The 122,622-nt window shown below is 40.4% G+C and overlaps 1 protein-coding gene across 1 annotated transcript; it reads left to right on the forward strand.

The window, feature by feature from the left end:
* Positions 1-8,558: 8,558 nt before the first annotated feature.
* On the forward strand, positions 8,559-119,634 carry LOC145361941 (spermatogenesis-associated serine-rich protein 2-like). The gene is made up of 13 exons (XM_080217929.1): positions 8,559-8,745; positions 9,322-9,505; positions 61,771-61,850; positions 67,889-67,997; positions 70,700-70,749; positions 75,716-75,974; positions 77,625-77,834; positions 83,678-83,813; positions 100,293-100,351; positions 105,805-105,914; positions 113,759-113,861; positions 116,211-116,416; positions 117,890-119,634. Exons 2-13 carry the CDS (start codon positions 9,481-9,483, stop codon positions 118,193-118,195), a joined length of 1,653 nt encoding a protein of 550 aa, XP_080074055.1. The 5' UTR covers positions 8,559-8,745; positions 9,322-9,480; the 3' UTR covers positions 118,196-119,634.
* Positions 119,635-122,622: the final 2,988 nt, after the last annotated feature.

Raw genomic sequence — 122,622 nt, forward strand, 5'->3', positions numbered from 1 at the left:
GGAAAAAACGGCTGGTAAGATGGTAAGCGGAGCGAAATCGGGTGGAACGAGGTGGTAAGATCCCGCCCATTATACATTCATATACTCAGAATGTATAAAGAGTATTGGAATGCTTGCTTTATTTTACTCATGATCCTGTCCTTCCTTAATTAACAAGATTGACTTTCATTCTGAGCTAGTTGTCAAGATGTACTTGCAAAAAAATCTTAAAGCACTTCTCACCATGCTTTGACCATAGTCCATCAGTACTTGACGTAAATGGTTACAGCTGGTCTCACTCTACATTTACATAAGATCACAATCTATTTGGATCAGGATGTTTGAGTTACGCACCAAAGAAAACAACAGGATATTTATCCTACTGTTGGTAGTTGTACCACACTGTATTGTTCAATTTGTGAGATAACACACAAGATATAATATTTTTCACCTTTTGACAATGTGTAAAAATGTTCTATCACACTGTTGATTTCAGCTTCAATTGCTTTTCTTAAAGAAACCACAAATGGAAACTATTGTGTGTTACGGAAGCTAGTGGAGTTCAGAATCCACCGTTAGCCTGTTGTAACATGTGACATATTTACGCAAAGTACTGTACCTTTAAACAGATGGAGTGGACTGGTATCCATGGACACAGCTGACATATATATGGTATAAAAAGAAAGCAACCATTTGCACTTATCTGGCACCTTGGCATGCATTCAACACATCCCAAAGCACTTCGCTACAATTAGGGTTGCCAGCCCTTCCAGAATGGCTGGTAGTCGACTGGAATCGGCATTAATATCCCAGGGGCCTGAGAAAGCATTCTAAATTATTGAAATGCCGTCTACTCAGTACAAATAGAAACACAGAAACATAGAAGATAGGAGCTGGAGGAGGCCATTTGCCCTTCGACCCTGCTCCACCATTTATTACGATCATGGCTGATCATCCAACTCAGTAGCCTAATCCTGCTTTTTCCCCATAACCTTTGATCCCATTCACCCCAAGCGCTATATCTAGCCGCCTCCTGAATACATTCAATATTTTGGCATCAACTACTTCCTGTGGTAATGAATTTCACAGGCTCACCAATCTTTGGATTTGGGATGGCACAGTGGTTAGTACTGCTGCCTCACAGCACCAGGGATCTGGGTTCAAATCCGGTCTCAGGTCACTGTCCGTGTGGAGTTTTCACATTCTCCCCATGTCTGCATGTGTTTCTTCTGGGTTCTCCAGTTTCCTCCCACAGTCCAAAGATGTGCGAGTTAGATTGATCATGCTAAATTGACCCTAGTGTCAGGGAGTCAGTAGGGTAAATATGCGGGGTTACAGAAATAGGGTCTGGGTGGGATTGTGGTGGGTGCAGACTTGATGGGCCAAATGGCCTCCTTCTGCACTGTAAGGAGTTCATGATATTCTATGAATTGTCTCCTCACCCCCGTCCTAAGTGGTCTACCCTGAATCCTCAGACTGTGACCTTTGGTTCTAGACTTCCTCACCATCAGGAACATCCTCTCTGAATCTACCCTGTCTAGTCCTGTTCGAATTTTATAAGTCTCTATGAGATCCCCCCTCATTCATCTGAACTCCAGTGAAAATAATCCTAACCTAGTCAATCTCTCCTCAAACGTCGTCCCGCCATCCCCGGAATTAGCCTGGTAAACCTTCACTGCACTCCCTCAAGAGCAAGAACATCCTTCCTCAGAAAAGGAGGCCAAAACTGCACACAATACTCTAGGTGTGGCCTCACCAAGGCCCTGCATAATTGAAACAACACATTCCTGCTCCTGTACTCGAAATCTCTCACAACGAAGGCCAACATACCATTTGTCTTCTTTACCACCTGCATGCTTACCATCAGTGAATCGTGCACAAGGACCTCCAGGTTCCACTGCACACTCCTCTCTCCCAATTTATAGCCATTCAGGTAGTAATCTGCCTTCTTGTTTTTGCTTCCAACGTGAATAGCCTCACATTTATCCAAATTATACTGCATCTGCCATTGATTTGCCCACTCAGCCAACCTGTCCAGATCATTCTGAAGAATTTCTGCATCCCCGTCACAGTTCACCCTCCCACCCAGCTTGGTATCATCTGCAAACTTTGAGATGTTACATTTTGTTTCCTCAACCAAATCATTAATATGTATTGTGAATAGCTGGGGTCCCAGCACAGATCCTTGTGGCACCCCACTCGTTACTGCCTGCCAATCTGAAAAGCACCCATTAATTCCTACTTTTTATTTCCTCTCTGCCAACCAGTTTTCTATACACTTCCCCCAATCCCCATGTGCTTTAATCTTGCATGATAATCTCTTATGCATAAGAACATAAGAAATAAGAGCAGGAGTAGGCCATCTAGCCCCTCGAGCCTGCCCTGCCATTCAATAAGATCATGGCTGATCTGAAGTGGCTCAGTTCCACTTTCCCGCTTTCTCCCCATAACCCTTAATCCCCTTGCCTACCAAAAACCTATCTACCCGCGTCTTAAATATATTTAGCGAGGTAGCCTCCACCACTTCAACGGGCAGAGAATTCCAGAGATTCACCACCCTTTGAGTGAAGAAGTTCCTCCTCAACTCCGTTCTAAACTGCACCCCCCCCTTATCTTGAGGCTGTGCCCTCTAGTCCTTATGCGGGACTTTATCAAACGCTTTCTAAAAGTCCAAATATATTACATCGACTGGCTCCCCCTTGCCAACTCAACTCGTTACATCTTCAAAGAATTCCAACAGATTTGTCAAGCATGATTTCCCTTTCATAAATCCATCTGACTGTCTGATCCTGCCCCTGCTTTCTAAATGCTCCATTATTAAGTCCTTGATAATGGATTTGAAAATTTTCCCCATTACCAATGTTAAGCTTACTGGCCTATAATTCCCTGTTTTCTCTCTACTTCCCTTTTGAATATTGGAGTGACATTTCCTACCCTCCAATCTGCAGGGACTGTTCCTGAGTCTATAGAATCCTGGAAGATGACCACCAGTGCATCCACTATTTCTAGAATCACTTCCTTAAGTACTCTGGGATGTAGATTATCAGGCCCTGGGAATTTATCCACCTTCAATCCCGTCAATTTTCCCAGCACCATTTCTCTGCTAATATTGATTTCCCTCAGTTCTCCCCTCTCACTAAATCTTGCATTCTCCAACATTTCTGGCATCTGATTTGTATCCTCTTTTATGAAGACAGTACCAAAGTAGGTATTCAGTTGCTCAGCCATTTCTTTGTCCCTATTATACATTCCCCTGTTACTGTCAGTGGGGGACCGACATTTGTCTTCACCAACCTCTTTCTCTTCACACATCTATAGAAACTCTCTGTGTGTCCCGCAACTTTTGTACAGTATTTACCCCCTGTGTTGAGTGCATGCTAAGATGCCATCATTGAGGATAGGGATATTTACAAAACCTCCTCCTCCAGCAAGTTATTTAATTGTCCACTACCATTCACGACAGGTTGCGACAGGACAGCAGAGTTTAAATCTGATCCAATGGTTGTGGGATGGCTTAGGTCCGTCTTATCACATGTTGCTCTTGCTGTTTGGCAAGCAAGTAGTCAAGCATTGTAGCATCACCAAGTTGACACATCATTTTTAGTTATATGTGGTGCTGATCCTCACATGCCTCCCTGTACTCTTCATTGAACCAGGGTTGATGCCCCAACTTGATAGTAATGATAGAGTGGGGGATATGTCAGGCCATGACGTTACAGATTGTGCTTGAAAACAATTCTGCTGCTGCTGATGGCCCAGAGAGCCTCATGGATACCCAGTTTAGAGCTGCCATATCTGTTTGAAATATTTCCCACGTGGAATGGTGGTAATACCATACATGATGGAAAGTAGTTAAAGAAGTTTCAAAAGTTTAATTTACTAATGTCACAAGTAGGCTTACATTAATAGTGCAATTAGGTTACCGCGAAAATCCCCTAGTCACCACCTGTTCGGGTATGCTAAGAAAGAATTTAGCATGGTCAATGCACCTAACCAGCATGTCTTTTGGACTCTGGGGGGAAACTGGAGCACCTGGATGAAACCCACACAGACATGGAGAGAGCAGACTCTGCACAGACAGTGACCTAATCTTGGAATTGAACCCTGGTCTTGCGAGGCCGCAGTTAGAAATCATAGAAACCCAACAGTGCAGAAGGCGGCCAGTTGACCCATCGAGTCTGCACTGACAACAATACCACCTGGGCCTTATCCCCGTAACCCCACATATTTACCATGAATCCCTCTAACCTATGCATCCTGGGACACTAACGGGCAACTTAGCATGGCCTATGCACCTAACCTGCACGTCTTTGGAGTTTGGGAGGAAACCCACACAGACACGGTGAGAACATGCAAACTCCCGACAGTTACTGTATCCTCAATGTGAAAGCAGCACTTTGTGTCCACAAGGACTGCAAGTAAGCACTCCCACCAATGTTTTCATCAAGAGATGCAAAAGGTACATTGGCAAGGATGAGGTCAAGGAGGTTTTCACCCCTTGAACCTCCTTCACCACCTGTCAGAGATCCAGTCTAGCAGCGATGTCCTTTCAGACTCGGTCAGCAATGGTTCTGCCGAGCTATTCTTGGTGACTGACGTTGAATTTCCCCACCCAGAGTCTTGTCACTCTTCCAATTGGTATTCAACATGACAGTACTGATTCATCAGCTAACTAGGGGGATGCAGTAGATGATAATCAGCAGTCAGTTTCCTTGTGCATGTTTGATGTTATGCTATTAGACTTCCATGTTGAGGTCTCCCAGGGCAACTCCTTCTCAATTGTACACCATTGTGTCATCACTCCTGTCTTTGTAAATGTCTTGGGTAATGGGAATTGTACCAAAGGCCTGTAGGTGGGACAGGACCTACCCAGGGATGGTGATGGTGGGGTCTGGGACAGCATGGTGGCACCGTGGTCAGCACTGCTGCCTCACAGCACCAGGGACCTGGGTTCAATTCCCGGCTTGGGTCAATGTCTGTTGGAGTTTGCACATTCTCCCTGCGTCTGTGTGGATTTCCTCCAGGTGCTCTGATTTCCTCCCACAGTCCAAAGATACGTGAGTTAGGTGCATTGGCTATGCTAAATTCGTCCTGTGTACCTGAACATGCGCTGGAGTGTGGCAACTGGGGGATTTTCACAGTAACTTCATTGCAGTGTGAATGTAAGCCTACTTGTGACAAAATAAATAAATTATCTGTATGGTATGATTTGGTGAGTATGACGATATCAGGCTGTTGCTTGACTCACCTGAGACAGCCCCCTAGTTAGTAAGGAGGACTTTGCAGGATCAACAGGGCTGGGTTTGCCACCATCAAAATCAATGAAGGATGATCTGTTCCGTTTCATTGTGATTTGACAACTGAGTGGTTTGCTAAGTCATTTCAGAGAGTAATTAAGAGTCAAACACATTCCTGTGGGTCTAGAATCACATGTAGGCCAGACTAGGTCAGGACAGCAGGGCATTAGCAAAATAGATAGGTTTAGATGATAATCACCATTTTTCAAAGTCCCAAATTTATTAATTGAATTTAAATTTCACCAGCTGCCATGGTGGGATTGGAACCCATGTCCCCAGACTATTAACCTGGATTACCAGTCCAGTGACAATACCACTACACCACAACTTCCCCCATTCTCAGAATGTATCCAAAGGCATTTGCTTAGGTATTATGTTACAAGTCCAATCTGAAGGATGGCCAACAAAACAGGACAAGTAAGAAAACTGAAGGCAAACAAGCACCTGGGTAATAAGTAACAATAACCTAATGAGGTTCGCATTGAAAACAGACACTTGGAAGGGGCAGGTCAAATAATGGGCAGGACAATAGGAGATATTTAAATATGAGATGACTAAGGCACAAGTTAAATGCATTCTGACTAGAACAAAGGGACTGTGTCAAAAACTATGATTCTTTGGATGAAGAGAGGTTATGTTTAAGAAAGGGTCTTTGATAAACATGAGAATAATGCAGAACAGAACTGTGAAGAGTACAGTAAGTATAGAGGGGCAGGAAAAGGGGAAATTAGGAAAGCTAACAAGAAATTTAGAAAAGACTATCTGCCAACACAAAGGGAAAATGCAATGAGAATATAAGGAAATCAAAGACGTGTAGAACTACTTTGAGGATAAGTGGGCAACCTTATATTTGTAAATGACTGATACTTAGTAAGTAACGTGTAACAATTTTTTGCAGAGAAAGGTGAAAATGGGTTTGTAGGAGTACCCGAAGAGAATGTGGAAGAGTCACTAATCAAAATGAATATTCCAAAGGAAATTAGAGTTGGAAAAAAGTCAATAGGATTAAGTGATAAATACTGATGGAGGTTGGGAAGGAAATAGCAGAAGTATCAACCATAATTTTGCAAATGTCTTGGGAAATTGGAATTCTGCCAAAGGACTGGAGAGGCATGAATATTAATAGAATACAAGTTGGTATTGGTGAACACTTAAAGGCCAGTGATTGAGGATTTCTAAAGGACAAGTTAGGCTTGACTAATTTTTGGGAAACAAAAGATACTGGGAATGCAGTAGATATCGAATATTTAGATTTTCAGAAGGCCTTTGGTCAGACACTAAACAAGAAAGTTATTAAAAAATTGAGGCACCAGGTACTAAAAGGGAACGTTACAATAAGATGGCTGGGGGCAAGAAAGGAGAGAGTAGGGGTTATCAGGTGTGTTTGGGTTGATTGATGCAACTAACCCAGTAGTCAAGGCATGTGTGCTCGGGCCTCTTTTGTCTATATTTACATAAATGATTGAGACACAGACAAAAGAGAAAGGATATGGAGGTTTGTTTTTGATATTGGGGGCATGATAAACTGAAGTACAATGTAAGAAGAGCACAAGTGGATAGGGTGGTGAAGACGGCATACAAAATGCTTACCTTTATTAGTTGGGGCATAGACTATAGGAGCAGGGAGGTCTTGGTACAACTTTATAAAACATTGGTTAGGCCACAGGAGGAGTATTGTGTGAAGTTCTGGTCGGCACACTATCGGAAAGATATGTTTGCAGTGGAGAGGATGCAGAGGAGATTCACCAGGTTGTTGCCTAGGATGCAAGGTTTCAGCTATGAGGAGAGACTGTTTAGGCTGGGGTTGTTTTCCCTGGAGTAGAAGAGGCCGAGGGGGAATTTGATAGAGGCATAGATCATCTTTTCCCCAAGACCAGATGGCAAAGGTTTAAGGTGAGTAAGTGGTTCAGAGGAGATCCGAGAAACTTTTTTCCACCCAGAGAGCAGTAGAAATATAGAACACGCTGCCTGAGAAGGTGATGGAGGCTAGTAAATGGAATTAGTATAGATTGGTATTTGATGGTGGGCTGAAGAGCCTGTTTATACTTTATGACTTGATATGTCAAGTGTGTGCAAGTGTGAAAAATGTAGATCAAAAGTGTGAAATAGTACATTCTGAAGAATTAACTGTAAAAGGAAATGTATTCTAAATGATGTCTATGTAGTAGTGACATAGAGAAAAAGGGATGTGGATACAAAAAAAAACACAAGGTAGAAAAGACAATAAAAGGAACAATGAAATTGTGTTTTATATAGAACACAACATAAAAGCAAGAAATATTGAGTGTGCGTGAGATATTGATCAGATTTGAGTTAGATTCACGAGGAACTCCAGAGGTAATGCTGCAGGGGTTGGAAAAGGCATTGCAGGAAATTCCCTAGTTCAGACTTTCACTCTGTTGGACGGAGAAGGCATTGGAAAAGTGGCGAGGCAATAACTTGATTAAAGAGATTCAACCAGGTTTCATTCAGTGCAAATCTGTTTTGGATACTCATGCTAAGCTTGAACGTAAATTAGATGTCAAAACCCAAACTAACTTCAAATGAGACAACGGTCATGGATTCAGAGCTGGGCCGTGTTTGCACTATAACTACAGTAAAGTTAGTTATAGCGTGAATGCCAAAAATAGCATCGCATTTGGTACCACTGCAGGAGACATTTTGAAAACACTCAATGGGAAACTTTTCACCTTGGAAATTGTCCAAAATTCGGTGTCGGACAGGTTCACATCAATAAGCGGAGAAAATAATGAGAATTAGTGACCAACACCGTGTTTGGCGCCTTGGGGAAATGTTGCCGGCTCTGGGCTCAAACCACAGCAGGTGGCGTTACTCTTCATCAGAATTAACTGCAAACTCTCGACGACATTTAAATAATTCGTATATAAGAGTGCCTTTTAAAAAGTGTTTTCCTCAAAAAAACAGGAAATAAAACACAGCTTCTAACATAAATCTGATCTTGACTGTCGAATGTTCCAGAACAATTAGCAGAATTGACCGTTCTAGAACCTTCAGATCTCTAAGGGCAACTCATAGTTACTTGCTTCTGAGCTGGATTGAAGACTTTTTTTTAACTCACTCGTGTTTTATAGATTTAAGAAAACTTGTCAAGGTTAGTTGTGTTCGACTAATTTCGGCTCCAGCAAGACTCTTGGGTAGGAGGCACTTTTCATTTGTTTCTCCTCAGGTGTCGAGCGTCTTTCGGAATCGCTCGGCTTTTGCTTGTCCGCAAGTCGCCTCTTCGGGGCGGAAGTGACGTATAGGGAGTGAGCGGCGGAGCCGAGTTGCTGAGAGTTTTGTTGCGAATCCAGTCTGAGAAGTGGCACTGTCGTCGTCTATGTTGAAGGAGGTTTACCCTTAACCTCTCTTTAGAATCCTTACTAAAATAACTGTTTATTCTGCTTCTTCACCTTTAAAAGTCTTGGAAAGTCACCAGGTGGAGAAGAGGCGGGAGGGGAAAATTTGCGAGGCGAGTTTCCCCAGGAAAGCTCGGGTTAGCTTTCTCTCAGTCTGCAAGACCAGTCCTGTTGAGATCAGGCTGACCACCTGGCTGTTTTAATTAAGTAGAGAGGGGGATTGAGAAAAAGAGAGGACAAAGGCTTTATTCTTATTATTGGATCGCTCCAGTCTGGAAAATTAAAAAAACAAGCAACTGTAGGCGAAGAAAGGAAGCCTGATCACTGACTGCAAGCTTCATTTGTTTAGCGGGGGGGAGGATTGTGAGACCAAAAAAAAGACCCAAAGCGTTGACTGATCACTGGGCCCCTTTGCAGGCGCCCCCACAAAGAAAGGGCTTTGTGACAGAAAGCTCCCCATCTTCGCTCACCTCCCCCTCCCCCCCCCCTCCCCCTCCCTCATCGCCGTAATAAGACTTGTCTATCCTGATTTTTCTTTAAAAGGCTGTTGCGTGTCTGTTTTATTCCTTTTGTAAGATTTGAAGTCTTATCCCACGGAAGACGGGAGTGATCACTAATCTTGTAAATTTTCTGACAGTCTGCAGTGGACAGAACAAAAATAATCTTTATTAATTGTTGTCGATTTGTAGTGCGTTCAAGGCGAGTCCCAGGTACATTGCTGAGAAGAGACCTTTTAACGGAAACTACACCTACACTTGGAGGAGTGAAGAAGGTGATTACTAAGCTCCCGTTCATCAAGTTAAACTCGGTGACTGTGCGCCTAAAACTTTCTTTTAAAAACAACGGGGATGGCTAAAAAGCAAAATCAAAAGGGTGAGTGAAAATCAGTAAAAGACATGCATTGCTCGATTGCTCATTTGCTTTTCTACACTTCGATACACCAAACTGTATTCATCTTCAACTTGCAGTAGGTTTGCCTCTTAATTTTGAAGATAATTTTGTAATCAGTTTTTCAAAACAATCTATTTAATATCGTAGGGTTTTAGTATGATGAAAAGGGCTTTACAACAGAAAATAAGTTTAGATTATTTCAGAAGTCGAGTTTTATTGAATCCCAGGTGTTGCTGGCCTATTCAGTGCAGGGTTGATGAATGAATTCTGACAAACTGATCCCCCAGTTTTAAAAGTATGGAAGGGAAATGGAAATGGGAGCACATACCAACAGTAGAAAGTAAGGGTGAAATTTGGAGACAAATTAGTGATTAGCAGAGGGCTATAAGAGTGGATTTTATTTATCAAAAAATAGACTGCAATAATGTTTGTGATAAGGAGAGAGAGAGTCTTTTCTGTCATGTTCTGGGGACAGAATATCAGCCGTCAATCAGTTATAGTACTCTTGCCTTCCAAGTTCAAGTCCTACTTTAGGGCTTGTGCACAAAAATATGTGCTGACACTCCAGTGCAGTACTTGAGCGCTGCACTCTCAGAAGTGCTATGTTTTGGATGAGACATTAAACTGCTTGCTCAGGTGGAGGTAAAAGATTCCATGACACTATTTCGACGTAAGAAGTCTCACAACACCAGGTTAAAGTCCAAGAGGTTTATTTGGTAGCACAGGCCACAAGCTTTCTGAGTGCTTGCTGCTTCTTCGTCAGGTGAGTGACAAAGGAGCAGCAAGTGCTCCAGAAGCTAGTGGATTTTGCTACCAAATAAACCTCTTGGACTTTAACCTGGTGTTGTGAGACTTCTTACTGTGTTTACCCCAGTCCAACGCCGGCATCTCCACATCATGACTATTTCAACAAACAGGGGAGTTGTGATCAGTGTCCTGGCCAATATTTATCCCTCAATTAACATCATAAAACAGATTATTTGGTCATTATCACATTGCTGTTTGTGGGGATTTGCTGTGTGCAAATTGGTTGCTGCATTTTCTACGTTACAACAATGACTACACTTCAAAAGTACTTTGGCAGTAAAGCACTTTGATATGTTCGGTAGTTGTCAAAAGTACTGTTTGTTTTTCCCTGTTTTCTCATTCACTATTTTGCTACTACTAAAAGGAAGGAAGTGCTAGCTTTTCTGATTCTGAGTAAAGAAAGTATTCTGCCAATAAGGAAAAGATATAGAAAACCAAATCAATATAATATTGACTATTGGCTCAATATTATAATAGAGGAGGAAAAAATTAAAGTTCAAGACGAGTTTGTGAATAGTAGACGGCAAATTAAAACTAAGATGTGGAGTTATTGGCATTGGACTGGGGTAGGCACATTAAGTAGTCTCAACACCAGGATAAAGTTCACAGGTTTATTTGGTAGCACAAGTTTTCAGAGCGTCACTCCTTCATCAGGTGACTTTAACCTAGTGTAAGACTACTTACTGAAATTAAAACAAGGTAGCAAGGGATCTTTGCTTAGGGAAAAATGACAAATAGAACCATAGATCGGCAATATATTTAAGCAGGAGATGGAATGTCTGCAAATCAAGAACATTCCAGTGATGGGAAAAAGTGTCCTGAAGGATTGGATTAAATGGCTGAATTGGGATATCAGATCAAATTCAAACCTTTGAAAGAATTATCCAGTTTTTAACAGGGTAATAATAAAAATGAAAGGACAAATGTAAAGAATATGTAGGAAAACTACAAACAGGTTAAAGAAGCTAATGGGTTAGAGAGAATTGGCAAAAAAAAGCAATTAAAAAGGTTTACTGTAGACAGTCATAAAACAATGGTCAATGTAGGGGTTGAACTGCTAAGAATTAAGTGAGGCAATGACTGATACAATAGACCTTTACCTCGCTTTTCATGTGAGAGTTGGATATTGAAACCAGAGGTCATCAGAGTTAATATTCAGTGAGAAATGACGCTAAAGAAGTTACTGAAACATAAGTAGAAAAATAATTTGGAACCTGAATATCAAGAAGTAATAGATCATTAAATTATTGGTAAATTGCTGAGGCTATCCGAACTGCTATTGAAGGGTCCATCATCTCATACAACATGTGCAATTTTAAAACTAAAATACCTGTCCTTCCTGCCAGGAGTCCCAGAATCTTTCTGAACTTCTTTAACACACAAGCATGTATTGACTCTTTCTCTCTGGGCAGAGTGGGATTTAATACAATTGAAGCTGGCGAGTTGAGTTTTAACAACAAAGTGAATTGGTGGGAGTGTGAGCTGGAATGGCTGTGATGATGCTGAGGTGTCAGAAAATGCAATTATGCTTTCTCCAGGACTCCTGAAGAAATGCAATTGGGTTTATGAGGCAAAAACCAGAAGTTCCTGGAAAGTGAGAGATTTAGATCGAAGATGACGTGCTGCTGCCTTGTGTAATTGTTACCGGTTATTTCATACGTAGTTGGAACCATGACTGGATGAAGTTGAAGATCCTAGTCGTCTTCAAAGCTGGCATCCAAACAATTGAAACTGATATGAACTTGCATAAGCCACAACCACAATGATTGTAGTCAGCAGGTGGCTTTGATCACTTTTGCACTTCTTGCCGGCATGGATGACGTTCTGGTCTGGAATGTGTGTTCCTAAGAACCATGACCAAGATGGTGCCGGAGCGTGGCGACTTCTTCCAAGCTGTGCCCACATACCCTCTAATTCTATCTTTTACTCTTGTTCTATGCTTTTAAAGAATATTACAGATTTTGTTTGAGGCTATCTTGTTTACATCTGTTTGTTCTTTCTCTTTTTCTCATCTATATTTTGGAGAGAAGAGATTGTACTGTTCAATCACTTCCTCCTCTGCCATATTCCCTTTTTAATTATTAATTTTGAGCACAAAGTTATAGTTTTAAAGTATGTGGATATCTCGTGGCATAACTTATGAAGAATCAGAAGTTACATTGTTGCAATGAAAGGGGAATGGTGCCACTGAAAGTATGTGGAGAAACTTTAAAATGGGGCACTGAGGGATTTTTTTTTGGATCCTAATAATTTTGTTAGCCTGACGGATACTTCACACACGTGACATTTCCATTGCTGAACAGGAGATGGGATTTTCAAGTAGCATAACCCAGTATGATTTTTGAATGGCCAGTCCTGCTATCTATCTTAAAAAGAACTCTTGCCGCAGCTCCAAATCGTGATGGTATTCACAAGACTTGAGTTAGGCAGCTTTGTGTTGCATTCTGAGAATTGAAAGGCACAGATTGCCTTATATGTTAGATTGCGGTATAATGCTGGAATATTCCAAATGTCTACCTGGTTGAGCCTCATTCATCCAACAGTAATAGCTCAGTGAAGCTCATGAATTTAAGGCTCAACTTTCTTAGCTTGGCATAGGCCATTGACAGAAACATTTTAAAACACAAATGACTGCTATAAATCTTTAACAGTTTGTGATTTTGTTTTCCTGGCGGATATTGGAATACTCTAAGCAGAATGCTATATAATGTCCTGTGACACTGCTCACACATTTTAAAAAAACCTTGTTCAGTGTTTTCTTGTGCTACGGGCAAGTATATTTGCCCCCCTCACGTAACAGTTACATTAATAAATTTATCCATGTATGCAACAGGCAGTTTCGGAAATAAACCCTTGGATTTAGTTACATTGTGTTTCCTGTCACTTATCTCTGAGGTCATGGTACACTTTGCTTTGAAATTTATAAATACACAAAATTCAAGGTTAGCTCTACTTTTAACATTTCAGTGTGACAGATGTGTCATATTTTCTAATGTACTAATTGAATAATTATTACTCATCTCCTGTAGCATTGCTCAGCATTTAACTGAGTACTAGATTTAAGAAGTTTGCAGAATAGTTATTAACAGTAGATGGATGCTTATGCTTTTATTCCAACCAAGTTAATCTCCAAAGTTTATGTACCTCTGGTTTTTGTTAACTTGATATTTGCATGCCAAGTATTCTGCAGTTAAAAATTGCAGCAAATCTGTATGAAGTTGATTATCCACTGATAAACATAAGTAAGAATTAGTCCAGTAATTTAATTTGTTAAGTACTGCAGCTTTTTAGATTATACAGTTTTCCTGTTTAATACACAATTTATGGGTAGTCTTAAAAAGTTTTTAAAAAAGCAGTTTGATGATTTTCCAAGGAGTAAATTGTAGAAATTTAAAGTGTTCCTCGGACTGTACACTTTGTAAATATACTTTAAACTCTCGGACGTCTGCTGTTATATTTATTTTGCGGTCAGGAAAAAATCTTGCCTTCATCTTTAAGTAATAAGATTAAAGTCTGCAAAACTTATGGTAATTTATTGTGATCGCCAACCCTGTTTTACTCTGTACTTATATTTGTAAATTAGCGAAAACCCAAAAAAACTAACAGAATTGCTCTATGCTAATGACTCTCTCAAAAGAAAATAGACACAGTTGCAACATAGAATTAGGGCAAGTTAGTTCAAATATTCTAGATCCTGATGATAAAAGGCAGCTCTGGCATTTTAAAAGCACCTGCCAACTTTCAAGTATTGTGTAGTCTCTTAGTGTAATCCTTTTGAATGGCTTAGTAAATTGCAGAAGATGGGTACTGCAGCTTTTCACTTGACTGCAAGATTAATTAAATGTTCGGAGGCAGATTTGCAGTTCGTGGGGCCCCGACTTCACCTTCATTTATAGGTGCCCTCCCACCCACGCCCCATAGAATGCAAAGGCAATAATGCACAAATTGATCACTGCTTTGGTGTTTTTTTAACTTGTAAAAACATCTGTATGAATATTGCTGAATTGAAATCCAAGCTTATCCCTTGTCCGAATGATGGTAAAGTTGGTCAATGTTGCGATGCGAGTCTACAGGCAAGCAAACATGGAATTTACTAATGAGAAATGAGATGGAAAAATCAACCAATGACTTCACTGCAGTGCAGGACAGAATGAGCCAGTGCAGGAGCGAACACAGCAATCGACAAAGTACATATACTTCCATTCAGTATTTTTCAGAGTCTCATTCAGTTTCAAACATAAAAGTTAACTTCTCACAAAATCAAAGAAGTTATTGCTGTAAAATTATGTGAACGGAGTGTCTGGAGAGTCCAATCCAATATCATTGTCATTGTCTGCAGGATTCCATTCTTTGTCCTAGAAGAGACTTTTTGTAGGCCCATCTTAAGAACAATGGTAGTTAGAACTACCACACGTGACCAGCTGTGGCAATTATATCAGACCAGCAATGGTCCATTTTGAAAAAGAGAAGTTAAATGAGAATATGGAAGAGGGACAGTTTTTTAAAAGGTTTTTCTTGCTTCATCCCTTGTTGGCATGCCAATTTGGATAGCTCTTCACAAAATCATCCATTACGTCATTGTAAGTAAAATCTTGTAAAGTCACCCTTTGAATCGTCAATATTGCTGAACTTGCCAAATGTTTCTGCTTCTTCATACTTCATAAATAATTTTTACCTCTTTTCAATACAGAAAAATAACATTCACCAAAAGCATTTGTAACAGATATTGTTAAAAATGTTTTCAGAATGGTTTCCACCTTTGGAAAGGTTACTTGCAAGCCATCACATACAGGTCTATACAAGTCAGCTGGTGATCTCAAGGCACTTAAGCTCATCATTATCGATGAAATTAATGAGTTTTACTTCATCTTCTCATGTCCCCCAGTAGAATTCATTTAACTTCTTACTGCAATGGCTTTTAACATTTCCATCCAAGCTTCTGTTGAAAAGCACACAAAGTAAATCAGTTTTCTTCAGATGTTCACTTTACTCTGCAATTGCACCATTATTGTGTCACGGATAACATTGACAGTCTCAACAGTGATCTTCTCTTTCTATTTTAAAGTGATTTCATTGTCTCCAGGTCCAGCGAAAAATAACTTCCTGTATCTTGTACGAAGGACTTGCATTTTTTTGTTAATGTTAGTGTCTCTGCTTCTATCGAACTACAGTCATTTTGAACTTCCATGACACAACTTTTGACTGAGGCTATTCAACAAGGTTGTGTCAATATTTTGCAGTAATTTGCTAACAGCATTAATTCTTTGAAGTAAACAGTTCCACAAAAGAGTAAAGACAGCAACATCATACCTCTCAAACTTCTCTGCTAAGGATTTTGCCTCAGTTTTTGCTCATGATTTTTTTGAATTTGATGTGGCTATGTCTAATAAGGTTTTTTTATATCAGCAAATGTTTTCCATTGCCTACTCCAAGCGTGATTGCAACATATTCCACCAATGTATGGAAACCAACAAAAAAAGCATACATGTTTGGAACAAAGTCTAAAGAATCTACAGCCCCCTCACAGGATTCAGCTGCAGTGTTGCAGATTAAATTCAAAAGTGACTGGAATGTGGGATGAATAATGCACAGAGGCTTGCATCGTTCAGCCTTGCTTATAGACCTGAATATTTTCTGCCATATTTGTGGCATTAATGAAGCTCTGCCCATTGCAATTTTTGATGTCCAAACTCAAATTTGCAATGATTTCCAGAAGAGTGAGCGTGTAGCTGGACAAAAAGAAATCACTCTACAACTTCTTCACCATTGGTCACATATGCTAAAATTATTGTTAATTGGTCCATATGATCTGCGTATGGTGTTGAATCAACTATTATGGAATAGTATTTGGCATCTTTAACATCATTAGTGAATTGCTTTCTGAGCCACTCTGCCATTAGTGATGAAGTCATTATAGGTTTGGTGCGTTTAAAAAGTTAGTCTTCCCTGTGCCACAATATTGATAACTTTTTAGATGCTGTTTGAGAAACTCATCAAATTCACTTGATGTTCAAGGCAAAATTACCTCTAAATTGACAATGATACCTCATCATGTCCTCTTAGAGGTGGTCTCAAAGAAGACAGCGGTTTGACAGTGGCAACAACATGTCTCAACGTTTTCCTGGGATAAGAACACTACTTTTCAATCTGAGCCGATAATGCAGAAGCAATTTTTCCAGATAATTTACATCTTTACATGAATGCACATATAGCTTTAAGATGAGCTTTGGAAGTTTCATGATCAGCAATATCTCTTCCAATGTTTCTCCAGTTAGATGACCCATTGCAAATGCTTGTTTGCCCTTTCTGGGATCAGAGAATTATAGGTAAATAACAGTAGACTCCATGAGAGGTTTCAGGAGAAAAAATCAACTGATTTCTAATTTCCATCATTCCATTTCTCCTCACCCTCAGAAAAATGAGACTTATGAACACTTCTAACCTGTTTTCAGCATCCAACCTCAAACTTTTTCTCAAATTTTCCGTATTATCTATTATAAATATTCCATCATACCCAGTGGAACAGATTCTAGCCATAAGGCAATATCTTCAGGGTAGGTTTCTTCCCTCACTTCTACAGAAGAATCAGTAATATCTTGTAGTTCCATTGTCATTTCAGAGTCCACTTGTTCAACTTTTTCAGGTGATATGGTATTTCTGGAAATCAGCAAGTCTAATCATCAGATAATCCATCCATACATTTGGTGGATGAGGAGGAATGCGCAGTTTGTGCACTGCTCAATACTTTGAACTTTTTAAAGTAAAATGACAAGCTGTCTTTTTGCCTGACTTCATCCTCTTGTCTCACCTTCAATTTTCTGCGTTTTTGACTGTCAGATTGATCGTATCACTTCATATTGCTAAAAAAACTGATCTTGATTTCAATGGCGTTTGCACAGTCAATCCCACATTTTTATCAACTTCAATTCAAGCTCAGGTCAGGGCCTTGTGCCTAGGCGTAGTGTGTTTCATTGTAAATCCACCTTGTTCTGTTGGTCATGGCTGCAGTATGGATCCTATACCATTAGAATTTAGAAATCCTTCCAACAGTGTATCCAAAATCAGCTGACCTGTGTAGTTGGATTGATTTCAGAAGGCAGTCAATAGATAATTTGGTGACTTGGTAAATCATTAATCAATTTCATTTTTAAGCAATTGAATTTTACTTGCCTAGTAATAGATAATTGCTATGCTAAAATAAGAGCTGCTTATATAAATTCCGATCCAACTGCTTTAAGATATTCTTGGCTTTCTTCATTGAACTTCTGCAAGAATTCTTGCAAGGGAAAGTAGGTTTCTTAAACATAGCAAGTTGTTACAAAATGCACTACCTGATAAGTTAGTGAAAACAGATTCAATAATAAGCTTTGAAAGGGGAATTGAATATATGCTTGGAGAAATTTGTAGAGCTATGGGAAAAGGAAGGGGAGTGCAACTAATTGAGTAGATTTTACAAAGAGCTGGTAAAAATATGATGGGTTGAATAGCCTCCAGTGCTATATAGAAGTGTCAGTTTAGATTATGTTGTCCAATCTCTGGAGTTGGGTCCTCATTTATGATTTTCTCAATCAGGCAAGAATGCTGCTATTAAGCTAAAGCTATTCAGGTTCATAAGAACATAAGAACATAAGAAATAGGAGCAGGAGTAGGCCATCTAGCCCTTCGAGCCTGCCCCGCCATTCAATAAGATCATGGCTGATCTGTCGTGGCTCAGTTCCACTTTCCCGCCCTCTCCCCATAACCCTTAATCCCCTCTCTTATCAAGAACCCATCAACCCGCTTCTTAAAAATATTTAGCGAGGCAGCCTCCACCACTTCAACGGGCAGAGAATTCCAGAGATTCACCACCCTTTGAGTGAAGAAGTTCCTCCTCAACTCCATTCTAAACCGCCTCCCCTTTATCTTGAGGCCGTGCCCCCTAGTCCTACTGTCTTTTTTGAGCGGGAAGAGTCTCTCCACCTCTATCCTATCCATCCCATTCATCATCTTATACGTCTCAATGAGATCTCCCCTCATTCTTCTAAACTCTAACAAGTACAAGCCTAGTTTATTCAGCCTCTCCTCATAGCTCAACCCCCTCAACTCCGGTATCAGCCTAGTAAACCTCCTCTGCACTCCCTCCAAGGCCAAAATATCCTTGCGCAGGTGCGGCGCCCAAAACTGCACACAGTACTCCAGCTGCGGCCTCACCAATGCCCTATACAGCTGCAGCAAGACCTCCCTACTTTTATATTCAATCCCCCTCGCTATGAAGGCCAGCATCCCATTCGCCTTCCTGACCACCTGCTGCACCTGCAAGCTGGGTTTTTGCGACTCATGCACAAGGACCCCGAGGTCCCTCTGCACCGTCGCCTGCTGCAGTTTTTTGCCACATAAGTAATAGTCCTTCCTACCATTCTTCCTACCAAAGTGGACCACCTCACACTTGCCAACATTAAATTCCATTTGCCATTTCCTGGCCCATTCGCCCAGCCTATCTAGATCCTTCTGCAGACTCTCCACACCCTCCGCACAATTTGCCGTTCCCCCAATCTTGGTGTCATCAGCAAATTTCGACACCCTACACTCGGTTCCCTCCTCCAGATCATCTATATAAATGGTAAATAGCTGAGGCCCCAGCACCGACCCCTGGGGCACCCCACTAGTCACCAACCACCAATCCGAATAGCACCCATTGACCCCCACTCTCTGTCTCCTATTTGACAACCAGTCCTCTATCCATGCTAACACCCTACCCCCAACTCCATGTCCCCTGACCTTCTGCAATAACCTCTTGTGAGGTACCTTGTCAAACGCCTTCTGAAAATCCAGAAAGACCACATCCACCGGCTCTCCTCTATCCACTGCCCTAGGCACATCCTCATAGAACTCCAGTAAATTTGTCAGACACGACTTCCCTTTAATGAAACCGTGTTGCGTCTGCCCTATCAAGCAATTCCCTTCACGATGCCTCGCAATTTCCTCCTTAATGACGGATTCTAACATTTTACCTACCACAGACGTTAAACTAACCGGCCTATAATTCCCCGCCTTTTGCCTGGCACCCTTCTTAAACAACGGCGTAACATTAGCCGTTTTCCAATCTTCCGGCACTTCCCCGGAATCCAGCGACGTCTGGAAAATAACCACCAATGCATCCACTATCACCTCCGCCATTTCTTTCAGAACCCTCGGATGCATTCCATCCGGTCCTGGGGACTTGTCCACAATCAGCCCCTCCAGTCTGTCGAGCACCACCTCTCTAGTAACAGTAATGTCATTAAGACCCTCCAGTCCTACCACCTTTCCATCGCTAACACCCGGCAAATTATTCACGTCCTCCTCCATGAAGACAGAAACAAAAAAGTTATTCAAGACCTTAGCCATATCCCCATCCCCTACCACTAGGTCCCCTTTCTCATCCTCTAAAGGACCAACGTTCACCCTAGCCAGCCTCTTCCTTTTTATATATTTATAAAAACTCTTGCTATCCTTTTTTATATTAAGTGCTAGCCCAGCTTCATAGTTTCTCCTACCCTCCTTTATCAACTTCTTTGTCAATCTTTGTTGACATTTAAACCTTTCCCAATCCTCTTCTCGCCCACTGCTCTTAGCTACTCTAAATTCCTCCGCTTTTAATTTAACACTTTCCTTCACCTCCTTCGTTATCCACGGCTTATTACCTCTCCTCCTACGGTCCTTTTTGACCATCGGAATAAATTTCTGCTGAGCACCAAGAAAGATCTCCTTAAAGATCCTCCACTGCTCCTCAGCAGACCTACCTTCCAACGCGCTCCCCCAGTCCACATTCGCCAATTCTTCTCTCATCCTACCATACTCCCCTCTATTCAAACAAAGGACGCATGTCCGGGAACCCACTTTCCCCTCCTCCATCTGCAACAGAAACTCCACCATACAATGATCACTCTCACCAAGAGGATCCTTCACCGCAAGGTCCCTAATTCTACCCGCTCCATTGGAGGAATTTATTAGTGGCATGTCAGGTAGGTAATGCTGTTGCAATTGATTACTCACTCACTCGACGAAGGAACAGTGTTCCAAAAGCTTGTGGCGTTTACTATCAAATAAACCTGTTGGACTTCAACCTGGTGTTGTGAGACTTCTTACTGCAATCGGTTTTGCCATGACCTATGAGTTGTGATACCTTCATATAGTGACATTCTTTACCTTCCCAGTATTTCCCTCTTAAGCTAGAAAGATTATTTTACCTGCACATATTCTAACATTTGGCAAAAAAGTAATCATGTCAAAAGAGGTTAAATGTATGCTGTGGGAAACAATACCTATAGTGATGGTATTCAATGTAGTCTGAAAACACTTAAAACCCTACTTCTGCTTCCCTCTGCTTCATCTGTGGCTGCTGAAGACTCGCCCTTTTACATACTTCTGGGTTTGCACTCATGTTCAAGGTCTTCCTGCCTGTGGGATGTTAATAGAGGTTGGTTGTAATGCTGTCCTATCTCTGGTTCTTAGCAGAGAAAGTAAGTGAATTATTAAGAGCGCAGCTGATGTTAAATGACAAGGTATTCCAGGAAGGAAAGCTTGAAACACCTGCTCTTGTATTTTGCAATTTGGGATAAGAACATAAGAACTAGGAGCCTGCTCTGCCATTCAATAAGATCATGGCTGATCTTTTTGTGGACTCAGTTCCACTTACTCGCCCGCTCACCATAACCTTTAATTCCTTTACTGTTCAAAAATTTATCTATCCTTGCCTTAAAAACATTCAATGAGGTAGCCTCAACTACATCACTGGGCAGGGAATTCCACAGATTCACAACTCTTTGGGTGAAGAAGTTCCTCCTCAACTCAGTCCTAAATCTGCTTCCCCTTATTTTGAGGCTATGCCCCCTAGTTCTAGTTTCACCCGCCAGTGGAAACAACTTTCCTGCTTCTATCTTACTGATTTCCTTTATAATCTTATGTTTCTATAAGATCTCTCCTCATTCTTCTGAATTCCAGTGAGTATAGCTCCAGTCTACTCAGTCTCTCCTCATAAGCCAACCCTCTCAACTCCAGAATCAACCTAGTGAATCTCCTCTGCACCCCCTCCAGTGCCAGTATATCCGTCCTCAAGTAAGGAGACCAGAACTGTACATGAGTACTCTGGGTGTGGCCTCACCAGCACCTTTTATACAGCTGCAACATAACCTCGCTGTTTTTAAACTCCTTCCCGCTAGCAACGAAGGACAAGATTCCATTTGCTGCCTTAATTACCTCTGCACCTGCAAACCAACTCCTTGAGATTCCTGCAAAAGGACATCCAGGTCCCTCTGCACAATAGCACGCTGCAATTTTTTAACCACTTGAGTAATAGTCCATTTTGCTGTTATTCCTACCAAAGTGGATGACTTCACATTTACCAACATTGCACTCTATCTGCTACGCCCTCGCCCACTCTCGTAAACTATCTACATCCCTTTGCAGACTTTCAGCGTCCTCTGCACACTTTGCTCTGCCACCCATCTTTAGTGTTATCTACAAATTTTGACACACTACACTTGGTACCCAATTCCAAATCATATATGCAAATTGTAAACAATTGTGGTCCCAACACTGAGGCGCACCACTAGTCAGTGATCGCCAACCAGAAAAACGCCCATTTACCTCACTCTTTGCTTTCTGTTAGTTAACCAATCCTCTATCCATGCTAATATATTACCCGTAACACTGTGCACCTTTATCTTATGTAGCAATCTTTGGTGTGGCACCTTGTCAAATGCCTCTGGATAACGAGAGGAAAGATATGAAAACTAGAGAATGATGTCCCAAACATCATTGTGATGGTTTTAAATAAAATAAAAGCTAATTAAACAAAATTCACAACAAGAAAGTCAACTAGAAATGTACTTAATTACATCTATAGCCAAACACAGTATATTTAAATTTGCCCAGTTCCAAATCCTTGTTTTCCATAACTTCAGAGCTAAGCCTCCCAAATAACATCCTATAGGGTTCTAAAAGCTATAGGCAAAATCCAGTTTGAGTCACCACACCAGCACTTGTATCTTTTTGGGTTGCTTCTGATGTCAGGCAGAACAACTGGTTTTTCAAACAGGCGTTTCTACAGACACAGCTTGCTGGGAGCTTGCACACCTTTTCCTGCTGGGGGCTAAGTTCTCAAAAGAGCTAACGTGCATAGGTTGAAATTGCTCCTGATAAACTGTTTTCCCTTTTGAATCTTCCCTCATCTGAACTAACCTCCTTAGAAGTCACTCTCTGGGCATGGTGCGGTGGCACAGTGGTTGGCACTGCTGCCTCTCAGCACCAGGGACCTGGGTTCGATTCCTGGCTTGGGTCATTGTGTAGAGTTTGCATGTTCTCCCTGTGTCTGCATGGGTTTCTCTGGGTATCCCACAGCCTGAAAAACATGCTGGTTAGATGCATTGGCTGTGCTAAATTCTCCCTCAGTATATCCGAACAGGTGCTGGAGTGTGGTGACTAGGGGATTTTCACAGTAACTTCACTGAAGTGTGAATGTAAGCCTAATTGTGACACTAATAAATAAATTTTAAACTTAATTTACTTAAATTTTGTAAGTCCACCTTTTAAAATATAATTTTGAAGTTCACGTCTCCTCTCCCCCTCTGAACTTCTAACATAGAATGTCAAAGGTTTGAGTACAATTTTCCATTGTTACCAACCACACGTTTTCCTACATAATATTCAATCTGCCAAGTTTTTGCTCACTCGCTTAACCTGTCTACACCCCCCCTCTAGACTCTTTGGGCGAGATTATCTGGCTGCGCTCACACCAAGTTTGGAAAATCCTGCCCAAGGCCAGTGGACCTTTGCATGGTCTGCATCCCGCCTGCTACCATTCCCATGGGGGGACAGGACAGGAAAATGTCACCCTTTGTTTCACCCTCACTACTACCTTCCCACCTATTGTGTTATCTGCAAACTTGGCAATTGTACATTCACTTCCCTCATCCAAGTCATTAATATATTAATTAAGGCCAAGAGGTAAATTATGGGTTTTCAGGCTATGGTCTACACTTCAAATGGGAGCATTATTGGCATGGTAGCATAGTAGTTAGTACTGCTGCCTCGCAGATCCAGGGACCCGGATGTGATTCCCAGCTTGAGTCACTGTCTGTGTGGAGCCTGCATGTTCTCCCTGTGTCTGCGTGGGTTTCCTCCAGGTGCTCCGGTTTCCTCCCACAGTCCGAAAGACGTGCTGGTTAGGTGCATTGGCCATGCTAAATTCTCCCTCAGTGTACTCAAACAGGTACACAAAATCCCCTAGTTGCCGGAGTGTGGCAACTAGGGGATTTTCACGTAACTTCATTGCAATGTTAATGTAAGCCTACTTGTGATAAATAAATAAATTTCCCTTTGCTGTAAATTAGGTTCCTTAAATACAATATGCTAAATGTGAGTTCTCTGTTGTGGTTAGGTTGAAGATGTACTGCTTTGTTTCTTGATTCCTGACATTCAAGGTAGAATCGAAAGTTGGCTTGTCGGATGTTTGTTGATGGATAATGTCTGATATAAATGTATTGAGTTAAACCATAATACCCAGACTGTGGGTATTTTATTCATAAGTATTCCATGGCATTATCTTCATAATGCTACATTCAGTACCTTGGAAAGATATTACATTGTTTCTATTACAATTGGTCTCCATCAAAGGAAGTAGCATTAAAAACAAACATATCTCCAGAGTTTAGTTGATCATATGCGTAAGGAGGGCTCCATATCAAAAGCTGTGTTATATACTCTCCCAGGAATGGAGATATGAGAGCAAAAAGATGTTTCTGACATGGATACTTTTCAGTTAACAGCCCCCATACTTAGCATAATACAACTTTCCAGAGAGAGGTTTTGGCTAAGATTTGGCATTTGACAGAATGTTAGTGAGCAACACTGAATTTTAGTAACCTGTCCCAGCAGCAGGATTAATCAATCCTGGCAGCCCAAAAAGTACCACAGAGAACCTACTCATGACATGGAGTTGGTTGTAATGTACAGCAGGGAAATTTGTTTTCTGATTCTCTGTATCTGGTGTCATTTAAATTAGATGTGAGACAGGTAGAGTTTTTTTACTGGACAAAATGAGTACTGCCAATGTTTTGCCTACGGGGCAGATTTTTTTTTGCAGGTATTCGGCAGTAGTGCTAATAAACAGGACAGTGTGGGAACTTCAGCAATTGCATCAAGTTCACTTCACTTCCTCAAATTGCTACATTTGCGATATCAAACCTAGCAATCGCTATTAGCTTATCATTAGGAGCATAGCCCAGTTTAAACAAAGGAATACAGACCTGAAAGTCCAACTTCATTTGCTAGTCTAATCTGAGTTAGCTGATTTGGTCTAGGTATTAGTTGAATTGCCACAGTTGACTTCAGCACCCCTTTGTGAAGAGGAAAAATTAGCTGGAATTCTTACTCCTAATCCAGCAGCCTCTGATGCACAGAAGGACAGGATCAGGCTTCTGTCACATCCCCGTTTAAAATAACCGAATGACACTCGTAATATCTAGGCTCACGATGGGTACTTGGGTGAAACAAGTACAGGTGACCAGCAGCTGCAGAAACAGGAAATGCCGTATCAAAGAGTTAACACCTTCAGAAAGGAAGGGGAAAAATGGGAGATGAAAAATTATACATTAAGAAAAAGCAATATTATATATAAAGTTACTTGTGCTTAGATATTCATTTTTTATAAACGAGGACCAAGTTCTTGGCATCCCACAAACATTCTTGGAGATGTTTTCATCCGGCATATTTGTTCTGCCGGGTTGCAGCAGTTATGTTCTTCTAGTATATTTGTTCTGTCAGATTGTGGTAGTTGTGATTCTGAATATAATGTTGCTACATTGCTTTTATGTTTGATGTATTATTTTGTCATGAGTGCTTTCGGGTATGCCTGCCAATAAAATTGTTGCCATGCCATGCTTTCCCCGTGCCCCCAAGCCAAAGCTTTTTTGCAGTTTGCCTAATGGTTTGTTTTGCTTACAGGCATATTTTAAGCTCTCATACTTGATATTTAACATTAGTGACCATGTCTGTTTGAAATTAAGGCAGATAGTGTTTTTAAAATGTGGTAATTTTGACATCACTTTTGTCTAATATTGTATTGTGTATGAATTAGAGCATCTTCCAATGTAGTATCTCGAAGACTGAAGTCATGGTGTTCAGCTCCCATCAAAAATGGTCTCCAAATCTATCCCCTTGCTAAACCTGATGCAAATTTTGATAGCATTGAAATTCCACTGTTCAGTCTGTTACCGCAAAATAGTTAAATTACTTTGCAAACTTGCTATTAGTTTCCACGATGCACTACAGCTGTGGAATTCAAAATGCTTCTTTCGTGCATTGTTCTGGTGGTAGACACAGCACGATACTGACACGTGAATGTTGAAAAATTATTCTCCCTTCTGCATACAGGCAGTTGGTAGAACACAAATATAACCATTCGAAGGGAGATGGCAATGCAGTGGTAATATCATTTGACTAATAATTGAGAGATCCAGGCTAATAATGTGGGATGAGTGTTCAAATCCCACCGTGGTAGCTGGTGGAATTGAAATTCAATCAATAAATCTGAAATATAAAGCTAAATTCAGTAATAGTGACCATGAAACTATTATCGATTGTTGGAAAAACCCATCTGGTTCACTAATGTCCTTTAGGGAAGAAAATCTGCCATCCTCATCTGGTCAGACCCACAACAAATGGCCCAGCAAGCCACTCAGTTCAAGAGGTAATTCGGGATGGGTAATGTTTGCCTTGGCAGCAATGCCCACCTCCTGTGAAAGAATAAAGAAAAAAAAATTAAATTGAACAAAAATATAAAATGGGCATGAAAATGCATTACCGCAATCTTGTTGGATGATATTTATCCAATTATTCGTCAGTTATTCTTTTGCACTAAATGAATGTTTATTTTGTACAATGCATTTTTTAAATAGCTCCTTAAGTTGCAATTTGTAAGGTTTGCCAAGTACAATTTCATTTTCAAGATGAGACTGTACATCAGTTTCCTCCACCACAATATTTGATTTTATGTCTGTGATTACTTGTTAATTAGAAGTTATAAAACCACTGCATCGTTTCCTGTACATCAAATGCAAAATGTCTATGTTCAAATAATTAGCACAGTGCTTACCCTTCCCTTCTAGTTGGATGGGTGAATTCATTGAAACTGCATAATTCTGAATTTGCCAAATTTGAAGAATATCGATGCAGTGATATCTTGTAAAATAGATATAAGCTCTCCATGCTTCAGACTTGGATATAATGAAGACTGCTGAAACAGGACCCTCACCCCACCGCAGGACCTCCAGCTGAGATAATTCTCATTGAATGCAATCCTTTCTCCTTCTCAAAACCCCTGTAAGTTTCACTCCTATGGAAAGAGATAGATAAACAAATGCAAGGCAAATGAGCTCTATTGTATTTTCTAACAGATCAAGAATAGTAATGGCAGAGGATCATAAGTTGCTTAATAAAGCTTCCAGGTGTCAGCCTCAACTCAGTCGTAGTATCAGCATGGACCCAGTAGGTTGTGGATTCAAGTCCCAATCCAAAGACTTAAGCAAACAATCTAGGGTGACACTTCAGTGTGGCACTGAGGAAAGATGTTATCTCTCGGGTGACATGTTAAACTAAGACCCTGTTTATCCTCTCTCATAGATGTAAACAGTCCCATGGTAATTTTTTCTAAAGAGCTGAGGTGTTGTCTCAGTATCCTGGGTAGTATTTATCCCTTAATCAGCATTACTAAACAGATTATTTGGTCATTATCTTACTGCTGCTTGTTGGACCTTGCTTTGCACAAACTGACTGCCATGTTTCCTACATTACAGCCATGACTGGACTTGCATAATACTGCATTGGTTGTAAAACATTGTGGGACGTTTCGGGTTGTAAAAAGCATTATATAAGTACAAGTAATTTTGTTGTAGAGTATTTGATTGAGATTTTAAAATATTCCAGCATATTATGGAGTCTAGCACTAGATTTCATTTTTTTCATCGAGAATTGCCTTTTTTGGAAAAAGTAAACAAAGGAAAGTAATTTCCCTCTTCAACAATCCAGTCCCGTCTAAATTGTGTTAGATGTGGGAGATTGCCTCCTTTTTGCTGACTAACATTGTTTCCATGAAGTATGTGCTACTCGGGACAAACGCTGTAGGAACTGTAATGAACCCTACACTGGGAGGCTGTGACTCAGTATAATTGCCATATATTCGTTGCTATGTTGCAATGGTTCCCCAACCAGAGTGTAAAGTGTGGTGAGGACCCCACCCCACCCCACCTCCCCTTTCAAGGGAAATGAAGAAAAGATTGAAAATTCATGTACATATAACTGAAACTAATCTTCACCTTTAGCTCTGTGGTTGGTATCCCCAAGACCCAAGAAACCTCAGGTCTCCCACGAATGCGCTGTCTGGCAAAGAGCCGCACATGTGGTTTAGATTTTTTTTGTTGGTCAGGCCAATCTGCATAATCAATTGGACTTGGGGTTGAAGACAAAAGCCCCATGTGTCTAAGCAAAACCCCTGAGAGAAGTGAGAGAGACAAGGAGAGGTTAAAATAACAGGCAAGATGAAAGAGAGAAGTTAAAAACAAAGTTCTCAGTAAGGGAAGAAGACAGCAAAAATAGGGGGTTATGCTTAATTTTTTGATAGTATAGAGGTGTGCCATGACACACAAAAGGTTGGAACCACTGCTATGTTGTATTATTTTGTTTAACAATATTTTACTGAATGTGCTTAAAGGACTTGGCTAAGTTATAGAGGTCTCCATAGGTTTGGTTGGATTTTGAGTAGGCATGAAAGGGAAGGTTTTGAATGAATGATCTACATGGTAATTTTAGTTGCCAGTTTATTACATCTTTGTCAGTTTTGGAAAACCGTCATTGTTGCATTGTGTTGGAATTAAAAACTGTGAAATTATCAGTTTAATTGTATTGTTTCTTTTAAAGCTTTTCTTTTGATAGAACTCAAATTTACTACTTTTGCCCTTAATTTTTCATGCAGCAAGACCTGGGCAACATTCAGGCTTGGGCCGATAAGTGGCAAATAACATTCGCACCACACAAGTGTTGGATAATAGCCATCTACCTTTGATAGACAACAGCATTACCATTACTAAATCCCTTCCATCAATATCCTGGGGGTCACCATTGACCAGAAACTTCACTGGACTAACTTTTAAAAAAAACAAGAGCAGGTCAGAGGGTGGGAATTCTGCAGGTAATAACCCACCTTGATTCCCCAAACCCTGTGCACCATCTACAAAGCACAAGCTTGTCTTAGAATACTCAATACCTGTTCAGATGAGTATAGCTTCAACAACACTCGAGGCATAATACCATCCAGGGCAAAGTAGCCTACTTGATTGGCACTCCATTTGCCACCTTGAACATTGACTCATCATCAGCACACAGTAACACCAGTGATTACTATTTATAAGGTGCACTACAGTAACTTCAATCTATAATGAAAACTATTCACAAATAGAAATTTATTGATAGCTTATTACAGTCTCAAAACGTGTGAAGTAAAGGTGTTTTACTGATTATGCTAGTTTCTTGGGTAGGTTCCAGAGTGGATGAAATGGAAATAAATGGTTAGGTGAGCCATGCAGAGGAGAAAATTCAAGTTGATTTGAGTGAGCTTGGGAGTAATTGGATGACTGTTCTTGGTTTTGGTCAAATTCTTTTCAAATGTTTATGTGCTCACAGTCCTGTCACATGATTGTGGCACTGAAATAGGAAAGAGAGTAAAATGGCAGCCGCTTGAGTGTGATGTGTAGGTATGGCACATGGTCCAACAAAGGTGATAATCTCTACTGTAGTATATTAAGAACATAAGAAATAGGAGCAGGAGTAGGCCATCTAGCCCTTCGAGCCTGCCCCGCCATTCAATAAGATCATGGCTGATCTGAAGTGTCTCTGTTCCACTTTCCCGCTTTCTCCCCATAACCCTTAATTCCCTTGTCTGTCAAAAACCTATCTACCTGTGTCTTAAATATATTTAGCGAGGTAGCCTCCACCACTTCAACGGGCAGAGAATTCCAGAGATTCACCACCCTTTGAGTGAAGAAGTTCCTCCTCAACTCCGTTCTAAACTGGTCCCCCCCCCCCAATCTTGAGGCTGTACTCTCTAGTCTTGCTGTCCTTTCTGAGCAGGAAGAATCTCTCTACCTCTACCCTATCCATCCCTTTCATTATCTTATACGTCTCTATAAGATCCCCCCCTCATCCTTCTGAACTCCGAGTACAGACCCAGTCTACTTAGTCTCTCTTCATAGTCCAACCCCCTCATCTCCAGAATCAGCCTAGTGAACCTCCTCTGCACTCCCTCCAAGGCCAAAATATCCTTTCGCAAATGCGGCGACCAAAACTGCACACAGTACTCCAGTTGCGGCCTCACCAGTGCCCTGTACATTTGCAGCAAGACCTCCCTGCTTTTATATTCTATCCCCCTTGCTATAAAGGCCAACATCCCATTCGCCGCCTTGATCACCTGCTTCACCTGCAGACTGGGTTTTTGCGATTCATGCACAAGGACCCCCAGGTCCCTCTGCACCGTAGCATGCTGCAGTTTTTCGCCCTTTAAATAGTAATCCCTCCTACTATTATTTCTGCCAAAGTGGATAACCTCACACTTGCTAACGTTGTACTCCATATTAATTTGCTGTTAACTGGATTTAACTAAAATTGTCAAAATGAAGAAGATTTAAATGAGATATGTTTTCCTTCTCTGTTATACTTGCCTGAAACATGGGTTTCCTTTTTTAAGTGTGTTCTTATAAAAGCATTTCAATGGTTCAGCATGTTTTCCGGCCCTTGTTTTCTTTTCACTGGCTGTTTGTGGAATTTGTCGAAAGTGGTGATGAGAACAACCCTGTGGTGCTTCCTTTAGTTGCCTGTAATTAACCCTGATATTTTTGCTGCAAATTAACCTGTCATTCAGCAATGGCTGCTCTGTTTTTACATAACAAAAGCTGATCGGTGTGACTGACTCGTCTCCTGTCTGCCATCCTCAACCTTTAATGTAAGGTGAGCTGATGCTCACCATTTCAGCTCCAATCAGTGGCAATTGGACAAGATACCACTGAACACTATTGTGATACAAGGCAAACATGTTTGCAGTAAGTGACTTCAGCTCATTATCAGGGAGGGGGAAAGTTACTTAGACACTGCCTTAGAAGGCAGTCACACATCTTACACTCAGGTCTTCTGAGGATGTGATTGTAACTGAGGCAGGTATGGGCATTGAGAAGGTAAGAGCCTCAGCATTTGCAGTTGTCCAGCAGGTTTGAGATTCTTGCAGCTTGTATGCATGAGAGTTGGGACTGCAAGGTGGTTGAGCAAACTGACCATGGCACTGTGGTATAGGAAGCCATTCAAGTGGGGCAACTAAATAGTAGGTAATTGGGTGTTATATAGTCAGGAGAGTAGATACAGATCTCTGTAATCGAGAACAGGAGTTCAGAAGGCTGATGCCAAGGTTTGAAATATCTGCTCAGGGCTGAAAAGGAACCTGCAATGGGAGGGCAGGATTAAACTGTCACAGTCCGCATTAAGTATACGATGTGTTGGGTGGGTGGGAGAGTGAGCCTTAAGGAGGATGCGGAGATGCTTCAGCGTGATTTGAACAGGCTGAGTGTGGACATCTGCATGGCAGATGCTGTATAATGTGGATAAGTGTGAGGTATCCATATAATAGGAAGACAGATTACTAATTGGGTGTAAATTAAGAGAGGTGGTCATTCAATGAGACTTTGCAGTCTTCATGCATTAGTCGCTGAAAGTAAGTGTGTAGGTACAGCAGGCAGTAAAGAAGGCAAATAGTATGTTAGCCTTCATAGCGAGAGGATTTGAGTATAGGGATGGGATGTTTTACTGCAATTATATAAGGCGTTGGTGAGGCCACACCTGTGTAGTTTTGGTGTCCTTTAAATGAGGAAGGATGCCCTTGCTGGAGAGGGATTCCTGGGATGCAGGTCTGCCATATGAGGAGAGAGTTTAGAAGAGTGAGGGGGTTCTCATAGAAACTTATAAAATTCTAACAGGGTTAGATAGGGTAGATTCAGAAAGAATGTTCTGATGGTAGGGGAGTCCAGAACTAGGGGTCATAGTTTGAGGATAAGGGGTAAACCTTTTAGAATTGAGGTGAGGAGAAATTTCTTCACCCAGTGTGTGGAATTCACTACCACAAAGAAGTTGAGGCCAAAACGTTGTGTGATTTCAAGATGAAATTAGATATAGCTCTAGGGGCTAAAGGGATCAAGCGATATGCGGGTGGAAGGGGGGAAGATCAGGATCTTGAATTTGATGATCAGCCATGATCAAAATGAATGGCAGAGCAGGCTCAAAAGGCCAAATGGCCTACTCCTGCTTCTTGTTTCTATGTGAAAAGAGGCTCTGCTTATGGGGTATGAGCAGCTAGGAGCTAAAGTAACAAACAGAACCTGCATTGTTACTTGAGCCATGAGTAAATTGGCACAGATAAATAAGATTAGGGAGTTGAATGTGTGGCTCAAAGATTGGTGTGTGAGAAATGGGTTTCAATTCACGAGGTGCCGGCATCCCCACTACTGAGGAAAGTGGGAGCTGTACCATTGAGACTGTCTTCACCTGAACCATGCTGGAACTAGGGTGGGAGAGAGGGCTGAAAATGGAGAGATCATGTGAGGGAAGATTGATAAACTAAAGGGAATGGACAAGACAAGAGAACAAGGTAACGGTAAAGGTAATGATAATCAGAGTAAGACAGGATGAGGCGACATCTACAACCTAGAGTGCCAGCAGTTAAGGCTTGCAATTAGAAAAAAGGACAGAACTGAAGTCTTGGTATCTGAACTTGCATAGCATTTGTAATAAGACAGATGAATTATTAGCTCAAAAAGAAATAAATATGTATGACCTGATGGTTATTATAGAAATGTGGCTGCAAGGTGACCAGGGCTGGGACCTTGATATTCAAGGGTACTTGACATTTTGGAAGGACAGGAAGCTAGGAAAAGATGGCAGGGTGCCTCTGTTAATTAAAGATGATATTAGTACAATCGTGAGAGATGACCTTATTACTAAAGATCAAGATGTAGAATCTGGTTAGAAATAAGAAATAGCAAGTGTCAGAAGTCACTTGTGGGAGTAGTTTAATAGGCTCCTTAATAGTAAATGCACTGCTGGATAGGGTGGACAGGAAGAAGTCAAGGGGGTTCATAAAAGCATGGCAATAATCATGGGATGGGGGGGTGTTTATGTACATTGGAGGCTGGTAATATGCAATGAGACAGGCTTAATTAATTACCTCATAGTGATGGAGCCTCCACGTAGCAGTGATCATAACATAATTGAATTTTGCATTCAGTTTGAGGGAAAGAAGCATGGATCCAAGACTATAAATACAGTTGAGGTTATGAAGACAGCTGGGAAATTAGGTTAAAGAGCGGATCAATAGACGTGCAGTAGCAAATATTTAAGGGGATGGTTCAGCAAATGCATGTTCTAGTGAGAAAGAAAGAGATTCTAAGAGAAGGATGTTTCATTTGTAGCTAGCTAAGGAAGTTAAAGATAGTATCAAATTGAAAGAAATAGTGTATACTTCAAAGATTTGTGATTGGACAGAATTTAAAAATCAGCAATTTTTTTTAAAAAAAATTAGAGTACGAGAGAAAACTAGCTAGAAATACAAAACAAGATGGTAAGAGTTTCTACAAGTATTAAAAAGGAAAAGACTAACTAAAATTGCTGTTGGTTCTCTGGAATGTAAACCTGGGAAGTTAAAATGGGAACTGACTCCTGGGGTGACGGGTTATCTTATGAGGAAAGATTGGACGCGTTGAGTCTGCATCCACTGAGTTTAGAAGAATGAGAGATGATCTGAATTGAAACATAGATGCTGAGCAAACTTGATGGGGAAGATGCTAAGAGGATGCTTCCCTAATGGGAGACTATAACTGGGGGGCACAGTTTCAAAATAAAGGGTCTCTAATTTAAGATGAAGATGAGGGGAATGTTTTTCACTGAAGGTTGTAAGTTTTGGGAATTCTGTTCCTCAGAGAGCACTGGAGGCAGAGTCATTGAATATCTTTCAAGGCTGAATTAGATAGATTCTTGATTGACAAGGGAGTCAAAGGTTATAAAGGATAGGAAGGAAAGTGGAATTAAGATCAGTCATGATCTTATCAAATGGCACAGCAGGCTCTAGGGGCCAATAGGCCTACTTTTGTTAATAATTCATATATCTATATGTGTGTATAAATCGGACCCTGATTTTTTTTTAAAGCAGCTTCTTCAGAAGAGGTAAAAGGCCATAAACTATTGGGAAATTTACCATTTGAAGAGACTTATGGAAGGTGCTTTCAATCTTGAATGTTCCCATGGCTTTTTTATTTATCTTCTGACAATCAAAGAGAAGACGATTGTCATTTTAGTCATTCAACAGCTTGCTGTTAGGGCTCTGCTGGTAAATATCAACTGGATTTTATATCTAAATAGTCTATCTCCAACTGGCTATCATCGAATTTGGTGAGAATCAGCATCTACCCTGCATTCTGGTACTCAGTGAAGTAAACTGTAAGGCCCGAAATTTGTCTCCTTGCTGAGTTTGGTGGCAATTGACTGCAAATGAGATCACCTGATAAATTACCCAAATGAGATTTTACCAGCAAAGAGTTTTGATGGCTTGAATGTTTTTCTGTAGCAAAGTGGTAAATATTTTAACAAATCGTTTCTTTCTCTGATTTTTCTGGATTGAAGTTACTATTGCCCATGGTATTCTTTCTTGAAAATGTATAGTTCTTCAAAACCCAGCTGAACACCTGTATCAGCAGACGTTAGGTTTGTTACTGCAATTACACCCTCTGTCACACCAAGATGTCTATTTGATTGTTTTTGCTTTCAAGTATTTAGACTATAAATAACTTTTGATGCTCCAAGGCATAGAAATTGCCATTCAAATTCTGGTTGTTGAAGACAGCAAATGCTTCCTGTTCTGATTATTACTTAGCCACGCTTAACTCTAACCCAGATTTTATAACTCCTAAATGTGTTGGCACTGCTGGAATTTATATTTGAGATTGCACCACATCTGAGGCCCTAATTACATAACTAGAGACGAAATGTTTGTCTTAGAAAGCCTAGTGTTTTGATAACGCAGGTGATGTTGCATCTTTCTGCTGAAAAACCTTTTAAATTATCCACCAGGGTTGTACTTTCCAACTAAATTTGGAGGGTAACCCATTTCAGTACTCAAATGTGGTATATGTCTGGCTGCTTATTTTTAGTTCCTATATACTGGCTTTTTGTTGCTGTGTAGTTAACACTACTGTGATTTAATTTTAACTTAAATTAGAATTGGTGTATTATGATATTAAAATGGAGCAGCTATGAACAAGATGCTCATCCGTGCTTTTGTACTTGCAGATTCAACTATTTCAATGTTCTTCTGGCCAGACTGCCCTAATTTTGAACCTATCCAAAGCTCAGTTTGTTATCCTGACATGCAACAAGTCCTGTTTATACATTACCTCTGTATCCTCTGATCTGTGTTAGCTTCCAGGTCACCACTGCCTTAATTTTAAAATTCTCATCCTTGTGTTCAAATCCTTCAAAGTCCTCATCCCAACTTATCTCTGTATCTTCCTTTGTGCTGTACAACACTCCCAAGAATTTTGTTCCCCTAATTCTGTTCTCTTTTTCACCCACCCTTTCTTTACTACTTCATTGCTTGATTGCTGTGTCTTTGGCTCTGAGCTTTGGATTGCTTTCCTAAACCCCTCTACCTCCCTTCTCCTTTATGACACTCCTCAATATCTAACTCTTTGACGTTTAGTCACTTGTCAAAAGTTAATCATTTAATTAGCTTAAACATTGGAGTGAATTTAAAATATATAAAATTTTCTTATTGATTCAGATATATTACTATTCATTCCATCGGCTTTAGATTTTCGATCTATTTAGTCTTGTGATTATACCCGAAGCATAAAATATGTAACTCGCTGTTATCTGAGCTCTCTCTCCTGCACTAATTAGTTTCAGTTTCCATTCCCCACTATTTTCTGATTTGATATCTTTGGACAAACAAGCTTAGCTTGACTTTTCAGCAGTTACGTGATTACACTGACTGTTTGAATAAAAATTATCTTCAAACATTGCTTAAGTTGTGATCCACTTTGTTTTCCCGTATGGAATTCTAGTGCAGTTGTCTGCATCAAAACTGCTGAAGGACTTTTAGATTGTTTGGACTCTGTGTTTGATTGTTAGACTTTGAACTGATCTCTATGTTCTGTCTTATGATCATTGGAAACGACTCTAGGCACACTGATATTTGCTTTCAATTAGAACGGTATCGTCATGAGAATTTCAGTAAAGTACAATAGTGAAGGTGTAGCTTTTCATCATACATTGGGCGATGGAGGAAATGAAACTTCTATCTAATAGCCTTGTTTATATTTAAATATTTTTAAGTGATTAACACTGAGGCTTCACTTGTGGGAAGCAAGCTGCTGGTTATTTCATTATTGATAAATGTTGTCATTGGGGGTACAACATGAGTAATACATAAATGTATGCAGCATTTAGCAAAGTAATGCAGTTTCTGATCATTATCACGTATTGAGATAGTCCAGTGGAAATTTGCAAAGCTGCAGGGCCTGAAAATAACTGCTGCAACTCAAGACTGTCATTCTTTATTGAAGTGTGAAGTTCAGCTTAATTCCTTTGAAAAGTTGCTTAAACTTTTTAAGTGGGAAAATATTTTTAGCAGTTGAGTGTCTACTGTTCAATTGTTATAGCACAGAGGTCACACAGATATTTTGAATAAGTGGAACTTAATTGATGCTTCGGATTTCCTATGGTATTGCCTCTGAAGTTTCCCCTGGAAAGGTGCACCTCATGATGATTTTTCTGTTTACCAAGGAATGGGGGGAAAAGATGCTTTGGCATATGCTATGTCCTTTCTTCTAAGTTTTGTAATGAAAGGGCTTTTGGAACTATAAATTCAATAGTCAAATGTCTATACAAAAAGCCTTGAAAATGGAGATTGTAATCTTCTGGTGTTTTGCAATGGCTGAAATATGCAAGCATATATCTTGTATTAGATGTGGATGTCTGAGTTTATCTGAGTGAGAGCGTGTCTCCAAAGTTCATGCAGCTGTGGATTTGCCAAACTTAATAAAAATGTGCTTATTCCAAGATCATGGATAGTGGCTGTTAAAAATATCACCATTCACTGTGAAAAAGGGCAGTGACAGACCACAGCTATAATCTACACACATTAGTTTGTTTTATACTTTCATGTGTTGTGGGTCTCGCAGGCATGGCCAGCATTTGTTGTCCATCCCTAATTGCCCTTGAATTGAGTAGTTTGCTGAGCCATTTCAGAGAACGTTTAAGAATCAACCATATTGCTGTGGAGTCACGTGTATGCCCAACCAGATGAGATTTCTTCCCTAAAGAACGTTAGTGAACCAGATAGGTTTTGACAATAGTTTCACAGCCATCATTAGATGGTGGTCTGGAGAATTCCAGATTTTTATTGAATTCAAATTCCACTATCTGCTATGGTGGGATTTGAACATGGGTCCCAATACCCTGGATCTCTGGATTACTAGTCCAGTGACAATACTACTATGGCTGTAGGGGCCATATAGTCTGTCATTCCTAGACACACAGGGATGGGGAGGGGGTAGTGGAGGAGGCATGTTAAGCACAAAATTCTCAAATAACTGAGGCAAGTATTGGATGGAAAGGGCTTCACAGTGTTTAGAATTAGTTTGTTTTTGGATATCCTATGCTGACATGCCCAGGGTAGTGATAATATCCAGTTTCCTTGTTTTTACAATAGTTAACCACTTGGTTATTGCTTTTCCTGAGTTGATTCTTTTAACATTTTGTGGTCCTTTAGAAGTAGGGTTGGTAATGTTTCAAAACTGATAAACAGGGTCAGAAACGTTCATGTATGTGGGCACACACAAAGTTGAATCCATATGCAGGGTAGGCATAACTGCAGTAACTGCATACTGTAATGAAAAAATGCTTCCTGCCAAATAATCCACTGACTGAAAACCCAAATTGAACTAATAGAGGCTGAGATTTTATGGTCAAACGAGGAGAGGAAAAGAAGGGGAGCCATCTGACCCCTCCTCACCTAATTGTAACAATGCATATTTATAACTTCATGAAGCGCTCTTATTAGAATCAGAAGGTCATGGGTTCAAGCCCTACTCCTGAGACTTGAGCATCTAATCTATGCTGGGAATGTTGCACTGTTGGTGCTGGCATTTTTTCAATGAGAAATTAAAGCCCCATCTGTCCTTTTGAGTAAAAGTAAAAGATCTTAACACTATTTGCTGAAGAGTAGGAAGTGTCCTGGGCCACATTTGTCCTTCAGCAAGTACCTGAAACCGGTGATTTACTTCATTTGTGCTTTGGAATCTGCTGAGTGCAAATTTTCTACATTTGCTATGTTACACCAGTGATTATACTTCAAAAGTACGTGATTGGCTGTAAAGTGCTTTGGGCTCTCCTGAGGTTATAGAAAAAGCTGTATAAAAATGTTAGGTGTTCGTTGCTGCCTCCTTAATGATGGAATAAGTTCTTCTATATTGTATTAATTTTTTTTGCTTTGGGAATGGGAAATGTTTCAAACGATTATCCACTGGAAAGTTTTTGGATACAATTGAAATATGTATGTTTTAGAAGGGGGTTAGCAGAGTATATGCGTGGGGATACAGGGTGGGATTCTCATCGGTGCAGGCTTGAAAGGCCGAATGCCCACCTCCTACACTGTTGTAATTCTGAAATGCAAAGCAGGTCAGTGAGCGTAAAGGAAAAATACTATTTTTGTTTTCTGATAAAATAGTTAATCTTTTTTCTTCAGCAGATGTTGGCTCATCTGTTGCATATTAGCATTCTTAATTTTTTTGATGGCCAGCAAGTTCTGCCTGAGAACAAATTTCTCTGGATTTTGCCATTTAATTTCTTGAATTCCCTTTTAGGGCAAGCTTCTCGATTGATATAAAAAAACAGAGATGTAGAAAATAGGTGCAGGAGGCCATTCAGTCCCTCGAGTCTGCACTACCATTCAATATGGCTGATCATGCACTTTCAGTATCCCACTCCCACTTTCTCCCCATACTCCCTTGATCTCTTTAGTCACAAGGGCCACGTCCAGCTCCCTCTTGAACATATTTAACGAACTGGCCCCAAATCTTTCTGTGGTAGAGAATTCCATAGGTTCACAACTCGCTGAATGAAGAAGTTCTTCATCTCAGTCCTGAATGGCTTATCCATTACTCTTAGAGTGTGACACATCAGGAACATTCTTTCCACATCTAGCCTGTCCAATCCCACCAGGATTTTATATGTTTATATGAGGTCCCATCTCACTCTGCTAAGTTTCAGTGAGTACAAGCCCAGTCAATCCAGTCTCTCTCCATATGTCAGTCCTGCCATTCCAGGAATCAGTCTGGCGAACCTTTGCTGGACTCAATAGCAAGTATGTCCTTCGTCAGACTAGAAGACCAAAACTACACACAGTACTCAAGGTATGGCCTCACCAAGGCCCTGTATAACTGCAGCAAGACATCTTTACTGCCAAACTCAGATCCTCTTGCTGTGAAGGTCAGCATGCCATTAGCTTTCCTCATCGCCTGCTGTACCTGCATACCAGCCTTCAGTGACTGTTCCACCATGACACCCAGGTCACGTTGCACTTGCCCTTTTCCGAAACTGCCACCATTCAGATAATAATCTTCCTTCCCGTTTTTGCCACCAAAGTGAATAACCTCACATTTATCCACATTATATTGTATTTGCCCATTCAGCCAGCCTGTCCAAGTCACTCTGCAGCTTCTTAGCATCCTCCCCACAGCACACACTGCCACCTAGCTTAGTGTCGTCTGCAAATTTGGAGATATTGTATCCAATTCATTAATGTATATTGTGACTAGTTGGGGTCCCAGCACTGAACCCTGTGATACCCCATTCGTCACTGCCTGCCACTCTGAAAAGGACCTGTTTAGTCCCAGTCTCTGCTTCCTGTCTGCCAACCAGTTCTCTATCCACATCAATATGTTGCCCTCGGTACCATGAACTTTAATTTTGCTCACTAATGTCTTGTGTGGGACCTTGTCAAAAGCCTTTTGAAAGTCCGGATACACAACATCCCCTGGTTCACTCTTGTTTACTCTAGTGGTCACATCCTCAAACAAAATTCCGTGAAATTTGTCAAGCACGATTTCCCTTTAGTGAATCCATGCTGACTTGGACTGATCCTGTCACCGCTTTCCAAATGCTTTGTTATTGTGTCCTTAATAATTGACTCCAGCGTTTTCCTCTTCACCAATGTCAGGCTAACTGATCTATAATTCCCGGTTTTCTCTCTCCTTCCTTCGTTAAAAAAGTGGGGTTTATATTCGCTATCCTCCAATCCACTGGAATTCTTCCAGAGTCTATAGAATGGTGATCATTTTCCAGCAATGTGTCCACTATTTCTAGGGCCACTTCATTGAGTACTCTGGGATGCAGAGCATCAGACCCTGGGGACTTATTGGGTTTTAATCCCAGCAATTTCCCCAATACAATTTCCTGACTCATAAGGATTTCTTTTAGTTCCTCCATGCTAGACCTTTTGTTCCCCAGTATTTCTGGAAGATTATTTGTGTCCCCCTTAGTGAAGACAGATCCAAAGTGTTTGTTCAGCTGCTCTGCCATCTTTGTCCATTATGAATTCACCTGATTCTAGCTCCAAGATACCAGCATTTTTCTTCACATATCTATAAAAGCTTTTCCAGTCAGTTTTTATGTCTTCTGCAAGCCTACTCTTGTATTATATTTTCCCCTCCCAAATTAAACCCTTTGTCCTCTGGATTTTAAATTTCTCCCTGTCCTTAGGTTTGCAGCTTTTTTGGGCCAATTTATATGCCTCTTTTTTGGCTTTAATACTACCTTTGATTTTTCTTGTTAGCCATGGATTAGCCACCTTCCCTATTTTACTCTCAGACCAGACACCTTGTTGAAGTTCATCCATGTGTTCTTTAAATGTTTGCCATTGCCTATCTACTGTCAACCCCTCAAGTATCCTTTGCCAGCTTATCCTAGCCAATGCATGTCTCATACCATCAAAGTTAGCTTTCCTCAAGTTCAGGATCGTAAGTCTCAGACTTAACTGTCACTCTCCGTCTTAATGAAGAATTCAACTGTGTTATGGTCACTCTTCACCAAATGATCTCACATCACAAGGTTGCTAATTAATCCTCTCTCATTACACAATACCCAGTCTAGGGTGGCCTGCTCTTTGGTTGGTTCCTCAACGTATTGGTTGAGAAAACCATCCTTTATACATTTCAAGAAATCCTCCTCCATCGCATTGCTACCAGTTTGGTGAGCCCAATCATGTGCAGATTGAAGTCACCCATGATAACTGCTGTACCCTTGCTGCACGCATCTCTAATTTCCTGCTTGATGCTATCCCCAACCCCTCTACTACTGTTTGGTGGTCTGAACACAACTCCCACTGGAGTTTATTTTGTCCTTTGGTGTTCTGCAGCCCATTCCACATCCTCCAGGCTAAAGTCCTTCCTTAGTGTTGCATCAGTGATGTGGCTATTGCTTGGTTATCTTAACTGCAGGTTTTGACAAAATGTTATTACTGTATTCTACAGGTTATTCTTTAAAGCAAATGACCACCATATTGAAAGCAGTAAGCATATTAATAATGCAATCATTTCAGTTTTTTTCTAGATTTCACTTTTTAGCTTAATTTAATATAGAATCCCTATAGTGCAGAAGGAAGCCATTCAGCCCATCGAGTCCGCACCACCAACAATCCCACTCAGGGCCTATCCCCGTCATCTCATATATTAATCCCTCTAACCTACGCAACCAGACACTAAAGGGCAATTTAGCATGGCCAATGCACCTAACCCGCACATCTTTGGACTGTGGGACAAAACCGGAGCACCTGGAGGAAACCCATGCAGACACGTGGAGAATGTGCAAATTCCACACAGACAGTGACACAAGCCGGGAATCGAACCAGGTGCTAACCACTGTGCCATCCCAGTAATTGGGGTTGCAATAATGCTGCTTGATTACCCTTGTCAGTCACCCATCCTTCTTCCAATTGCTAATGTCATTAGGCTGGTTTCACAAGTCTTATGGATTCTTCCTTTCAGTTTCAGTATTTCTTTTCTATTCACAACACTCCACTGCATTCTGATCCTCTTCTGCAGGCTCAGATTGTTTGGTCTACTCTTCTTCATACCCATCTTCCAGTATTTTGCTCCACTTCTCCAGATATTCAGTCATGTTCTCACCATCATGGATTTTACTGTTTGGCTATAAAGCTAACAATGCAGTACTCAGGATTGTTCTGATTGTAGCAAAGTAAATGTTGAAATTGGTCTTTGGTATGATACCTATATCTAAATTGTATTTTTATCATTCTTATTCTGTAATCAATTGATACACAATTTGTTGTCTAATTGTAGAAGCTAAAATTAAAATGTTGCTAAAAGGATTATTCTCATTTGAAATGGACTTTCTTGGTTAAGGATTAACAGGTTCCAGATACTGCAAAAATAGCAAAACCCTGATTACAAAGGAACAGCTGGAGATGGTGTGGTTGGAGATATGATGACTAACAAAAGGGGTGTCGACAGGTTGCTTTCAGAGTGAATCGTGAAATTACTGTCAAGTCCACATAATTTCTTTTTGAGTGACTATTGGTTCCTGACTGAAACATTGATCTTAAATCTCAGGTCCCAGCCAACTGCAGGTGCTGACTGATTTCCACCAGCATTAAAGGCTTTTCTTAATGTTGGATTGCATACTGTCCTATGCAAATGCAAGGTCCAGTCAGCCACCTCTTAATATTTAAGAGTTTTTGATCGTGACCATACAATTGGGAGGGATAAGTGCTGAGCCAAAGGCAGATCCTTTCATTCCAAATACAGGAGAATATTTGCTGCAGATTTTTCTGGTAAACACCACCAGCAAGGGGTAAACTTATTTTTGAACTGTTTAGTAATGTGGATAAATTGTTTCTAAGATGTTTTAAACCTCTGAAAGCTAGTTTTCAGAAGAAGTGCAGCAAAGTCTCTTGAATGGTTTTGTTGGCATATGTCTACAAATGAACTGGCTTGTTCCAAGAAGAATAACTTGCCATCACCAAGAATTTAGTCTAATTCTAGTTCAGAATTCTGTGCACTTTTTTTTACAAAAATGAAAAGTCAACTATGAGAATAGCTTTGAAGAGGTGAAGCTTGTATAATGAGATGGTTTAGAAATAAATTCTAGCCAAACTTGTAGAAACTCTGGCAGGTTTGTGTGACGCATTGCATACTTTCAAAGGATCCTCCAGATGTGTTTCATCCTGTTAGGAAATGATCGAGTTATTTTAAAATGTGGGGACAAGTGGTTTACTTTGTGTTATACACGTTTGTGGACTGGATATTGAAGTTATGGCAACTTTCACTTGCAGGAACTATTGAAATCCTCATTCACTTAACACTTATAACATGTATCTTCTGAAATTTCAAACGGCATGCATGTTTATTAAAAATAATTAGAACAATGTATGTTGTAAAGTGGAGCATGTAAATACAACTTAACAAAGTTAGGTTAGAGGCTTTGCATAGACTGAGAGCCAATGTAGAACGTAGAGGACAGGCGTAATGTGCAAGTAGGTCTTAGTGTAGGGTAGAATGCAGGCAGAATTTTGAATGAGCTACAAGTTTGCAAAACATAGTGTATGAGGCTTGGCAGGAGTGTTTTGATATTCTTCAGTCTCCTCGACATCTTTTGGATTGGTGCCTCACAGTTGCCTTTGTTAATCTATATAACGTCTGACCAGTAAAACCAACTCTCGTCATTATGTCTGAGACACTATTCAATTACTTGATTGATGGTAATTCGCTATGTTTTAACGGAAATATCATAAAGGTGGGTGTGCCGTTTAAGGCAATTGTAACAATAATTTAATATGAAAGAAAGTGACTTGGCCATTCACAGAAACCATGGGTTGTTCCTCAGCGAATGGGCATCACACTGGATGTCAGTTGAAAATCTTGCCACTTTGATTACTTGGACATTCCTTTCAGATCTCCCCCCACCCTCCAAGTTCCCAATTATTTCCCCTTTTTACCCCTTTTGAAGGAATTGATTTATGTGGAGTTTATCCTGGATAGTGGTCTACCATCTCCTAATTCAAATCAAGAACAAAGAGCTTGTGAGCAAATCATTTGCTTGCTCTTTTGCCAGAGGACATAGATGTAGAATAGGAATATTGAAGAGGAAGGGATAACTGATAAAATAGATCGTTATGTAATGAGCTTTTGTGACTAACTCCTGTAGCAATCTTTTCTCTCTTAACCTTGTGAGGTTTCAACTTGAACCTTATTTGGTTGTAGGCACCTTTCTATTTTGGTATAAAAATGAACATGTGCAGAAAATACAGTGTAGCTTCGTAACTGCTTGCTTTGGGTGGAGGAAAAGATGTTTTAAATAATTCCACGTATATTTGCCAAGTGGCTCAGATGCTTACTTGAAACTTGAACATTTCAATGAAGCTAGCATATTGTATTCTGAACAAGCGGCCAGTGGATAAACGATCTCTGAACACAGTTGCTATTCCTTTGTTTTTATAGTTGTGAAATATGGCTAGCAACAACAACATCTCTGATCGTGCCTATTAAGGGTTTTCATACTTGAATCTTTGATACTTTCAAAAGTATTTAAGTTGTTTTTAAAGTGTATTTAATTGATGATTTTTCATCTGGAGTATAGCACACATAAGTTATTGGCTGCCTGAAATTGTTTCTTTCAATTAGGATTGAAAGTTTAAACATACTGGGGGTTTAACATTGTATGTTGCAGATCTGCTTTTTGATCTTGTCAATGGGAGAGGAGGAGTCTATGAATGAAACAGTAATTGATCTCTGAATCTAGATGGATTTTGCCAAATCCACTGACACTTGTGGTAAGCTGGAACAAAGCTAAATAAGTATACTATCTGAGAAAAATTGTCATTTTTGTTTCAGCAGAAGTACTAATGGCTTGTCAGAGAGTGAGTTTAATGTGGAAAAGTGTGAGGTGATTCACTTTGTAAGGAGTAACAGGATTACAGAGTATTGGGCTAATGGAAAGACTCTTGGTAGCCTGGATGAGCAGAGAGATCTCGGTGTACACGTGCATAGATCCCTGAAAGTTGGCACCCAGGTTGATAGGGTTGTTAAGAAGGCGTACAGTGTGTTAGCTTTTATTGGTAGAGGGATTGAATTTCAGAGCCGTGAGATCATGTTACAACTGTACAAAACTCTGGTGCGGCTGCACTTGGAGTATTGCATACAGTTCTGGTCGCCACATTATAAGAAAGATGTGGAAGCATTGGAAAGGTTGCAGAGGAGATTTACCAGGTTGTTGCCTGGTATGGTGGGAAGGTCTTTTGAGGAAAGGCTGAGGGACTTGAGGTTGTTTTCGTTAGAAGAAGGTTAAGAGGTGACCTAATTGAGGCATACAAGATGATCAGAGGATTAGATAGGGTGGACAATGAGAGCCTTTTTCCTCGGATGGTGATGGCTAACACGAGGGGACATAGCTTTAAATTGAGGGGTGATAAATATAGGATGGATGTCAGAGGTAGGCTCTTTACTCAGAGGGTAGTAAGGGCATGGAATGCCCTGCCTGCAGCAGTTGTGGACTCGCCAACTTTAAGGGCATTCAAATGGTTATTGGATAGGTATATGGATAATATTGGAATAGTTTAGGTTAGAGGGTCATTAGATTGTTGCGCCAACCAGTGGAACCACTGAGAGCCAAAGGGCCTATACTGTGCTGTTATGTTCTATATGGGCATGCATGTCTTTTCCAAAAATAATGGGCCTGTGGAATGCATTTCCTTAAAGGATAATGGAAAAGTTTGAAGATTAAACAAACTGCTAAAGCTGTTAAATACCACACTGACTTGAGTAGAAAAAGATTTCTAAAGATTGCCTCTTTTTAGAATTAATCATGTAGAATGAATTATCTTTGGATCAATTTGATGTCATTTGCAAACTATTACTGTACAATTATATTTGGTTATTGCAGTCTTCAACCGTCTATAATCCCTAATCTCTTCAATGACATTAATGATGGTCAATATTTAACAATATTTAATAGTTATGTTTTTTAAGTACAAGCTTCATCTGTAAATAGTGTTTTAGTGCAAGTATCGTTTATTGATTCCTGGACAATTAATTTGCAATTTAAATATACTTCTGCAGTTGCACAAGAGTTTCAGAAATCCCATGCAAATAAGGACATGGCAATACTGCAATGTTGCATCGTCTTACTTGCAAATGTTCAAAATGTTCTGTGTATTGGGGTGTTGGCTATCATAAATACTTCTGTACATTAAAATCCATATAATATGAGCAGAACTTTATTACCTACTTGGAGAAGACATGTCATCTTTTTAATTTAGAAACTGCATTATTGATACTGAGAGGAGAGGGGAAAAGAGTGACTTTGAGGTCAGATCTTAATTAGCTCAATTGTTCTATAGATTAATCCAAGGTATCACTTTAACAATTTTCCTATGCTTCAGATGGTAAAATTGTGTCCTCATCTGGCAAAAGATGCATACTTAGCTTTGGAAAGAGGACAAAGGTTCATTTACAATGCTGCACTTGACTATTCCTTATTCAGTCTGTGATGAAGTATTTGTTCATCGATCTAAGAAGCTTAAGAGTAACTGTTTCTGGTCTGCAGCTCTTTGTGTATAATAGTGATCTAGTTCAGAAAAGAGAAGGATTTCAAAAGTATGTTTTTTGCAGTTTTCCATCATTTAGTTTCCGTTCAAAAGGTTAACCTACCTGCTTTGTGAATTTGTCTGTAATTTTATTTTAATCATCCCTACACTTGAAGTTCAAAGGCATGTTCAATGATTTAAACATGTCCCTACCTTTTTAAGTCTTTCATATTGATCTACAACAAAAGCTTTCCCAAGTTCAGGAGAGTAAGAATTAATGATTGAGTGAGGAGAATTGGCAATAAAATGGCAATAGAATTGGAATAAAATGCAAACCTCTTTTAGAAGCTGGATTTTCATTTTAGGTCAGATTTTCTTAACTGGAGCTTGAGGTTCAGAAAGATGCATCCTTCCTAATGTGGTGAAGGAGATAAGACAATCCAACAGCAAATTGCTGCCTGCATTATTTTCCACTTCAGACAATAGTTAATGTGGTAAGAGCCTGGCTGTGGGGGCATATCTAGGAGGTGGCATGGGGAAGGAAATGATCATTTGAGAGGGGAATAAGTATTGGCATTTCTGTTACTTCAGTGAATTTACTTGGGGGAAAATTATTATCTTTCCAGTATCTATATTGCAAGGTTACAGGTGCCTTCCTCCAGATCAAAAGGGGGAATGTTGATGGTGGAAGAAATGCTATTGATCAAAGAAAGTAATTGCTGTGTGATTTTTAGTTTTAAATGTGAATTTCCAATGTTCTTCAGTTGAATACTGTCTGAAATTTAGCTGCATCTTGGATTTCTTTTCTGTGACCATTGTGAAACATTTCCTCACTCCATTGCTTTGTCACATAGGTGCAATTTTTCTGTAGGAGTTAAATTAAGCAAATCCTTTTTAACAATTTAAAAACCTAAAATATAACAAAATAATAACCCTAAACTTTATATACAGACGAAAACATACTCAGTTCCCTGATTTGGATTTCAGAAAGGTTATTGCGTAATGAGATTGTAGTCCTTTTGCTGCAGGGTTCAAATAGTTTTTCATAGTGGAAGATACCCTTGGAGATATAATTCCTAGGTTGTGTGACCAGTGCAAGGGAACCTCCAAGTAGACTTCTTGCTCTTATTCTTGTATTCTTTAGATCAACCCAGAATTGTTTTAAAAAAAAACTTCTAGTGCAATATAAATGTCTTGTAAAATTTGGGAGTTTCTGGGCCATTGAGGCTACTAAAATACACCAAAGAAGATATCCTGTCAGGAATGAACAATGAAGAATGTGAAAGAAAAGATGTTCTGAAGATTTTCTTATTTAGTTTTATGCACCCGGAAAGTTAGATTGCATAGACTGTCAGTGGAAATAAAATTGATGGCCTGAGTGATGTTGACAATGAGGAACTCTGTATTTGCAGAGATTCCAATTTGAGCATAAAGGGCTGACAGTAGATCTCCGGTTAAGCACCAGATTTCCTCTCCATCTCCTCTTGGTTTGCTACATCAGGGGAAAACATGTCAACTAAAATATGCTTGCAATTTTGGCCCATAACTTCCTGGCTTGCCAACTTCGAATTTGTGGGGTACCCCAGCTGGGAAATCCGCTTCTGAAGTTTCCAGGTAAGGATTAATGTGGCAACTGTCCAGAAGCGCTAACTTTCCCTGGATAATTGCGCTGTGCTGGGAATCATCTGAAAAGTGGTTCTGCCAGGACTGGGTTAAAAGTTACTCGGAAGGTTGGAAGAAATAAAATCACTTCTAACTTCAGTATAATTATTTTAAATACCTGGACCAATTCCTACATGGACATCCCCAGGGGATTCCTCAATCTCCTGACTCTTCCCCACCCTGGTCTGATCTCTGACCTCCAAATCCCACCTACTTACCTTGGACACTTGCCTTCTGCCTGGCCTGTCAATTTCACTGAGCCCTTTAAACTTACCTGCTTTACAGCAGCCAGTGCAGTAAAAGAAAATGATGGCATGACCACCCTGAATCCACATTGCTGGACTATGCTGGGGCCTGTAAGAACTCTTTCAGTGCAGGCTCAAAGCAGCTCCGGCCATCAGAGGTTGCAGCACAATTGTCAAAAACAGATAAGTGCGCATTGTAATTCTTGTAATTCCTCTTGTAATTCCAGTGGGCCAACACTAGTTGTGAGTCGTGGCTCTTAGTTTGAGATTTGATTTGACTTATATGACTAACACTACATTCTGCACACTCTCCTTATCTATGTATGGTATGGTTTGTCTGTATAGCGTGCAAGAAACAACGCTTTCACTGTACACTAATACGTGTGACAAATCAAATCAAATGATCCTGAGGAAAATGGGGAAATAAGTAATGAAGGTGTCAGAAAATGGTATGCCAGAGAATTGGATTCTGGCCAATATATAGTGCCGAAAAGGAAGACCCAATAGCCTGATAATTACAGAACAGTTAGTACAATGCTTATGATGCAAGAAATTTGGGAATTATCAAAACAAAATGCAAAATATTTAAATGAAGGGAAAATTATTCAAAGCAGCCAGCATGGATTTCAGAATCCATGCACAGGTTGTGCTTGACAAACCTGGTCGACCCCATTGAGAAGGTGACAGTTATGGTGGAGGTAAGAAGTTGCAATGCATTTGATGTATAAATTACACTGAGAAGAAATCCGTGACTATTTGAAATGGCCTGATAGTTTGAAATTCCTGGAAGAAAGTCAGTTGTATCACTATTAGACTATTGACTTGTTTATTGCTAAATTAGTTTGACATTTTAAACTTAAAACCCTGTCTGATATGATACTATGCTGCATTTCAAGACAGAAGTGAGAACTTAAGCTAGCCCAGTGCCTGATTGACACTACCAGACAAAGTTTTTTCTTTTTTTCCCCCCCTCTGAGTGTTTAAAGTAAAGACCCTCAAAGGTATAAGCAGCTGGTATAAGTGCTTGAGAATAATTAGATATATAAGAGCTGAAATAATTTAGGGTACAAAGATTGGACGGGGCTCAAATCATAATGGTGCATCTCCTGACATCATCTTTTCAAGCTTCATGCATGAAAAATAACCACTTGTGTAAGAAGACTGCTAGTGTCCATGGGGCTTTTGTTAAAGAAATGCCTACCCAACCGCTTGGGGTTTTTAAACACTGGCATGACTGCTGCTATAGGAACAGTTTGTAGACGTTTGTTGCATGTTCAGTGTCAAAGTGGTTCATACTGTGAGTTATGTCATTGAATGAAAATGAAATGTTAATTGATTTACATTAGGCCAGAATAGCTCAAGAACTATTTCTCCTCTTCAAATAGTACCATGTGATCTTTTAACATCTGGTCAAAAGGGCAGACGAAGCCTTGGTTTAACATCCTATTGTAAAGGCAGAACCTCTATCAGTATTGCACTGGAATTATCCTATTTAGGCATTCAACATCTGGTGTAATTTCAAGTTATATAAATTCCAGTATTTAAAGAAACACACATTTATTTAGTCTTGCTAGCCAATTTTTTTAAGTTGGAAGAGTATTCAAAACCAGTATTTCATTTTGGATTAATTGTTTCTAAAATATTTCATTTTAAACAAAATCTTCTCATACTTAAGACATTTGAAAGTAGCTGTCCTCTGCAATATTGAGTCCTAATTTGCCAAGTTCAAACCCTCACTCCAGCTGAATTTTTTGTTTCACTTATCTTTTAATCCATTCTTTGTGAATGCCCTTGGAATAAATAGTTGTTATTATCCCTGTGGGGGAACAGTAAACCAAAATAACCAAATTCACCAAACTACCCCCAAATAAGAAATGACCAACGAGATTTTGCTTCTTCCAGAACCAACATAAAATAAACATGAATTAAGAGGCAGTGGGACCTTTCACTTTCCCACTCAATTGATTCGGTCCTTGAGTTGCATTCAGTACCTTTTATTCCTTTTGAGGACTCCGGAGATGGTTGTCTCTGGAAATGGTTGTCATCAGAACTGCGCACTCCTACAGAATTGCCTTAGCTAGATTCACAACAGATTCTTGATTTTCCAGAGTCTCTAAGGTAAAGGCAAATTACTGCAGATGCTGGAATCTGAAACCAAAATCTCAGCAGATCAGGCAGCATCTGTGAGGAGAGAGGAGCTGATGTTTTGAGTCCAGATAAAGGGTCATCTGGACTCAACGTCAGCTCTTTTCTCTCCTTACAGATGCTGCTCGATTTGCTGAGATTTGGTTCCCCAAAGTCTCCTTTTATCCCTCCTCTTTCATAAATCCAGTAAAACAGTTTGGGCTCTGGCAAAATTTTAAGCAGCAGCAGTAAAATCGTCCAATTTGCAATCCCTGCTCTAACCCTATCCCTGTCTTCAGCTTTTTGTCCCATTTTAACTACATTGCACATATACAGTTCCTCATAAATATGTCTCCTTTGTTCTCCCTGCTTTTGCAGCTCTCATTTATTTATCTTTTCCATGTCTGGGCACATGGCTTTTTGTATCTGGAATGCCTTCCTGCTGGTACTGTTTCCAGGTCAAGGGTCATCAGGTCACATGGACCAGTACTACTACTATGTCAAGTAAATTACATTTTACAACAGATTCAAACTCTTAAGTCCTTTTTCAACATGTTTTAAAAACAATTACAGATTCCACAGACACTTTAACGAACTTATAAATGTTCCTTATGGCGCAGCATCTGGGTAGAATATTTAGTACAGTTTATGCTGTATCATTTGTGGGTGAAAGTCATTCTGAAAAAGGCATATGATAGAGACAGGCCCTTTGGCCTAATTCAATCCAAAAGGTTAGGTGGATTAGCTGTGATAACTACACAGGGTTATGGCGGGGGGGTGGATTCTGGGCCTGGGTAAGAAACTCTTTCAGTGAGTCAGTGCAGTCTCAATGGGCCAAATGGGCACCTTCAACACTATAAGGACTCTATGATTCTTAATACCTGAAAATTTATATTTTGGGAAAGGGGAGGAATTAGTGAATGAATATTATTAGTTATGCTGCAAGTATCTGAAATTTCCTGAGTGAAGGTTTTCTAATTTTCTAGTTTCCGGAAGTATTATTGACAAGAGTTCCTAACATTTCGAAGGATGAGAAGTGATTTCGTTGAAACATATAAAATTCTTAAGGATCGTAATAGGATAAATGTTAAGAGGCTGTTTCTCCCACCTGGAGAGTCAAAGCACTGGGCCATAATCATAAAATAAGAGATAAGACTGAGGTGACAAGAATTTTTTTCACTTAATGTTGTGAATTTTTGGAGTGCTCTTTTACAGAAAGGTCTGGATGCTCAGTCTTTGGATGCAATCAGTATAGAGTGTGTTACGAAGGGCACAGGAGATCGTCAATAGTACAAATGCCCTTATTGACTTATCAGAGGCACGCTCAATAGGAAGTGAGCGGGGCAGGTTAAAACCCATTGCTTCAACCCAGACCATTGCTGTGGGTCCCAAGGTATAGACTTGTTTGGTGTAAGCTGCGGGTGTGGCACTTCCTTTGGCCTTGGCAGAATTATTACAGGAGGGCGATATGAGTCATGACTATGAGGATATGTGAAAGTAGAGTTGAAGTAGCACGGAGGAGCGTGCTCAATGGGCCAAATAGTCTGCTGCAGCTTCTGTTTCTTATGCAAATATGCTGTTGGTCACTGTGAGATAGTTGACGTGAAATAGAATTTCATTACACAAAAGTGGATATCTGTTGTGTTCCTTTAAAGGCAAAGGAGTGCAAAGTTGGTTCCTGTCCACTTGTTAGTTGGTGAGGGAATTTTGTTCCAGCTGCACCAGTTTCAGTTCCAAGTCCAAAGCATCCACTTTTACCTAACTGTCTTTTTTTTTTAAAAGACTGATTTGCTGTTTTGGCTTATCATGGTGCGGCACGGTAGCACAGTGGTTAGCACTGCTGCTTCACAGCTCCAGGGACCTGGGTTCGATTCCCAGCTTGGGCCACTGTCTGTGTGGAGTTTGTACATTCTCCTCGTGTCTGTGTGGGTTTCCTCCGGGTGCTCTGGTTTCCTCCCATAGTCCAAAGATGTGTGGGTTAGGTTGATTGGCCATGCTAAAATTGCCCCTTAATGTCCTGAGATGCATGGGTTAGCAGGTAAAATATGTAGAGATGTTGGGGTAGGGCCTGGGTGGGATTGTGGTCAGTGCAGACTCTGCACTGTAGGGTTTCTATGACGTTCTATGATTCTATGCTGACATGTGTATTCAGACCTTTCATCCAAATGCCATCGACCTGAAATAGCAGAGCAGTGGGCCAGGAGACATAAGCAGAGGCCATTTAGCAGGGTCCCCCCTGGGATACATGGCCTCTGCATGCCTCTGGGCCCCAGACTTTGGGCGGCATCAACTCCGTGCCAGAAATTGGCGTGAAGCTGCTTTAAATATTTAAATGAACATTTAAATCCTATTAGCAGGCCCGGAGCTGAAGTTTCCTCGCTCACAAACCCCTCCCCCGCCAGGAGTGATTCACCCACTGGGGTTTACAACAGCTCCCCACTAACTGGGAGCTAGCAGCCTGATGAAGCGCTGGAATGAAGAGAGGCCATGAGGTTCTTTCTCTCTCCCCCACCCCCCAGGAGGTCAGGGCAAGGGTGGGTGCCCCTGGGCATTGAAGCCTGTCAGTGGTAGCCTGGCCCCCAGCACTGCCCAAGTGGGGTGAGGCTGGAGGGGGGGAGGAGGAGGGGAGCTCTGTGGTGTGTCCAGTTGCCACTCTGCATTTGGGATCAATGGAAGAGGGAGGGAGGACAGTGACTATCAAGGGGGAGAAGAGGGGGTGATCTATTCCAGCAGGAATAGACCTCGCCCACAGATTTTTATTCACGCTGGGGCACTCTGCAGTGCTCAGAGTGTGAGAAATTAATTTTGAAAATCCCACTTTAAAAAACCAGCGGGAGTTACTCCAGTTTTTACATGCATTTGGCACTTAACTCTTTTTCTCTCCATTGATGCTGCCTGACCTGCTGAGTGCTTCCCACGTTTTCTGTTTTTATTTCCGAAAGACTTAATGTGCATGTGCTCAACATTGCTGTGAGCAACAAGAGTTTCTCTAGAATTCATTTCACTAACCTTGATAAACTGATTGTGTTGCTTATGCATGCCATGTCGAAGAATTCTGTTTGGGATTGTGTGTTTTATATGAAATTGTGGATAAGTTAAGGAAGGTGTTAGAGTGGAGAGCGTGGTAACTAATGAATATTCAGCCCTAGCATAAAGGTAGAGTCCTGCTTATTAAACAGGCAATTTGTTAGCCCTGATGTCTCCATTTTGTTTGTGCAATGGAAAGACATTGATGTTTTAGATTGGTGGAAAGACAAGGGAAATTATCCTGTAGGTTTTTTGCAAAAATTCCTCTATGTTGTATACGACCAGTAAATGCTAGTGGAATGTTGGCCTTTATTTAAAGGACGCTAGAATTTGAAAGGGAGTGAGTTATGCTTCAGTTGTGCAAAGTCTCGGTCAAATCCCATCTGGATCAACGTAGTGTTAATCTGTAATCAACCTGTGCTAAGTGTTGGGTACCACATCTCAGGAGGGGGATATATTGGCCTTCGAGGGGCTGCAGCATAGAATTACCAGAATGAAAGTGCAGTTTTGAGTGTGAGAATATGAGGACAGGTTGCATAAACTTGGCTTTTATTCCATGGGAACTTGATAGGTTAGATACAGAGAAACTATATCCTCTAGCGAAAGAATTCAGAACAAGAGGCACAATCTTAAAATTGGACCTACTTAATTTAAGAGCAAAAACAGGAAGCGCTTTTCTCCCGAAAGACTGAATGCTGGATCAATTTAAATTTTCAAAAGGTAAGAATGCTCAGTTTTTATTGGGTAAGCTAGGGGTGCAGATCAGCCATGTTCTAACTGAACAGCAAAACAGGCTTGGGTTAAATAGCTGACTCCTTTCCTGATGTTTATGGAACACCTCAAAACAGGTAGTGTGGTGGTTGTCCTGGTTGCTAGGTGGATGCTTCTATTGCTAACATATGGGTGTGTTATTTTTAGCCTTGCCTCTAAACAGCTGGGGAATTTTGATAACAGGATAAAGGTCTGTAACAGAAGTTCATTTTTGTTTGCTGTATTTGAAAAGGGAGGTGACTATTGACAGTGTGCAATAGAATAGCTCTTTTTCAGACGTCATAGAGCAATTTTGCAGAGACACTGATGACATTTCACAATGTTGTGATTATCAGTCATTTATCTGGATATGCAGTCATCTTTGACCAACCCTGATGCTATTCTTTTGTATCATAACTCATTATGTTTGGGGGAGAAACCATGATCATTGAGTTTCCATGCCACAGTACGGTATTGTGTTTTGTAATGGAATGGTAGGTCATTGGTTCCTTCTATTCCACATGTGCCAAATTTATCTCTCTCCTCCCTTCCCATGTTGAAGTCCTGGGTTATGGACGACTTTGTATCATTCAAACTAGAAAACTCCTAACAATTGCTTTGGTGTGATGGCTATTGGAGTTGCCTCATGAACTAATGTGAAATGCATTTCGCCTTTATGCTGCAGCCATATAGTGGACAACAGGAATCACTGAAGAAATAATTGGGCTGTCTGTTCTTGACATTGCCAAAGAATTTGTGGAAAAGACCAGCTGGATGAGAATATAGTTCAATAAGCATATAACAGTACTAGTAATTTGTAATAATGGCATAACTTGTTGTGGTAACACTAATTAGGAAGGTTCAGTTGATGTATGTTAAAGCTGCTTGCAAAAAGTATTTTTAATGTTTTGTTATTTACTGGTAACTGGAAATGCCATTTGGATTTTTATCTTTAGATCAGATTGGTTTGTTGTTGCACAAGCCATTTTTCAACATTTTGGAGCCATGGAAGTTGTGGGGCATGCACAGTTGTGTGTAATTCAGTTGTTGGTAGGCTTGTGTTTGCCGTTCATTCACGGAAGGCATGATGGCACAGTGGTTAGCACTGCTGCCTCTCAGCTCTAGGGGCCTGGGTTTGATTCCCGGCTTGGGTCACTGTCTGTGTGGAGTTTGCATATTCTCCCTGTGACTGCATTTCCTCCCGCAGTCCAAAGATGTGCAGGTTAGGTTGATTGGCCATGCTAACTTGCCCCTTAGTTCACTGGTATGCTTATGTTACAGGGATTAGCAGGGTAAATGTGTGGAGTTACGGGGATAGGGCCTGAGTGGGATTATTGTTGGTGCAGACTTGATGGGCTGAACAGCCTCCTTCTGCACTGTAGGATTCTATGATTTCGATGAAAGACCCAAATTCTAAAGCGCACAGCAGTGAATAACCAAACATTTATGGCTAGAATGATGAGCCCATACAATGCCTTTCCTTCGGAGCAAGGGGATTACAATATCCTTGTTGGCAATGTGACAAATCTTAAGTACAAACATTCAAGACAGGCCAAACAGGAACTAAAGTGCATAGCTATAATGCAAAATTTGGAATATACCCAGAGTCTGTTCCAAAACGTCTACACAATGCAAAGTGTTAGAATATGAAGCTTCTGTGGAGCTGTTCAGAAAGGCATATTCTAGAGCTACCAGGAAAGCATCTGTTTCATCAGAAAAAGTAAATTTGAATGTGCAGTTTTTGGAAATAAAGGAACTTTTTGAATTTAATCCTTTTATATTTTCCCTTGGTAGAATTTTTTTTTTATGCTTGCACCATGTTCCTTCCATTAAAATGTTTCTGCTGGCCAAAGATGCTTTTGCTCTAAACTTGGCAGAAAGCTGTATATATTCAATAACTTGTAGTCTTCATTGCGTCATTTGATTGTCCCTTTTCTGTCCGTGTTCTGTTAACTCTGTTTATTCTGTTGACGTTATTCAGTGTGACAGAATAAACATGATTTTGTTTCATTGGTACTAAGGTTATTTGACCCATTTTTTTTTTGTTCAACCGTCCAGAAAGTTCATAAAGTCTCTCTCATTTGGAAAAATCTGATGAAAAGAGATTCCAGAGCTTATGCCATATATCCATTTCCCTTTGTGTGACGAGTAATTTCCTGAGATCAATTCTAAATTTACATTTTTGCTAGTTTGAATGTAAGTTGCCTTACCTTACTGTTTAACTTGAAGCTTATCTCTTTGCATTTCCTTAACAATCTTGTATAGTTCTTAAGATCAGATGCCTGCTTTCAGACTGCTAAACCCAAGTTTCTGCAGACTTCCCTTATAATTTACCAAAAATAAGATGCAACATAGTGTTTTTATTGTATAAATGTTGAATGTTATAAATATTAGTGCCCTTTGGTTATATGAAAGACTGATGTCTCCTGAATTTGACCATAGTGATTTTTAGAAATGCAATAACTTGTAGAAATTGGTGATTCTGGAAGGTTCTGTTTCCTGACACTGTTACAAAGTTGATGCCCTGTATTCTATCCAAGTGATGTGTTGCCACAGACCTGATTAAACTGGTACAGACCTGATTTTGTTGAGCAGTCTTTATCTGCAGCAGGGATTAAGATTTCATACCAAAATGGTGTAAAGCTTGTGAATTTTGTAAAGTTACAATCGAGGGGGGCTCAAAGTTTTGAAGTTGTTGTACTATGGGATATGTGGGCAGGATTGTCTTGGTGTGCACTTCTCCAAAATTTACTACCTTTTCTGAGATTCATCATTATTCCATTCCAACTTTTGCGCTACTACCTCGATCTTCAGTTGACAATTGAGGTTTTCATCAGGTGCAAGGTTTGCCCCCTGTTGCTCAGCTGTAGGCACAGTAAAAAGTCTGACAACACCAGGTTTAAGTCCAACCGATTTATTTGATAGTAAACTCACAAGCTTTCGGGTTTGACCCTTCGTCAGGTGAATGGAGAGTTCTGGCCTCAGACAGAGCATATAAAGCACAGACAGTTTACAGATTACTGATTAGAATGCGAATCTTTACACCTAACCTGCTGTTCAAGTCCTAAAGTGGCCGACAATGTGAGTGGAAGGAGTACTGATCACAGGTTAAAGAGATGAGTATTGTCTCCAGATAGTACAGTAAGTGATGTTTTGCAAACCCAGGCAAGTCATGGGGGTTACAGATAGTGCGACATGAACCCAAGATCTTGAAAACATACATACATGCAACATGAACCCAAGATCTTTGTCGCATGTATTGGGTTCATGTCGCACTATCTGTAACCCCCGTGACTTGCCTGGGTTTGCAAAACATCACTTACTGTACTGTCTGGAGACAATACTCATCTCTTTAACCTGTGATCAGTGCTCCTTCCACTCACATTGTCGGCCACTTTAGGACTTGAACAGCAAGTTAGGTGTAAAGATTCGCATTCTAATCAGTAATCTGTAAACTGTTTGTGCTTTATATGCTCTGTCTGAGGCCAGAACTCTTCATTCACCTGACGAAGGGTCAAACCCGAAAGCTAGTGAGTTTACTATCAAATAAATCGGTTGGACTTAAACCTGGTGTTGTCAGACTTTTTACTGTGTTTACCCCAGTCCAACGCCGGCATATCCACATCATGACTACTATCGACAGCTCAGCAGTAGAGCAGCTCCACTGCAGCATTATCGAGCATTTTAACTAGTACTGAAGAATGTGGGTACAGTGCATTATACATTGCTTTTGCAATAATGTGTAGAATGGAAAATTATGTCAAAATTATCCTTCCACTGAACTATGTAGATATTCCTTTCAGTGGTGAACTCTTCCTAAGTAATTTCCTGAAGGCACACAATAGCCAAATAATGCTTTTGAGAAGAGACATGTGCCTTTGGAGTCATATATATCTAGCAAGTACAGTGGAAAAACTTGCAAATGTGTCCACTGTTATTCAACCCTGAAAATTTGCATTCACATTTGTACTCTGTAGTGGACATGAAATCTGATGCCAATAAAAACTATGCCACAGTGTTTCATAGTTCAGATTTTCTGTGTTTGTACATAATCCAGTAATCCATAGTCTTATTTTATAATCAAATGTTTGTCCCGCACCCTTTTGGAGGAATTGATTGATATAGTTTTAATTGAATGGCAGTAGTTCTAGGTATGGATGCCTCTTAACTTAAACATATAAGATTGTTAAGGGGCTTAATGGAGTAAATGCTGAAAAAATGTTGCCTCTAGCTGGGTGATCTCTTCCCTTGCTAGTTTTCTGACCACTACTTGATAAGAGTAAATGAAGAGATGTGCTCCTTTAAGAGTACACTTGGATTTTCAGAAAACATTTTCAAACTTTGCATCCAATACTCTATGAAAGTTGAGCAGGTTTTTTTTTCCCTGCCCCTCATCTGTTTGCAAGTGCGAGGTGGTCCACTTTGGTAGGAATAATGGTAGGAAGGACTATTACTTACGTGGAGAAAAACTGCAGCAGGCGTTGGTGCAGAGGGACCTCAGGGTCCTTGTGCATGAGTCGCAAAAACCCAGCTTGCAGGTGCAGCAGGTGGTCAGGAAGGCGAATGGGATGCTGGCCTTCATAGCGAGGGGGATTGAATATAAAAGTAGGGAGGTCTTGCTGCGGCTATATAGGGCATTGGTGAGGCTGCAGCTGGAGTACTGTGTGCAGTTTTGGGTGCCGTACTTACGCAAGGATATTTTGGCCTTGGAAGGACTGCAGAGGAGGTTTACTAGGCTGATGCCGGAGTTGAGGGGGTTGAGCTATGAGGAGAGGCTGAATAAACTAGGCTTGTACTCGTTAGAGTTTAGAAGAATGAGGGGAGATCTCATTGAGACGTATAAGATGATGAATGGGATGGATAGGATAGAGGTGGAGAGACTCTTCCTGCTCAGAAAGGACAGTAGGACTAGGGAGCACAGCCTCAAGATAAAGGGGGGGCGGTTTAGAACGGAGTTGAGGAGGAACTTCTTCACTCAAAGGGTGGTGAATCTCTGGAATTCTCTGCCCGTTGAAGTGGTGGAGGCTGCCTCGCTAAATATTTTTAAGACGCGGGTTGATGGGTTTTTGATAAGAGAGGGGATTAAGAGTTATGGGGAGAGGGCGGGAATGTGGAACTGAGCCACGACAGATCAGCCATGATCTTATTGAATGGCGGGGCAGGCTCGAAGGGCCAGACGGCCTACTCCTCCTATTTCTTATGTTCTTATGTTCTATTGCTAAAACTAGTTTTGAATACAGTAATTCTATTATTCATTCTATGTATCTTTTACATTTTAAGATCAATGCTGATATTTCATGAAAATCCAAATGTATGTGTCCATTGAGAATGCAATGTCTCCTAACTTAAAGTTACATTCTCAAATTATTTGAATAGATGTAGAAAGTATGGCTTATTTTTGAAACCATACTTCAGATGAAAATTGATTGCATCTTGTAAAATGTTGCTTGGTATTGGGCTATGACTCCTTGATTTGTATCTTAATTTTTCTTGGTTCTGATGGGCCACTGATTTGGAGCTACTCAATTTGTAAAGCATGCCCTCACCAACCTCCTCTTCATATATTCTTGAGTAAGATGTCTCATCATCCAGCTAACTTAATACTTGGGATTTATATTCATGAGTGATGCCATAAGTTACAAACTTTAGAACCATTTTGTGTTGGATAAATTCTAAATTCACCCAAGCAGGAGCTAAAACATGATGCAGGAAGGTGGACATAATATGGTGCTTTCATTTACTTCTTGTGGTCCTTTCACCTTTCAGCCCTCTCCCTCCCTCTTTAGCCTTAATGTGTGCTGCCTGTAATTTGTGAATACATTTTTTTGAAGATTGAATCCTAAACGTTCCTGTTAATTTTGCTGGATCGATGGTTACCATGTTCATGTGACATTCTTCTATTGACTGTTTATACACAGGTGTTTGTCTGTAAACGACAATTTGGTTGTCATGTCCATTAAGATAAAAGGCAGAAAAATGTCATGTGAATGAGCAAAGCTCTGCAAAACGAACCATAGTATCAAGTGACTGGACCAGACACTCCAAGGCCATCCATACTGATGCCATCTACTACATTATTAATATCGAAATTGAATGAGATGAGTGTCGGTGGACAGCCTTGCCTCACTCTTTTGAGATGGATAGGGTCAGTGAATGAGTTTTCTACGTAGCTATCAATAGATCTCAGACCTGGTTAATGGATCCCAGATAAAATCCAACATTTAATCTTGTACCCCTAATTAACTTCTTTCAGGACCACAGGAGGCATGGGCCAAAGTCTTGCAGCAATCAAAGCTATATAATTGGCTTTCTTCTAAGCCTTATGATATTGACAATCTGATGTAAAGTGGAACCTAATATGTTGGTGTGATTCCTCTATTTTCATCTCTTCGGGTGTTCTTATGGACAGAAACAACTGTAATCTTGAGAAAAGTGGAATAGGTGCCTCAAATAAGATTCCATTCGACCTCAGAAGAGGTAGTTTCTGGGCAGATGTTGGATCCTGGCACTAAGACCATTCACTTCCTCCTTTCCTTGCCTACAGCAGCTTTTAAGAATTTGGTATAGTTGTGTGAGATATACAAATGCCTAAAGGAGGCAGATTAATGACAAGAGAAAAATATGTTCACAGCCCCAAGCTAAGTTACTATACTCCTGACTGTCCCACGATTTTGGGTAATGATTAGTAATGTTAAAAGATTTATTTAGCAAAATGTTCACATTAACTGGTGTGCTCTGCACTTTGCATCTCTGCAAAATAACTTCTCTATGTAACTTGTAACTTGTGCAATGCTCTAATGTGATTTTTTAATATTGGCTGCAGGATTATTACATTCAAAGATCATGACCTTGTGTTCCCTCATACTGAGGACTACTATACAGTGTGTTCTATTTAAACCTTAAAGCTGTACATTTAGATTTTACATTAAGATATGCACTTTATAATGTTTATTCCACTATGGCTCTTCTACAAAGCTGAAAACGAATTATTGGCCATATTAAAAGAAACACAACAGCATCAATCAAACACTTGGTCACTTGAGCAATGTTGTATAAGCAACAAATAGAAAACTGTTTTCAACTTGACATGTTTCTTCGGAGTTATAAAATTGTACAACATTGTTCTCAATTGTTTTTGAGATCCTCTTGGCTGAAATCTAGCCCTTTTTAATTTCATCTAAAGATTACTGAAGACTTCTCTAAGTAGCCAAACAGGAGAGGACCCCTTATTGGGCATTCACTGAGTTGCACACTCTGCTTTAATGGAAGTTAGTCACAACTAGGACTACTTTGCTGAATATTTTGCTGGGGACAATGCATATACAAAACAACTTGACTCGATGTCAAAGCTTTTGAGAAGGAGCAGCAGTACTTGAAAAGTTATCCAGGCATGATTGTTAATATGGTCAGTCGCATAAACCATGATCTGTCCAATAAGGAAAGGCCTTCACATCGGAGTTCACAAGACTCAAACAAGGTCACCAGAAGGAACTTGAAAAGAATCTGTCTCCCTTTGCCAAACCCAGCAGCTGATTCATTTGTACCCTCAAATATTTCACACTTAATGTAGTTCTCATTGCATTGGAAACATTTATAAGGCGGAGAAGCATATTTCAAAATTCTCCTTTTGCTTTCTGTAGTTCAGCTAACTTTTTCTTGGAGTGCTCTTATCAAGGAGATTATAAAGAAAGTGTCATCTGTGTTACACTAAAGAAATAAAGTCTCTTCACAGCATCTTGTATTTAAAAAAGTTAGATTTGAAAGAAAATAAATTTTAATCTTGTTTGAATCCGGAACAGGCACTAAAATGTAGTTTACTGATAATTGTGACAGCTGCTCTTACTGTATAAACTGTGTCGATTGAAATGTTAGAATTCCAGTGAGAACATATATAAGTGAAATAATTCTGTAAATCTCTTCCTAAACAGATCCCACTGGAGTCATGTTTGACACCCGATTCAAAGCAGTGATGGCCCAGGGAGGATCCAATGACAATATAAAGGAAAAGGTAGCAATATTTTGTATGTTTAGCTTACCATATTTAGTATACAAGCCAATGTCAAGAACGTTCAGTGATTTTAGAATTCTCAGTGCATTATCAGAAAATGGTGGTCGATGAAATTAGATTTTTAATTAGCCTATGATGAGGAAATCTGCCTATCAGGAATTCAGCCCATCGTTGTCAGCAGATTTCCTGATCTTTTTCATTAAAAATAATTCAACAAGGCATTTCATAGCAACTAATTTTTAAACCTTTGTAGCTTTCTTTTGTATGTTATACTGGATTAAGATGTAGTAGCCTGAAGAGCCTTTTACAGATTGTTGCTTTCAACTTGCCGGCTAAGGATAATATGGATCTGAGTCAAACAATTTAGATGAAATATGGTTACATAGCAACAGATGTCTGTTATGTGGTGATTGAATGCAGTAATCATTTCAAAAATTCTCTAGTAGTTTGCATCTGGTTTTCTCAAGAAAACTGACATGGATGAATGCTTGTTCCTTCCCCTGCCAAAGACAGGAACATTTGTATGTCAGTTGGAAATTAATAGCAGTAGGTTTTGTGGAACCTTGCTGTATGCAAACCTAGCAATGTGACCTGATACGGTAGCGTGAAGTCATCTGACTGTGTACTTGATAGGAGTAGCACAATACCCTGTCCTTTTTCCTTTTAACATGCAAAAGAAAAGGTCTAAGTCTTTAATTGCTGTAACTTGGACTGGTATTGCAAGGTTTAAGAAAAGAAAGGGTTTGTGACCAAACAATGTCTGATCACATCCTTAGGATATCCAAAAGTACCTACCAGTGCTAACCATTTCTACTTTGAGCAGGAATTCTTAAGGAAGTTTTCTCAATCATGTATTTCCTTGAGTAATTTGGCAACTGACACCAATTCTGCTCTCTCACCATCGTGCTTCAGCAGCATCACAAAATTGTTATGGCACAGGAGGAAGCCATTTGGCCCATTGTGCCTGCACCAGTACCAGCTTTCCAAAACAAATCATGACATGGTGCCATTCCCTTGCCTTTCCCCTTTCCCCTTACCCCTGAACTTTGTTTCTATTCAAGTAATCTTCTAATACCCTTTTGAATACAGAATCACAAAATTGTTTTAAAAAAATCATCAGCATTCCTCAGGTAGAACAAAACCATATATTAAATGGGCTGAAATGAGCATGGACAATCTGTTGTAACCCTTTGTTTTACTTTCCTTAGAAGTAGATACGACTAGTGAACATCCCTCCTGAGATCTCTCTCTACTGGATTTAAAAGCCTTTCCTTTTTAAAAATTAAAATTATTTTGAATGGATATAAAAGGTGACTTGCTGACTGCTTTAATTCCTCAGAGACTGGGGAATTGATACCATTTTCCTCATATTCCAAAAATGAATTGAAGATGTATTTGTGCATCTTAGAAGGAAGGGAATGGGGAAAGGTAATCCCTTCGCATGGATAGAAAATTGGCTGGCTGGTAGCAAGGAACAGAGTACATATTAATGGGCCTTTCTGATTGGCATGTTTTAATGAGGAGTCTCACAGGGGTCTGTGCGTGGACCTCAACATTTTACAATTTATATCAATTACTTGGATGAGGGACTGAAGGCACGGTAGCTAAATTTACAAGCGACACAAAGATAGATAGTAAAGTATATTGTGAAGAGGATCTAAGGAGGTTGCAGAGGGGTATAGATGGGATGGGTGGGTGGGGGAAAAATCTGACAAATGGAATATAGTGTGGGAAAATGTGAAAATTTTCATTTTGGCAGGAAGCATTAAAAAAAAGCATTATTTAAACAAAGAACAACTGCAGAATTCTGAAGTGCAGAGAGATCTCGTTCTAGTACATGAATCACAAAAGGTTTGTATGTAGTTATGGCAAGTAGTTATGAAGGCTAATGGAATGCTATCCTTATGAGAGGAATTGAACATTAAAGTAAGGATGTAATGCTTCAGTTAGTAAGAAGGCTCACAACACCAGGTTAAAGTCCAACAGGTTTATTTGGTAATGAACGCCACTAGCTTTCGGAATGCTGCTCCTTCATCAGGTAAGTGGGGAGTTCTGATCACAAACGGGGCATATAAAGGCACACATAGTTTACAGAATACTGATTTAGAATGTGAGTCTTTACAGCTAATCAAGTCTTAAAGGTACAGACAATGTGAGTGGAGATAGCATTAAGCACCAGTTAAAGAGATGTGCGTTGTCTCCAGACAGGACAGTGAGATGTTGAAAGCCCAGGCAAGTCAGGGGGATTACAGATAGTGTGATATGAACCCAAGATCCCGGTTGAGGCCGTCCTTGTGTGCGGGACTTGGCTATCAGTTTCTGCTCAGTGACTCTGCTGTCATATGTCATGAAGGCCGCCTCTTTTTTCTGCCTCCCAAAGATACACAAGGCAAACACACCCGGCCGTCCCATCGTATCGGGCAATGGGACCCTGTGCGAGAACCTCTCTGGCTACGTCGAGGGCATCCTGAAACCCATTGCACAAAGAACCCCCAGCTTTTGTTGTGACACTACTGACTTCCTACAGAAACTCAGCGCACGTGGAGCAGTTGAACCAGGGGCACACCTCATCACAATGGATGTCTCAGCACTGTACACCAGCATCCCCCACGACGATGGCATTGCTGCAACTGTCTCAACACCAGTTTCCAGGTGCAATTTTACAACTCATCTGCTTCATCCTGGACCACAATGTCTTCACCTTTGACAACCGGTTCTTCATCCAGACACACGGAACAGCCATGGGGACCAAATTCGCACCTCAGTATGCCATCATCTTCATGCACAGGCTCGAACAAGACTTCTTCATCGCACAGGATCTGCAACTATACTACATACATCAATGACATTTTCTTCCTTTGGACTCATGGCGAACAATCACTGAAACAATTATATGATGACATCGACAAGTTCCATCCCACCATCAGACTCGCTATGGACTATTCTCCAGAATCGGTTGCATTCTTGGACACGCGCATCTCCATTAAGGACGGTCACCTCAGCACCTCACTGTAATGCAAGTCCACAGATAACCTCACGATGCTCCACTTCTCCAGCTTCCACCCGAAGCACGTTTAAAGAAGTTATCCCCTATGGACAAGCCCTCCGTATACACAGGATCTGCTCAGATGAGGAGGATCGCAACAGACACCTCCAGATGAGGAAAGATGCCCTCGTAAGAGCAGGATATGGCGCTTGACTCATCGATTGACAGTGCCGACATGCCACCGCGAAAAACCGCACCAACTGCCCCAGAAGACGAACACAGGACACAGCGGACAGAGTACCCTTCATCCAGTACTTCCCCAGAGCGGAGAAGCTAAGACATCTTCTCCAGAGCCTTCAACATGTCATTGATGAAGACAAACATCTCGCCAAAGCCATCCCCACTTCTTGCCTTCAAACAACAGCACAACCTAAACAGACCATTGTCCGCAGCAGACTACCCAGCCTTCAGGAGAACAGTGACCACGACACCACACAACCCTGCCACAGCAACCGCTGCAAGACATGCCGGATCAACACAGATGCCATCATCTCACGTGAGAAGACCATCCAACAGGTACATGGCACATACTCTTGCAACTCGGCCAACGTTGTCTACCTGATACGCTGCAGGAAAGGATGTCCCGAGACATGGTACATTGGGGAGACCATGCAGATGCTACGACAACAGATGAATGAACACTGATCAACAATCCTGTTGGCGAACACTTCAGCACTCACGGGCATTTGGCCTCTGATCTTTGGTTAAACGTTCTCCAAGGCAGCCTCCACGACATACGACAGCACAGAGTCGCTGAGCAGACACTGATAGCCAAGTTCCGCACACATGAGGACGGCCTCAACTGGGATGTTGGGTTCATGTCACACTACCTGTAACCCCCATGACTTGCCTGGGCTTGCAACATCTCACTTATTGTCCTGTCTGGAGACAATACACATCTCTTTAACCTATGCTTAATGCTATCGCCACTCACATTGTCTGCACCTTTAAGACTTGATTAGCTGTAAAGACTCGCATTCTAATCAGTATTCTGTAATTTGTGTGTGCCTTTACATGCCCTGTTTGTGATCAGAACTCCCCACTCACCTGATGAAGGAGCAGCGCTCCAAAAGCTAGTGGTGTTTACTACCAAATAAACCTGTTGGACTTTAACCTTATTGTTGTGAGACTTCTTACTGTGTTTACCCCAGTCCAACGCTGGCATCTCCACATCATGCTTCGGTTATGCAGAGCATTGAATGCTGTGTGCAGTTTTGATCTCCTTATTTAAGGAAGAATGTACTTGGGAGATGGTTCAGAGGAGGTTAACTAGATTGATATCTGGAATTAACAGGGTGACTTATGAGGAAATAGTGGACAGTCTGGAGTTTAGATAAGTGCGGGGCGACTTGATTGAAGTATACGAGATCCTGAATGATCTTGACAAGATGAGTGTGGCAAGGATGTTTCCCACTGTGGGTGAGCCCAGAACTAGAGGGCACTGTTAAAATTAGAAGTTGCTCTTTTAGGGCAGAAATGAGGAGAAATCTTTTCTCTCACAAGGTTGTAGTGACTTTGGAAGTCTGCCTCAAGGTGGTGGAAGTGGGGTCATTAAATATTTTTAAGGTGGGGGTAGACAGATTCTTATTAGGCAAGGGAATTGGAGGTTATCAGGGATAGATTGGAATGTGAGATTCGGAACACAGATCAGCCATGATCCTATTGAATAACAGGCTCAAGGGGCTGAATAGCCTGCTTCTCCTACGTCGTATGTTAGTAATATAAACCAAATGGTATAATTTTAAAGCTGGTTTGGGAACAGAGACTTCCAAGGTTTCACCTACATAAATCTTTGAAGGTGGCAGGGCAAGTTGATTATGCTGTTTTTTTTTGAAAAAGCACATTTGGGATCCTTGACTTTCTATATAAATGAGCATCAAGTTCAAAAGGTAATTTTCCACAAAGGGGCGCGATAAACTCTGTGTACAACACCTAACTGGATTGATGAATTCAATAATTAAGTATTTGAATTGAACAAATTCAGAGCACACTTTCTTTCATATGTCATACAATCTTCCAAAAAGGCTTGTTTTATTTCTACCCTTTTCTGCTCTCTGACTGCTCATTTCCTACTACTTTTCACTTGCAAAATAATTTTAAAGCTAATTTGTACATTGATCTCAGCAAAGCATGATTGTATTCCTGCACCAATTCACATAATCCCCATCAGCATTTTCTTTTTCAAGTGCTCACGACAGAAAAGATCCTTCATTGTTCAAAGTTTAGTTTCTCACCATGATTCTGAACTTGTAACAGATTAACATACCACATTGAGAATTCTTGATGCACTCACCATGGAACAAAACCACTTCTTTTACACCAGAAAGTGTAATACTCTTTCAGGAACGAAGGACATAAATTGCTGCAAGGAATTCAGAATTCAGTGGTAATTACAATATTTCACATTTTCTCTCCCACCCACATCATCCCGTTATTCGGAGTTCTCGACCACCCAATGATGTTAGGGATCTGCATCAACTCAAGTTTTAGATTTAACGTGACCATTTTGAAGCATACTTTCTCATTAATGATTTTCACTTGTAAATTTGACCAAGAGTTCATCTTTTCCATCTTTAGTACACTGCAAGCTAATTATTAGAAATATTTGCCTGCTTTTGGGTAAAGCAATAGTAGAAGAGTTAAGAGATTGTATTTTCATTATTGTACTTGTGGTCCTAAGCTCAGAATTAGTGGGGGGAAAATTAATCTTGGGCAGCAATGCAAAATTGGATGAAAATGGAGTTTTGTGGAAAAGAACGGCTGAGGTGAATGCCATCCTCAACGTGTTCTGTCAAATACCCTTGTTTCCAGTATCCATATTAGAATAAGGATTTTGCATAAATTTCCAACTACAAATTCTGTTGCCAATCAAACAAAATTGTTGGAACAGTGTAGCTTTTCTCTGTTTTAGGTCTTCTAATTGGACCATGCAATGTGTAATTGTGTTTTAGATCACATTTTCTTACTTGTAATATTTGTACTCTTTTCTCAGATTAGTGCTGTCCGTGCAATAGTTCCTAACAGGAGTAATAATGAGATAATTCTGGTGTTACAACATTATGACAACTGTGTTGACAAAGCAGTGCAAGCTTTTATGGAAGGTAAGACCTTTTGCTTCATTTTATTACATTTGAGACTATATACAATTAAATTCAACTTGATTTCAAACATGCAACAGCAATTTTTAAATAATGGCCGTTGATATTAAGAATAGAGGTTAGGAGCATATAATAGAGGTCAGAGCAACAATGCTCTGTAAAGTCAACAAAGCAAGTTCAAGTCATAAGCAGTATGGTAAGCCTTATTCTTCAAGGAACGCTTTTGCAATGATTCAACCAAGCTGGGCAGATGATGCTATAGTTACTTCTGAGTTGAACTTTTAGCGTGGCTTTGATATTTGTACCTTTATACGTAAAGTGTACCCTATAAAGCAATTCCTTGGACTGCATTTCATGTTTTAATTGCTGGAGTGCTTTTAATGCTTTATTTTTATAATTTTCTTTCTATTCTCTCCTTGTGCTAGAAAATAACATTCTGAAATAAAAACAAAGTCGTGGTTCAAACAAACAAAGACTCAAGTGTGTCAACATGCTACCGATTGCATTTTGAATAGTCATCATTTTATCCATATCTTTGTGATGTTAAATGATTGATGCATCAAATGTAAATAGACTTTGTCCCATAGCATGCTATTCTTAAACGTTGACTACACCCAAGCTGAAGACAATCCCAGGTTCTGTTGAATGTAGCTGCTTATTTGTTTCTCCCCCACTGTACAATTGGGCACTGAAATGCCAAAGTTTATGCTCCTGTTGTTTTAAAAATTGATGTTCCCCATTAGGTTTTCCCAGCAGATACTGGGTTCAGTGAGGTATTAGTCGTTGCAAGAGTTCAGCCAGTCCTCTATACAGTAAAGATTAACTTCTGTTTAATCTTGTGCTCTTCCACCCATCAAAAATGTTTCCTGGTGGACTCCCAGACTGATTTTGTGAAGAGTAATTTATGTATGCTTTGCTTCCTTTTCACTTCTGCAGTCCAATTCTGAAAATAACCCTTGCTAGATTTGAAAAAGATCCAGAAAGAGGCATCAAAATGTTGAATGTGGATCATAGCTATATTTTCAAACTGAAATTTCATATAACGTTGTTAGAAGCTAATCTACTTTATTGCTGTAAAATTGGATACGTTGTTGAATCTTGCACTCATCGGGAATATCATTAAATTTCAAAGAGAGCAACAATCTTTCCTTTAAAGAAAACAGTTTTTTGAAATTAATAGTTCTTAACCTAAAGAAGACCAGCATAGAGACCAGCCCTGTCTGACTCATCGAGGTTCAGACTCGAAGGGTGATTCTCCCCCAAAAAAAACCCAAGTGCCCAATAGTCAGGAAAATGGGAGGTTTTCCCGCTCGTTTTTTGGGCGCACATAATTGAACGAATCTCTGGAACTCTGTGCTCCAAGGAGTACCTCAGGGATTCACACCGGTGAGTTTGGGGGGGGGTGGCGGGGGGGCAGGACCTCTTCCTGCTGGAAAGTGTGGAATCAATGCACTAAGTGGGCCAGATCAGCACATGCACACTGTGCCACCCACGCGCACCCAGCCTCCCAACCTATCCCCCGATTGCTGGCCTACCTGGGCCAGCCCTCCCATGTGTAGCCCCAATTGCCCCCATCCTTCCTCTTCCACTGATCCCATGGCAGAGTGCATTGTACCCCCATTGGCACTGCCAAGTGCCCAAAGATTTGCATCCTGGGCTTGCTGATCACATTGAAATTGTGATTTCAATATGATAATCGACCTTGCGCCAATTTCCAGTACAAGCTGATTACATCAAAAAACATTGCCTGGGAGACTTGCAGTCGGCTGGATGCTAGTCGCAAGTCCCGCTTTAGGCCCCCTCACTGTCTCTCGGCCCCCAAGATTTGCCATCTTAATTAAACTGCATTGCCCTTTTACCCTTTTATCTTGAGTAGTTAAAGGTGCTATGTGTTCTAAATATTGTGCAAATAAGATCTTTTAGACGATCTCTTTGTTTTCCTATCTTTACAGAGTCCTCTTTCAGTCTTGTTAATTCTTGTAGCATTACATCTACTTTCATACACTAGTCATACCCGGCTGTATTGGATTGTTATTGTCAAACTACTGAAATAGGGATTCATCCGATCAGTCCGAATGAGATTTGCATCCAGGTGCCCACAGTGAAAGATCGGTGTCCAACTCGCTTCGTTTTCAGTTTCCCCAACTTTATTTAAAGGATATTATTCCAGCAAATTAATAATTTTGGTTAATGATTAATCTATTTTGCTGAAAAGAAATAACCCCTTGCCTTTGAAGAAAAAGAAACATTACTTTCTTTCCGATGCCCTCTGATTATTGCATTGTTTTAGTTAAATAAAATACTTCGCGTAATCTCTTACGTTTTATAGAAAAGCCAGTTTATGATAAATGTAAATCCTCCTTACATTTTCATTCAGTTACAAATCTTACAGACTGGTCTGTCACAAATGTCTGCCCTCTGTCAAAAGTGGATTGTCAACTCAACTTTAAAATTCCTTTTTGGATCTTTATCAAATTTGATTTATTTATACAATACCAAATGCCCACTGGTTATCACTAATGCAAAACACTTAAAGCATAATGTCCTGAATTTCTGTTGTGCCAGGAAGACATCAACTGAAACACGTTCCTGCTGACACACAACATTTGCAAATCGGACATTGACAAGTCTGTGTGCCTATGTCCACAACATTTTCTATATTTTGAATAATTTTTGCAATCTTTCTCCTTTTTAATTAAATGAAGGTTATGCCACAGAAGTTTTGAAGGAATGGAGTGTAACGGGAAAAAAGAAGGTAAGGACCATAGCACATCAGAACAGAAGGAGACCCTTCAGTCCCTCAAGTCAATTCTGCCATTCATTTAGATCATGACTACTCTGCTCCTCAACCTACTTGTTTCGGAATGCATTCCCTTTGTTCCCACACTTAGTTTCCTACCAACTTCCCAGTCAATTTCCAACCGCCTTTAAGCTTCCAAATTGGAAAACTTGTAAGCAGTGGCTTAAACAATTAGATAGCATGTTAAAGTAAAAGTGTTTACAAAGATCTTTTATCTTCTAGTGGAAGAAAATAACTTTTACTTTCATTGTGTTTAGTCTTATCAAGGGATTACATGGGCCAGTGATGCACGAACACTTCAGGATAGTATTGTTAGGAATGACGATTGCACAAGCCTTTTGCAATTGAAGTCCCATCTTATGCTGAGGACCTCCTCCATTGTGCTGTGACACTACTTAGCTAAATGGGTAGATTCAGAACAGATTTAGCAACTCAAAACTGTCCATCCATGAGATGCTGTTGGTTGGGGCAGCAGCAGAATTGTATTCCATCACAATTTTGTAACCTTGTGGCCCAGCATACCCCTCACTCTACCCATACTAGACCAACCCTAGCTCAACGAAGAGAGTAGGAGAGAATGCTGTAAGCAGCATGAGGCATACCTAACAATGAGGTGCCAATTTGGTGAAGCTATAACAGTAACAACACCATTCGATAGAACCAAGCAATCACACAACCAACGATTCAGAACAAAGTTTTGTGGTCCTGCCGCATCTCACCTCAGTGATGGCAAAGCCCAGCCTGTGAGTGCAAAAGAGGAGGCTGAAACATTTGCAACCATTTTACGAAGTGCTGAGTGTATGATCCATCTATGCCTTCTCCTTGGGTCCCCAGCGTCACGGATGCAAGCCCTCAGCCAGTCCAATACATTCTGTGATATCAAGAAATGACTGAAGGCGCTAGATATTACAAAGTCTATAGGCACTTACTGGCTGCAGTGCTGAAAGCTTGTGCTCCAGAAATCGCCACAAATCCCCCACCGTTAACATCACGGGGGCTCTATTGGTTGAACTGAACTGGTTCAGCCATATTAGTATTGTGGCTCTAAGAGCAGGTCAGAGGCTGGAATTCAGTGGTGAATGACTCGCCCCCTGATTTCCCCAAAAATCTCCCACCATCTACAAGGCACAAGTCAGGAGTACGTTAGAATACTTTCCATTTGGCTGAATGAGTGCAGCTCTAACAACATTCAAGAAGCTCAGCACCATCAAGGTGCTTGATTGACTCCCCATCCACCACCTTTAAACATTCATTCTCTCCATTGCCAGGACTATGTTTCCCCTCAAGTCTCACATCTCCCTAAGTTCCTTCAAGGTTGCAAGGTCAAAATCCTGGAACTGCTTCCTGAACAGCACTGTGCGTGTGCCTTCAACATTCAAGAAAGTGGTTCACCACCACCTTTTTGCAGATAGGTCAGGATGAGCAACAAATTCTGACCTTGCAATGAATATGGCATGTGACCTGGAGAACAGATTTGAATCCTTTTGATTGTTAATGTTAGGAATATTCGTTCCATTAATGGACAGTGTCTGATTGATGTTAACCAGTGTCCTCTAGAAAGAGATTGTGACAAGTCATTCATCCATACTTCCTAAAATTTTACACGTGCATGTTTAAAGTCAACTCAGTTCAATATGTGTTAATATTACCCAAACCATGTTACGCCATCTGATCAGTATGTCTATTGTATGTAAATTTTATTTATCAGCCACTGGTATATTTTCCAATATATACTAACCCTTTTTTTAAAAATCACAGTGCCCTGGACTTGAGAAAACCAGTTACTGGATTGGGTTTAAATAAGACCTTTAAAACTAGCCAGAGCAAAGACTCTGTTTCCATTTTGTGGACTGGATTCAAGCCTCAATCTTAAAAAGTGAAAAGGCAGTCTGCTAATTCACCACTTCCCAGCTGGTGCCCTAAGGACTTGCTTTTCATCTTTTATCACTAAATTCATGCTCATTCATGCCCAGTTCAAGTCCTTTACTTTTTTTCTCTTTCTGAAAATATAATTTACTCAAGTATGTTACATGAGTGTTCAAAGTTAACATGTCATAAACTCCAAAAGAAATCTGTTTCTTCCAGTACTATATGTGGCACCTTGATGTCATTTCCTATTTTCTGGTAACCTTTAGTGGATAGGCAAGTCATTTGCTCCAAAGCTTCTCCATTGCACTCCCTGTTTTTATTGATCTAATGTATCTCTTTTGCAATAGTGTAGTTAGAATTGAATGCTGTCACATAAGAAACAGCAAATAGAAACCCATGTCCCACAAACAATATGGTCACCCACCAATGCACATCCTGAAAAAAATCTAGCTGAATTATTTAAATTTCCTATTTACATTCTGCAGAGGTCTGTTTAAACCCCACAGACTTTTACAGCACATCCCTGCTCCGAACTGAACAGTCGTTCGACAACTATTATAGAAAGCATATTATTAAACTAGAAAGAGTGCAGAAAAGATTTTACTCGGGTGCTACCGGGACTTGATGGTTTGAGTTATAAGAAGAGGCTGGATAGACTGTGACTTTTTTCTCTGGAGCATAGAAGGCTGAGATCTTGGAGGTCTATAAAATAATGAGGAGCAAAGATCAGTTAGATAATATCTTTTCCCAAAGGGCATAAGTTTAAGGTGAGAGGAGAGAGATACAAAAGTGTCCAGAGGGGCAACTTTTTCAGACAGACGGTGGTGAGTATCAGGAACAAGCTGCCAGAGGTGGTAGTAGAGGCGGGTACAGTTTTGTCTTTTGAAAAGCATTTAGACAGTTACATGGATAAGATGGACATAAGAGACATGGGCTAAATGCGGGCAATTGGGATTAGCTTCGGGGTTTTTTTAAAAAAAGGGCAGCCTGGGCAAGTTGGGCCAAAGGACCTGTTTCCATGCTGTAAACGTCTTTGACTCTAACTGTATGGAATGGTAATGTACATAATAGAAATGTTGCACTCAAGGTAAAATTCTGCAACTATTTTGAGATGTATATGTAGCTATGTGTAAATGAGGGCTGTGTAAGGTGATCATGCCTTGTATCTGACCCCTATGCAATCAGGAAATATTTGATGCTCTGACTGAGTAGAGGAAAAAACGATTCTGAAAACATGTAACCATAATATGATAGAATTTTACATTGTTTGAAAGTGAGGTAGTTCATTTGAAAGTGAGGTAGATTCTGAAGCCAGGGTGTTAAATTTGAACAAGGGAAATAATGAAGGTATGAGGGGCAAATTGCCTGAGGTAGAAAGTGGGCAATTCGACTCTTCAAGCCTGCCGCTCCATTCAATATGATCATTAGCTGATCCATTATCTCAACAACATACTACCACACTCTTCTCATCCCTTGACACCTTTAGAGTCTAGAAATCTATTTCCTTCTTAAATATATTCAGTGACTTTTGCCTCCACAGCCTTCTATGGTGGACATAACAGGCTACAAGATGAAGGCAGGTAAAATCGCTGGCTCCGATGTACCCCTCCTCGATGAGCTCAATGCATCCTACGTCTGTTTTGAGCAAGAGGTCAGCGAGAGCATGCCCTCTAATGTTCCTGGGGTAGACAAATCTGTATCCAAGGTCACCACTGCAGACATAAAGCAGCTTCTCGAAAGTCAGCCCACAGAAAGTGACTGGCCAGGATGAGGTACCCAGATATGCACTCAGATCCTGCACGGATCAGCTGGTAGTGGTATTCACAGATAGCTTCAACCTCTCTTTACAACAATCTGAGGTCCCTATCTGCTTCAAGAAGATGACCATCATCACAGTACCATGGTTAGCACTGCTGCTTCACAGCTCCAGGGACCTGGGTTCGATTCCTGGCTTGGGTCACTGTCTGTGTGGAGTTTGCACATTCTCCTGGTGTCTGAGTGGACTGTGGGAGGAAACCAGAGCACCCGGAGGAAACCCAAAGATGTGCAGGTTAGGTTGATTGGCCATGCTAAAATTGCCCCTTGGTGTACTAGGATGCTTAGGTTAAAGGGATTAGTGGGTAAAATATGTAGGGATATGGGGATAGGGCCTGTGTGGGATTGTGATCGGTGCAGACTCGATGGGCCGAAGGGCCTCTTTCTGCACTGTAGAGTTCTGTGGTTCTATGATAATGTGGAAAAATGTGAAGTTATCCACTTTGGTAGGAGGAACAGATGTGCAGGGTTTTTCTTAATGATAAAAGGTTAGAAAATATAGATGTATAAAGGGGCCTGGGTGTCCTTTAACGCAGTAAGAAGTCTCTCAACACCAGGTGCAAGTCCAACAGGTTTATTTGGTAAGCACACGCTTTCGAAACGAACAGGGCATATAAAGACACAAACTCAATTTACAAAATAATGGTTGGAATGTGAGTCTTTACAGATAATCAAGTTTTAAAGGTACAGACAATGTGAGTGGAGAGAGGGTTAAGCACAGGTTAAAGAGATGTACATTGTCTCCAGCCAGGACAGCTGGTGAGATTTTGCAAGCCCAGGCAAATCACATTCCAATCATTATTGAGTTTGTGTCTATATATGCCCTGTTTGTGAACAGAACTCTCACTCACCTGATGAAGGAGCAGCACTCTAAAAGCTAGTGGCCTGTGCTACCAAATAAACCTGTTGGACTTTAACCTGGTCTTGAGACTTCTTACTGTGTTTACCCCAGTCCAGTGTCGGCATCTCCACATCATAAAAAGATATGGAATAGTATGGGGGAAGCAAAGCATTTAAAATGGATGATCAGCCATGCTGGTATTGAATAGTGGAGCAGGTGTGATGGGCTGAATGGCCTCCTCCTGCTCCTGTGTAACAAAAGTTTTCATGAAAGCTGGTGTTCACCTGCTTGCAGCAGGTAGTGGTGACTTTGAAAGAAAATAAAGATTTTCAACATTTTAAATTATTTGAAAACAAACATTTTTTGGGGGGCATCTGTCTGTTTAACAACACCTAGAACAAAAAGAAGAAGATTAAACCAAAGCCACAGGTCAAAGCAGAGCCAGGAGAACTACAACTTAGCAAAAGTGCAGCCAATTATGATGACCTGTCTGCAGCTTCTTGGGAGAAGGAGGAAATAAACAATTATCACATCAATGGAACTGTAAATGATGAGTCAGTGGATTCGCTCAGTGAACAGTTGGATAACCTGTCTGTGGATGCCCAAGAGCTGGAAGATTCTGAATTGATGCCCCCTGAAATCAACAGTATCATGGGTCAGTGTATCTAAATTTAGCTTTCATTGATTAAATTTCCTTGTTTTATTATATGCACATTCTTTCCCAAATAATTGTAAAAGTCTGCATTTGTATTTTAGGAGTGGGATGGCTACAATTCAAACCAAATTAGAAAATCTGTGTTCCATTTTATGTTAACTGAAAACTACCTATGACGTTGAAATGATAACACACACTGCCGTCAGTACTCCAGCCATCTGTACATTTGGTAGAACTAACAAAAAGTCATTGCTTTCTGTGTGTTATGTGTATAGTTACAATTGGGTTTGATTGTCAGAAAGCTAAAACAAATTCTATCATGCCACCTCAAAGTAACTTATGTCTTTCTTCTCAATCATGACATTTAGTGTATATTGTATAATTTATTTCCTGACAATCTGCTGCCAAAACAAAACTCAATATTCTGGTACTTACTTTTTGGTGTCATTAATCTTAAAGTTCTCTATCACTAATTTTACTTAAAGTTCTTAATATTCTCATCACATAATAGTGTATAAATCAAAAATGGACATTTATTTTTAAAATGTGTTTATACACATATATTGGCGAGAAGCATAACAAAGAAAGGTACAGCACAGGAACAGGCCCTCCAAGCATGGGCCAATCATGATACCATAACTAAATTAAAAATAAACCTTCTGCCCTTACTTAGACCATTTCCCTCTATTCCCTTCTTATTCAGATACCCATCCTTTGCTTTGACAAAGGATCATCTGGACTCAACATCAGCTCTTTTCTCTCCTTGCAGATGCTGCCAGACCTGCTAAGATTTTCCAGCATTTTCTCTTTTGGTTTCAGATTCCAGCATCCACAGTAATTTGCTTTTATGCAAATAATATTGACAGTAAATTCAAAGCATTCAGTCTTCTGATCTTACCAATGATTATTTAACTAAAATTTTGCTTTTTTTTCCTAACCCATTGATTAAAATATTACCATGTAACTTACTATCAGCAATCTATTTTCCAGTTTGTAACTGGATGTTACAGACTAAGTATTTTTGTTAACAACAGGTTTATTTGGTATCACGAGCTTTTTGGAGTGCTGCTGCTTCTTCAGTGGTGAGGGGTGAAGGAGCAGCGCTTTGGAAGCTGGTGATACCAAATAAACCTGTTGGACTTTAACCTGGTGTTGTGAGATGTCTTACTGTGCCCACCCCAGTCCAATGCCAGCATCTTCACATTATATTTTTGTTAATGTCTAATGTATGGTGTCTGCTTGGACTTCAGGTTGTTGCCCACATCAGTATTTTCTGTTTTTTTTTTAAAATATATGGATATATTATACATCTGTATTTTAAAAACATCGCTTATTAGTGAACCACTATTGCACAGATTTGAACTATTTTGATCAGGCCCTTTGGACTAAAATCCAATTTAGCTACTTTATATATAAAAAGATATTTACCACATAAATCTTTGACAGGGCATAGTTTAATTTTTAAAAGTCCTGATGTTTGCTGTAACTTTTAGCTGAGATCATAAAAGTTTTCTGTGACTTTTATACATGTAATGTTGAGACAGTACTCAAATCTTAACCTCACGTTATTCTGAAACAAAAAAATACTTGACAGGAAAAAAATGTTTTTGCTACAATATTTATTCTGACACTTCAATCAATATTTTTCAGTGTCTGTCGTAGAAGATGAAAAGTGTAAAACAGAGTCAAAATTCCAGCCTCGTCATCATTTCCATAGTTCCCAGTCTACTAAAACATATCAACAAAGGAATACAACAAAGTCCAGGTCACGAGCTCCTTCAGGATCACAATCCTCTACCTCTCTTTCCCTTGTCACACCAGATGATGGTGCATTTGTTTCATCTAAGAATAAAAAAATAGGTAAGAGGTATTTACAACATTCTGCATGATCTAAAATGCTTCATTTTATCCATGTTCAGCCACATGGACTGATTTGGGGGGACGGGGGGGAGTGAATTATCTTGGTCATATAACTTTTGTTCCATTGGCTTCTGTTTTATACCTTTTATTTGTAATTCTCTACAATGCATGGTTGCAGATAGAAATACATCATGTGATTAATCACAGGCAGAATGGTGTTCCACAAGAATGTATTGCACTTTATGCTCAATTTCTGCATTTTCATTTATCTCTACTTTATATTTTCCTTATTGGCATTAAAATGAAGGATGCCAAAGCTAGAAAATGGAACTTTCCTGTTTTACCACACTGTTAGCATTGAGCATTTCTGGATCAGGTTTCACATAACTTAGCTGAAAATCAAAGCTTTCCCTTTCTGATATATGAAGGTGCATTAATCCCAGCCTTGAGGCCAGTTGAACTTTCCTTTACCAGCTGCCCTTTAGGCCTTTGAGAATTTCATTTTGTGAGTTATTATCATGAACCCAAATTCACTGTAAAATGGTTTGAAACTGTCCAAGCACCTTCCTTTTAAGATTCCTATTCATGGTACTACCCACGTACATTGTTTTTTGGGGAATGCCTTGTGGCCATTCTATGGTATAAACAGGTGTTCTTTGATTAAATTGGTGTGTCTTTAGATACCCAAGATATGCCGTGGATATAGTTTATCTGGACTTTAGTAGGGTATTTGACAAGGTCCCACATGACAGGTTGGCACAAAAACCAAAATCACATGGGATTTGGGGCTGGCTGGCTACATGGATACAAAACTGGCTTGGCCACACAGAGTAGTGGTGGAAGGGTGTTTTTCAGAATGTAGATCTGTGCTAGTGGTGTTCCACAGGGATCAGTGCTGGGACCTCTGCTGTTTGTAGTATATATAAATGATCTGGAGGAAAATGTGGGTGGTGACACAAAGATTGGTGGAGTTGCTGATAGCACTGGGGATTGTCAGTGGATACAACAGGATATAGATAGATTGAAGACCTGGGCACAGAAATGGCAGATGGAGTTTAATCTGGACAAATGCGAGGTGATGCATTTTGGAGGATCAAATTTAGGTGTGAATTATACAGTAACTGGCAGAACCCTTAGGAACATTAACATGCAGAGGGATCTGGGCATGCAGGTCCACAGTTCTCTAAAAGTGGCAACATGTGGTCAAGGTGATTAAGAAGGCATATGGCACACTTGCCTCCATCAGCCAGGGCATTGTGTACAAGAGTTGGGAAATCATGTTGCAACTATATAAAACTTTGGTTAGGCCACATTTGGAATATGTCGTGCAGTTCTGGTTGCCACATTACCAGAAGGACATGGAAGCTTTGGAGAGAGTGCATAGAAGGTTCAGCAGGATATGGCCTTGTCTCAAGGGTGTTGGCTCTGAGGAGCGGTTGAATAAAGTAGGATTGTTTTCACTGGAAAGACAGAGGTTGAGGGGAGACCTGATGGAAGTCTACAAAATTATGGCATAGGCAAGGGCAGGGTAGTCAGAGGCTTTTCCCAGGGTGGAAGTCTCATGTAAGAGTGCACAGATTTGTGAGAGGCGGAAAGCTTAAGGGATTTTCATGTCGAGAGTGGTGGGTGCCTGGAACATGCTGCCAGAGGAGGTGGTGGAAGCAGGCACTTTAGCTACATTTAAGAGGCACCTGGATGGGTGCATGAATAGGGAGGGAATAGAGGGATATGGCCTGAGTAAGGGTAAAGGTTTTTTTTTTGTTTAGTTACAGTATCATGATCGGCCCAGGCTTGGAGGTTTCTGTGCTGTACTTTTTTGCTCTTTGTAATGCATCTCAGAAGCATGCACGTCACATCTGCTTAGTTAAGTACAGGTATTATTGTTGAGTTCGTGTATCTGTTAAATTTCAGATACACTTCCAGGTCTCTGCACATGGATTGGATTTTGTTAATTTTGTCAAGAAAGGTTGGTATTTCATCAAGAGGCTGATTTAGTAATTCTAGAAACACAAATAGCAAATTGGGGAATTTGCAAAGCAGAATATAAATTTATATGAAGTTAACGTGCTTCGAGTTGTGCTCTACGGTTATGTTGTGTTAAATGCCCAACATCCCCTTTTGAAAGACAATATGGAGGAAATGAAATGTTCATATCTTTGGTAGTTTCAGCTGTGACATTATCTTATGAAAATGTTGCCTCTGTGCAATAATTGGGTTCACCAAAGGAAGAAAAATCTATGCTAAAATCAAGTGTCTTGCTGACATGCCTATGACCAGTTGCAGTCGAAATGTACACATTAATTGATCAAGATATTTGCTCAAGAAGTCTTCCAGCTTCAGATTCTTTCTAGTGCCAGACCACAAGTGAGATTAGTCACCAAGCTCCCCAGGACGAGCATCATCACAGTGGTACCCGGGTAAATTTTGGATACCACATATTTTACAGAGAAATCATGTTTTGAAAAATTAAAAGATTTATCATATCACAGAAGATGCTGGTCACAATTATTTTCAATAATTGTGAGAACTCTGTCAGGAGCTTACAGGTTTTAATTTCACCTGCTCGTAGTCTACTTCCAAGAAAATAATTTGCTGTAAATGCTTATGAGGTTTTCTTCACCTCAGCCAGAATCGTTATCTAGGTCTGTTTTGTGTTCAGTCTCTTTAAATGCTGGCATGATATTTGGTTGACATTGTCGTGTTCCTAACTCCGAGGAACTGTGCATGCTGTACAGGTTTTGTAGGGTGTGAAATTGCAGGGCTTGTTACTTAGAATCACTGGACCAGTAAGCTGCCGGTTAAAATTATTCCACAAGCAATATCACAATGTTATGTGAGACTATGGCTTTAGTGACATACTGGCGAAAAAAATCCTGTGTAAATGCCCAATCCTGCCATATGCCCCTTTATATACCTGAAGGCTTTCATCAACCTCAGCCTAACTGCCACCTGCAGAGCTATGCTTACTATAAAGAACTGTAAGGGGTGCAAAAAAATATACTTCTGTATGATGTGAAATGGTATTTGTATTGAAATGATTTGAACCACCTTTGGGTTCAGAGGCCATTCATGTACCACTAAAAGTTTGCTCTTGCTGTGTGTGCTTATTTGTACCTCTATATTACAGTCCAATTATAAAGTCATACATCAAGTTTGAATCTCCATGAGGGCCATGTTTTCTTGAGTTGGCCAGAAGGAAAGGAATTGTGGTGATAAATATGTTCGTTTCTACAAGGGAAGAGAACAGGAGAATTGAAAACAGTCAGTGTCTATGTTACTAGAGCTACGATAAATGTGTTCCTGCTCAAGGTAAAGTGGCGCTGCCACTTAAGATGCTGTATCAATCTATTTTACCTGCCAAACATAAGAGTGATACTGTCTACTTGACTTCATTTTAATTGAATTTGTGCAAATAAAAGCCTTTCAGTGAGAAATTGTTGACTGGATATTTTGCCTTTTTTGGAGTGGAACTTCTTAAATTAACAAGAATAAACTGAATAGCAGCCAGAAGAAGTTTGGTCTATCTGAACAAGGTTGACCTTAGCTTTCACTGAGATAGAGTTTGTGGTGGTTCTGCTGGTGAGAGTCACAGCTTGAATATCATAGTGGAATCAGCTGAAGGCAGCCAATTTTGAGGAGGATAATTTCACGGTTGACAGAATCAAAGGATCTTGTGAGATCAAAAAGGTCCATGTAAATGCTGGTTCTGGCAGGTGGCAGTTGAAGGGAACTCTTGAAGTGATCTTCCCTGTGGCAGGCAGGAGGGACATGCCTCTGTAGTTACCAAAATTAGACTCATCTCCCTTCTTGAATATCGTCACAATCCCAGCATTTCTGAGGTCCTCTGGCATATGTTCTTCCCAGATGCATTCCTGAAAAGGTCAAACTTACCTGCTGACTGTGGGGGACCTCAGCTTGTGAGCAGGTTCAGTTGGGAAGGCACCAACCACATTGAAAGACTTCATTGGGATCAAACAATTGAGGCATTGAAAGTACCTTGCAAACAACCTATCTACCCAACTTTTTGAGCACCACTTACTCCTTGTGGCAGTCTGAGAGTCGCACAGTTGACTTGCTAACCGTTTCAGAACTCATCAAACCAGACCTTCCCTAACCTATTATTTGCCGTTAGATTTGATGCAATGCAGTGTCGTGCAGACCAATGGGGGGGTGGCTTATTCCACATCAGAGACTTCCTTCGATAGCGCCTTTTAAACCCGTGTCCTCTACTACCTAGAAGAACAATGGCAGTAGATACATTGGGGTCACCACCACTTGCAAGTCCACTTCCTAAGCTGCACAGCATCCTGACTTGGAAATATATCACCCTTCCTTCAACGTGGCTAAGTCAAAATCCTAGAACTCCCAACAGCCCTGCAGTGGTTCAAGAAGGCAGCTCACCGCACCTTCTCAAGGGGATGGGGAATAAATACTGGCCTAACCAGCAACGCCCACATCCCATGAACTAATCAAAGAAAAACTATTCTCTACTGTATTGAGGAATGTGGCAGGGTTGTCAGTCCTGTACATGACTACAAGTGATTGGTACTGAACCTCAATGTACTGTGGAAAACCAAAAAGATGTCCAAAGTGAACCTTTAACCACTGTTGCTCTTGTAATTGGAACCAGACAATATCATCCCCTCCGCATCCAGTATTTACAAAAATTTAACTGCAGATTCAGCTGTGACTTTCCCTGCCCCTTGAACAGTTTCTCCAAGGATTTTCCTCCCAATCATCATTGGGATCAAACTTTAGATATCTTTGTTTCCACTAACATTCAGTGATGCTATCTAATCCACAATTTAATTAATCTGATGATCAATGTAATATCACAAGTCATGGCCCCAGTTAGGGCAAATAGCAAAACATAGGAAAATGACTAAACCAGCCAACATGCCCTCAAGGCCATTTAAAGATGGGCAATAAATGCTGGGGTAGTCAACTATGCCACATCCTGAAGGATTTTTTTTGAGAATCTACAACCCATTCATATTGTAAAACTGGATAAAAGCAAATTACTGCGGATGTTAGCATCTGAAACCAAAAGAGAAAATGCTGGAAAATCTCAGGTTTTCTAAGGCGAGAAAAGAGCAGAAGGAGGCATTTGGCCCATCTAGTCTGCAAGACTCCAACAGAGCATCCTACACAGGCCATAACACCGTAACCGCACACATTTACTCTGCTAATCCTCCTAACCTATACATCTTTGGACACTAAGGGGCAATTTAGCATGGCTCATCAACCTAATCTGCACATCTTTTGATGTCAAAACAGAGTCAACTGCATGTGCCCAATTGTTTTCAGCCACAATTTTGGACTTTGTTTCTCCCTGTTATACGTTATAACTTCCTCATAAAAGCTAATGAAAAACGTTTCACTGACTTTGGATAGGCAGCCCGATCTTTTTTTTTGTTATATCAAGTCTACCAGCAGTAAATGTTAAGTAAGTCCAGCTAATCTCCTTAGTGCAGAATTGAGGTGGTGCACCGTTTGATGGGTCGCCTTTTAGATAAGATGTTAAATCAAGGCCCCCTACCTGCCCTCAGATCGAAGTAAAAGAAGTCAATGCATGATTCAAAGAGCAGTAGAGGAGTTCTTGCACTGTTCTAACCTATTTCTGTCCTGCAATCTGATTACCTGCTTATTGTCTCATTCCTGTTAGTGGGGGCTTGCCTTGTGCTGCTGAGTTTCCTATATTTACAGCATTCTCTTAATGTTATAGCTAATAGTGTGATAATTTTGGGGAGCTTTTTGGATCCTTCTGTATCTCCTTTTGCCAAACTGATAGTGAGGGGTGTAGTTTCATCATGGTATCAATCATCTCACTTTTTTTCCACTAGGTACTAATATAGAGAAGTCAGCAAAAGACTTGCAGCGATGTACTGTATCCCTAGCTAGATACCGGGCAGTTATTAAAGAAGAAATGGACATTTCTATTCGGAAAATGAAGGTGGCATTTGCTGAACTACAGAACTGGTAGGTCATTCACTGAACATAAATGACAGATTTCACTGTCAATTACTAAGCTGCAATGTAATAAATTGATAAAAAAGGAAAAGAATCTCAACTGATACTCATTTCAGCAGAAGATAATAATCCCTCTTAAATACTGAACTTTTTTAAAGCGCCCCATTCTTTTGTGTGATTGGGAAAGATTTGGATGTGTGTCTGCAATCATCTGTCAATAACCTGTTTCATTGTGAACACGTTGTCAGCTAGATTCTAGCTGCATTTGCATTTAAGATGTATAGAATGTTTGACGAGGAGGGGAGTACATCTCATCAAGGAACGTGCTTAAATGATCAATGACCAGGCTTTGCAGCATTCAGTAAAACTTATTGTTATATTAGGACATGAGCCACCATGTTCCCAACAATTATTTGGCTGGGATTGCTGAATTGCACCTATTCTGAATTACTGCTTGCATATCAATTATACCTGCTGATGACACTGGGTGTTTTTCTTTAAATATATAGTGGGAGGTTTTATCATATTGGATCTACTTTGTGTCAAAATGGCAGATTAAACTGGAGCTCAACTGATCACAACTCATCACCTTGAACAACAGTCTATGCAGTGTTATAAGGCAGTGACTATTACATACAGCAAGGCTCGAGAGTCTCAAAAAAAAGGCTTTGATTGGAGAATACAAGAAATAACAAACCAGGCATTCTTTTGCAGAAATATTTGAACAACCACGATAGTTTCAAAACTATGGAAGCACATCAGAAGTTTAAAACATCTTTGGAACGGAGATGTTTTAATTTTGGATGTATTAATGATTCCATAGAAACATTTGGAAACTATATCTAGCAATGACCTAAATGCAGATAATGAAGTGGGTGAGGCAGGATAAGCTGCTGCTGAGCAGGATCTGACCGTTTAAGGAAAGAACAATCATTATGCAATTCCTATATTTTCAGACAATACAAATGTATATGAAACTTGATTTTGTCACCAAATCCTTGCTGTGTGTCTTTAGTCATATCCTGTTGCCTGACCACACCCAAAACAAATACAAGATTTTTTTAATGAAGTGTAAACAAATTTTACTAAGGACTAAAGTGCACCCAAGTCAAAATATGTCAGTATATTGTCTTGTGGATCACTTCTTAAAATTTACTTTCTGTAACCTTCCACTGCCTGTGACCCTATACAGATCTCTAATTCTGCTCCATAATCCAAACCTTAAAGTTCACTATCCCTGAGAAATGGGTGGCCTTCCAACCCACCCGCCCCGCCTCAACTTTTCCATTTCCTTTACACTCATTTTTTGCACCAGTCAGAAGGGACGGTGACCTGTTCATAGGAATCTGTCAGTCCAACTTTGTTTGTTTCGCTTGGCTTTAATAACCCTATTGCAATTAGGAGTCTGTCTTATGGAGGATTTCAAGGCAGAGCCTGCATAGATGCATGCTGTTGAATTATATCACTGATCTCCGTTCCAAAGATGTTTTAAACTTCTGATGTGCTTCCATAGTTTTGAAACTATCGTGGTTGTTCAAATATTTCTGCAAAAGCATGCCTGGTTTGTTATTTCTTGTATTCTCCAATCAAAGCCTTTTTTTTTTTGAGACTCTCGAGCCTTGCTGTATGTAATAGTCACTGCCTTATAACACTGCGTAGACTGTTGTTCAAGGTGGTGAGTTGTGACCAGTAGAGCTCCAGTTTAATCTGCCAGCAACACACTGTCATCTATGAAACAGAATGTAGCAATACTTTAGCAGTGCTTGGAACAGACATTCAGGCCATCTCTTTATAACACCATCCAACCCGTGAGGACATCAGAAAGGATGGATAATTGTGGACAACCTTGCATTGTGTTTTTTTTCTCAGATTCAGTGGCTGTTGTTTCTAAGTTCTTCCTAGACCATAGAAGATACTTTATCATAATATGGTACATATTTACTAAATTTTAAAACAAACTTGTGTGGCCTACATGTGGGGGCAGCTAGCAACTGCTCCACTGATCCAAATGATGATTTTTTGCTCTTTCACCTATCTGAAGTAATTGGAACTTGTGCGTCAATTTTAAGTATTTTTTGACAATGCATAAGTGAGAAAATTAACTATTACCAGTAAAATAGCATACTTTGTCATTTTAGAATTTAGATTGGTAGCTGCAGTTTGGTAGCGAGTGTGCATTGTACAGAAGAATTCTGTTTAACTTAGAAGTGAAGTATTTATTACCCTCAAACCTGTCCTTTTGTGGAAATTTAAGGAAATACTTGCTAAACAGTCATGGAGAAAATGTTAGTGACGATGAGAATCAAATATATTTGTGGTGATTTGTTGTGGGTTGAATTTGAAGTCTCCGATTAACCATCAAAAGATGAGGGTCTGAAACCTCTGGTTCCCCAGTGTCAGATTTTGGGGGGGAGGTGAGGGAAAAGTTCATAGTTACTCTGAAAGACCCATCAGAGCCCCACACAGGACCCCAACTCCCATGGGATTTCCCCACTTTCCCTTGACCCAACCATGCTAAACCTCATAACAGCCCAACCACTCCACCGACCCGAATGACCCGGATATACAAACACCCCACACTTAGCTTAGAACCCTACCTTCTCCCCATGGGGCAGCCAGTGTCGTTAAAAAGGGGAAGTGTCTTCCTTTGCTTCACTCCTTTAACATTTCACCACTGGAGCCAGGGTCCTGCTTTGCTGCTTGAATCGCATCCGGCCTGAGCCGGCAAGGCCGGTGACACAGGCGATTTAGAACTTAAGTGTAGGGAAATCAGTACAGAGTAGCAATCCGCTGCTGTTATGTTATGGCCCAAGATTCTTTGGAACAGCAGTTACTGTGAACCACAAGTTGTATTTTGCAGTATGTAAATGAAGAATTTAAATCTTTTGGAGACTCTTTACCTTAATGAGTTTTATTCTCAGATGTTGCAACAGTCACTGAGCAAGGTGCTATCTTTTGGCATTCTATTGTATTGCTCCACAGGTTTCCAGTCACTGCATAACATTTTGACCTTTGAGAGCGATGACTTCATTGCTGTAGATCTACAGGGCACATCATCCTGAAATATTGGCAGTCGCATGCCATTAAATTTCTAGGACAAAAACCAACTATAATTGTATTTCACAGTATTGTAATTAATCAAATGAAAAGCCAAAATTCAATCATCAAATCGTCACAAAGATTGAAATCTTATTTTTTCTTAAATCTCAACATGCCAGGGACAGATTGTATCTGCCATATTTAGAATATTTTTCCACAACTTAAAGGTCATTGTAACTCCTCCTTCCCCTTGGATTCATTTAATCTGTTGTATTACTGTTATAGATATCTGTAATTTGTGGTTATCTACTTCAGGTTGTTGCTAAGCAACATGGCTTAGACAGTCCATTCCTCAATTGTCATGTGATTTGCGTGAAAACAAAACTTAAAACTAATTGGAGGGGCAGGGATATTGAGAATACACATTGTGATTTTTCTATGTTAAAATTCACAGTGCAGTATAGTAGCTTTATGCCGTTTTGCAGAGCAGTAAGATTGCAGTTTGGTTCCCTCCAAGGGCAGAGATGAGATTGTAACTTGACTTTAGCCACATTTTTGAGAACAATGTTGATGAAAGTCTGGAAGTAGATCATCCATCTTGTTTATTTATAGGAGGTGCCAGGTCTGGGGAATCAAGAAGAATAAAAATAACGACAAAAGATACCTCCTGAAAAATTTTCATTAGTATAGAAACTATAATTTGGTTTCTATTACACAATTTCCTTTAATACAAAAGCTTGTGAAGAATTTTTGATGGAAAAGGGTAGGGAAATGGAGAAATTACATGTGAATAGAGATCAAGACTTGTTTCCAGACATAAATGTCAAAGTGACATTGGACAGAATGTTTATCTCATAGGAGCAAGTAATCAACTAATGCATAGTTTCAGAAACAGCAGTATGTTTTGATATTGGGTTCCTTGTTCACTTAGAAACATTGTGATTGGTCTAATAAAGTGATTTGACTGTAAATTAGTCACATTCTTTGTCAGATGTGCTTATCTGGGGAAATCTAGCTTGTTGTGCTTCCTTCTGATGAAGGAATAAAGAAACATGTATAATACACTACCATCCAGAACAGGAGGGATGATAATTGAAATGAAAGGTAATTATTAGTTTATCATTCATAATTGGGTGTGGGCATTGCTGGCAAAGTGAGAAAGTTGTGGGCTTTCTTTAACCACTGGTAGCATAATGTTATAATTAAAACCTGTTAGCTCACTTCAGAGAGCAGTTAATAGTTGACTGCATTGCTGTGGCTGTGAAGTCACATGTCGGCCAGACGAGGTAAGGACAGCAGATTTCCTTCCCTCAAGGACATTAGTGAACCGGATGGGTTTTTCGAACAATCGACAATGGTTTCAAGGTCATCAGTTGATTCTTAATTCCAGATATATTTTATTGAATTCAAATTCCACCATCTATCATGGCGGGATTCGACCGCGAATCTCCAGACCATTAGCTGAGTTTCTGGGTTAATAATCTAGCAATAATACCACTAGGCCATTGCCTCCCCTCAAATGTCCTTAAGATTGAGTATACAAAATTGAATGTAGTACTCCAGATGGGGGTCTGGCCAAGGCTTTGTACAACTAAAGCATAATTTCCTCCTTTTGTGTTCCAGCCTCATTAAGGTTAACCTTTTGGTTATTTTTTGTAGCTGTGCGTAAGTTTTTGGTTTTTAGTGTACCAATACATTTATTCCTTTGCTCCTGCACAGTTCGTAGTCTCTTGTCATAAGAAAATATTCTAATTTTTCTTTCTTGGCTTCAGACCTCACTTTACTCACATTGATTTCCATTTGGTACAGTTTTGCACATTCATTGAATCTGCATATTGCTTTGTAACTTCCTGCTCCCACCTACTTGCGTGAAACCTTATTCAGTAGCTTCTGAGAATCCATTATAGGCAACATTCGCACACCTACCTGTACTCACCGTGTTAGTGGCCGTATCTTACTATTCCTTCACTGTCACAGGACTAAAATCCTGGAATTTCTTCCTGAACAGCACTGTGGGTGTACCCACAGCACTGTGGGTGTACCCACACCACATGGGTTGCATCTTTTCAAGAAGGTAGCTCCGCACCACTACCTCAAGGTGGCCTAGCCAGAGACACCCATATTCCATGAAAGAATTAAATAAATTGTGTTATCTGTGAATCTGTTTGAATAATGTTAAATAGCTTTTTGGAATTTGAATCACTCCCAACTGTCAATTAATCACAGATATGATAAAGGAAATGTAAATAAAATCATATGCCAAAATCTGGAGTACAAAGCAACATTGCTGGAGTTCTGTCAACTTTTTAATATTACTGATGAGAAACAATTTTATCCACCTAATCGAAGAAGCTTGACATTTGGGATAAAAACTGTATTGTTGTTTAATGACTCTACACATACAACAACTTGGTTACATAGCAAAACATAGGAAAAATGACTAAACCAGCCAACTCACCAAAAGGTGTGATTTTAATCACAATACTGACAGATGAATGGGTAGGTTTTCATTTTGCTGTTTGCCACCTTTTCTCTAATTGACTTTATAATAACTCTGTGGCCCATAAGATATGCTCACCATGATGGAACCATGCAGTAAAGTTGTGTCAATTACTGGCTGATAGCACACTCGTGGGACAATTATCTTAAACAAAAAAAATTTCAAATTAATAAGTTGCAGGGACTGGAGGAAGTGGTTTCAATAACAAATAATTTTAAGGGCTTTGGTTTCCATTCCTAAATTTTTGTTCAGTTTATGAGCTTTTAAAACAAACTCTCCCAATGCAAATCTGTGTTGTGTGATTAATTACCTTTTCTGTTGTGTGTCCAGATACCTCTGTGGAATGAAGTGGCCAACAGTTCACAATGCCACCATCTGGCCATAAATTTTAAAAAATGAATATTGTTTTTTCAAGCTTTGTTTTTTCAAGCATGGGTTCATTTGACTCAGTGGCCACTCTGTTTATGTGGGCCTATATGTTCATTGTAGCCATTCAGCCATTGAGGGAGTTCAAAACTGAGCCTAAACCTGCCCTTCACCCAGTGCACTTCCAGCTAGATAGCAATCAGAGATTGTGTGTTAAAAGAAGAGCAAAGTTTAATGTTAAAATATTTGTTGATGGTGCAAATCTCATTTAATTATTTCAAAGATTAAACAGCTGTTTTTTGAAAGCTGGATTGAAGATGAAGACAACACCAAAAGGGTGGATCCGAGTAGAGAGAAACGGAGTTAACGTTTCAGGTCAAGACCCTATCTCTAGAAGCTGAAGAAAGGGTGAGTAACCTGAAATGGTGACTCTGTTTCTCTCGCCAGCAGATATTGCCAGACCTGCTGAGTATTTCTAGCATTTTCTGTCTTTATTTCGGATTTCTACCAGTGTTTTGCTTTTGTATCAAAAGGGTGGAAATTTGTGCACAGCTGTAACTTAGTCAGTTAGAAATCTAGCATCGGTTTCCTGGGTAGTGGTATCATTTTGATCCATATTTAAACACCGAAACTGAGATGAAATCTAATTTCTTCACATTCTGGTTTCTGTTTTCTATTTATTTGCACCTGTTGTCTATTATCTGCTATCTTGGGTATTTTACCCCTTTTAATTTACATTCAGAAAATTACATAGACTGTATGGATGTTATACATTTAACTACTAGATCAGACACTACAATTTGACAGCTTGTCAATTAAAATAATAGTGTGAGGGTTTGACCAAGTGGCTTTTGTCATTCTTCTCAACACAGCCTTTACTGGTCTTAGCCCTCTAACTTGCAGATAACTGGGTGAGCTAGTTGCATAGACAAATTCATAGATTTCTGTGAGCTGCCTAAAATATTCGTAGGCCATTGTCTGAAATTACTAGATCTGGAATGCAGTGTGTGGCAAAATTTTCTTTCAGTAATGTAATGACAGCTTCTGAGTTGGGACTGCGAAGACTTATCAACCTCAATCCACCTGGAGTAATAGTCAACAACTGTGAGGAATATGCTCCCCTTGAGCTGGAAAAGATCAACTCAGAGATTTCCACAGTCTGGACGGAAATGAGGATACCGTTGGTGTTCCTTTTGCTCCTGGTGACAGATCGCACAAGTGACGCAGCTTGAAATCATTTCTGTAATGATTTTGAGATTCCTGGCTACCAAATGGAGTTCCATGCTCTAAAACGATGCTGTATTGCTCAGGTGTCCCTCATGTATTCTCTGAAGGACCTTGAGTCTGAGGACTCAGCACTGGTTTGATGCTAGTTTTGATATTTTTAACCCTGCTGCTTTAGTTAACACCCTCTCTCTTAAACATACAAAACTGAACATATGACCAACAACCTGAGAGAACCTTCCCTACCCCACTAGCACTATTTAAAGGGAACATCAAAATTTTCAAGGGTAGTAATTTATGACTTTCTCATTGAGTCGTGATGCCTGGAATGGGCAAGTTGTCTTGTGAGGAAGGTTGGACAGGTTAGGCTCGCATCTGCTGGAAGTTGCAAGGGTAAGAGGCGACTTGATTGAAACATATAAGATCCTAAGGAGTCTTGACAGGGTGGATGTGGAGAGGAAGTTTCCTCTTGCTGGAAAACCTAAAACCAGGGATCGCTGTTTAAAAATAAGGGGCCTGCCATTTAAAAGAGAGATGAGGAGAAAGATAATTCATGGTTATGAATATTTGGAACTCTTTTCCTCAAAGTGGTGGAAGCGGAGCTCTTGAATATTTTTAAGGCAGAGGTGGATATATTCTTGGTAAGCAAAGGGCTGATAGGTTATTGGGGGTGGGCAGGAAAGAGATTTGAGGTTACTATCAGAGCAGCCACGGCCTTATTAAATTGCAGAGCAGGCTTGAGAGGCTGAATGGCTTACTCCTGCTCCTTGTTTATATGAAAGTACTTGGTGTTTCAAGAAGAGAGGCGAAGCTGGCGAAGACTGCAGGGAGTGTGCTGCATATGAGGAAGGATTTGGTTGTTACCAACCATTGGTGCTGCAGCAGCAGTCACCCTTACCGTGAAAAGGGATGGTGAAAAGGGGATGGTGCAAAGACAGCAAATAATGCAAGTTGCTTGCAGAGGATTGAGAAGTACAGGAAAGGGCTATCAGCAAGAGCCCTAATCCACCTAGTGTGTTATGGAAGCTCTTTTCCTCCCTCCACCTTAGCCAGAGGTAGTGTGTTTGTCAGCTGCAATTCACCAGGTAGATGCTCTGAGTACCCTGCCTGTGGCTGTGAAGCAGGCTGTGGTCATTAATTTGTGTGTTAGGATCCTTTCAGCCTCCAGCTGACAACAAATCTGACATTTCTCAGTTCACTGTCCACTGATGCACCCAAGTGGTGGCAGAGACTCTGTACTCGAGACAAGGTTTGCTGTATTTACTCTAAATAGAGAGAAGGAAGCATAGGACACATAGTTGCCAGGATGGTGGACTTCTCCATGATACTTAGTGTGTATCAGATCAAGTGATGATGTTCTCATTTGTCTCTTTCCCCCGTTGACCAGCTTTACAGACACTTCACCTCAATGCTGAGGTGTGCCAAAACCGCAATGGGCCAGTGTGACATGTTTGCCGACTAATTGTTAGGCCTAAAGTTTAGGACTGAGATCTGAATGTGCACTGGTATGCAACCGTCCCCAGCACATCATGCGGTATATGACCAGTACCTTGGCAGTAGGCATGATGCAGTCCTCCTACTCCAGTCTGCTGTTCCAGTAACCACCATGTCAACCAGGAGGGTGGCTGCTGGGTGATAAAGGATCCCCTGGCTAATGATTCCCCTATGCGACTCAATTGCACAAAGGGTCATAGCATGCAGGAGCAAGGAGGATTTGTTGATCTTGTTAAAGACACTACGGGACAGGAGGATTGCATCCAGTTCTGGGCATCACACTTTAGGAAAGGTGTAAAGGTATTGGAGAGAGTGCAGAAAAGGTTTCCAAAAATGGTTCCAGGAATGAGGAACTTTGGTTATGAAGATGGATTGGACTGACTTCCTTGGAGCAAAGAGGAGATTTGATAGAGGTATTCAAAATCATAAGAGATCTGGACAGAGTAGATAGGGAGAAACTATTCTCATCTGTGAAAAGGTCAATAACAAGAAGGCACAGATTTAAAGTAATTGGCAAAAAGAACACAGAACCTTTTTCATGTACTGAGCAGTTACAGTCTGGAACGCACTGCTTGGAAGTGTGGTAAACTTGGGTTCGGTTGAAGCAATCAGAAGGGAATTAGTCTGTTAACCTGAAAAGGAAGAGTGTGCAGCGCCAAAGGGAAATGACGAGAATAGCAGTAAGTGAGTTGCTTGTTCCTAGAGCAGACATGATGGGCCGAATGGCCACCGCCTGCACTGTAATGAGTCTGTGATTCTAGGTATCACCAATCTCTCATTATAAATTGATAAATCGTCCATGACATGTCTTTGTTCCTCAGAGTATTGCTTCAGAGTAAGATTATTTAGGACATATTTTGGCCTTTAATGTGGTATTCCTTAATTTTTGTAGATTCTTCAGCTGTTTTTTGTGCCTTACAAATTTCATTTCTACTCTTGTTGGTAGAAAATGTGTGGTCGATGGGGTGTATAAGGCTCCTTATCTTCAACAAAAATGTATGCCCTCTTGTTCAAGCCTTTCAACTACCTTTTGTAGTTTGTTGTTTTCCTTGGGTATATTCGATTGTGGCATTGAATCTCATCCAAGTCAACTGAAATGTCTGCACTCGTCGTGGCATCGTGGCTAATTCTTTAGCATTTAGTAAGGTAAACAATAGTTTGTGGTCTGTCTCAATCATGAACTTTATTTAGATCTAAGAAGTAGTCAGTAAACATCTCGCACAGGCTCGTGTAGCTGCTCATGCTTCATTTACAATTAGTGTATCTTTGTTCTCTTTCAGTCAGTGAGATGAGTAGTCTGCGTTTACCATCTCTGAATTCTGAATTATTGCTCCTACACCAATCGATGATGTATCTGCAACAACTAGAGTAGGCCGTTCTAGATCCTAGTGAGCCTATATGCTCAATGGAATGAGTACCTCTTTTATCTTTTCAAATAATATTTGTTTTTCTTTCCAACACCATACTTGATCATGCCTAAGCAATTGTCGGCAATGGTTCATTTACATCAGCCAGATTAGACACAAACTTTCCTAATTAATTGACCATGTCCATAAAGCGCTGAAGCTCCATTATGTTGCGAAGCGGTGGCAAATCTTTGATTACCTTGGTTTTATGAGGATCAGCCCTGATAAAGTGTCCCAGAAATTTATTGGGTGGTTGGAAGAGCTCATATTCATCATGATTAAGAGTTAGTCCTGCTTTTCTCCAAGCATTGCAACACTGCTCTTACTCTTGCATCATGCTCTGGTTTAGTCAACCCATGGATTAGATGGGCAGAAAACCCCACCTAATCCTTCTAAAATGCCCATCATCGACCTCTGGAACAGTCTCTGGCGCTGATGTAATTCCAAAGAGTAGTCAATTAATGCAATGTCTCCCAAATGGTATGATGGATGGAGTCAGTATTTTGGATTTCTTGTCTAAAGGTAACTGCCAAAAAGCACTGCATGCATCTAGATTGGTTAAAAATTGTGCTTTTCACTAGCTTTGCTTATCACAGACACTATTGGTTGGATCTCCCTTTCCACAGCTTTGTTTAACTTTAATTCATTTACAGGGTGTGGGTGCTGCTAGTTAAGCCAGCATTTATTGCCCACCCCTAATTGCCCCTTGAGGAAGTGATGGTGAGCTGCCACCTTGAACCACTGGTGTAGTAGATACACCCACTGTGCTGTTAGAGAGGGAGTTCCAGGATTTTTGATCAGTGACAGTGAAGGAACTTTCCAAGTCAGGATGGTGAGTGACTCAGAAGAGATCTTCTAGGTGGTGGTGTTCCCAGATATCTGCTGCCCTTGTTTTTCTAGGTGGTGGTGGTCGTGGGTTTTAAAGGTGCTGCCTATGGAGCCTTAGTTCTTGTAGATGACGCACACTGCTACTACTGTTTGTCAGTGGTGGAGGGAATGAATGGTAAGTAGACTGTTTTATCCTGGATGCTGTTGAGTTTCTTGTGTTATTGGAGCTGCACTCATCTAGGCAAGTGGGGAGTATTCCATCACATTCCTGACTTGTGCCTTGTAGATGGTAGACAGGCTTTGGGGAGTCGAGAGGTGAGTTACATTCTGCAGGACTCCCAGCCTCTGACCTGCTCTCGTAACCACAGTATTTATGTGGCTAGCTCACTTCAGTTTCTGGTCAAAGATAACCCCCCTAGGGTGTTGATAGTGAGGGATTCAGCGATATAATGCCATTGAAAGGCAAGAGATAATCCTCTCTTGTTGGACATGATCATTGCCTAGCACTTGTGTTACTTCCCACTTCTCAGCCAATCCTGGATATTGTCCAGGTTTTGCTGCATTTGGACATGGGCTGTTTCGGTCTCTGTGGAGTTGTAGATGATGATGAACATTGTGCAGTCATCAGCGGATCTGATGGAAGGAAGGTCATCGGTGAAGCAGCTGAAGATAGTTGGGCCGAGGATGCTGTGCCAGTTACCCAAGTAAAAGGGCTCAGGCACAGTTGGGCAGACTTGGGAACTCCCTTCTGCTTGACTAGCCTGGGACATCAATTCCATTGGGGCATTAGCTTACAGGATTTTCTGGAGTTTGAGTAGAAGCTCCCAATTGTATCTGTCCCTCCTATGAGATAATCTGCCTTATTAATCATTAACTGTATCCTCAGACATTGCAGATGTACCTGAATCAGCGATCAGATTACCGGATCCACCACAGAGAAATTGGAATGTCTACCCTCAGCCCAATTTATCACTAGATAGATGAAGATAAAGAGGGAGAAAGAAAGGGCCAGCCAGAAAGATAAAACCAACATGCAAGGGAAATGATCAAACAATGGGAGATGAGAAGAGAACCCATTACAGGAACATGAATTGCAAGTTCCACATGATATATAGTACAGGACAAGCCCTCATTATTAGTTGTCAATATTCAAATATATAGTAATTTAAAACAAAAGTTCTGGTGATGAATATTTTGATATTTGGGTATTATTGTTTATTATTTGGGTATTGTTTTATTTATTGATATTTGGGTTTATTAATCTCACTGGAAAAACGAGCAGCAATCTGGAACGTGTTTTGTTGACCAAACCACATTCTATTTCCAGGGCAGTTTTTACTGTTTCCAGGTGCTCGTCTCCATATTGAGAATGCCTATCCTTTCACATGCCAGAAGTCTTTACGTAATGCTTTGTATTTTCTGAGAAAGTAATAGGGTCACAGTGCACATTGCAGAGATTTACCATATCTGAATGCCATCTTAAAATTCTACCCTTTTGTAGCCTTCTCTTCACTCAAAGGACATGAAGTAAGACTTTGTTGCAGTTTTGAACATCGTTATCATTTGAACATCCAGGAATTTTAATACCATTTTCTTTTGTGATATTAATATTTGCCAAATGTTATTTTCCCATGTGGATGAGATTACAGCTATTTAACATATAAATAATGGAGACTAACCACACTAGTAAGTGAGTAGAGCATTGTGGTAGTGTGTCTGTTCTGCTTTCATTAAATGTTCAACAGAAAAAACTTCTGTCACTTAATATTTACCACAAGTTGGTTCTGCATTTGATATCAACAATGTGTCAGTCAGCGCTAATGATGTCAGTCAGGTCCAGTCAAGATTTGGTCCAGAAAAAAAATGACAGACATAAAAAGTATTTGGAAATGATCACAAAGCACTTTATATTCATTTGGTTGAAGGAAATATATTTGTACAAACTCATTACTTGCAAAACACTGTGCTTAGTCTCTGTACTGAAAATTATTTATGTGCCTTACATGGTAAAGCAAGGGTTGTGTGTACAATTGTGGGAATTACGTACTAAACTACCAGCCTACAAGTTGAGTTCAAATCACAATAGTTGTGAAATTGAATTAAATAAAATAACCATACAAGCGAAAACCCAACTGACTTACGAATCAATATCTTTCCAGATGGGTAATTAATAATATGTGATAGTGTTTTGCTTGACTCATATTGTTGGCATAGAGATGAGGGATCTTAACTCTGGATAATGACACTGGGTGTTTGAAATGGGGCGGGGGGGGCAAAAATTCTATTCCTCATTGTTAATTTTAATGCTTACAAAAATCACTTTTTTAAAGAAAAAGATTAGTGATAAAAACATGATTTCTGTCATTCTACTTATGGAGCTTTAACTGGTGGTGTGAGGCAGAATTTTATTTAAGTACTCCTTTGATTTTCCCTGTGCAAAAAAGTGTTTGACTGTTTCTATTCTTGGAAAATGCATATAATGAATTGAGACATATTTTTGTCTGGTCAGTGCAAATCGTACATTTCATACTTTTTTATTTGCTCTTGTCCGTGCCACTATGAGCCACTGTGATGCAAACAACTGTATATCATGTTAATAAAAGCAATTCCATTTTTATTTTAGATAAGCAAAATACTGTGGATGCTGGAATCTGAAACAGAAGCAGAAAATGCTGGAAAACCTCAGGTCTGAGCATCTGTGGAGAGAGAATAGAGCTCTGACGAAGGGTCATCCAGACTCAAAACGTTGGCTCTACTCTCTATCCACAAGTACTGTCAGACCTGCTGAGGTTTTCCAGCATTTTCTGTTTCTGTTCCATTTATTTTAAATGGAGTACCAGGCTATTGACCATGAGTACTAAATGAATGTAATCATGTTCTGATAGCTTTAATGAAAATGCTGTTTTAAAAAGGTATGAAATCACTCCCTGATAGATGTTTTGTAGCAACCAGATAATTTATGCTATAATGAAGTTCTTCTTTCTCATTCCAGTTGTGGTTAACTGCCTTTTATTACTAGGTTTTAAAGATATTTCTCATCGTGCTCAGCTATCGATTGTTCACAAGCAAAATGTTAAAGGTGCCTGTGAAAGCAAGGCTTATCAGCTTTTTACTGCTGCACATGAAAACATATTTACGCATTTCTTAAAATGTTTTACATTATTGTTGATGCAATTAAATGTTTCATGTGAACTTAGTATTTCAGAGAAAATCTTACACGTGAACATTTATGCCATTAAAATTCTTCAATCTTTCCAGTTTATCAACTGATTGAGGGAAAGCTTATGAACTGAGTATGAGTGAATTACATGGTATTACTCGGAAAGTGAGGTTCAGATAATCCAACCCGCAAGAGTAAATTTTAACAGTGTATCAATGTCACCTGCCTTTTAAGGTTGACTGTTTGAAGTGAAGAAATTATTCCCTCATCCTGCAGGTTTCCCCTTCTGTTTAGTTTAGTCAGGTTCGGTGATGATCATGATGCTCAGTGTAAAACATTTTTCACTTTCCACTCCACTCCACTCCTAAAGGTGTCAGGTTGTGATTAGGAATAAAAAGTTCTAGCCTGTTCAGTTCATCCATATTCTGATGAGGAATACTATTACTCCCACTCGAAATATTGTTACCTTTTTAAGTAAGATAAAACAAATTGGGTTATTGGCACAATCACAATGATCAATTAGTGGTTTGCATTCTAATTGGTCCCCAGCTTGGGAACATGATTATTAGTACTTGACAATTGCCATGTTTTCAAATCTGTATAGTTATTCCAATTCCGTTATGCATTCATTTTTGGCTCATTAGAAATTGGTCACCAATATTTGTATAGGGACATCTGGAATAACTGGCATTGGAAAATCACTATTACATATTAAAGTGGCCAGAGAACCCTACTATGGAGAAGGAGGCCATTTGGCCCATTGAGACAGCACCGACCACAATCCCACCCAGGTCCTATCCCCATAACCCCATGCATTTACCCTAGTTAGTCCCCCTGACACTAAGGGGCAATTTAGCACGGCCAATCCACCTAATCTGCACATCTTTGGACTGTGGGAGGAAACCGGAACACCCGGAGGAAAACCATGCAGACACCAGGAGAATGTGCAAACTCCGCACAGACAGTAACCCAAGCTGGAAATCAAACCTGGGTCTCTGGTGCTGTGAGGCAGCAGTGCTAACCACTGTGCCACTATGCTGCCCAGCATGCAACTCCTGATCACCACTAACCCTATGGGAGTCCAGAGGAAGAGCCTACCCCAGATTTTATAATGACCATGCAACATTAAGCAGATCACAATTCATATAAAATATTAACTTCTATAGCGCTTTACTTTTGCTAAAACAATTTTTGGTATATTAAAGATCTTGTGTTGCCTGACTAATTATCAGATCAGTGTCACTTGACTTGAACAAAGAAAATTACAACACAGGAACAGGCCCTTTGGCCCTCCAAGCTTCCATCGACCGTGCTGCTTGTCTGACTAAAACCACCTACGCTTCCAAGGACCATACTCCTCTATTCCCATTCTATTCATGTATTTGTCAAGATGCCTCTTAAAATTAGTCCACTTATCTCATCAGGAGCTGATCTGCAATTTCAACCTGAGACCCAAGATGGGGCAAGCTGTGTCAGTTTCCCTTGCAGAATCCAAAACTGGACCAGAAAAGGACCAGTGGGTAAATGTTGAAGTTATATTTCAGGTTTCTCTGTTAGCCAGGTGGAGGAGTTCTCCTCCAGATCTTGTGAGGGACACGTGGGCTTTCCCTTCACTGAGGTGCCCCCCATCCCCCTCCCTCCCCAGACCACCTATGATGATGGTCAGATCTTTCACTCAAGCAACCCACTCCAACCCCAGTTGCTCAAACAGACTTCTTTTGCTTCCAAACCCTTCTGGTAGCCTTTGGACATCCTCATCCCCCAGTAGTTCTACAGATTCATCCTTCTCTGCTACTGATGGCCAAGGACCCTTCACATGTCTTTTCCACTTATCAATATTGCTCTGCAAAAAATAAAATACAGATGTGTGAACAATAGCAGGCATTTCTGATATTTGCAAATAGATAAATTGCTTTCATATACTTGATTATGAATCTCATTGATAGAAGTAGAAAATCTAATTAAACAACTTAATATTATTGCAAAGTTATGTTGCTGTGCATTAGCCCAGTTCTTCCACATTTTTTTTTCCCAAGTCCCCCCTCCATTTTGTATAATCATCCAAAACTTTAGCCACTGTTTGGAAACTGTTAATTTCAATATCAAGAGCTGCATGGATGAAAATCCCATTTTGTTTCACACAGAATCGGAGCTTCTTATTTTAAAAAAAACCTATTCATAGATTACATGCTGCCACTACTTAACGTATTGAAAAATGTAAAATTAAGTTTGTTGCACTACAAAGAAAAAGGAATGAGACACTTAATAGCTTGATTAGTATCACAATTATTGACCGTTTATAACATTCCTGAAAGTTTACTGTTTAAAAATTTGTTCTCAGTCATTTTCTAATTTTCACTTAAAAGGTTACAATATGATTTAAACCATTCATGATTAGTGATTACATCCCAGTGAGACATCACTTTTACATTTGGAAACCACCAAATAAACCTTTCTTGCTTTCATTGCAGTTTCATGGACAGGGAGGTGGCACTGTTGGGAGAAATGGATAAAGTCAAAGCAGCAGCGTGTAAGTGTCTAACCGTTTTACAGTCTAGAATAGGATCCCATTTTAGGAGTTATTGCTATGGCAGTTCGTGGAGTGCTCAGTTATGTTTATAGTCTATTAAACTCCATCAAGGTCTTTCATTAGCACTGCAATGAAGTTACTGTGAAAATCCTCTAGTCACCACACTTCAGCGCCTGTTCAGGTTCACTGAGGGAGAATTTAGCATGGCCAATGCACCTAACCAGCACATCTTTCAAACTGTCAGAGGAAACCCAATCAGGCACAGGAAGAATGTGCAGACTTTACACAGACAGCAACCCAAGCCAGGAATTGAACCCAGGGCCCCGGGCTCTGTGGAGACAGCAGTGCTAACCGCTATGCCACCGTGCTGCAGTAGTGCCACATTTGTAATGATAAATGGTGGATAGAAATTTTGCTGATAAAACAGGGCAAATGGTAGGACTTTGAAGAGTGCAGTTGAACAGGGGAATCTGGAAATACAGGTACAGAATTCCCTAAAAGTGACATCACAGGTGGATAGGGTCATAAAGAGTGCTTTTGTACATTGGCCTTGATAAATCAGAGTATCGAGTATAAAAGTTGGAGTGTTATGGTAAGGTTATATAAGGCATTGGTGAGGCCAAATTTAGAGTATTGTGTACAGTTTTGGTCACCTAGTTACAGGAAGGATGTAAATAAGGTTGAAAGAGTGCAGAAAAGGTTCACAAGGATGTTGCCGGGACTTGAGAAGCTGAGTTACGGAGAGAGATTGAATAGGTTAGGACTTTATTCCCTGGAGCGTAGAAGAATGAGGGGAGATTTGATAGAGGTGTATAAGATTTTGATGGGTATTGATAGAGTGAATGCAAGCAGGCTTTTTCCACTGAGGCTAGGGGAGAAAAAAAACCAGAGGGCATGGGTTAAGGGTGAAAGGAGAAAAGTTTAAAGGGAATATTGGGGGGGTGGGGGGGAGCGGAGTGTGTAATGAGCTGCCGGATAAAGTGGTAAATGCGGGGTCACTTTTTAACATTTAAGAAAATCTTGGACGGGTTCATGGATGAGAGGGGTGTGGAGGGATATGGTCCAAGTGCAGGTCAGTGGGACTAGGCCAAAAAATGGTTCAGCACAGACAAGAAGGGCCAAAAGGCCTGTTTTCGAGCTGTAATTTTCTATGGTTCGAAAACAAAGATGGATGATATTGTAAACTGTGTTGATGGAAGTGGAAAGTTACAAAAAATACATTGACAGGTTAAGTAAACGAGCAAAACTGTGGCAAATGGATTTCAATGTAGGCACATGTAAAGTCTTCCACCTTGGACCTCAAAAAGATAGAACAAGGTACTTTCTAATTAGTGAAAAGCTAGAAATAGTGGAGGTCCAAAAAGTTGGGGGGCGGAAGAGAAAAGAAGGCTGAGGACTGACCACGTAGAGGAGTTTAAAATTCTGAAAGGTTTTGATGGAGTGGATACAGAGAGAATGTTTCCTGTTGTGGAGAGGAGCATCGATTTAAAAAATAGTCATCCATAGATAGATATCCATAACAGAATTCAGAAGAAACTTCTTCACCCAGAGAGTGGTGAGAATGAGGAATTTGCAACCACAGAAAGTGGTTGAAGTGATTTGTATAGATATATTTAAGGGGGGGCAGGTGGGGAATAGACCAGTGGTGGGTTCTGAATGCGGCCCCATGAGACATTTGTTGACCGTTGCCCCATTGCACTGATTTCCATCCGTGTAGTTTTTTTTTCCTACCAGTGTAACTGAAGTGATTCACATGTAAAGCAAGGGCAAGTGAAGTGAGGTGTGTGCTGATTACACACAACATTGAATGTGAGAGCTGTGCGCTCCCTTTGTTCCCAAAGTGTCAATATTTCTTTTCTTTTTACCATTTGAAGTTGATATTTCTATTAATATATGAATGATGAAGCATTTCCCATTACTCTGAAATATTTGGCGTGTATTAAATGTGTTTAATTTTATTCATGGGGACATGGTTTGTGAACAAGCCTGATTTCAATCTTGTGATCCACTGAAATGAAGGAGGGCCACTCATGCAGCCCATTCACTAGCCTAGGTTGCTGGAATAGAGGGTTACGATGGTAGAATTAGATGAGAGAAAAATGGGAGAAGACGCGAGTAGAACAGAAATGCCAGCATGGACTGGTTAGGCTGAATGGCCCATTTCTTATGTTACCATGTAATCTTAGGTATGTATGAATCCCAGTCTCACCAGAGTGATTGGCAATGAATTGTACTTAATGACAGACTCTGGGTTCTTGGCAAGGCCACCAGATGATGCGTTTATCTCAAAACATCCTGCATCCAGATAAAACTGCTAAATTAGGTTACAGGTAAATTAGTTTCAAGTTTCTGAAGAAGGCTTAAATTAAGCTTTCAAAGAAGCTTAAACTACTAATTTATTGAAACCCACGGGGTGAAAACAGGCTGACCTCTTGAGATTATATACCGGGCATCAGAGGGTAACCCGAGCACCTCTGCATTTTTAGTTGATTTTAAAAACACATTTGTTCATTCATATTTCGATGCCAAATTAAAGCACGTTCATCTTCAGTGTAAAGTTTTCTGAATCACTCCCTTTGAATTTATATGGTAAATTGTCAAATCAGTGCAAACATAGTAGCTTGTTGTCTTTGATGCAATGAATATGGATCCAAATTGCTTGCGTAAGTGTTGAGCCTCTAGCACTGATCTTTAAAAGAAACCATCCAAATAATTAAAAGCTTTATGTCTGACATGCATTATAAGAACATAAGAAATAGGAGCAGGAGTAGGCCATCTAGCCCTTCGAGCCTGCCCCGCCATTCAATAAGACCATGGCTGATCTGAAGTGGATCAGTTCCACTTTCCCGCTTTCTCCCCATAACCCTTAATTCCCCTGTCTATCAGAAACCTATCTACCCATGACTTAAATATATTTAGTGAGGTAGCCTCCACCACTTCAACGGGCAGAGAATTCCAGAGATTCACCATCCTTTGAATGAAGAAGTTCCTCCTCAACTCCGATCTAAACTGCCCCCCCCTTATCTTGAGACTGTGTCCTCTCGTCCTGCTATCCTTTCTAAGATAATGAAAGGGATGGATAGGGTAGAGGTAAAGAATCTCTCTACCTCTACCCTATCCATCCCTTTCATTATCTTATACGTCTCTATAAGATCCCCCTTCATCCTTCTAAACTCCGAGTACAGACCTAGTCTATTTAGTCTCTCTTCATAGTCCAACCCCCTCATCTCCGGTATCAGCCTAGTGAACCTCCTCTGCACTCCCTCCAAGGCCAATATATCCTTCTGCAAGTGCGGTGACCAAAACTGCACACAGTACTCCAGCTGCGTCCTTACCAGTACCCTGTACAATTGCAGCAAGACCTCCTGCTTTTATATTCTATCCCCCTCACTATAAAGGCCAACATTCCATTCGCCTTCTTGATCACCTGCAGACTGGGCTTTTGCGACTCGTGCACAAGGACCCCCCGGTCCTTCTGCACCGTAGCATGCTGCAGCTTTTCGCCTTTTAAATAATAATCCCTCCTACTATTATTTCTGCCAAAGTGGATAACCTCACACTTGCTAACATTATACTCCATCTGCCAGGTCCTCGCCCACTCGCTCAGCCTATCCAGATCTCTCTGCAGACTTTCCGCACCCTCCATGCAATTTGCTTTACCACTCATCTTCGTGTCATCAGCAAATTTCGTCACCCTACACTCAGCCTCCTCCTCCAGATCATCTATATAAATGGTAAATAGTTGAGGCCCCAGCACTGATCCCTGCGGCACTCCACTAGTCACCAACCGCCAACCAGAATAGCACCCATTGATACCAACTCTCTGCTTCCTATTAGACAGCCAATCCTCTATCCACGCTAACACCTTACCCCCAACTGAGCACACCCTAACCTTCTGTAGCAACCTTTTATGAGGCACCTTATCAAACGCCTTTTGGAAATCTAAAAACACCACATCCACTGGTTCCCCTCTGTCTACCGCACTAGTCACATCCTCGTAGAAATCCATCATAGAAATTATACCTCAAAGGGTTTATCCATGCTCTGTGGAGCAAAAATTCATTATTAGCACAAATACCACTATCTGTGATGTTAACTATGCTAATTGTTATCTAAACAATTAGATATTTAAACAATTAAGCAAAATATAACTGAAGCTACCCATAATTGTAATAAATAACTTCTATAATTGTCTCCTTATTGGCTACATGAACATAGGCCTAGTTTGACTTCCTTCCTGATTATTTTGGGTCTTGCAATTTTTGTTGCTCCTTGCCTTGCTATTTGTAATCCATCTTGCATGGTGAATTCTGGATTTTATTTTCATAATTGTTTTTTTTTAAAAAAATGAATAATTTTTAATATTGCAGTCAATGCAGCTATTCACATGAGCTTGAGTAGCTGTGACATTTCAACTACAATTTTAGTTAGTTCTCACAGCCTGGTTCTGTAACTTTCAATACAGCAATTGCTGAGAAGAATAATTTATTTTAAATTGACAAAAAGCTGAAAGAGCAAGGAATGCTGACCATGGTTTTCTTCTAAAGCGGCAAAACATATTGTCTTGCTTTGGAAATTATTCTTCTAACTGTTCTATTCGTTGAAATGCTAGGTGTGGAATTTATATTAAAGAAAAAGCTTTCAATTGAAGTACAATAATTTGTTTCATTGAGGGGATATTATAGATCCCCTCACTCCTGCTAAAAACTTCCATCTTCAGACTTAATAATAAATACATTTCTAACTATAGAAACAAGTTTATCCAATGTAATTTGCAGTCTGCTGCTTCCATAGCATGACTGTCAGAACAGCCTGTCATGCCTTATTGGTGGGTAATGGAACATGCTGCTGTAATCTGTTTTTTATTGATTTAAAAATTCAATTGCTTTTGGTTTTCATAGAATCCCTTCAGTGCAGAAGGAGGCCATTTGGCCCATCGAATCTGCACCAACAACAGGCCCTAACCCCACGTATTTACCCTGCTGATCCCCCTGACACTAAGGGACAATTTACCTTGACCAATCAACCTAACCCGCACATCTTTAGACTCCTCTGACCAAGAGACCAGATAGGTGAATAACCACCTCTCTAGAATCAGCTAGTGCCCCAATGAACTGCTTGCTAGGAAGTCTTCAGTAGATGTTTATCCTAGATTTAATTGATATCTGTGAAGAGTTCAACTGAATACATATTACACAGGTTGACTAGTTTTTGAGGCTGACGCACACCCATAGCCAAATTAAGAAACTCTTATACAAAAAGCAAGTTTATATAATAGTTAACTTCTGACCTGTTTTGTGAAGAAATGTTTTACTTTCTGCAAATGAACAGATCTGGCAAATTGGAATTTTAGTTCAAACCGAATTGTGTGTTAATAGTTTTTTTCAGAATTGACTATTCATAAGTGTATGGCTGTACTGAATGATATCCTATTGCTTTCACATGCTTTTCAGTGGATATCCTGGACAGTCGCCAGAAGAAAGCTGAAGCATTGAAGAGAATGACGGACAATGCAGTCCGCATGTCTGAGGAACAGCTAGTGGAGCTGAGAGCAGATATTAAGGTAAAATTGTTGCAGTTGAAACATTGTGAAAGTATGGAGCACCTTTTAAAAGCGTGGTTTGACTGTTCCTTAAGTGTTTATTATCATCTTTAGCCCTTAGATTTATCAAACTTTAATCAGTGACCACTTGTAACATTTACAGCTTGGCTTGAGATCCTAAAAACCAATTGCTTCTGGATGCAGCAGAAGAACTGCCCAGATTTGTTACCTTTCCAACATTTGAACTCCATTTGTAAAGTAATTTCCATTTAGAACGAGGAAAGCAGTGTTCCTTATCAGCTGCAGTAATGCCTGTAACTTGGGTGAATATCTTGCAGCAAGCCATCTTCAACATTTCTTGCATAACAATTTGTGGAAGAATATTGAATGTTTGTGCTGAATATCCACCCTGATAGAGAAATTCACCTGTGGTTTAGGTTTTGTCATGCTAATCGTTTACTGGGTTTTTGTTTTGTTCTTGTTTCTACCTTTTCTTCTTTCCACCCTCCAGTGTTAAATCTTTATTTGCCATTCCTTGGTTCAGCAAGCATGTACACTTTCAAATGCTATTTGCTCTGTCCAGCCCTTTTACTTGGGAGGGGAATTTTCCTCACTTGAGGGGCTGATAGATTAAAAATAGACTAAGTAATTAAAACCAACAGGGTGTGAATGGGTGAGTTTGAGTGGGTGTGTTTGTACGTGTCAGTGTGTGTTGGTGAGAGTGAGTGGGAAAAATCTGACATTGGGCATATATCAGCTTCTCACTCACTCCCACACAATCACTTAATGTCATGCACTAATCCACAGACAGGCACGCTCTGCTCCCTCCACGCATGCATGAGAAGTCCTTGGCAGGTCAGATAAAAAAAACCCCAAGGCTTTTTATGATGTGAGAAATAAAAGAATGACCAGGGTGAGGTTAGGGCCAGTCAAGGATAGTAGTGGGAACTTGTGCATGGAGTCAGAAGAGATAGGTGAGGCAATGAAGAAATACTTTTCTTCAGTGTTCACTGAGGGGCCATGTTTTTGAGGATGAGTGTGTGATACAGGCTGATAGGATGGAGGTGGTCGATGTTCTGAGGGAAGATGTATTAGCAATTTTGGAAAACCTGAGGGTGGATAAGTCTTCTGGGCCAGATGGAATACATCCTAGGATACTTTGGGAGGCAAGGGATGAGATTGCAGAGCCTTTAGCTTTGATCTTTGGGTCTTCACTGTCCACGGGGATTGTGCCAGAGGACTGGAGAGTGGTGAATGTTATTCCTCTCTTCAAGAAAGGAAATAGGAATGACCCTGGTAATAATAGGCCAGTTAGTCTTACTTCGGTGGTCGGTAAGTTAATGTAAAGGGTCCTGAGAGACAGCATTTATGACCATTTGGAAAGATGCAGTTTATCCGGGATAGTCAGCACGGTTTCGTGAGGGGCAAGTCCTGCCTGTCAAATTTGATTGAATTCTTTGAGGAGGTAACTAAGTGTGTAGGTGAAGGTAGAGCAGTTGATGCCGTATACATGGACTTTAATAAGGCGTTTGATAAGGTTCCCCATGGTAGGCTCATGAAGAAAGTAAGGAGGTGTGGGATAGAAGGAAATTTGGTCGATTGGATAAGTAAGTGGCTGCCTCATAGAAGACAGAGGGTGGTGGTAGAAGGAAAATTTTCAGACTGGAGGCCAGTTACCAGCGGTGTACCACAGGGGTCAGTGCTGGGTCCTCTGCTATTTGTGATTTTTATCAATGACTTGGAAGAGGGGGCTGAAGGGTGGGTTAGTAAATTTGCTGATGACACTAAGATTGGAGTAGTGGATGAGGTGGAGGGCTCTTGTAGGCTGAAAAGAGACACTGATAGCATGCAGAGCTGGGCCAAAAAGTGACAGATGGAGTTTAACCCTGATAAGTGCGAGGTGATTCATTTTGGTAGGACAAACTTGAATGCGGATTACAGAGTCAACGGCAGGGTTCTGAGGAATGTGGAGGAACAGAGAGATCTTGGGGTTCATATCCACAGATCTCTGAAGGTTGCCACTCAAGTGGACAGAGCCGTGAAGAAGGCTTATTGCGTGTTAGCGTTTATTAACAGGGGGTTTGAGTTTAAGAGCCTGGGGTTATGCTGCAACTATACCGGACGTTGGTGAGACCACATTTGGAATATTGTGTTCAGTTCTGGTCACCTCACTATAAGAAGGATGTGGAAGCATTGGAGAGTGCGCAGAGGAGATTTACCAGGATGCTGCCTGGTTTGGAGGGTAGGTCTTATGAGGAAAGGTTGAGGGAGCTGGGGCTTTTCTCTTTAGAGCGGAGGAGGATGAGAGGCGACTTAATAGAGGTTTATAAGAATGATGAGCGGGATAGATAAGAGTGGACGTGTAGAGACTATTTCCTCGGGTGGATGTAGCTGTTACCAGGGGGCATAACTATAAAGTTCATGGTGGGAGACATAGGAGGGATGTCTGAGGTAGATTCTTTACTCAGAGTGGTTGGGGTGTGGAATAGACTGCCTGCTGTGATACTGGAGTTGGACACTTCAGGAACTTTCAAGGGGTTATTGGATAGGCACATGGAGCACACCAGAATTGTAGGGAATGGGATAGCTTGATCTTGGGATTGGACATGGCTCAGCACATCGAGGGCCAAAGGGCCTGTACTGTTCTACGTTCACGCACACAGCGCCACACACGCATCTAACCAGCATGTCTTTCAGACTGTGGGAGGAAACCCACACCGACACAGGGAGAACATGCAGACTCCGCACAGACAGTGACCCAAGCCGGGAATCAAACCCAGGTCCCTGGTGCTGTGAGGCAGCAGTGCTAACCACCGTGCCGCCCCTCTACTTCTCTCACACAGGCCCACACACCGGCAGCTGGCTCCAGTGCCCACTCCTCCCAGGTTCCCAGGCCTCCCACTCACCCAGATTCATGGCAGCTCCAACCCACCTATTCCCATTGAACTTACTTTCCTGCTGTAAGCTCCCTGACCGTAAACAGATATTAAAATTTACATAGCAAGTGATGGTGTTTTGCTCATCCAATCACAGGTTGGTTGCACCCTACATTGCTTGAGCCTATTAGCAGGCGATGCATGGAGAAACCAGCCTGTGATTGGCTGAGCGGATAGAGTGTTTTTTTAAATTATTCTTGAAAAGTTTTGAATTTGTACTGTCATGTTTGGAGGATGTGGCAAGCCACTTTTTTAAAAAAAAAAATTCCTGGTGGGCCATTTCTTGGACAAGCCTGCAATATTACATTGAAAACAAAATCACATCTTTTCTGGCAATTAGCTCCCTGTGTGAGGAATTACAAATGTAAATTCCTATCCTGTTGTTTCATTTGTTTTTAAACCCTGTTTATTTACTTCTATGTCAAGCAACAAGTAGTGACTTTCACTTCTGGAAGTTGAAATTTGATTCAAAATGTTGATACACAAGTATGATCACTTGATGTTGGATTGATTGGTATTTTTTTCTGGTTTACTCTGTGGTAGATTTTTCCAGTTAATTGACTTCTTCCATCAAATGTGCACACTGGGGAAGCCATTCCCATGCAACCTTGTAGAAAGCATGCACTTGTTAGTCCAAAATTTCATTTTCATAGTATTTCAAGATTGATCTGAACTTTAGAACTGTCCCTTTCACATATTTCTATCTGTATAATGCAACCTTGCTTCAGTGGTAGCACTCACTTCCAAGCAAAGGTGATGAACTCCAACCCTATTCTCGCACTTCAGCACAGAATATAGATGGATGTTTCACTGCAGTATTGAGAATACTGCAGTGAGATAGTATCCTTCAGATGACCTGCCTGTCAGTTCAAGTGAACATTAAGAGATTCAGTGGCACTTTTTGAAGAGTAGCAAGTGTTTTGCTGACAACCAAAACTATTCAGCTATTTTTTTTTTCATTGCTGTTTGCGGGACCTTGCTGTGCGCAAAATAGCTGCTGCATTTGTCTACATGGCAACTGTGACTATTCTTCAAAGGACTTCATTATCTGCAAAGCACTAAGTTGTTGTGAAAAGCATGATAAAGCACTGTATAAATGCAAATTCTTGAAAGTAAAAACTGTCATTTTTGACCTTGATAAATTGTGCTTTAATTTTATTCATCATGAGATGTGGGCATTGCTGGCATGGCCAGCATTTATTGCCAATCCCTAATTGTCCTTGATAATGTGGTGGTGAGCTGCCTTCTTGAACCATGGAAGTGTGTGTGATGAAGGTGCTCTCAGCACTGATAAGAGTTCCAGAATTTTGCAGCAGTGAAAATGAAGGACTTCTGGATGGTGGTTAGGCTCTGGGGAGTTCACCTCGGAATACCCAGCCTCTGATCTGCTCATGTAGCCACAATATTCATATGGCTAGTCCAGTTTGGCTTCCAGTCAGTGGTGCTGCTGAGGATGTTAATAGTGTGGGATTCAATGATAGCAATGTCATTGAATGTCAAGAAGAGATTATTTTAAACTCTTGTTGGAGATGATCAACACCTGGCACTTGTGTGATGCAAATATTGCTTGCCATTTTTCAACCCCAGCCTAAATGTTGTCCACTTTTATGCTGCATGGAACTGAACACTGCAATCATCAGGAAACACCCCACTTTCAACCTTTATATGACCTTCCCTCCATTATATGAAGTAGCTGAAGATAGCCGAGGAGACTACCCTGAGGGAGTCCCTGTCTTGCTGGCCTGGGGCTGAGATGATTGGCCTTCAACAATCACAACCAGAATGGTTCCAGAGATGTTGGATGTGGATAGATTGGAGAAACTGGGTCGTTCTCATAGAAGAGAAGGTTGAGAGGAGATTTGATCGAGATGTTCAAAATCATGGGGAGTCTGGACAGAGGGGGAAAAACTGTTCCCACCAGCAAAAGGTTCAAGAACCAGTGGACACCAACATGGTGTGGTTGACAAAAGAAGCAACAGCGACCTGAGGAAACTATTTTTTACACAGCAGATCTGGAATGCACTGCCTGAGCATGGTGGAGATGGATCAAAATGTGGCTTTTGAAAGGGAATTAAATAATTATCCGAAGAGAAGATTTGCAAGGGGGTGTAACTTGCTGAGTTGCGCTCACAAGGGCTGGCACAGAAACAGTGGGCTGAATGGCTTCCTTCTGTGTTGTAAATATTCTATGATCTTCTTTTTGTATGACGTATGACTGTAATCAGTGGAGAGTTTTCTCTGTGATTCCCATTGGTTTTAATTTTGTCAAGTCTTCATGATGGTATCACCTCACCCCTGGAATTCAGCTTTGTAGTCTGGAGCCAGCTGGGCCCAGCTCAGCATCAGTGAGCAGGTTGTTGGTAAGTGCCACTTGGTAGCACTGTTGATGACTTCTATAGAATCCCTACAGTGCAGAAGGAGACCATTCAGCCCATTGAGTCTGCACCAACCACAATCCCACCCAGGCCCTATTCCTGTAACCCCATACATTTACCCTAGCTAATCCCCCTGACACTGAAGGGCAATTTAGTGTGGCCAATCCACCTAACCCGCACATCTTTGGACTGTGGTAGGAAACCCACACAGAGACAGGGAGAATGTGCAGACTCCACACAAACAGTGACCCAAGTCAGATACTGAACCTGGGTCCCTGGTGCTGTGAGGCAGCAGTGCTAACCACTGTGTCACAAGAAGGCTTACATTCACACCGCAATGAAGTTACTGCGAAAATCCCCTAGTCGCCACACTCTGGCGCCTGTTTGGGTAAACTGAGGGAGAATTTACCATGGCCAATGCACCTAACTAGCACGGCTTTTGGACTGTGGGAGTAAACCTATGCACCCAGAGGAAACCCACACAGACGTGGGGCGAACGTGCAGACTCCATACAGACTGAGTTTTTTGATGGGACGTTAATTGGCCAAATTGGGTTTGTTCTTTTTTTTGCAGCAGGACATATATGGGCAATTTTCCAGTTTGTTGGTTGGATGCCTGTACTGGAACAGGTTGGATAGAGATACTTGCAGCCCAAGCCTTCAGTAGCACAGCCTGGATGTTGTCAGGAATCGCAGCCTTTGCTCTGTCCAATGATTTTGTCCATTTGCTGATGCCTCGTGAGAATGGGGATATTTGTGGAGCCACCTCCTCCACATTACAGACCTCCATTCTGCTAATCTTAACACAGAGTTCGCCTTTTCTTCTACTGTCACCATTTTCAATCAGTTTCTACAATGGAGATAAAGCTTTCAAAAAAAAAAATCATTAAAAAAATGTTGAATTAAGTTGCACAAGAACTTTCTAAAACACCGTGTATCGGCCAGACTAGGTCAGGATGAAAGATTTTCTTTCCTGAAAGGACATTTATGAACCAGATTTTTTAATGATAATTTGGTAGTTCCATGATCACCAGTACTGATTCTGGCTTTTCATTTATTTAAGTGAATTTAAATTTCCCAGTTCCTGCGGTGGGATTTGAACTCCTGATTGGGCTGAGGCGGGGGGGGGGGCGGTGGTTGGTGGGGCTGGAGGGCAGCACTGCAAGGGTCCCAGGCAAACAAGAGGTTGACAGTTTGGGGCCACTGCGCATGGGCAGAGCTGTGGTGCTGTCAGACTCCAGTGCTAATAGACCCCCCCCCCCGCCCCCTGCTGCCAGTTTTTAATGAGATTCGCAACTGAGACCTCTGTGGTGCACAGAGTGCGGAGCTTCAGGTGAAAAGCTGAACTAACAGAACAGTTCTCCCACCAATTCAGCACTTTTGGGAGAATTGCAGCTGTTAATTCTGTTTCCCTCCACAGGTACCACCTGACCTGTTGAGTATTTTCACCATTTTCTGTTTTTATTACTGGATCAAGAGTCCAGGCCTCTGGATTCCTGGTTCAGTAACAGAGAAAGTCACTGCTGAGGAATTAATATCTTTCCACATTTTCTAAATCAGCTACTTCATTTACAGTGTTAGCACAAGTGAGGTCCATCTCCTCTGCCTCAACAATCTCCCTTAGTCCTAATCTTAGATGACTATTGCCTGTCCTCAAGTGAACCATTTTTATGGCTTGTGAATCAGATTAATAATTTTGTGTGTGCCTTTTCACTGTGGAGATGTACCATCTCAGAACTGGGCCAAGACTGCCCGAGTTAATTTCACATAAAATCTTACAGGAGAAAAAGGGGTTTATTTTTAGTTCCCTTGTCTTTTTTTTTTGCCCAGATGCTGAAAAATATTGTGCTTCTATTTTGTGCTCAATATCCAGGATATTTTCCACTACATAATATTGAAGTGTTCTTATTTCATTTTTGGAAGAGGGCATTATGCAGAGTAAGATCACAGGAATATGGCTAGTATATTCAATTAAACACTTGACAGTTTGATTGGATTTGTTCAGAAATCTGAGATTTCAGTTTAAAGTTTATTTCTTAATGTCACAAGTAGATTTACATTAACACTGCAATGAAGTTGCTGTGAAAATCCCCTTAATACCTTAAATGTCTGCAATATATTGGTCTCTAAGGTATGCTTTGGGATGCCAAATAAGCGATTTATTTAAAATGGACCAGTGCTGCTAAAATAGTTTGTTTAAAAAAAAAATGGAATTTCAGGTGAATGCAACAAGAATGTGTTATTATCCTATGGCATTATTTCAGGGCCTTTTTACAGAAGATGAAGGTTGTGTACTGTTGAGAATTAATATACTGTCCATAAATTGTTTTTAGATTTATACTTACTTAAATAAAATGGCCCTAAAAGTATTTAATAGATACACAATGCACAGTAGTGGCTCCATTTTAATTAATTATCACAAATTGCACAGCAGTCTATAAATCCAGACTGTCAGTTACACAACTAGGAATCATGATTATTGTATAATTTAAAAAGCTAAGCTACCACATACCTGGACTACAACTGCAAGAGTTATTTTTTTAAATGTATTTTAGCACTTTGTTAGTGAACGAAAATATGATGAAGACCTGGGGCGATGTGCACAGTTCACCTGTGATGTGGAAGAACTCAAAGCGAGTATCCAAGCCTTTGGACAAGGTAAGCTGAGGCTTGGTCATGTAACATCTAGTAGAAAAGTTTGACTTGCAGGTGGGGCATTGCACATTTCTAATTCAGATAGTAGCTACAGCACAAACTGCAATGTGTAATTGGGATTTGTTGCATGCGTCTGATTTCTGTGGCTTTAATGTGGGAATGGAGATATAGACCAGCTATTTTTGCTAAGAGGTCAATCTGTGTAGTTATACTTGCAGTGTTTTCATTGTAAAATGCTAAGTTTGTAATTGTTGAATTATTCAGTCAATGGGAAGTGTCTGCTGCTGAATTGTGAAAGGTTAGTAAAGTACAACTTAATGTTTGTTAGTTTTGCGTTGCTGTGCTGAAAATAATTTTGTAGACTGTCTTTTGCCAGCTGTCAGCCTTACCTCGTGGCGTGCTGCAGATTAATTATCTGCAGAGATTTGCTGCCCAGTGCTGCCACCTGCCAAGTCCAAAGTTAATTGCTAATGCCACAATATAATATTTCAAAGGTACCATTTTAATTGTCTCCCTATACAATGCATGTTAAAATATTAAACTATAACTTACAAAATCTAATAACAAGTAGTCACACTGGGAATGCAGTGGAACACATGCTTGTCATGACCTGCAGATGGATCCAAATATAATTAGATTACAGGGAACATCTGAAAGAGACAAAATTGCATTGTTTGCAGTCAGATGTCAATGTTTCTGAAGGGAGATGCGAGCAATTGAGCAGCCTCAGAAGGGCAATGCCCAATGTGAATCAGCAGTTCCTGGCATTCTTCAGCAGGACTCTGGGCAACCTACCTCCTAATTCTACATTTACTCTTTTCCATCACATACTCTGTCAAGTATAATTTACATTATCAATCTCTGCAATATATCTTCCCTTAAAAGTCTTAAGCAATTACATTGCGAGCCAGCATAGTAAGGCACTTGATCGCACAGCTGCGCACAAATTCCGCGCGTGCGCAGAAAAGACTTGCGCAACATTCTGGACCAACTTCAGGAATAAGGAGGAGCAGGAAGCTCAAATCCTGTACTGATTTTTGTGAACAAGTGGACAGAATCCAACAAATGCTGATTAGTAGTTGCATCGTATTTGATTGTTACTTCAGTAACAGAGTTTTGCACAAAAGGAAGAGTCCCTTAAAAGCATTTAACCACACTGTAAGACGACTTTCCTGCGACTAAGTTCATACGTTTGTTGCACTGAGTTATTGAAATCAGCTAACAAAGTGTGTTTTTTTTAAGCAGAATGAAAATCTGACTGACGCTCACTTTAATGTAACTTGTCAGTACTTTCACAAGAAGTTTCATCCACAGCTGCTACAAATGAAATTTGGTCCTTGGGTGGGACCAAATATTGAGATTCCTACACTGTACAAAACAAATTGTAGAGTCGAAAGAAAGCCTTGAAGTACTACAGTCTTGCGTCATGAGAAATAAATCCAGAGAAATGTTGACAAACCAGATCAAACACAAAACAATTCCAAACACATTGATTCCCTGTTTGTTTCAGTTTGTTTGTTAAGATGTCTACCAAAATAATTCTGAGTACTATTCTAGTTTGCCAGTAGCTGTCTTGGCTCAAGTCAGAAGGCAGTTGGTTCATGAGCCCATTATCTAAGCTGATTTGTCAGTGCATTCCCAGGTTCATGTTGCATTATCAGATATTGAACTGAGTGAGGCTGTATCTGCCCACTCAGGTGTATGTAAAAAAAAATGCTTATGATGCCATTTGAAGAAGAGTAGGAAATTCTCCTGTGTCCTAGCCAACATTACTACCTCACACACCAACACAAACAGATGAGTTGGTCATTAACCTCCTGCTATGCATGAAGCAGCTGTTGTGAATTGCAGTTATGTAGGCACTCAATTGGATGCCAAGTGCTTTGGATTAGGTGCAATATAAATGCAAGTTTTATTTCTAGTTTACTTGCCTGTTCACAACCAACCAAGAGTCACCATATCATGCAGTTATAGATCTGCAAAGAAAACATTCAGAGCATTGTCAGGTGACCAAAAAAAAGCTGGCCAAGTAGAAGTTTCAGCCTCTTGTTTTATTTAAATATACCAGCCATTGATAACATGTCCACAGTGCAACCACTTCCCCCTCCCCAGCTGAACTAGAGATGTCCAATTTGTTCAAACTTTTCAAATTAGGCATCCTTAGCATGAATGTTGCTTGCCTATCTGACGTTCTGAATAATTCCCTTTACCTCTGCCATGTTTTACATGGAAGAGGACAGGGGGAGGATTGTGTGTTACACATCTGGTTTATGGACTGCACCCTTCAAAAGACTATTCCAAAGTAATCCTGCTTTTCTATTATCTTCTAATTTTTTTTTCTGTTTTATGCAGTGTCTCATCCAAAGAACAATTATTCCGCTAGATCAAGGTGTAGCTCTGTGTCATCTATGTCTGTGACAAGTCGGAGTGATGTTTCAGCTCCTGACTATGCTTCAGACCTCAGCCTTACAAAATCAGTGAAGAAGAATCAGTGTTCTGGAGACATTAAAACAGCTACTGCTAATTCTGCAAACCAAACTTGCCCATCAAATCGACCGGTATGAACAGTTAACATTCCCTTTACACACCAAAGAAAATAGTTCTTGTAATCCAAGTAAATCTATTTTTGTTTTGATTAATACATTGATGTGACTAAAACTTACTCAATTACATGTTATGCATGAAACATACGTGATATCGGGTGAAGTTATCAGGTCTTGTTTAGGTGAGTTCACCTGCTTGATGTCCCCCGGAACAACTCGAAGTGAACTGCTTCCCACAGGTGGAGTCAATCCAGACAATGTTATGGTCTTCCTAATGGTAATTAGTGGGGCTAATTATCAGTCTTGATTGTGGAGGAGAAATTAAAATTAAGTTAAAATGTGAACTATCTTGAAAAGAAATTGGAATACTTTACCTGTAACTATTGCAGTTTTATGTGCAATAGATCCTGAATAGACTAAAGCTTTATACAGTCCATCTACCCCACCCATTCCTTTCCTGTTGATATTTCAATAGTTTCTCTCTTTGCATGCTAGGGCATAGTTTCCCACACTAGATGCCAGTCACCTTTGTAAATTCTTTGTCTACCTTGCTTGTTTACTCAGTGCCTCCTCCCCACCACCTCTCTCAATTCCTCCACTGTTACTAAATAGACTGCTTAACTGACATCCAGTACTGGAAGAGCAGAAATTTACTCCATTTAAAAACAGCCTGGGGAAGACTTGAAGCCACTGTTTATGATCCTGCCCCAAACTCCATTCTCTATCTACCAAATTAATCTGTCTCCGTGGCAACAGTCTAGGATTAAGCAAATCTGTTTGCAACCTTGGTGTCACATTCAATCCCAATATCAGCTTCCAACCTCATTCGTGTCAAGACTACTGCCTATTTCTACCCCCCATTTAATTGCCCAACTTTGCTTCTTTCAATTCATCTGCTCCTGAAACCTTCAGCCACATCTTCAATACTCTAGACTCTACTATTCCAAGTCACTCCTGGCTGGTCTCTTACATTCTATCCCCTAAACTTGTGCTCATCCTGCCCTTGTCTTATCTCACAAAGTCCTATTACCCCTACACTTGAACTACATTGGTTCCTGATTAAGCAATACCTCAGTTTTAAAATATTCATCCTTGTTTCAGATCCCTTCAGGCCTCTCCCCTCCCTATTTTTCTGATCTCCTCCAGCCCCACAACCCTCCGAGATCTCTACACTCAACTTTGGCACCTCTTGTGCATCCCCAATTTTAATCATTCTGCCATTGGTGGCTGTGCTTTCAGTTGACTTGGCCCTAACTCTGGAATTCCCTTCCTAAACCTTGCTGACTCTCTGCTGCACTTTCCTCTTAAGCTGAGCCATGTCCAATCCCAAGACCAAAAACTTGGCTTAAGTGGATCAGTGTCGTGCAACCAAGGAAAATGAACAGAAATGCATATGACTGTAAGAAACAAAATAGGCTGCACTGGGGATGTCATGAAAGATAAACAATATAAAGTGAATCTTAATGGTGTTGCTCTGCCCTTCAAAAGGTGCCCCATGGAAATAGGAGAGCAGGTTACCGACCGCGTGAGAATAGGATAAATGGCCCAAGCCATTTTGGAAGAAATGAATATAGGAATCGGTACCGGAACGGACCCAAGAATTACTCTGACACTCGATACAACCCACAACCTGCACCCCGTGATGTAACTGCTGATAGAAGCCAAATGGCAGCTTCTAATGACACAGCTGTATCTTCTGCCCCCAGGCAGTCCTCCTCACCACTTCCTCCTGCAAGTATCCTGCGTCAACATAGGCCAAGGTCAAGTGGAAATGAAACCCCTGTGAACTGCTGAAAATATCTTGCATCCAGCAACATGCCAGCGTCCCAGCTAGACATGATAAAACACAAAATAAAACACATTCACTTTGTCTGTGCCACCAGTGATTTGTCTTGCAATATTTTTCTTTTTCCTCCTCTTCCTGGTTTTTAGATCAACTTTTCTATATTTTCACAAGTTTTTGAATTGATAGCATCTGTCTGTTAATCTCTTCTGGAAGAGGGAGCAGTATTTGGTTGTACCTTAGATATGTTATTTAAACATTGTTGCCTGGTTTGTCATGGTTAAATCAATTAAGCTTTGCTTTGAACACTAAAACACTATGCATCTCAAACTGTTAGGAATGAAAGTGCCTTCTACTGATAGTGTTCATCACAACCATTTAACTATCCCAGACCATACTTTAAAAAATAAAACTCAAAGGACCAAAGACCTTCAAGTTTGCTCTCATCATTATGCTGGAGACCACCACCTAATTGTACAGGGCACAAATGTGATGTTTTCTTTTGATTAAACTTTTTTTTAAGTAATGAACTGCCTGAACCTGTATATTATGTGCTGGGGAGTATAACATGTTAACAGAATGCCAGAACTTCGATATCATTTCCTACGTGTCAGGCTGCATTTACAAAATGACTGCAGCAAAGTGGTTTACTTTTATACTGACGCTGCAGTTACAGTTTTGAATTAAGAGTCAGGGCGCCTGGCTAAGAGGGAGGCTAACTGGAGTTAGTCTCTATTCCCTTTCAAAGGCAATTTTGGCCATATCAAATTTACACTCTACAACTTGTTATTAGCTGAAATTACTTTGCATCAGTTCTTCTGCATCCATAGTGTAAGTTTTAGCATTGGTGCAAAGTGTTAGTGATATCTGTGCTGCTGACTTGTATGTGCTGTTCTGTTACTCCCAAAGCCATTTCTATATTTGTTCCAGAATAGAAGTTCACTTAGCTGTGAAAAGAGTGAATTCTTTTTAGTGTGGTGTGCTGAGGTGACCCTGCATTCCCTTCTAAAATAGGTTTTTGTCAAGGTTGCAATATGATGCCTCTAAATGTCTGTGATGCACCTTTTTTTTAAAAGAAAATCTGTTGATGTGAACATACCCTTTATCAGATGCATTCTACATCAAAGGGAAATCGAAGAAGTGACTTCATGTAAACAGGACTATAAATTCCAAACATTATCAGCAGTAAACCAGTAATAGTATCAAAGGGAAGATAAAAACAGAAGACTTGGTAAATAGATGCCCTTTGGATCACTGATCAACTTTGACCTGTAAGATTTTTTTGCTGTCCTTTTTTTAAGAAATAGGCAAAGTTCCTAACTTGATTATTTTGATAACAGACATGATTCTGTAATTGAGAATGAGAAGTGAAGCACAAAGAACAGCTAGTGTATTTTTAAACAAAAATAACACCTGTTAAGATGCAGTATCTTTCAAAAATGTCAGTGATTTTTGTTCCCTCGTGCTGACTGACAGGAAAAGCAAATGATTAAGCTTTAAAACATTAATTTGTATCAAATGCTGCTCCTGCCCCTTCTAGTTTATTACTTTTCTAATGTTCAGATATTACAAAAGTTGTAATGAAAGGAAAGGCCATGCAGCCTTCTAGATTCATAAACACATACAAATATAGCCCACTCAATTTCCCTTCAGTCTTTACTGCAATCAAGAATCTTAAACAGTTTATTTAAGTTTCAGCTGTGTTCACATTCAACACACTTGGAAGTCTTTTTAAAGTGTGAAATAATTACATTAAAGGTTATCATAATTAACCCCTATACATTTGATGTTGAGACAAGGGATCATGTCATAGATTCACTGACCATATTGTTGGCTACCCAGGACCAGACCAATTATTGAAAGTTAGGCCATAGGAGTAATTTGTTGATTTTTATTTACATGACTGAAACTGAATCCACCAAACTGTGGTATGTTGGTACATTAACAGCAATTCTACTGCCTGGGATGCAGCCATAATGTAAGTCTTTTCCTGACACGTCATGTATTTAAAAATTAGTTGATGAATAAAACAGTATTCTAACCTAATCCTGTACAGCTGTGACTTTTTCCCCCTTAAATTACTTTGAGTCTGGGGAAAAATCCCAAGCAAGACTATATGGGTGTCCTTAGGGAGAGTGTTGTCTCTGGATACAAGTTTGCTAATACTTCAGTTCATTCCTTGGAGGGTGGATTTGCAAGTAAATAATGTGCAGTTGCAAGATAAGCTGTAATTTTGTAACATTAATACAGATGTTGACTTAACCTTTCTGCTGCCACTTTTAAGTGGTAATAGCCTATTTAAGTGAATTCATGTGGCAGGTAAAATTTGATTCAGAGCATTTCAGGAGGAAGAATAAGGATGTAAGATAAACTAAAGGGTACAATTTTGAATGGAGTACAGCAACTGGGAGACCCAGAGCTACGGAAATACCGTACAAATCTTTGAAAGTAACAGACAAGTTGATAAAGTTGTGTTTTTTTAAAAGTGATCCTTGGCTTCATAAAGAGGCAGAGTACAAAAACAAGGAAGTTGATCACTGGTTAGGCCTCAACTGGAGTATCCAATTCTGGGTAATGCATTTTAGAAGGATGTGGGGAAGTAGGGTGCTTAGTCAGAAATTTGGTACAGTTCTTTATTTTATTTACAGTAACTGTGGGTGTTCTTTCATCTCCAAGCCTGGAAACTAACTTATTAGTAAGCATAAACATGGCAGTGCAGGGAGTATGCCATGACTGCAACATGTAGGTGGTTATGGAATGAATTACAACCATATAGAAACAGAGCAGCACAGTACAGGCCCTTTGGCCCATGATGTTGTGCCCAGCTATGTCCAAACCCAAGATCAAGCTATCCCACTCCCTATCATTCTGGCATGCTCCATGTGCCTATCCAATAACCAAATGTTTTTTGTAAATATAACCAATATTTACAGTAAGTGTCTTTAGCTTAAGCAGTCCAAGTTACAAATATTGCAGAACATGGAGGAGGAAAAGAGACATCGTTCAAGAGGCAGTATCACCCATTGACCAACCTGAAGTTTTACTTCGATGTCAGGCACAGGAGTACGTGAATGAGTGTCAGCCAGGTTTGTGGATCCACTATGTAGTAATGGAGGAGCCACAGTCCTTGGCGTTGACCAGCAAGTACAAGGTACTTGCTGTGTGGATGAGCAAACTGACTGTGGCACCATGGCTCAAGCTAGCATTCAAATGGGGGAAGTGAAAAGTAATGTATTGAGACTGGGGAGAATGGACTGTTCTCTGTAGGTCTGTGACCAAGAGTTCTGAAGGTTGTTTTCTGACCAGTGCTAGGGCTGAGGACATCTTGTGGAGTTGGGTTATGGGGGTCCACTAGTTCAACCTCAGCAACCAAGGGCAATGAATGAGATACTGGTGAGTTTGAGGAGTTTAAGTTCCAAATTAAAACACAGACCCTCAAAGGTAATCATCTTGGGATTGTCATCTGAACCACATGCCAATTGGCATACAGTCAAGCAAATTAGAACATTGAACACATGGCTCAAAGAATGGTGTGGAAGGAAGAGATTTTGATTCTTGGGCACTGGCACCAATATTCTGGAAAGGGCAAACTGTTCCATTGGAATAGGTACCACCTAAACCTGATTAGGATTAGTGTCCTGATGAATAATCCAACTAGGGCCATGGAGATGGTTTTAAACTATTTGGGTGTGGACGTTTCAGTGAAAGATATAGAAATCCAAGGAGATTGAGTTGGAAAGAATAATAGCCTGCAAAGAGCAACCAAAGAATGTTGGAAAAAGTGTAAATTAGCCATGAATACAGATCATAACACCTACATTATCCCCTCATACCTATGTAAGATTTATGTCTCAGACAAAATGTTGAGGATATATCCAACCTCCATACATGGACTGTATTCAGGCAGGAGTGTGATGGAAATTAGGTGGAAAAAAAACCTCAAGTGGCAGGTACTTAAGGTTCTATGCAACTCAGCCTGGAACAATGAAATTTTAACACATGATATGGCACTCCACCTTTAGTTTAGTAAATGACAGACTCAGTGTGGCCTGAAATGTAACTATGTGTAAACAATAAGGAGTGGCTGAACAACAAAGAAAGAGGTGGCAGGAAAAGAGGTAAAAAAAAAACCATGCCCCCAAAAAATTGACAGTCACATCTTCCTCATGGTTGATACATCAAGATCCTTTGGTTCACTACAAAAAGCCAAATCACACACATCAGGTTCTCTATACAACATGCATACTTTGTATATCTACAAATAAGCACTTACTTTTTCACTATTTCAGTGAAGCTATTGCCAGCTGCACTATCATCCCGTTTTTCCTCCTGCCTTGAAGGTTTCCTATGTGGGGATGCAGTTCTGTAAGCACTGACCATCCACATGGCCAGCCATTTTTAATGAGCAAGACTTGATAGTTACAAGTTATTCTATTAC

This window comes from Carcharhinus amblyrhynchos, chromosome X (assembly GCF_965287045.1).
Source record: "Carcharhinus amblyrhynchos chromosome X, sCarAmb.v2.hapA, whole genome shotgun sequence".
NCBI classification, from domain to species: Eukaryota; Metazoa; Chordata; class Chondrichthyes; order Carcharhiniformes; family Carcharhinidae; genus Carcharhinus; species Carcharhinus amblyrhynchos.

Excerpts from the sequence above, each read along its gene's own strand:
- LOC145361941 (XM_080217929.1), top strand. The coding sequence starts at position 9,481 with ATGGCTAAAAAGCAAAATCAAAAGG. Across the intron at positions 61,851-67,888 it reads ATGACAATATAAAGGAAAAG|ATTAGTGCTGTCCGTGCAAT; the intron begins GTAGCAATATTT and ends CTCTTTTCTCAG. Across the intron at positions 113,862-116,210 it reads TATCCAAGCCTTTGGACAAG|TGTCTCATCCAAAGAACAAT; the intron begins GTAAGCTGAGGC and ends TGTTTTATGCAG.